The 144,179-nt window shown below is 32.9% G+C and overlaps 9 protein-coding genes, 4 long non-coding RNA genes and 4 other non-coding genes across 19 annotated transcripts; 11 read left to right on the top strand and 6 right to left on the bottom strand.

Annotated features, from left to right (window-relative positions):
• Positions 1-910: 910 nt before the first annotated feature.
• Positions 911-1,213, top strand: LOC107943474 (uncharacterized). The gene has a single exon (XM_041108007.1). It carries the CDS (start codon positions 911-913, stop codon positions 1,211-1,213), a length of 303 nt encoding a protein of 100 aa, XP_040963941.1.
• Positions 1,214-7,061: 5,848 nt separating this feature from the next.
• On the bottom strand, positions 7,062-12,061 carry LOC107943468 (protein ULTRAPETALA 1). The gene is made up of 3 exons (XM_016877217.2): positions 11,158-12,061; positions 9,492-9,816; positions 7,062-7,403 (listed from the first exon to the last, which is right to left on the bottom strand). The coding sequence occupies exons 1-3, from the start codon at positions 11,366-11,368 to the stop codon at positions 7,229-7,231; spliced, it is 711 nt and encodes a 236-aa protein (XP_016732706.2). The 5' UTR covers positions 11,369-12,061; the 3' UTR covers positions 7,062-7,228.
• A 7,794-nt stretch (positions 12,062-19,855) lies between these two features.
• On the bottom strand, positions 19,856-20,897 carry LOC121224147 (uncharacterized). Its single transcript, XR_005921692.1, has 2 exons — positions 20,565-20,897; positions 19,856-20,437 (listed from the first exon to the last, which is right to left on the bottom strand). It is a non-coding gene; the product is annotated as an uncharacterized lncRNA (long non-coding RNA).
• An 8,787-nt stretch (positions 20,898-29,684) lies between these two features.
• Positions 29,685-30,662, bottom strand: LOC121224146 (uncharacterized). The gene is made up of 2 exons (XR_005921691.1): positions 30,526-30,662; positions 29,685-30,120 (listed from the first exon to the last, which is right to left on the bottom strand). It is a non-coding gene; the product is annotated as an uncharacterized lncRNA (long non-coding RNA).
• Positions 30,663-39,454: 8,792 nt separating this feature from the next.
• Positions 39,455-43,902, top strand: LOC107946153 (beta-glucuronosyltransferase GlcAT14A-like). The gene is made up of 4 exons (NM_001327502.2): positions 39,455-40,722; positions 41,444-41,519; positions 41,615-41,730; positions 43,219-43,902. The coding sequence occupies exons 1-4, from the start codon at positions 40,071-40,073 to the stop codon at positions 43,725-43,727; spliced, it is 1,353 nt and encodes a 450-aa protein (NP_001314431.2). The 5' UTR covers positions 39,455-40,070; the 3' UTR covers positions 43,728-43,902.
• Positions 43,903-49,938: 6,036 nt separating this feature from the next.
• LOC107947567 (syntaxin-124-like) lies at positions 49,939-51,297 on the bottom strand. The gene has a single exon (XM_016882181.2). It carries the CDS (start codon positions 51,037-51,039, stop codon positions 50,128-50,130), a length of 912 nt encoding a protein of 303 aa, XP_016737670.1. The 5' UTR covers positions 51,040-51,297; the 3' UTR covers positions 49,939-50,127.
• A 722-nt stretch (positions 51,298-52,019) lies between these two features.
• LOC107947566 (QWRF motif-containing protein 3) lies at positions 52,020-55,147 on the bottom strand. The gene is made up of 6 exons (XM_016882179.2): positions 53,787-55,147; positions 53,384-53,503; positions 53,188-53,304; positions 53,021-53,110; positions 52,829-52,948; positions 52,020-52,319 (listed from the first exon to the last, which is right to left on the bottom strand). The coding sequence occupies exons 1-6, from the start codon at positions 55,008-55,010 to the stop codon at positions 52,242-52,244; spliced, it is 1,749 nt and encodes a 582-aa protein (XP_016737668.1). The 5' UTR covers positions 55,011-55,147; the 3' UTR covers positions 52,020-52,241.
• Positions 55,148-59,524: 4,377 nt separating this feature from the next.
• Positions 59,525-60,994, top strand: LOC107946152 (uncharacterized). Its single transcript, XR_001696851.2, has 2 exons — positions 59,525-59,658; positions 60,792-60,994. It is a non-coding gene; the product is annotated as an uncharacterized lncRNA (long non-coding RNA).
• On the top strand, positions 59,752-59,898 carry LOC121224867 (small nucleolar RNA snoR134). The gene has a single exon (XR_005922610.1). It is a non-coding gene; the product is annotated as a small nucleolar RNA snoR134 (small nucleolar RNA).
• Positions 60,076-60,168, top strand: LOC121224865 (small nucleolar RNA U36a). The gene has a single exon (XR_005922608.1). It is a non-coding gene; the product is annotated as a small nucleolar RNA U36a (small nucleolar RNA).
• Positions 60,220-60,311, top strand: LOC121224853 (small nucleolar RNA Z223). The gene has a single exon (XR_005922596.1). It is a non-coding gene; the product is annotated as a small nucleolar RNA Z223 (small nucleolar RNA).
• On the top strand, positions 60,664-60,771 carry LOC121224861 (small nucleolar RNA snoR97). The gene has a single exon (XR_005922604.1). It is a non-coding gene; the product is annotated as a small nucleolar RNA snoR97 (small nucleolar RNA).
• Positions 60,995-75,676: 14,682 nt separating the features above from the next.
• LOC121224145 (uncharacterized) lies at positions 75,677-77,543 on the top strand. Its single transcript, XR_005921690.1, has 3 exons — positions 75,677-75,764; positions 76,236-76,316; positions 77,323-77,543. It is a non-coding gene; the product is annotated as an uncharacterized lncRNA (long non-coding RNA).
• Positions 77,544-82,701: 5,158 nt separating this feature from the next.
• Positions 82,702-86,421, bottom strand: LOC107947565 (uncharacterized). 2 transcript variants are annotated; one of them, XM_041106878.1, is made up of 5 exons: positions 86,356-86,414; positions 85,484-85,531; positions 83,355-83,470; positions 83,124-83,201; positions 82,702-82,990 (listed from the first exon to the last, which is right to left on the bottom strand). In XM_041106878.1, exons 3-5 carry the CDS (start codon positions 83,394-83,396, stop codon positions 82,769-82,771), a joined length of 342 nt encoding a protein of 113 aa, XP_040962812.1. In that variant the 5' UTR covers positions 83,397-83,470; positions 85,484-85,531; positions 86,356-86,414; the 3' UTR covers positions 82,702-82,768. The 2 variants fall into 2 exon arrangements, with proteins under 2 accessions (XP_040962812.1, XP_040962811.1); XM_041106877.1 differs by having other exon boundaries at positions 85,484-86,421.
• Positions 86,422-88,979: 2,558 nt separating this feature from the next.
• LOC107946151 (coumaroyl-CoA:anthocyanidin 3-O-glucoside-6''-O-coumaroyltransferase 1-like) lies at positions 88,980-90,588 on the top strand. The gene has a single exon (XM_041106876.1). The coding sequence runs from the start codon at positions 89,074-89,076 to the stop codon at positions 89,611-89,613; it is 540 nt and encodes a 179-aa protein (XP_040962810.1). The 5' UTR covers positions 88,980-89,073; the 3' UTR covers positions 89,614-90,588.
• Positions 89,614-90,588, top strand: LOC121224549 (coumaroyl-CoA:anthocyanidin 3-O-glucoside-6''-O-coumaroyltransferase 1-like; the record flags this gene model as incomplete). The annotated part of the gene is made up of 1 exon (XM_041108006.1): positions 89,614-90,588. A coding segment is annotated over one exon (819 nt), but the record flags the coding sequence as incomplete, so codon positions are not given.
• A 19,715-nt stretch (positions 90,589-110,303) lies between these two features.
• On the top strand, positions 110,304-134,623 carry LOC107946150 (diacylglycerol kinase 5). 2 transcript variants are annotated; one of them, XM_016880374.2, is made up of 14 exons: positions 110,309-110,766; positions 110,965-111,021; positions 111,120-111,329; positions 111,539-111,661; positions 112,136-112,264; positions 112,619-112,704; positions 113,300-113,423; positions 116,538-116,586; positions 117,134-117,216; positions 126,029-126,096; positions 131,901-131,975; positions 133,629-133,716; positions 133,840-133,956; positions 134,176-134,623. In XM_016880374.2, the coding sequence occupies exons 2-14, from the start codon at positions 110,983-110,985 to the stop codon at positions 134,527-134,529; spliced, it is 1,545 nt and encodes a 514-aa protein (XP_016735863.1). In that variant the 5' UTR covers positions 110,309-110,766; positions 110,965-110,982; the 3' UTR covers positions 134,530-134,623. The 2 variants fall into 2 exon arrangements, with proteins under 2 accessions (XP_016735864.1, XP_016735863.1); XM_016880375.2 differs by lacking the exons at positions 126,029-126,096; positions 133,629-133,716 and having other exon boundaries at positions 110,304-110,766.
• Positions 134,624-144,179: the final 9,556 nt, after the last annotated feature.

Below are 144,179 nucleotides of genomic sequence, written 5' to 3'. Positions count from 1 at the left end.
TGTTTTTGTTACATAACTATCAAGTGAGTTTTTTTATTTTAAAATATTTTATTAATGAATTTAATTAAATAATTTTAACTGGGTTAATACTTGAACTTAAATTTTTAAATTCAAAAAAATACGTGTAATAAATTAGTAGAAATATAAGTAGAGGAACTAAATTCCAAAGTGTAAAAAGTATAAGTGCTTAGACCATATTCTCACCAATAATAAATTAGGTTTTTTCTAGTCAATTTAACTTTTTTTGTTTTAAATAATTTTATATCTATTTTAATATGGTATCAAAGTGTTTTTTTTTTAACTAAAATGTTTATGTACATTTTTTTCATTGTATGCTATACATGCCTATTATTCATTGAATTTACAACATAACAAAGCTTTTGTTATCACTCCAATGTCAAATATATATTTTTGTATGATTTTTTTGTTTACATGTTTTCAATTAATATTAAGTTGAATTAAACCGACCAAAGAAAAGATAATTACAAGTTGTGGATCTTCCATGACAGATACATATTCATCTGAGTTTCCAATAGAGTTGTGGTGAAAGAATGAATTAGTCAAAATATAGTATAAAAACATAATGTAAATATAATTTAAGCGTTTTTAGTATAGATACACATAGCCTTTGAAGAGAAAAATCTCATAACTTACCCAAAAACCTCACCCAACATGGCAAACCCTAAGCCACCTAACCTACCCATGCAATTCATGCTAATTATTGCATGCTTTGCTTCTGTTTTTATGGGACGTCTCCTTCAATGGTGCTTTTAAAATGGAATGCTCTTTCTAACTCACCGCCAATTGATCAACCAACTCACTTAGACCTTCTCTATAAGAAGCATTATTTAATCCCTTCTCCCCATCATATCAGAACCAATCCTAGCTCTCACTCTTACTTACTCTGATAATGGCTTGCAAAATTAGTTCCTTGCTTACTCACGTTTTCATGCTCAGCATTCTGTTTGTTATTGCTGGGCAAGCCATTGCAGCACGTGACATCTCGAAGAATGATGATCAAATGAAACAACCTGAATTTCTAAAACATGACCGTAGTGTGCTCATTCCAGGCCTTGGACGAGTGTTGCTGCCACCAGTTTTCAAACATCACAATCCACACACCATCGGCACTGGCACCCACACCGGCAGCAGTGGCCGCCATGTTGGCAGCACAATTGGTGGAAATCGCCAGCTTCCAGGTAGTGATGAGTGATGACACATTCGTTCCAAACCCTGGTTTTGAGGTGCCAATTCCAGCAGGTCGTGGTGCTGGCATTGCAGGAACAAACCCACGTCCTTGAACATGCTTGGCTATGAAACTTTCAATAAATCTAAGAATAAAGGGAATCAATTATCTGCATTGAGTCTTTAGGGGTTCCATTGTAGTCTATCGTATTCATTCACATAACTAAAGTGATATGAATTCGAGTTTGTCATTTTAGTGAAGTCTAGAGTCTACTCCTGTATGTATTTTCCAGTTGGAATCTATTTCTTGTCAAGTAATCATGTATCTCAATTTCCACATTAGTTATAAATTATGACCTATCATGCTTATCCATGCTTTCTTATATGATCATTTTAGATCCTACGTACTGAAAGTTCCTAGGTTAAGCAGATTTGGTGATTTGAAACTAATGTTGGGGAATATTAGACTATAAACTGGGCACTAGCACTACCATAGATTAGCATCATTGTACGTGTCTATAAATTTGAAAAAGCACCTTGTCCAAAAAAAAGTATGCTACCCTGTTCATTAATCGCAATGCATGGCAAAATGGTGGTATTAACAAAAATCACAGTCCTAAAACATTCTTTTCTATGTCAATAATTGAAATGTTGGAATGCTTTCACATTTAAGATGAGGGGACCCAATTCCAGTAAGGAGGAAAATTACAACCAAGTCATGTCAAAAGAGAGAGTTGAAGCGAACGCAAAAAGACTAATCATTTACACACATTTTAAGCCTTTTATTTTTAACAAAAAAAAAACTAATATACGATTAAGAAAAATACCATATTAACAGACCGCTCATAATTGGCTCCTTTCACTTCTGTATTTGTATTGTTTTAATAAGTTTTACCATTTTTTTTGTATTTTTTATATTTTTTAAATACCTTTTTTACTTTCTTTTATAATTTTAATTTAGTGATTTTGTCATGTCATCAATGGCGCACGTTATCACTAGTCAATTTTTAAGTACTAAAAAGGATAACGGGGCAAAGTTCAAATGCCAAAACAGAGCAAAAACAAATTTAAATATAGAAGTGAGAATAGGGATGTAGTTTCTAAGCCAAATAATGAATAAAGCTTTTTATAATTAAATTTTTTTTTTTGGAGTGATGGAAGTGTTGTTAAACATACCATTTTATCTATTTCCACATTCAAAATGGTTGTATCCTCGTTTGTTAGTGGTGAAAGTAACAAAGTGCAAACAATGGTAGATCTGGAAATGATGGTAAGGACTGTGTGGTGTCTCCCCCTCATGATCTTATTGCTCATACTGGGTTGTAACTTATCTGCTAAAAAAGGAAGACCGCAAGTGTTGAATCTTCATCACTAAGGATAGTGGCTCATGGACTATATATTGAAAATAAAGTAAGATGAAATGGAGCCAAACTTGGTGTCACGTAATAGAACCATTTTCGTTTTTCTTGAATAAGAAATACTGAAAAATGATTAGTTAAATTTTTTTAAAATAAAAATAAATATACTTTAAATTTAATTATTAAATTGGTACTCATTCAAATAGAAAAAAGAAGTGTTACTTTTCAACACTTTTTAAATATCAAAAAAATGCAAATTAAATAAACATACATCAAAATACAAAATTGAGTTCACCAATATTTGTACACGCATTGAATAAATTGGCTTTATGTATATCCTTGATTCCTCCGTTTTGTTTGGTAGCATTTAACATTTAAATATAATAAAGTTTTCTATTTTTATTTCCAAATATTTAGTTTGGGAAGCGAAAATGCTAATTAATCAAACGCATACCTATTGCAATAGAATGAGGAAATGGTGTAAAGCTAGATTAGTGCGTCCATTCACAATAATCATCAAATTAATCCAAATAACCAACCTCACTTCACTTTAATTTATTGCTTTTCATCTTTATAATCCTAAAAAATAAATGATTTTGTCGAAACCATTTTTTTTTAAAAACAAAAATTTTAGGTTGTCGACTTTAAAAACAAAAATTTGGGAGTCGCCACTAATCTTTTATTGAGGTGTGATTGGATCACCTAAAAAATAGCTTTGGTCTACAAGTTTTAGAAAAATGGATCCGGGAGTAGGTTATGTACAAGGAAGGGTTAGCATCCCCGTAACGCCCAAAAATTGGTACCAAATTGATTAATTAATGTCTTGAAGTCGAGAATTAAAGAACGCGATCCTTAATTAAATTAAATTATTTATTAAGACCTTCTCATTTTGAAAAGAAAAACATCACACCCAATGCGTTAGGGCACAATATTTTATTCTCTTCACAATGAGTTAGTCAAAAATTCGTGTAATAGAATTTAAGAAAATATCTAATTGTTTAAATTTTATGAAGAAATCGTGGCCCAATACGTTAGGGCACAATTCCTTAAAATCCCAAACATTCAATATTTCTTTTATTTTTTAAAAATCTTTATCTCGAGAAATCAACGTGTCACATCCAATACGTTAGGACACAACACATTGAATTCCCAATGATAAGTTTTATTTTATTTGATTTAAAGAGCAATCCTCAATTGTTAGATTTTGCAAAAAAAAATCGGAACCCAATATGTTATGGCTCAATTTTCTTGAGAAATCTTAAATACGAGTATTATCTCTATTTTGAAACATTTTATTATAAAATATTAAGTGAAAGATAGTGTAATGTTATGTTGAATGTGTGAATAGATGCCCCTTAAACAAATATCAATAATAAATACAACAATTTCATAGAAATGATATGAATAAATAAATAAATAAGATAATGACATGCAAAATATCAAATAAATGGGCAAGATAATAATAAAAATATGCAAACATAAATTAATAAACAAATGGTTGAAATAAACAAAAAAAGATGTATACATGTACACATAAAAATATATAAGTTTGAAATAATTAAAATGATATCAAAATTAATTAAATAAATAAAACATGTGTATATATATAAATATACGAAAAATATTAGTTTTTTTGGGTATAAATACATACATAAAAATAAATATACATGTATAGATAAAATAATAATCATTACATATGAAAATTATAAAATAAAAAAACAATTACATTATCAAAATTAATTAATTTTAAGAAAAATATAAAAAAGACTAAATTGGATTGCAGGTAAAAAAATATGGGGTAAATCCACAAATAAATAAAGTCTGGAGGACTAAATTAAACGCGTGAATCACATAGAGGGGCTGGAAGAGCAATTTTCCCTTCTCCTTTAAAACGGCGCCTTTCAAAAGGATTAAATTGAAATTTAAAATAAATTAAAGGCCAAATTTAAAAAAAAACAAAAAACCTAATTGGAAATATATTAAAAGGCAGAGGGGCCAAAAGCGCAATTTGCCCATCTGCATGAAAAACACGCGGATCCTGGGTCCGGGTCGGGTTGACGCGCGGATCCTCCCTTCAAAACGGCGCAGTTTTCAATTAGCTATTTAAGCCAAAAATATAAAAAAAAATTCATTTCTTCATTCCTTCAAAAAAAAAACCGAAAATCAATTAAAAAAAAGCTCTCAACCTCCGTGCACTGGCCCCTGGTTTGGTCATCGGCTGGTCGTCGGCCACCATGCCGGCCGCCGATCTCTAGCGCCGGCACCACCGTCTGCGGTGGTCGGAAAAGGGGAAAATCCCCGGTTTGACCTTCTCGACCCCCTAAGCCTAAATCCGGGCTCAAATCTCTCAAAATATCAACAAAAGTGCCCCTAAAAGCAGAGAAACCCTTCGCCTTCCGGTCATCTGTCATCGGAGACGACACCCTCGGCCATCCACGGCGATCTGGGCACCCCTAAAGGTGACTTCTTTCCTTTTTATTATATGTTTTAGAAAAATATAAATATAAATACAAACACACAAAAAAAAAAGTAAACAAAGTAAGTGAAAAAAATGAAATATAGACCTTTGAACTAATTTTTCGCTTTCTCAATATTGAGCCCTCTGTTTGTGTTGTAAAAAATCATGCTTTTTTATTGATTTCTCCTTCCCCTCCTATTACAGTATTACAATGGCTATTTTATAGCCAAATGAAATAAAACAACAAAAAAACAAGAAATCTGCTTGATTTGATTTGATTCGATTTGATTTTCTTTCCTTTCTTGTGTTTGCAGGATTGTGAAGATCCGGAGGGCTGCGGCGCGAGACGTTGCTGTTGCTAGGGTTTCAGAAATTGTTCTTGCCTATTTGGGCTAAACTGTAATTGGGCTTTAAGTTTGGGTCGTTTATTTTAGGCCTATTTTGTTGTAATTGGGTTTGTTTTGTTTGGGCCTTTTTTACCCGGGCCAAAATCGGGTATTACAGATTTTTTATAATTCTTTTAAAAAATCGCATCTAGGATAAACCTAAGCAAATAATTTTTTGAATAATTGTAAAAAAATAATATATATAATTTATTTAAATATTATTAAGAATTATAAATAATAATTAATTTTCTAAAAAAAGTATATACATATAACATGTTTAAGGAATTAAACCATACACATATGTATCTTCTTAATTGAGTTGATATATTTAGCTAATCAAGTTGATGAGTCCTATTTTATTAATTTATTAACTTTCTTTATATTTTTATTAGTTTCTTATAATTCAAATATATACACATATAATAGTAACATTTCATAATAATTTATTATTATCATTTAAAATATTTAATAATTATTTAAGAAACCACTCCAAAATAAATCTGAAAAATCATTTGTCCAAGTTCCTTATCGGCATTATTTTAAATATTTTTAATAATTTCAGTATTTTTATATTTTTAAATAATTTTTTATAATTTTTTTTGTCTAAGTTCATCTTGTACATGATTTTTAAAATAATTATAAAAAAATATTTGTTTTGAGATTTTTTTTATTTTTAAATATTTACTAACATTGCAAAATGCCAAATCAACATGAGTTACATGTGGCACACCATTGTCACTATCTAATTTCTCCGTCATCCATGTCATCACTTACTCGTAGAAATTGATAATTTTTTTAGCAAAAAAGCCAATTTACTCTTTAATCTAATGTACAAAAGCTAATTTGCTCATTTTTTAGTAGAGAGGACAAAATACAATTTAATTCCTAATACAAGTGCCTCCATGATATTATTACCTAATCTTACTCATCCTTTAATACCACGCCACTTGCATAAAAAATTTTAAAAAACATCAAATGATTACTAATAAAATTTTAAACGGAAGAGCCAATTTGCACTTTTTTTAAATATTCAGAGGTTAATTTGTCAATTTCTTAAGTATAAAGTGAAAAATACAATTTACCTTTTAATACAAATGTCTCCATTATACTTTTGCCTACTATTTTTCTTCATTACAAATGTCTTCAATTTACACGCATATATATATATAACTTTTTACTTTGCAGTCGGAAGTGGTCAACTGAGTTGATTATTGAGTGAAGGTGGAAGAAGGATAGGGTTAAGCTGAGTACTTCTATCGAGGGAAAGATGGGGACGAGAGGCACCTAATCTTGGTTATCATCTTCCTACGATGATGAAGAAAATGAAGGTGGAGAGTTCCCAAAAAAGAAGCTTATACTTTTTGGGTAATCATAGACAGACCACCACTGAGATTAGGAATCTCTTTTATTCCTGAATTCGTCACAAAGACAAAAACCTTAGCAAGAAAGGGCACGGTGTTTCTAGCGTGTCTGTTTCACCAGCAGCAGCACAAGTTTGATCCTAGTTTAACTACTCTCCCTAATCTTGTATTTTTAACTCTGCACCTTGGTTGGGGTTGGAGATTGCGGTTCCAACTGGGCTTTACTCAAAAGATAGATACCACTTTTAAGTAGTAGCAATAAACTTAGTACCGCCACAAAGAAACCAAATAGCAGAGAAGAGAAATGGGAATATGGACCAAACAACAATGCTGAGATCTAAATATAAATTAATTTGAAGTTTTTAAACCAGATAACGACACCATGAGTGCTGAACTCAGGGACTGGCAATTAATAGTAATGAAAGACAATGACTTCAAGGAACCAGAGCAACAAAAAGGAATCCCCACCCTTAAAATAACTCAAGCTTCGGCATTCCTAATGAAGTCAATGCAAGTTTGGCAACTGCAATCAGTGAACCGACAGATTTCACACCCAAAACACACACAGGAAGTGCAACCCTTGCATGTTGGAGAACGGGAGCAACCCCTGTATACCCTGCGACTTGCTCTCTCTTCATCATCGTCACATGTTATTCTGAAACATTGAATATAAGTTAATTCTGAGCCAAAGTGTATTCTACATAACATATAGCAAATTATGAGTGTATACTACCTTCACATGCAAACAAATTCAGCATAGCATCACTTATAAACACTTGAAAGTCCTCTCTCAGCATTTGCATTCATAATATTACTAACAACAAATCAGAGGAAAAACTGCATGTTCTGGTAAATTATATAATTTTCGTGAACTTGCCAACTAAAAGCATTTTCCAAACCCCAAAAGCAACAATCAAACAGACAGGTAAGCAAGAACAGTAGAACTTTACAATATGCAAGGAAAACGAGCTGGTTACTATAGAGCTATTTTCTAATAGCACAAGTAAATCATCTTTTGGTGCCAAAAATTTATGGAAGATAATCAAGAATACCTGGCAGCTTTTCTAAGATAACCAATGAAACATATCTGGCATATCAGGATAAGAATCGATATGTAAAATAGGACATCTAGATTCCTTCCTTGAGAAAGACCTAACTATCTCACAATCCCCCCTTTCATGACTTTGAAAAATAAACCTGTCACCATTTCATATTATGGACCCCAAATAGCGCTTGACTGTAAATTTCCTCCAATTTGAAGGACACTCAACAGCCAAACTCATTTCTTGTAGCCTCCTTATCAGGTAATTCTAATACGAGCATATAGGAAAGCAATTACATTGCGGTCCAATAGATGAAACGGTAAGATCTTATGCTTCTCATTATGGTTTCCAGCTTTACGCAAAGATCAAATGTAGCATGGTTGATAAATTTCTTAAAAGTGAATAATCCAGAACTGCACTAGGGCCAAAACTATGTGCTTTATGTTCAGTACTAGGTTCTTCAACCAAATTTACTTTTTACGTTTCTCAACATCCAATCTAACTGATTTTAGGTGAAGATCATCTGCAATACAGGTGCTTGTTTCATTGGCAAAGAATATTGATAACTTTTAGAAGCTATGAACCCATAGGTATTTATGAGATGTAAAAGCTGCTACCCATTTTGATCAACTAAATACACATTATGCAAAAGAATCAACTCCATATGCAAGGCCAAATTATGCAAATATGTAAGAAAAAAGGTTAGCAAAGCTAAAAGAGGAATAAAAATGACTGATCATTAGTTCCTGTAGCCATCTATGAAGCAAGACACATGCAGAATACAATTTACCGCATGGCATGACATGAACATAAAAACATGACATTTTTTAGAAAAACAAGACATGCCTTTGATGGGAAAAGGACAAAACATGACAGTTGTTTTTTTTTTTTAAATAAGACACAGCATGATAAAGATAAAACAATTAAAAACATATTTTAATTAATTCAATTCCATGTTTAAATGTTTTTATTATTTTTCTCTATAAGAAAACCTTCTATCTCAAGACATAAAGGCCATAAAATTGTCATTAGGCAAAAACCTAAGTCATCTTCTTTAGTTTTTGGGCCTTAATAAGACTAAGTGAAATGTTAATTTGGGCTTGACCATCAGCTCATTGACAAGCCCAATTTATAACTTGACAAAAATCCCAAGTTTCTTTATTCTCTCTGCTTAATACGAGCAGTGCAAGGTAGATGTCTTTTTCTTCACCTTCTTCAGCCACCATTGCTTCACCAAAGCAATGGCTTTTTCTTCTTTTCTAGGCAATGTTTTGATATTTTAATGTCTATATCAGACTCCGTTTAGAAATAATATTATTTTATATTTTTTGTATCCGACTCAGTCTGATACATATTCTGGTATGTCCAAAAACATGTCCGTGTCCATGCCTCCTAGGTAGTCATATATTGAGCTACAGCGCATGAAATGCCTTCATGATAGAGAAGCAAAAGATGAAACGGATCATGAAATAATCTTATGGATTTTGAAAAGTCGTACTCCAATATGCATATTAAATTGGAGATAAATAAGTGTCTTGTTACTACAAGCATTATCTACATATTACATTTTAATTCTTACAACATGGATTTAGAAGCATGTTTAAGAATTACTAATGCCTTAATGCGCATGAGGCAACAGGCTTGAACATGATAAATGCAATTTATCATATAAGAACATAATCAATAATGGGAAGACAAACCTGTCATATAGAATATCAGAACATTTCCAGTTCACATCTGCTAAAGCATCATGGTGAATCCTACATTCCTCTTTTGTCCGCAATCGAAATCTTCTCTCCTTCTTACACCTGCTACAGCGAACAAACTCATCACGATGACAAACTCTTCCACTATGCGCTTTGTGAATACCATTGCCATTTTTCGATGCTTGATTGTAGTATTTTAGAAATGCAGTCTTTGATAGTGGAACCTTCTCCCCTTTAACTATCAGCCAAACATTATTTTTCCATTTCCTAGCTGTCTCTCTTCCAGAATGCTTCTCAAATGCAGCAGGAGTCAACTTGTCTGGTCATTTTAATGAACATTCACACGATTAGAAAAGGAAAAAAGAAGAATAAAATTAAAAAAGTAAAGAAAGCTTCAACATTTTTTAGGGAAGTAAAAATTAACTAGAACTATAAGAATAAGGAGAAAGATAATGTCATATGCACCTAAATTGAAAGGCTCTATAAAGCGGTAAAGGCAGAGATAAAAGTACAGACAGCTTAAGCCAGTTTTAGTTATATTTAGTTGTAAGGACTGGTGCTGAAAAAAAATGGACAAGTTGGCCAGAACCATGACCTGTCTGATCGGTTCTTTGCAAATAGTTAGAATTGAAATTGAACCCGTGCATTTATGTTAAAACTTTCATTAGCTCAATGGTATGTTTTTCTTAACTATATACCACATTCAATACTCTTTTAATAATAATAATAATAATAAAACCAAAATTTTGAAGTTTCCATTAATCGATCCTTGAATCAAACGAATGGGATGAACCGAGGAGTTCACAACTCCAAAATGACCAATGGTACAAAGAAAATATTTACCTAACCTGGGGCTAAAAGTTGTGGTGGATCAGCGAGATGAAGATTTATCTTTTAAGGCTTGAAGTATTTGAACCTCCAAGCCATGTTCACAATGCTTTTCACATGGTAGCATCATGTAAAGAAAGACATGCAAACAGAAAGAACACATAAAAGAAGACGTTCATCCCCTGGAAACATAGCTATGCTTATCACCAAGCATGGACATGCTCAAAAGCATCCCTCACTGGCCATATACTTAACAATGGCATACCATCGGAGCAGGTAGAAGTAAAACATAAATATATAAATGATATATATTATGTATGAAGAATCCATTTTAAATGTTTCTTGCAAAAAAAAAAAAACTCTGTCCAGCCAGAAGCAGAAGAAATGGAACTTCGCAAAACCAGATTCTGAAAAGACTGAATCGAAGACCATAGAATACCAAGAGTAAAAAAAAAACACACAATGGGGATGATGCAAACTCAGAGCTAGCATTTTTTGAAGAAGACACCAAAGGAGAGCCCGAAAATATGCATGAACGTCTTGTTGTTGTACAACCAAGGAAAACCAATTCAGTGAGACAAAACAACATACACAAACTGTGTAAAAACAGAAACCAAAACGAAAGGACTCTAATTTCTCCATCATTCATTTCTCACTATTAAATAAGAGAAAGCGACACCCATCAACGTCAAATGCACCATAACTTGAACAAATTACGCATTATAGAGATCAAAACCCATTTTCCAGTAGCATCAAAGGAAAATAAAAAAAAAGGAGAAAAAGAAAGAAACAAAGGATGAAAAAGAGGCTTAGAGAGAGAAAAAAGAGAGACCTTCATTGCAACCAGGGGTGCATTCACATGTGATTTCAAGGTTGCCATTAGAGAAAACCCTAAGCTTGCCAACGGCGTCACCATACCTATGGCTAGTACACCCGCATGTCACTTCTACAAAATCCCCTCCTTTCTTCAATCCACTTACCTCTATCAACTCCTCTTCACTAAACAACATCGACCCACTTACTTTGTCGATCCCATTTTCCATTTTCTCGCTCTAACAAAGATTCTGACACACAGAGTCTCTTAAAGAACACAGAAACTTAAAAGAAGAGAAAAATCGAATCGACAAGATAAAAGGATCATACGAATAACGTAGAAAAGTGAAGGGTGTCGACTGAGGAGATTTTATAAGAGGTGTAAACAAAAGAGAAGGCAGGAATAACACGCCCCTTTATGGGGATTACTGGTGGAGAATAAGTAGAGAGAGAGAGAGAGAGAGAGAGAGAGAGAGAGAGTTGGCGAAGGAAACAAATACCGTGGGGGTGAAGGGGGATGTAAGGGAAGTTGAAGTGTTACTTGCATGACATGACATGGGAAAGAGAGAGACCTTGGCTTTGGCTTTGGCTTTGGCTTTGGCTTTGGCTTTGGCTTTGGGGTAAGGGCATTTTGGATTATGGAAAAAAAATCCTATCATATCAAGACCATGGGAAGGAGAAAAGGCTTTCTGAAACTAGTATTGGGGACTTGTTGCGATGCCAAATGCAAATACGAAGCATTGTTTGACATTGAGATAACTCCTTCAAATTCAGTTCTGCTGCTTTTTGCCCACCTCTGAATTTCTGCATTGCGTCCTACTCCTCCTAAAAGTTAACCATTTCCTTTATTATCCACTCTACTTTACTAGACCATAATTGTGCTAGGACGGTGTATCTATCCTATGTTAAAAGATGATTAAATTGCTATACTGAGTAACTTTTATATTATTTTAACTTACAATAATAAAATAAAAGGTATTTAATTAATAAAATATAATTAAAGATGATTATTCATCCTGTCGAGTGAAATTTTTTTATTTAGTCAAATTAATAACTTTGATGTTTCAATTTATAAATTTTATAAATTAAGTTAAATACCAACTTTCTCAAAATTAAATTAACTATTTTTAAACAAATCGAATTAAAATTATTTTTTTACAATTATAAGACATAAATTGAGAGAAAAGTTTGAAAACTTCGTACAAGATAAGAGAAAAACAATATTTTTTTAGAATTTTGTTAATATTAGTTTTATAACTTTCTATAAATTTTATCAATTTTGGAGATTATTTTATATTTTTTTGTAATTTTTACGAGACTTTAGAATTTTTTTTTACATAAGCTTTTAAAATATTTTCTTAATTTTTTTTTTGAAATTTAAGAAATAATTTAAAGATTAGATAAAAATTTAATGTTCAATTTTTTGAACAATTCATTCTAGCATTTTAAACAGTTTGTGTTAATAGTAAAATTATAAAAATATTCAGAACGATGGGAAATCGGAGCAAATAATTCAACTACTCGAAAACTTATTATGAACGAAGAAGAAGAAAATTGCTTTAAAGATAAAAAAAAAATTAGTGGAAGAAAACTCTAAATCTCAATTTGTGATTATTGATACATATATAAATGTAAATCATTAATGTTTTGAAGATAAATATATTCCTTTTTTGGAATCTAACTAAATGAAAATCTCTTTTAAAAGGTAAGTATTTTGATTCAGCTATTATTAATTTAATTATTATAATAAAAATGATAATTTAAATTCATATTTGACGCAAGGTTTTAACTAAAACAACAAGATTGATTGATTTTAATTTTCTAGAAGACCTCAATGGTCATGGCATTGCATGTGCTTCGATTGCCATAGGAACTTTAACAGAATTAAAATGGCCCAAAGATGCTTATGAAATTTTCGATTATAAAATATAACGGGGAAACCATTTGCTAGAATAACATTCTACAAAGTTTCTGGTGATAATATGACAATTGATAAAAGTGTTGAAGTTTTAAAAAAAATTCTTTGCTTAATGCTATAGGGAAAATAATTTTGAACAATGTGGATGTAATAATGGTATCTTTGAGAACAGATATTTTGTCAAACATTTCTTTGTACCCCTGTGATCCAATTAATATGAGAGGATATTTGGCCATTAAATAAAATATAGTTGTTTGTATATCTTTTGATAATCGTGCTGATTCTTTTTACACTCTATCGGGATGGCTAATACCTTTAGTTATTGAGGTCAGATCATGTAGTTCTGGTGGAAGATTCATAACACAAGTTTAGAATACAAATCAAGGTACATGATCATTCTCTAAGTAAATTATTAGCTCAATGATAAGTTACTAACTTATTAATATTTTTTTTAATTTAGGGGTTCAATTCATTTATGAATAAAGATGAAGATTATTGTAAACTAATTAATTAGTCCGAGTATGTACTCAATAAATTTCTATTTAGATTATATTGTAATATTAATATTGATATATAAAAATTATACTAACAAAATATTTGTTTATATGTTAAAACGAGTTGTTGAAGTTGTAGGAACAAGAAAAGGAAAATAAGTTGAATCCAAAGTTGAAACATCTCAACTACAAAAGAAAAATGTAAAGATTCAGAAAGATATGAAAGGGAAAATTGTGCTAATTATGTGAAGGTGAAAATTGTGAAAATTTTGAAGGAGAAGATTTTTTTATGATGGAGAAGAAAGATGAATAATAAAAGAGCTTTTAAAAGAAAATGTTGTTGGAATATTGTGCTCATATTTGATAAATGAATTTCGATCATATAAGCTTTTAAATTCATGTTCAAATTTCGAAAATTTATTATGGATGAAGAAGAAAAAAATTGCTTTAAAGACAAAAAAAAAAATTCAGTGGAAGAAAAGTCGAAATCACTAATTGTGATTATCGATACATGAATAAATACGAATCATGAATGTTTTGAAGATAAAAATATTTCTATTTTGGAATCTAACCAATTAAATATAAAGGTATGTGTTTTGATTCAATTATTACTAATTTAATTTTTATAATAAAAAATGATGATTTAAATTTATATTTAATGTAGAAAAATTGTGAAAATTAAAAATTACACCAAAGGAATGGTTTTAACTAAAGCGACAGGATTGATTAATTTTTAATTTTTTTCGAAATACCTCAATAGTCATGGCACTACATGTGCTTTGATTTCCGTCGAGACTTTAACAAATTTCAAATGGCTCAAAGATGCTTCTGAAATTTTTTATTCTAAAATATAAGGGGGAAACCCGTTTGCTAGAATAACATCTTACAAAGTTTCTAGTGATAAATGTGACAATCGATAAAAGTGTTGAAGTTTTAAAAAAATTCTTTGTTTGATAAATGGGAAAAATAATTTTGGACAAGGTAAATGTAATATTAGTATCTTTGAGAACTGATACTTTGTCAAATTTTTCTTTGTATCTCTATGATCCAATTAATATGAGAGGAAAATTGGCAATGAAAAAAAACATAGTTGTTTGTACATCTTAGGGTTATTGTGTTGATTCTTTTTACACTCTATCGAGATGATTAGCTCATTGGGTTATTAAGGTCGGATCATGTAATTCTTGTGGAAGATTCATAACACAAGTTTAGATAGGAGGTAGAAAACAAATCAAGGTATATGATCATTCTCTAATTAAATTATTAGCTCAATGGTAAGGTACTAACTTATTAATATATTTTTTTAATTTAGGGGTTCGATTCATTTATAGATAAAGATGGAGATTATTGTAAACTAATTAATCGGACCAAGTATGTACTCAATAAATTTCTATTTAAATTATATTGTAATCTTAATAATGATATAAAGAAATTGTATTAACAAAATATTTATTTATATGTTAAAACGAGATGTTGAGATTGTAGGAACAAGGAAAGGAAAAGAAGTTGAATCCAAAGTTCAATCATCTCAACAATAAAAGAAAAATAAGATGATATAGAAAGATGTGAACGGGAAAATTGTGCAAATGATCTGAAGGGGAAAACTGTGAAAATTGTGAAGGGAAAGATTTTTTATGATGGTGAAGTAAGATAAATAATAAAAAAGTATTTAAATGCAAATGTTGCTGGAATATTGGGCTTAACTTTGATAAATGAATTTCAATCATATGAGTTTTTAAATGCATGTTCAAATTCCGAAAATTTATTATTGGCGAAGAAGAAAAAAATTCCTTTGAAGGCAAAAAATTTTCAATGGAAGAAAAGTCCAAATCACTAATTGCGATTATTGATACATGTATACATATGAATTATGAATGTTTTGAAGATAAACATATACCTATTTTAGAATCTAACCAATTGAATATCCATTTTAAAAGGTATGTGTTTTGATTCAATTATTATTAATTTAATTATTATAATAAAAATGGCGATTTAAATTCATATTTAATGCAGAAAGATTGTGACCATGGAAAATTATACCAAAGGAAAGGTTTTAACTAAAGTGACAAGATTTATTGGTTTTTTATTTTCTCGGAAGACCTCAATGGTCATGGCACTGGATATGCTTTGATTGCCGTCGGAACTTTAACAAAATTCAAATGGCTCAAAGATGCTTCTGGAATTTTAGATTCTAAAATATAAGGGTGAAACCCATTTGCTAGAATAACATCTTACAAAGTTTCCGGTGATAATGTGACAATTGATAAAAGTGTAGAAGTTTAAAAAAAATTATTTGCTTGATGCTATAGGAAAAATAATTTTGGATAAGGTGAATAAAATAATGGTATCTTTGAGAACAGATAAATTATCAAACCTTTCTTTGTATCTATGTGATCCAGTTAACATAGGAGGATATTTGGCAATGAAAGAAAATATAGTTGTTTGTACATCTTTGGCTAATAGTGTTGATTCTTTTTACACTATATCGGGATGGTTAGCTCATTTGGTTATTGAGGTCGTATCATGTAGTTCTAGTGGAAGATTCATAACACAAGTTGGGATATGAGATACAATACAAATTAAGGGAAATGATCATTCTCTAATTAAATTTTTAGCTCAATAATCAGATACTAACTTATTAATATTTTTTAATTTAGGGGTGCGATTCATTTATGAATAAAGATTGAGATTATTGTAAACTAATTAATTGGTCAGAGTATGTACTTTATAAATTTCTATTTAGATTTTATTGTAATCTTAATATTGATATATAAAAATTATACTAATAAAATATTTGTTTATATATTAAAAGGAGTTGTTGAGGTTGTAGGGACAAGGAAAGGAAAAGAAGTTGAACTGGAATCTAAAACATCTCAACTACAAAAGGAAAATATGAAGATTCAAAAAGATGTGAAGGGAAAAATTGTGCAAGTGTTGTGCAAATGATGTGGAGGGAAGATTTGTGAAAATTTTGAGGGGAAAGATTTTTTATGATGGAAAAGAAAGAAAAATAATAAAAGAGCTTTTAAATGCAAATGTTGCTGGAATATTGTGCTCATCTTTAATAAATGAATTTCTATCATACGAACTTTTAAATGCATGTTCAAATTTCAAAAAATTATTATCGACGAAGAAGAAAATAATTGGTTTGAAGACAAAAAAAATTTCAATGGAAAGAAAGTCGAAATCACTATTTGCGATTATTGATACCTGTATAAATGTGAATCATGAATGTTTTGAAGATAAACATATTCCTATTTTGGAATCTAACCACTTCAATATTTATTTTAAAATGTAAGTATTTTGATTCAGTTATAACTAATTTAATTTTATAATAAAAATGACAATTTAAATTTATATTTATTGTAGAAAGATTGCAGCTATTGAAAATTACACTAAAGGAAATATTTTAACTATAGCGACAAGATTGATTGATTTTAATTTTCCATAAGACCTCAATGGTCATGGCATTGCATGTGCTTTGATTGCATTCAGAACTTTAACAGTATTAAAATGGCTCAAAGATTATTCTAGAATTTTCGATTCTAAAATATAAGGGTGAAACCCGTTTGCTAGATTAGCAACCTACAAAGTTTCCGGTGATAGGGTGTCAATTGATAAAAATGTTGAATTTAAAAAAAAATCTTTACTTGATGCTATGGGGAAAATAATTTTGGAGAAGGTGAATGTAATAATTGTATATTTTAGAAAATATATTTTATATAACCTCTCTTTGTATCTCTGTGATCCAGTTAATATTTTAGAAAATATAGTTGTTTGTACATCTTTAGGTTATCTTGTTGATTCTTTTTACACTCTATCGAGGTGGTTAACTCTTTTGGTTATTGAGGTCGAATAATGTAGTTCTGTTGGAAGATTTATAACACAAGTTGAGATAAGAGGTAGAAAACAAATCAAGGTACATGATCATTCTCTAATTAAAATTTTAGCTCAATGATAAGATACTAACTTATTAATCTTTTTTTAATTTAGGGATACGATTCATTTATAGATAAAGATTGAAATTATTGTAAACTAATTAATTGGTCAGAGTATGTACTTTATAAATTTCTATTTAGATTTTATTGTAATCTTAATATTGATATATAAAAATTATACTAACAAAATATTTGTTTATATGTTAGAAGGAGTTGTTAAGGTTGTGCAAATAAGGATAGGAAAAGAAATTGGATCGAAAGTTGAAACATATCAGGTACAAAAGGAAAATGTGCAAATGTTGTGCAAATGATCTTTAGGGGAAATTTGTAAAAATTTTGAATGGAATGATTTTTTATGATGGAGAAGAAAGATGAATAATAAAAGAGTTTTTAAATGCAAATGTTGCTGGAAGATTATTCTCATTTTCAATAAATAAATTTCGATCATATCTTTTAAATGCATGTTCAAATTCCGAAAACTTATTATCGACGAAGAAGAAAGTAATTGCTTTGAAGACAAAAAAAAAATTCAATGGAAGAAAAGTCAAAATCTCTAATTGAGATTATTGATACCTGTATAAAAGTGAATCATGAATGTTTTAAAGATAAACGTATTCTTAATTTTGGAATCTAACCACTTGACTATTAATCTTAAAATGTAAGTATTTTACTTCAGTTCTAACTAATGTAATTTTATAATAAAAATGACGATTTAAATTTATATTTATTGTAGAAAGATTGCAACCATTGAAAATTACACCAAAAAAAAGGTTTTAACTATAGCGACAAGATTGATTGATTTTAATTTTCCAGAAGACCTCAATGGTCATGGCATTTCATGTGCTTTGATTGCCGTCGGAACTTTAACAATATTAAAATGGCTCAAAGATTATTCTAGAATTTTTTATTCTAAAATACAAGGGGAAGCTCGTTTGCTAGATTAGCGTCCTACAAAGTTTCCGGTGATAAGGTGACAATTGATAAAAGTGTTGAATTTTTTTAAAAAAAATTCTTTACTTGATACTATGGGGAAAATAATTTTGGAGAAAGTGAATGTAATAATGGTATATTTGAGAACATATACTTTGTCAAACCTTTCTTTATATCTCTGTGATCCAGTTAATATGGGAAGATATTTGGCAATGAAAGAAAATATAGTTGTTTGTACATTTTTGGGTTATCTTGCTTATTCTTTTTACACTCTATCAGGATGGTTAGCTCCGTGGGTTATTGAAGTCGGATAATATAGTTTTGGTGGAATATTCATAACACAAGTTGAGATAGGAGGTAGAAAACAAATCAAGGTACATGATCATTCTCTAATTAAATTTTTAGCTCAATGATAAGATACTAACTTATTAATATTTTTTAATTTAGGGGTGCGGTTCTGTAACACCCAAAACTCGACTTAAACGTTATGGCCGAATCTTGAAATGCTACATAGAAAAATTATAAAACTGACTTTTTCTTTCTGAAAACACCGTGTCTTTGTTACTAAAAGAGTCTACTTATTTAAAAGAGCGTGTTGTTATACTTATTAGTTAAAAAAACGGTCAATTGTTTATGTTTTCAAAATAAATCAAATAATTTGCAGCGAAAATTCTTAAAATGTTATATTTTGGTAAATTGGGTTTGTTTCCTTGAAAACAGTTAATTTCATAAAAACAATCATTTTCGTAAAAACCATTTCATCAATCATCATGCTAAAAACCAAAATAAAAATTCGAAACCATAAACTGTCCCAAAAGTCTAGATAGTCCAAATTGTAAAAAAGTCTCAAAACAGAAATTTAAATAAGCCGAATTTAAGTAAATAGAGTTTTACAGCAACGTGGACACAACCAAGCTCCCGTCACACCAACCCATCTAAGTCTAAGGGTTACCTAAAATTATCAGACGTAAAAAGAGTGAGTTTTCTTTTTAAACTCAGTGTGTAACCCAAACATATACAGAAATTCAGATTTGATCACATGGCAAAACAGATACAAACATACATTTAATACAGAATTATATCAGACTAGTACAGATGCATATATATAAATCCTACCCCCATCCTCTACACACCAACTCCAACCATCCCAACACACCACATGAGGTATAAAATAACCACCCAACCCTACACACCACATAGTATCCTTACAAGACTTTCCAAAATAATTGCAGCAGTGCTACCGGTATAATAGCGAGTTAACACTTTACACAAAACACTTCCTCCATATAATACATAACCCGCCCCGTAGTCAGATACAAATAGAATACTAGATTAAACAAAATAACAGATACCAGAATATATAAATCATGCATGCTCATAAAACAGATATTGAACATGCTTATACATAATAGATCAAACATATAACATCACATTACATGCATTTAAACATTATTTACGTTGAATTCATACTAACAGAATAACATATTTCATGCTTTACGGCTTATATAACATATACTGACCCCACGAAAGGGTCACAGTCGATCGAGGCGACATGTACAACCCTAGGGAAAAATTCTAAAATTTGAGCCCATACGCTCGTATGACCCACACAGCCCAAAACGGCCTTGCCTGTGGTCCACATGCCCCACACATACCCGTGTAGCCCAAACGACTGAAAATGGCCTAGACCGTGTATCACACACAGCCTTACACACGGCCTACCACACAGCCGTGTGGCGTCGACAAGCCACAATTTTGGTTTTTGTCGTTCACTATTTTCGGGTTTCTCGTTACATACCTTATTCGACTTCAATGCCCAAGTAAACACAGAACCCTCAGTACCTAAACATAGGGTTCAAAACATTAACTTAGTGACGTTTCACGACACTAATTCAAAGATAAGTATAGCACACAATGCCCTTAAACAACTCCAAGTACAATTAAACCCTTGCCCAAGGAAGGATTGCCACCATGCGATTCAAGTTGCTGGGGAAACGCTAATCATCTCGCAATTCTCCCCTAATAAAAAATCAAAGCGATTAACTAGGAGAAAAACGCACCACACACACCTAACTTAACCAAAGTCAATGAATGGAACAGTCCTCACAACGAACAAAAGAAAGAAGAAAAGGACAAAAACAATTACCGACACAGAATGGAGCAGCAGCAAACCAATACACAACCTTCACAAAAATCGCAAAACACAGAAGACAAAAACTCAAGAGAAAACAAGAAGTTTGAAGTAAATGGATGAAAAGAATAAAGTCAAGTCTTGAAATCTCTCCCACTTAAAAACCAATTGAAAAGGTGAGCGAATGAAATTTTAGAAAAAAATAATGGCAGAAATCTTGGGATATTTTCACTCTTTAAAAAAAAAAGAAATAACAGAGAAATCAAATAAAAAAATTAACTTTTAAGATAATTGAAAAAAATCAAGGATTTACTTAACAACCCAATCAACTCAAACCACTAATCCCATTAACAACCTGATAACTACCCACTTTCTAAGAGTTTAACACCCACACTAACTCCACCCACTTAACAGCAAACTTGAGACAAGCAAAATAAAATCACTCTACACCTATACCACGATTCAAATTAAAAAGTAAAAACCTTTACCTACATTGACACCACTCAACCACTACGACAACTACTCATTTACAACAAAATTTGTAAAAAAATAATTTAATAAGTCAGGGCGTTACATATTCATTTATGAATAAAGATTAAGATTATTGTAAACTAATTAATTGGTTAAAGTATGTACTTTATAAATTTCTATTTAGATTTTATTGTAATCTTAATATTGATATACAAAAATTATACTAACAAAATATTTTTTTATATGTTAAAAGGAGTTGTTAAGGTTGTAGGAAAAAGGAAACGAAAAGAAGTTGAAACGAAATCTGAAACATATCCGCTACAAAAGGAAAATTTGAAGATTTAGAAAGATGGGAAAAGGAAAATTGTGCAAATGATGTGAATGAGAAATTTTTGAAAATTTTGAAGAGGAAGATATTTTATTATGGAGAAGAAAAATAAATAATAAAATAGCTTTTAAATGCAAATGTTGCTGGAATATTGTTCTCATCTTCGATAAATGAATTTCGATCATATAAGCTTGTAAATGCATGTTCAAATTCTGAAAATTTATTACCGACGAAGAAGAAAGTAATTGCTTTAAAGGAAAAAAAAATTCAACGGAAGAAAAATCGAAATCACTAATTGCGATTATTGATACATGTATAAATGTGAATCATGAATGTTTTGAAGATAAACATATTCCTATTTTGGAATCTAACCACTTGAATATTCATTTTAAAATGTAAGTATTTTGATTCAGTTATTACTAATTTAATTTTATAATAAAAGTGACAATTTAAATTTATATTTAATGTAGAAAGATTGCGGCCATTGAAAATTACACCAAAGGAAAGGTTTTAAGTATAGCGACGACAAGATTGATCGATTTTAATTTTCTAGAAGACTTCAATGGTCATGGCATTGCATGTGCTTTGATTGCCGTCGGAACTTTAACAGAATTTAAATGGCTCAAAGATTATTCTGAAATTTTTTATTCTAAAATACAAGGGGGAAACCCGTTTGCTAGAATAACATCCTACAAAGTTTCCGGTAATAAGGTGCAATGATAAAAGTGTTGAAGTTTTAAAAAAGAATTTTTTGCTTGATGCTATGGGGGAAATAATTCTGGACGAGGTGAATGTAATAACGGTATTTTTGAGAACAGATACTTTGTCAAACCTTTCTTTGTATCTCTGTGATCCAGTTAATATGGGAGGATATTTGGCAATGAAAGAAAATATAGTTGTTTGTACATCTTTTGGTTATCTTGCTGATTCTTTTTACATTCTATCGGGATGGTTAGCTCCGTTATTGAGGTCGGATCATGTTGTTCTGGTGAAAGATTCATAACACAAGTTGAGATAGGGGGTAGAAAACAAATCAAGGTACATGATCATTCTCTAATTAAATTTTTAGCTCAATGATAAGATAGTAACTTATTAATATTTGTTAATTTAGGGGTGCAATTCATTTATGGTAAAATATTTAGATTATTGTAAACTAATTAATTGGTCAGAGTATGTACTGTATAAATTTTATTTAGATTTTATTGTAATCTTAATATTGATATTCAAAAATTATACTAACAAAATATTTGTTTATATGTTAAAAGGAGCTGTTGAGGTTGTGGGAACAATGAAAGGAAAAGAAGTTGAATCAAAAGATGAAACATCTCAGCTACAAAAGGAAAAATGGGAAGATTCAGAAAGATGTGAAAGGGAAATTTGTGCAAATATTGTGCAAATGATGTGAATGAGAAATTTGTGAAAATTTCGAAAGGGGAGATTTTTTACTATGGAAAAGAAAGATGAATAATAAAAAAGCTTTGAAATGCAAATGTTGCTGGAATATTGTTCTCATCTTTGATAAATAAACTTCGATCATATGAGCTTGTAAATGCATGTTCAAATTCCGAAAATTTATTATCGACGAAGAAGAAAGTAATTGTTTTGAAGACAAAAAAAATTCAATGGAAGAAAAGTCTAAATCACTAATTGCGATTATTGATACATGTATAAATGTGAATCATGAATGTTTTGAAGATAAATATATTCCTATTTTGGAAGCTAAACACTTGAATATTCATTTTAAATGTAACACCCCTAACCCGTATCCATCATCGAAACAGGGTTTCAGAGCATTACCAGAATTTACAGATTAATTAACAGATATTTCATATCATCTAGCATTCATATTAGAAACCAATCAAAATCAATTATATTGTCCCTTATGCGAGCCTTCGAGGCTCAAAATATACATTGAAAATAAGTCGGGACTAAATCGGTTACTCAAATAATTTTTCAGAAAACATCAAAATTTTTCAAAGGTGCAAGGGACACGCGCCCGTGTGGCCAGGCCATGTGTCTCACACGCCCATGTACTAGGCCGTGTAAGCATTCTGTTTTGTGAAAATTTAAGATACAGGGGACACATAGCCGTGTCACCTAGTCATGTGTCACACACGGCTAAGACACACACCTATGTCTTTGCCCGTGTCTCTTCCAATGTAAACAAAAATAGGTCATTTTTCTAGCCATATTTCTCATCCAATTTTATCATCAACCTAATTCAACATTTTTGGACTTCAACAAGCCATAACAAGACATTCAATTCAAGCCGAAATCAATTCTTAAACATGTAATACTATCACATACCAACAATATGCCCTTAGGCTCTTTAAATGAAAACATAACTCATATAAACCAAATAACCAATTTCACCTACATGACCAAATACATATATGCATGATTTACCAAATATACCAATTCAACCCAACCATTAATATACTCATAAGATCTCCATCATTCAACCATTTCAAACACACATCAAATATAATAAGACCACTTATATATACACATCAAAATATATCTATCACAAGCCATTCAAATGGCTAATTCCAACAAAACATTTATATGCCATCAATGGCCAAATTAACCTATACATGCCATTATAACCAAAATTAATTTTCTAATTATACCGAAAAGGCCGATGGATAGTGTGAAGTTGCTCCGACCAGCTTCCAACCAAAATGAGCTTCCGAATTACTATAAAACATGGAAAATAACACAGAGTAAGCATTTAAGCTTAGTAAGTTCATATAACATGGAAATTAGCTTACCATTTAATCATATTTAAGGTAAGCATGCTAATATAACCAAACCAATTTGGCCAAAAGCCTAAACACATATCCTCAACATGTTAGCCATGTAACACTTTCAATAACCAATAAACATGTATGTACATAATCACTAGGCAAGATTCACATATATGTATCATCCATCTCATATTTCAATATATCATGTAATATTATTTCCATGTAATTCAAGTATATACCTGTAATTGTTAATTTTGGACTCATATTGTTTCATATAAGAACTTTACTTGTTGAACCATTTAAAATATCGTTGGATACACAGGTAGTACATACGAAGTATACAAATCTGTAATTCGTCAATTCATGTACTTGTATGCTTATACAAGTATGTAAGCGAAAAGCTCTTTCGAGCCATATAACGGAAAGCTCATGTGAGCTGTATATCGGGAAGCTCTTGCAAGCCAAATATTGGGAAGCTCAAGAGAGCTGTTAATCGGGAAGCTCATGAGAGCCAAGTATCGGGAAGCTCAAGAGAGCTATGGTGTGTCCGCAACACATGCAGGATCACAACCAAATCGGGAACCCTAATGACATGTCATTTGTATCCTTCGAATTTCTAAGGTACAAACGAGACTCAGTATTTATCGGATATGTGATTAATAATTATACATAGCAATTTGTACAAATCACACACAACAACATTCAATTTAAAACATTTAAATATACAATTTAGTTACACAAACTTACCTCGATAAGTTTTCGTAGATACGATGGCTACTAATTTGATACTTTTTCTTTACCTTGATCTAACTCCGTATTAGGTCTATCCGGATCTATACGAATGAATTTAACTCAGTTTAATATAATTCATTTTCAATTTAATCCAACACACATTTTTGGAAAAATTACTATTTTGCCCCTATTCTTTTAATTAATTACAATTTAGTCCTTTGGCTTGAAAAATGAAATTCATACAATTTAAATCTTATTCAAGCCTAGCCGATTTTCATACATATCAATAGCAGACCATGTATTTCACAAAATTCAGAATTTTTCCATAAACTTTTCATCTTTTCAATTTAGTCCCTAATTAATAATTTCATCCAAATTCTCTTTACAAAAGTTGTTTATCTAACAACAACCTTTCATTTTCTATCATAAAACTTCATAATTCAACTATACTCATTTATGGAAAAACCCTGATACTTTAACAATTTTGCAAATTAATCCCCGAGATAGCTAGATTAAGCTATTACGATCTCGAAAACATAAAAATCATCAAAAACGGGACAAGAATACATATCTAATTGAACAAAGTAAGCTTGCTAACATCTCAAGCTTCCATGGCTAGGGTTTCTTTCTTTTTTTTTTATGTTTGGTGGATGATGATGATAATATCTTTTTTTATTTCATTTAATATAACTTTATTCTTTAATTTCCAAAATTAACCCTAATGTTTCATGAAATTTTCAATGATGACTATTCATGCTTATCCACTAAGCATTTTAATGGTCTAATTACCATATAAGGACCTCCAATTTCAAATTCTATAGCTATTTAATACCAATAACTATTAGAACTCAACTTTTGCACTGAATGCAATTTAGTCCTTTTCATCAAATTAGGTATGTAAATAGTAAAATTTCTTAACGAAATTTTTATATTGTATTTCTATCATACATTGGACCATAAAATAATATTAAAATAAATTTTCTTCTGACTTCGGATTTGTGGCACCGAAACTACTATTTCGATTTCACTGAAAACGAGATGTTACATTAAAATGTAAGTATTTTAGTTCAGTTATTACTAATTTAATTTTATAATAAAAGTGACGATTTAAATTTATATTTAATGCAAAAAGATTACGGCTATTGAAAATTACACCAAAGGGAAGGGTTTAACTAAAGTGATATGATTGATTGATTTTAATTTTCCAGAAGACCTCAATGGTCATGGCATTGCCTGTGCTTCGATTGCCATCAGAACTTTAACAGAATTAAAATGGCTCAAAGATTATTTTGAAATTTTCAATTCTAAAATACAAGGGGGAAATACATTTGCTGAAATAGCATCCTACAAGGTTTCCGGTGATAAGATGACTATTAATAAAAGGGTTGAAGTTTTAAAAATTATTTACTTGATTGTAACAACCTATTTTTTAGCGATAGTGGAAATGGCTGTTTTGGAACTTTGTTTTTCGATGATCGAGTCAGTAAATATTATTTAATATTATTTACGAGTTTATTATAATTTTTTATTGAATTTTGATATGATAATTTTTGTTAATTGGTCAGTTAGTTAAGGTACAAGTGGTGTGTAACAGAAGTTATTGGTTTTGGAAAATGAGGTATCGAGACCTCGTTTTCATAAACTAAGCTTGTAAATATTAATGTTGAATGTCTATGGAGCTATTATATAAGTGGATTAAAATTTAGTTCAGTAATTTTGAAGTTGGATACTAAATTAAGGAAAAAAGAACTAAATCGTAAAACTTGTAAAAATAAATCGATGTTGTTTTTTATTAAATAAAATGCATGGTTAATGTTTGTTAAAGGATTTGAATGGTAAATTGACCATTTAGTTAATATGGGACGGTTGGTGGACATTTTGGTTGTATTTTATATATTATTAAAGTTAATAAAATAATATAAATAAAATAATTAAAAATATTTATATTATATTATTTTAATATTTAATAATTTTATACATTTTTTATTTATTGAAAATTTTTATATAGTAATCTTAATATTATTTTAATGTTTACATTAGTATAGTATTATATATTTAGTATACGTTTATTTTTTCAATGCGTTCTAATAGCATAATATAAAGTATTATATATAAACTTAAAAATAGGTTGGGTTGGGTCGGACCTTAAATATTCAAACTTGAGCCTATCCCATATTTTAAACGTGCCTAATTTTTTTTGCCGAAGTCCATTTTTCGGGCCTAATATTTTTACCCAAACCCTCTCAAATTTCGAGCAGATAACTGGACCCATGAACAAGTGTAGTGTGGACTGGATGATATGGATGAAAACCTTTGAATCTACAATTAAGCTTTAAGGTTTTTTTTATACAATATTAGGGGTGGAGATAAGATAACACGGTTCGAACTTGTGTCAAATGTAAAAGTTTTAATCATCGCTCCATTTAAGTCAAGATAAAGTATTGGTAATATTTTTACTTTGGTCACGCAATCAGGATAATCAAATGATATTATAGTGGATTCATATCTCTTATGATTAAAAGGTGATTCATTTAATTTTTATATATATATATACATATTTTTGTATAAAAGCTGCTTCAGTTTAAAAAATAAATAAAAATTGTAAATGTTTAGATTTATTGAATATAATCTATTAAATATAATTATATGAATTAATTAAAATAAATTAGTATTTATAATATTTTAATATTAAGTGTGTGTAAGATTGGGACCAAATGGACAGCGTAAAACCCACCATATAAGAGAAGTATTCCATATCACAAAGAATAAAAGCAGTCCAACATTCAATCATGGATATCAATTCCATGTCTACAAGGTAGGATAAAAAATCCTGTTTATAAATCTAATATCTGAAACCGTGCATATTTAAATTTAAAGAAAATCATATCATGTCAATGAGAGCAGCACAAGGAGATTCTCTTGATCAATACAGGAGTATATATCAATTGGAAAATCACTTCTTATGTTCCAGTATGATAGAAAGTATGATCCTCGTATATATACATAATATTGGATCCTAAATCTGGAAATTATAGGGTAACTAGTTGCTTCAACTTCGCTACTGATTTTTATTCAATATTTCTGCTTTGAAACCCAATAATAATTTGTGTTGGTATAAGTTGTCTTCTTTTCTAAAAGTCATATCTTTGCATAATTTGCGGTACTTAAAATCGACACATATCTTGTGCCTGTGGAGGGTCAGATTTTGTACTATAAATTAGTCCATTTCATGACAAAAATGTTAGGTTGATTACAAAGAAGTTAACAGAAAATGCTATTATTGTCGAATGAAAACAATGGATTAAGAGGTTAGAGGGGTCTGCATCCACTGAACCAGAGCTGCCTAACTTGGACTGAATCGTTATGCCACGTCCAAACAAAGCGTTCCCAGTAGCATGCATGGCTAATGCAGCGGTACTCCACACAACATTGAAATTCGGAGACATGACTCAACTGTCCCTGTCCCACCTTCAACCGTACGCCATAAACCAGTCAGCGGTTCCATGAATGATTTGCTACATGCACTGAAAAAGGGTTTTGCCCCGTCAACCAATTATTCAAAAAAAAAAAAGTTAAATCATATGGCGTGTCTCAAAATAATGCATATGAAAACATTTGATAGGTTCTTATCACTTTACAAATATACTACATCATGTTGTTGATTACAATGATTGCAAACTTTATTTATTCTTTTAGGACAACCAAGCCATACGAAATCGGCGCCGCTGGAAAAAGAAAACCAAAGTTTTAGCACACTCTGTCGAAGATTTTTGGCACATGGCGAAATGTAGCGGTGGTCGACACAGCTACAGCATTCGCTTGCAGACGTTCAAAGAGCTAGCTAGCTTCGGCTTGATATTGGGATGTGTTAAAATTAAGGTTGATTATGGCAATATAGAATGATTACAAAATAAAAAGAAAATTTTTTTGGAAAAAACCACTCGTAAAGGAGGAGAAATTCATTAATGTTGAAAACCGAACTATACAAGAGTAGTTTTGATTGCATCTATTTAAAGGTTAAAAAACTTTATTCTAATTAATGTCAAATAAAATAAATATAATTTTATATGGATTCTAATTGTGCCACATGGTTAGTACCAGTCCAGGATGTGTTAGGCTACGGCCTCGGGACAACTCCAACAGGATGTGACTATGAAGGACCACTTCAATTTTTATCTTCGATAGTTGGCCTACCATTTTGAAATACCCACACTCTAGCTCTCCACAGCCATATTCTTTTGACATTTCTTTGGCGAATGTTTGGTTGCCTTGTCACCGGCCTAAGGCTTTTGTCTTCAAGTCATGAGCTCACTTTTTTGGTAGAATCCAATTTGAGAAGGTTGAATGTTGAAGAGGCGCATGAAGCAGCTCAAATCACAGGAACAGGACTCGCAATGATGCCAATCTGTGATGATGAGTTGCCAAAGACTACATTGTCATTAATATTTATTCAAAGATAATGACCTCAAGTTGTGTCTGAACCACAGTACACCTTAAAATGCCCCACAACTACGCTCCCAGAGAGGCCTGATAGTCCAAATTCCAAAACCCAAAATTTTGCTGACCTTTTAGATCACCAATATAGTAAGTCAAGTCACTTGGAATACGATTAATATTGTCGTTGTCTTGTCTACAGGAAGACCAAAAGATAGGGGAAAAAAGGGCCTCGAGGATGCTTGGTTTCTCAATTGGGCAAAAGTTGGAAGGGGTGAAGAAAAGTTCAGAAGCAGATGAAATCAATTATCGAAGGGATTGAATACCTTAAACATTATGACTAGTTTAGTTTTGTGTGGGCAAAATGGTGGGCTCTTTTGTACTGTGTTGAGGGACAAGGTGCAAGATAAGCTCTGATCATTCTGCGCAAAACCGGAAGATTTGATGCACACATATATATATGAATGTAAAGCGGTACATTAACTTGGCTTTTTGATAGTGTTTGAAGCATAATCGACAGCATCACTATGTTTTTCTCTTCAGATTTGCTATAATTTTAGCTCTTGGTATTGTACAGCCTAAATTTACCCGGGCCTCACCAAATAATAGGCCCATTACAAAATAAATACCCAAGGCCCAACAAACAGCCCAATACACCCAAACAGACCCAAGACCCAACAAACTAACCCACAGCCTAAATAGCCCAAAATATTAATCAAACACAAAAAAGAATCAGAAAACCCTAACCCTAGGTGCGCCGCACCTAGGGTCCTCTAGCGCCGCGCCTTTGACCTGCTGCCACCGCCCCCGTCACATCTTCAGTGCAAGTGGCCACCTGCTCTCTGCCACCGCCAGTCTCCTGCAAACACAACAAAAATCAACAAGACAGTAGCAATGAGATTTGAGATTTTCTTTTCCTTTTCTTTCGGCTATAAAGCCAAATATTGTAAAAAGGAAAAGGGTGGGGGGAACTTTTGTTTTTTTTGAAATCGGTATACAAACCGATTGAAACCTTTGTAACAGGGGGGTTGTTTTTTTTTTCTCTTCCGATTTTTGTAAGGAAAAAACACATTAGCAAGGGAAATAAAAACAAAAAAAAAACAGATTCAAGAAACCTTTTTGGTACAAGTTCTATTTTCCTTTTCCTTTTTACTTTTCTCTTTATTTTTTTCTTTTTTTCGTAACTGTTTGTATTTCTTTATTTTTATTTTTCTTTTATATTTAAAAACTATATATATAACGTATAAAAAAGGCAAAAAAGTACCTTCTTTTGAATTTTTCGGCCACCGTGTACGGTGGCCGGCGCGGTGGCGACGTGGCGGCCCTGTTCGCCGGTTTCTGGGCTCTGGTCGGAGGAAGGGAGAGAGACTTGAGAGAAATTTTTTGGTTTTTTTTCTGGAGAAGAAGGGAAGAATGAAAATTTTGAAAAAAAATTAGTTTAAATAGGCTTCCAAAACGACGTCGTTTTGGGCAGCCTTCTCAGGCACCAAAACGGCGCCGTTTTGACTTGACCCGTTGGCCGACCCGACCCGCTCTAGGGGGATCCGCGTGTTTTTGACGGAAGGGCTAATTGCACGTTTAGCCCTTCCTCTTTTTAATGCTTTTAAAATTAGGTTCTTTTAATCTTTTGAATTTTACCCGGAAATTTTTTGTGTTTTCAATTTAATCCTTACCCGAACTACGTCATTTTAATGGAAGGGAAATTTCCTTTATTGGTCCCTCCATGTTTTATGAATGTTCAGAGTAGTCCCCCCGCTTTTGTTTATTTGCGTTTTGAGCCCTGAATCTTGTTTTAATGTTTAATTTAGTCTTTTTGCTATTTTGTTTATTTTCCTAACAAATTTCATATTATTATTATTATTATTATTATTATTATTATTATTATACTCTTTTAATTTTAAAATTCTTGTTATATATTTACATATACAAACGCATACTTTTTATAATATATATGTGTACATATTTTATTTATTTATTTTTTGTGTGTGAATATATACATTTTCCTAATACATATACACATGCATTTTAAAGTTATTATAAATATATTTTTATATTTCATTTTTCATACTTACACATACCTATATCTATTTCTACGTATTTTATTACACATAGATATACGTATACATATTTTTAAATATTTTCTATGTTTTCATAATTCTAAAATATATATATACATGTATTTATATTTTTTTTTCTTTTATGGTTTCGTTATTTCGCGTGGTGTTTACTTTCTTTTATTTATTTATGCCTACTTTCATTCGAATAGTTTATTTGCTTATTCTTTTGCATGTTTAATTCATTTTTTATTTATTTATCTTTTAGTTGTTGTTACTCGTACTTACATTATCGAATTCATTATCGTTTTGTTACGAGCATTAACATCGTGTTTTATTTCTACTAGTACGCGTTAAATTATTTTTCATTCAATGTATAAATTATGATTTTTGAATAAACAAATTTTCATGTTTAGACTCGAGAAGGTCGTACCCTAACTTACTGGGTTTCGATTTTCACGATAAATCTAAATACGCGAGTTTTTTTAACCAAAGTTTTAAATGATCTCGAAAATTAAGAAAAGATCGAGTCTTAACTTACTGGACTTGATCCCCTTTTTTAAATTCGAGATAGTTAAACATCTTTTAAATAAGTTTTTTTTTTTTTACATTCATTCGCGTATCGAGAATTCGAGACATTGTGTCCTAACTTACTGGATATGATGCTTTCTTTCTCGATTAACGTGGAACGTACCCTCTTTTCCCAAAATTTTCAACATTTTTATACAAGGATCGTATTTTTAAATTTCTTTAAAGTTTTCAATTTTTTGACACTAAGACATTAAGTCATCAACTAGGTACCAATTTTGGGCGTATCGAGGGTGCTAATCCTTCCTCGTGCGTAACCGACTCCCGAACCCGTTTTTCTGAATTTCGTGGACCAAACTTGTTGTTTTAATAAAATCAAACCGTTTGTTAAAAACAACCACTTTTCGAGGTGATCCAATCACACCTTATCAAAAATGATTGGTAGCGACTCCCGTTTCTTTTTTCAAAACCCAAGTCGACCCCGTTTTCCATCCAAAAAATGGTGTCAACAGGTATTATCAATTTGTCAATTCATCACGGATTTTTATACCAATAACCCTAAAGAAAATACATATACATACACTAAACTAACACAAAAGGAAATTAATTTACTGAAGTAGCACCAAAATGTCGAGAATTTTATTTAAAAACATTCTTTTAATTCTTTTTCCCCGTATTTGTGTTATACCATCCACTATTAGAAGGCTTAAAGCCCGAGGCTCCATCACCTTAACAAGTGTCCCACAGCTAAGGATTGACACTGTTGTAGTCCTGCCGAACACGTTTGGGCCGTGGGGGAATGAACCAACTTACACTTTTGAGCTCCAAGCCAACCCTCAAGTGCGAAATAAAAATATATTTTTCCTAGTCAGTAGTCATCATCTTCCCCATTATTGTTATTTATTCAAAATAAAGTAGTATTTTTCTAGCACAATTATACAATTATTTCTCTTCTTCGATGCTCCTTAGCATTTCAATTTTCCAGCGGTGGTAAACATTACTCTAATTGAATGGTGTAGATAAGCTGTTTTGAGTGTAAAGCCTATAACGATTCTTAAACACATTCAGGATTTTCCGAGTAATTATTTTTTAATTACTACGTGCTATTAAATACACATAAAAATGGTTTACCCACGTCTGTTTAAGACGAAAAGAGATTAAATAATGAGAAAATTATATATATAAAGCTAGCTTAGTGTGATTTAAGTTTAGAAACAGGTAATGTATTTAATAAATAAATAAAAAACAATTAGCATTACAACTAGACGTGCTCATGGGCCGGCTCGGCCTAAAATATGGGCCTGAAATTTTGTCCAGGCCCAGCCCAGGAAAAAATTCCTAAGCCCGAGCCTAGCCCTGCCCGGCCCATTTTTTAATAAACACTAAAAATTTATTTAAAAATAAAAAAATAAAAAAAAATATTTTAAAATTAAAAAATATTTATTTATTATATTCGGGCCGGGCTGGGCCCGGGCCAAAAAAGTGGTGCCTGAGGCCCGGCCCATTTTCTAAACATGCCTCTTTTTTTTGCCCAAACCCATATTTCGGGCCTATATTTTTACCCGAATCTTCCTATATTTCGAGCAGGCCGTCGGGCCGGGCGACAATAGAAAATAAAATAGGAGATAATAAAATTTGTTTATCCAATTCATTATCCCTATGTTAGCTTAGTAGAATAACTCACTATCTTCAAATAAATACAATCCCAGTAATGATTCCTCACTCTTGCACCTTCGAAGATGAGCTCTCTCACCACTAAATTCTCCCTGATAACTTAGTTTGTAAAATCAGAACACAAAAGTTTTACAATCACAAATACACTCTCACAAATAATGTTTCCTCACTTGAACAAATGAGTTCTCTCAATAATAAATACATTAACCTATACAAGTATCTTAAATATATAAGTTTTTGGGACTTACTAACAAAATAAAAATCTATCATAATCCCTACAAAATAACAACTATACAAGCTTAATACGATATAATAATAACAATAAAGGTAAATAAGGATTGTTGGCAGTTAAGTCTTCAACGTCCCAATATGATGCAACTTTTTTGATCTAAGGGATTAGATAGATTCAATTTGAATCTCCAAATATATTTCTTTAAGTGATATGATATTTATTAATGTGCTAGACATAATCCATCATCTCAGCTCAACCCAAAGATACAGTTCAATAAATTGACAATCTCCTAAATATGCAAAATTGTTGTTTATCGCAATGGAGAAAGAAATGGACACTCCTTATACACATCTTAGTCATTCCATATTTTTCAAAAATTTGTTGAACAAAAGGCATACAATTTAAGAAATGTAAACATCAAATAAACATTACTCCATCTTAGCATATTCCCTTAATTTCAAAAACTTAACTTGGGGATTAATTAAGTTATTCAACCATGAATGTGGAGTTTGAATTATGCATTAATACCTGGGAGGAAATATACAATAACAACAATAACCATCATCCATAAAATCATCAATAATATCCTCTAAACAAAAAGTAGCAAATAAGTACATTCCTCCAAAAATAAAATAAAAGAAGTCATAAAAGTTTCAATAAAAAAAAAACTAAGAAATAACGTGATTAGAAAAGCAAAGGCAAAATCTCAGAAACGCCCCTACAGCACATGCACCTCCCCCTCAATAACACCGCCACAAATTGAGAAGAAGAGGAAGTATGTTTTTTTTTTAAATTTATCGATCTATGTTATTTTTTGAGAAAAAAAGAAAAATACGCCTTGTAGAACATATTTTTTTTATAAAAATTATTTTTCTTTTTTCGTTTTGAAATTAAAAATTTGTAAATTTATCTAACGTTTAAAATAAGCATTATTATAGTTTTGAATTTACTAAATTTATTTTTACTGTAAAAGATACAAACCACTTATACAACATTAATTTACTAAATTTTCATTTAAATCCTTCAAAAATTACAATGTTTTTAGTATGACCTATCATATTCAAAATCCTTAATTTAAAAACTTATGTACATGCATCCCTAGAAACAATATATATATATTAAATTAGTGTAAATTGTGAATGTAAAATAAAGTAAACAACTTCGGAAAATTACAAATAGACATGATCATCGATTCCTCAAATGTGTGCCACAACCAGGTGCGTGTCGGGTACGCCTAGGGTTTCGTCGCACTATTTTGGTTGGCGACTCCATTGGAACTTCGGCCTTGTCTTCATGTGCATGTCGGGGTTGATCTTTGGCCTCGTCTTCATGTGCACATCAAGGTTGATTGGTGAACTCATCTCCTCCCTCTATGAATGACTGCGACCGTGTCACAGCAGCTCGTAGTGCATCCCCCTAACTGAGTCGGCGTTTGCAAGGACGACCTTTCTTAACATACATAGTTGAAAGAGAAGAGGCATGAATATTAATTTTTTGCAGGCCAAGATAAATGCACGTTGTTGGTTATGGCCGCTACAGTTTGGTCCAAGGTCTCATTCAACTCCACCATGTTTTGACAGTAGCAATTCAAGACCTTTCTTAACATTGGAGGGTTGAATTCATACCACTTTCCACACACAAACGCCTTCTGATGCAGCTTGTTGTGCATATCACTAACACTTCGAAGCAAATTAACATAAAATTCCATGACAACATTGTGAACATATGGCTTAACATAACTCACTAAACCCTTTAAACCACCATTCTTAATAAGTACATCTATTTCATGATAAACAAAACTGTTTTCCTCCATATTATGTTCTTCAATAAAACTCTTTTTAATCATGGAAACATACCTCTTGGAGCAAGCAACATCCAGAGACCCTTATTTTTCATTTCCATCATCCTTTCCTCCTGTTTCTTGGCTGCTTGGGTGGCTTCAGCAAGAAGTTTTTGAATGTCCTCATCAGAAACAGAATCAATAATGGTTTTCGACTGAGGAACCTTTACCCCCCTCCCCCCCAAACTAATTGAAACGTTACAGAACCAAATAATAATAATGGTTTTCGACTCATCAGACAAGTCATCAGAACTTTCTTATTGGATCTTTCTTTTCTTGCTCAGATTTACAACAACTGGGGCTTTGCCCTTGTCCATCTTCTTTGAGGCTGCTTGGTTTGCAAACTCATCTGCCACAACCGAGTGTGTATGCATTTTGCGAGCCTGCACTTGGCCAGAGGAAGTGGGACTTTCTCTAGTTATTTCGACTTCTGGATCAAAGGCTCCTGTCTTGCTCACTTCTTTATTAGTTTGAACATCTTTCTTAATTAGTATCTTCTTCAACCTATACTCGCTCTACCACATGTTCTTGGATGTTTGTGGTAAAAGCTTCTGTTGCCATAGTACAATCTAGATACGATGGTCCACATTCACTAATGTGTTGTCACTAGTTGGGATTTGTTCACTGATTCCTTTGATAAAAATTAATTGTTAATATTGTTAATTAATTATAAATTTTTATCAAATCAACTTTAAAACCTGACATATAGTATTAAAAGTTTAACATTGTTACCTTTATCTATTAATATATAAAACTTTTGTCAAATGTAAATATCAAATTACATAAAAACACATACCATATTAAAAAAAATTTAACTTGAGCACTAAATGATCTTCTAAGCCATATATTTATTCAATGGTTGAATAGATGCAGTGTAACACCCCAAACCCGGTTTAAACGTTATGACCGAATCTGGCAATGTCACATTGTAACACCCTTACCCGTATTCGACGCCGGAATAGGGTATGAGGCATTACTAGAAGACATACATTTGCATACGTATTAAACCGAGTTACAAAATTTCATCCGAATTAAAACTTTTAAATTATTAACATGCTTTTATAATTCTTTACAACATACCCTCGAAATATTATATTCATAACAAATAGGGCCTACGAGACCTGATATTTACTCATGTAATTCAAAGCTTCATTTCCATTTCATTCAATTTACAATTTCTCATGTTCACAATTCAAATCAATTTCTCAATCCAATATATATATTTCAATCATCTAAGAATATAATTCAAGTTATACAAACTTACCAAGCTAAATTGCAGAAATACCAAAAATTCAGGGACATTTTGGTAATTTTCTATTTTCCTCGAATTTCCACCCAATCTTGATATAAATTAATATTTCATTCAATTTATTAATTTAAATAATAAAACAATTCATTTCATGCAATTTGGTCACTTTTTGACATTTTTACAAATTTACCCTTAAAATATTACTTTTATTCAATTTAGTTCCTAAACTTAAAACATGCAAATTAGTCATTTTTACTGAAAACTCATGCTAGGTGAATAATCATATATTTTCCTCCTCCTCCTCCTCTCCATTCCACATCCTTAATGTATATAAAATGCTTATATGTAACATTATCTATAATTTCACTATTTATTTATTTGTTCATTCAAAGCTGTCCACTTGAGTCATTGTCACAAAATTATTTATATCTTGAGCTATGTAACTTCGAATTGATATCCGTTAATTTTATCTGAAACTATACTCACATATCTTCTTACTATAAAATTTTTAGAATTTTTGGTTGATCCAATAAGTACAGTTTATTCTTTAAAGTCATCTCTGTTCTGCTGTCTGACAGTTCCGACCCTTCTTCACTAAAAATTAATTATCTCCTTGTACAGGATTTGGATGATGTTTCTGTTTGTTTCTATTGAAAATAGACTCATTCAGGATTTTAAAAATATAAATTTAAGCCCATAATTATTTTTCTCCAATTTTTTATAATTTTCCAAAGTTAGAACAGGGGAACCCGAATTCATTCTGACATTGTCTCACATAATTTATTATATCTCATGATTTACAATTCTATTACTTACACCGTTTCTTCTACGAGAAACTAGACTTAATAAGATTTAATTACATATTTTGTTCATCCTATAATTCGATTTCCATAATTTATAGTGATTTTTCGAAGTTAGCCTACTGTTGCTGTCCAAAACTGTTTTAGTGCAAAATGTTGATTACTAAGTTTATAACTTCCTTATTCATTTTCTCTATAATATTTTCCATCACTTTCTCTTATTTCCCTTCACTAATATATCAAGAACAAAAGGCTTTATTTAAGAAAACTCTACTATATCATCATTTCCATGCTTTTTCAATAATAACAAACTTAAAAATATATTGAAATCTTAATGTTCTTACCTTGTCCTATTGATTTCAATCTTTAACTTGATTTTCTCTCTCCTCCAGCTTCTATTTCTTGAATCTAACTTGATATTTTAGCTCCCCATTGTCTCCTTGTTATCTTTCTCTCTTGATGGATATGAAAATTCTTTTAATTTCTAAGTGAAAATGGTGAATTTTTTTATGAAATGACCAAATTGTAAAAAAAAAAGTTTCTTTCTTTCTTTTTTCCTCATACGTTGGATGCATGGGAAGAAGATGAAGATTCTTCATCTTTCCTTCCATATGTATACTAAATAGAATAATAATGAAATAACAAAATATCATTTAAAAATTAAATTAAAATATTAATAAACTAATATTTTTTAATTAATTAATCTAAAATATCACCAACATCATCATTGCTTTCTAGATTTCTCTCTCTTTTAATTGACCATTTTGCCCTTCATAATCTTTAAAAATTCCATCCTTGAGTCATCACTTAATTTGGTAAAATTTATTTAGTCCCTCAAAATTTTTCACCTTTTCAATTTGGTTCTAATTCATTCATTTTCCTTAGTTTCTAGATTATTCCACCTTTAAAATATTTACACTATTGGTCCTTCAAATTTTTCATATTTACACTTTAACCCCTCAAATTTTGAGTATTTATTCTTGGGCAACAAAAATTTTCTCACTTTTGCGATTTAATCCTTTCTTGAATTAATATGTTATAATATAATTCCCAATGTTGCCATAACTCAAAATTTCTATTTTTGTCACTTTATTTCCTTATTTTACTATCAAGGATACCTACTTTCTTACTGTAGTAATTTTTGAAGTATTACAGTAGTAAATTTCGAGATATTACACGCAGGATGAGTCTTGGATTAGAAGGCAGGCAAGTCCATACTACTCCTTATCTCTAAACATATAATTAAGTTTATTATTAGTTAATCTTAAAGATAATAGTAAATGGTCCACAAATCCCAGCACATTATGATTTGTAGCATGATCCCATTTACATCGTCACTCGTGGTTGATCTTGTTTAAACGATTAATCGAATTTTTTAATCATTAATTAAATTAAAATTTTTTCAAAAATAATTAACCGAACCAAAATTTAAATGGTTCTTTTTTTGTTAAAATAAATATAAAAATATAAAAAAAATTATTTATTTAACTGAATTAATAATAGGCTAATACAAATAATATAAAATATTATTTATTAAGTTGGGAATTAGTAGGTGATGGGGCTCACATTGTTGAGAATAAGAAAAAGTTGCATCCAGCCCCGCACTTGAGGGGGAGTTATGTAAGAAACTTGATATCTAATTTTCATATATTACAATCTATACTCGCGAAGGGCCCGTTGTTTGGTGATTAGGTCGAGAGTTGTTGAGAACTGCAATTCACGCGCATTCAATAAGAATTTCTTTTAATTATCTGTTTTTATTTCCATATCCTTTTGTGGGTCATTTTATTTTTCTTGTTTCAAAGTAAGCTTTTTTCTGTCCATTAAAGTAAGCTTTTTCTACCTCTCCCTTTGAACTCTCGTGTATTTCAAGTATCCGGAGTATATATTATTTTTCTGCTTCTTCATTACCGGTTTTCTGGGTTTGATTAGTGAATAGATCTGGGGGACAACTTAGGATAAAAAAGCTGATTGAAGCTTAATTTAACTGCTGTATATATGTTTTTCTTGAATTGCTTTTGTGTCGGTTACTATTTCGTGCTGTATTTGCCCACCTGCATTTGCTGTGTTCTTTTTTTCAGTTGATTAAGCCAACTTGGATCTTCTAGCACCAAACTGATTCCTGTTTCTGCTCTTTTTTCTTTTCACTTTCATATCATTCCTTTTTTGGGGTTGAAGGGGGTTCCTATTGATAGTTCTCTACTTTGTGACAAAATAATGTTCTTTTTGCTTCGAACCCATGTTTTGTTTTGAAGAGAATTTGGCCTCAGATTAAATGTTTCTCATACATTTAAGAAGGCGGTTTTGGTTTTGGTTCTGTTTTCGGACCTCCCTGCTTCTTTTTGGTCCTATTTCCTAGTAATAGCGGTGGTTTTTTGCTTGAATCTTCACGTATCTTGGGTTCTTTAGCTTAATCTTGAGGCGGACTCGAAATGAGAAAGCTTTATAGGAAACTTGAGTTGATAAGAAACCCGTTGACAAGTGTGAGGAAAAATGTCAATTCGCAATCGGGAAGGGTGTTGAGTGATAGAAAATGGATCATCCCATTTTTTGCAAGCTTACTTGTATCGATTACTTTGTTTCTGTCTGCCATTTTTGGGTTGTTCAATACTCCTAATGGAGGAGATCAGTTGCCATTCGACATTATTTCCTTTGCTAGAACGGAGGACTCTAGTGGGTATTTTGTAGAATCAGATTTAAAGAAATCGTTTAACACAAGTGGGTATGCAAGTATGGAAGCACCTAGATTAGCATATCTTATTTCGGGGACAAAGGGAGATAGTCGTAGGATGATGAGGACCTTGCAAGCAGTGTATCACCCCAGGAATCAATATGTTCTGCATTTGGATCTTGAGGCTCCTCCACGTGAAAGGTTGGAATTGACTAATATGGTAAAGATTGATCCAACTTTTCGTGAAGTGGAGAATGTGCGTGTAATGGCACAATCCAACTTGGTGACATACAAAGGTCCTACGATGATTGCCTGTACCCTTCAAGCAATTGCAATACTTTTGAAGGAGAGCTTGGACTGGGATTGGTTTCTAAACTTGAGTGCCTCCGATTATCCCCTTGTGACCCAAGATGGTTAGCGCTAAGACTTTGCATCTTTTATCTTTTTTATCGTCAAGGCTGCTTCTTGTTATCCGTTGGTCTCTGCGATAGGGCTTTTTCTATAGTATGAGGGTTTAAAGAACAATACTGTGCTTATAGTACGAATTTTAACTCTAAATTGATCGTGAACTTTGCTTGCTACCTCCTACTTTTATCTGAATTACTAGAGTTCTTTACAGTATTTTTGGAGAGAATTACATGCCTACTACCATCTTGACCTTATTTCATATTTCTATGGGAATTTTTAGAACTTAAAGCCTAGACTGTGAACAGGATTTGTGAAGGAGTCGATATTTTTAAGTTCTACTCAAAATTATGTTTATGAGAGGGCTCAATCAATTGGCAAACCAATGAACTGTCTTTTACAATGGGGTTTATGCAGTTTTGTTTAATCAACATAATTGCTCCAGATTTTTTTGGCTGTGTTTTTAGAGATTAGGTTATTTCTTTTGTTGATTTCTACTACCTGGCCTTTTCATAGGCCCATTCGTTGCGACTTGTACTATCTATTGGTTAGATTGATGAGTTAAAATGTTTGAAGAAGCTCATCTGTGTGTTTCTTATTGTCACTACTAGATGCATTTGTTGTTTAGTTGTGAAGTGTTTTCAGAAACTTAGAGGTCTGCTAAAAGGTTTGTGCTCTTTCAAGCCTGCTTACTGGAGAACACATCTAATACGTGTTTTACTTGTGCAGATTTGCTGCATGTTTTCTCCAATTTGTCAAGAAATCTCAATTTCATTGAACATACACAGATTGCTGGTTGGAAGCTGTAAGATTAATACCTAGTGTTCACGCTACTCTTAGTGTTCCTTTCTTATACCTTAATGTAACCGACTTTCCATGTGTATTTATGTTATTTTGCAGTAACTCGAGAGCAAAACCAATCATTGTTGATCCAGGTCTTTACTTGTCTAAAAAGTCTGACATTGCTTGGACCACACAACGCCGATCACTGCCCACATCTTTCAAGTTGTATACAGGTTGGTTTTTATTCTTCTTTATTTTATTTTTATTAGCACAACATACCGTAATAGTTTCTCAAACCATAGGTTGATTGTTTGCTCATCACCACTTAGATTAATGTCAACTGTGTTATCTTGAAATCTTATATAGTGTTTTGTTGTTTTGGACTGATATGGTATCAACATGTTATTGAGCCAAATAAGGATAACCTGTAATAACCTCAAATGGTGTTATCTTGAGTATTGTGGTATTAAATCTTATTCCTGTAAGAAACTAATTTTTGCATTTTAGAATCAAGTCTTCCATGTTAGGGTTCATTCCTACCCTAATTTCATTCTAGGAAACTGAAAAGCTTCAATCAGCCGGAAAGTAAACCCGTCGAAGCAATTTTTTTAAACTAGTTTCAGAGGATTCAGTCAGACTTTAGGTGCTGTTAGCTTCAAGCATGAGGCTGTACGCCAATATTCTCCTTCGTGTTTGACCTGCTTTTTGCTGTTGTCACTTGCCCGAGACTAGACTGAAGGCTGAAAGATCATGTTTACCTTGATATTGCTTGAGGTTTGCAAAGCCAAACCCTCTTGAGCCTTAACCTGGCTCTCAACAATCAATAATTGCTTGATGCTCAGAAATCAGCTTGAACAAGCTGCTTGCGAAATTGCCAAGCAGCTAGCTCCCATAATGCAAGCTTTAAATCTAATGACGTAACTATTTCTTTGATTTTCTACATGGATCTGTGAGATTAAGGAGAGAATAGAGCTTAGTCCAGGTGAGACGAGCAATGTAGGATGGTTTCTAACTAAATGCTGCTTCATAATGTAGGAAAGGAGACGAGATTCTGGTTTTAAGCATCGTATCTAAACTCATTGCAACAAACTTGAAGTATGCAATCCTTTCAGTTTCATTTTGGCAGTGCTAGAGAGCAAGATGTCATTATTATGTATCCTAATTTATCTCATACAAGTAATTTAGTTATTATGAACTATAGACTGTTGGTATTATGTGGCTATACCATACCCCATTTCATCTCGAATAAATTGGTAAATGTCTCTCTCTTTCTAGAAATAACAAATTTGAGAATCTCCCGTTTCAGTTGGCTCCCCTGAGTATTTGTTTCTTTCAGTCTATTGAGCTAGGTTAGAATGGCATGAAGAAATCAATCAATTGTTCATTTTATCCTGCCAATAATTAAACCAGTATAATGAGAAAGCAACTACTAAGATCTATAAGAATCACAAGTTCCTGCAGATGTCCCAGAGTTCTTCTCTAGTGCTGAAAGCTTCTGAATAATGTTGTAGGGTTCCCATAAACTTGCTAGTTGGGGATTCTATGTGGACATAGATCAGTTCCTTTTTTCTTCTGCCTTTTCTGGCTTTGTTATCTTAGTCTTTGTTGTTTTCTATTTTGCATTTTACACATGCATTAAATTGAAATCTGGGAATTATGTCGCTATTAATGAATTAAAAGAAAATGTTTAATGGTTGCTTTGCTTTGTGCATTATCTGCAGGTTCTGCATGGGTAGCGCTTACTAGAACTTTTGTTGAGTATTGTATATGGGGCTGGGATAACCTCCCACGAACCATTCTCATGTATTATACAAATTTTGTTTCCTCTCCGGAAGGCTATTTCCATACCGTTATTTGCAACACTGATGAATTTCGTAGCACTGCAATAAGCCATGATCTCCACTACATTGCTTGGGACACTCCTCCAAAGCAACATCCTGTCTCGTTGTCAATGAAAGACTTTGATAAAATGGTGAAAAGCAACGCGCCCTTTGCCCGGAAGTTCCATAAGAACGATCCAGTCTTGGATAAAATTGATAAAGAGCTATTGGGCCGAACTGGCCGTTTTGCAGCTGGAGCTTGGTGTATTGGGGGTTCAGAGGGTGGAGCTGACCCGTGTTCTGTACGCGGCAATGATTCGGTGTTTGCGCCAGGCCCTGGTGCCAAGAGGCTACAAGAACTGCTAAAAACTTTAATGTCTGAAGATTCTCGGAAAAAGCAGTGCTCATGATGGTTGTAAAGTGTTGGATAACTCAAAGAGTGCAAATGGCTGTATTCGTACTTCATTGATTACACGGTTGTCCTAAGGGCGGCAGAATTTTGTTTGTTCACATATAAAAATAAACTTCTTTTTATAACATTGTTTATTTTGCGACATGCAATCCCAATTTTAGGTGCAACTGTTACTAATAGAGTATCCTCAATTATGCATATGCAGCCTTTGACCATATCCTCAGGAATCATTTCGGTGAAATAACCCTTTCTCACATAACAATTGTTTTGTATTTTATTCGATGCCTATTTATATATTTTCTACCACTTCTGTGATGGAATGACACAAATCGGAAAAATAAAATAATATCTCCATTGGAACTGGTTCTTGAGTTTCTGCCAGGTTGTTTGGTAAAACTTCAACAATTATTTCACGATCGCATCATCTTTTTAAAGGAATGTGTGGATTTCCAATTTGTTTTGTTTTGTACTTTTTAAATCGGGGTTTGTGATTGTTCTCCTCTAACAATATCATCAAGGAAATTAATCAGCCAATCAATTGGACAGTTTCCTCTCTAGTACAAACAATTATCCAATCAACAAGTTGATTTTCATTTCTACTGGTAAAAGAACAGGAAACAAAAGGAGTAGAATTAAGAAATTTTCAAATAAATCCAGAATCGCAGATAATCGCCGTGAGATCCCATTGTCATTGACATAAATTTGGTTAAGCACTATCTTGCAATCAGACTTAAAATAACATGAGACCAATTGTTCCGATTGATAAGCAAGCATGCTTCTTTAATAGCTAAAGCTTCGACAACCTCAACCGATGAAGAAAACTAGGTAACTTTGAGAAATTTATTGAACAAACTATTTTCAAAAATGAACTTAGACTGTTTACTTATCTCAATACAAAGCCAGACGATAGTATTTATAACTTGCTATCTTTAACAAACTAGCTAACTTTTCAGCCTTCACTAACTACCTCTCTAACCGTTTTATTATCTTTAACATGCATCCATCTTCCCTATTGATAAGACTCGAAGAAAATTTCTAAACCGAGCAAAACACGAAAATGGCAGTGGTTTAGTTAATACATCAGCAACTTGATCGGACGCAGGAACTTCTCGGACCAGAACCGAACCATCGGCAACCTTCTCACGAACAAAAAATAGATCTAACTCCACATGTTTAAACTTGGAGTGTAACACAGGATTAGCAGCAACTGCGACTGCACTAGAGCTATCACACTAGATATTTGGTGGAGAAGCAGACCCAATTTGCAATTCTCGTAATAACGAAAGTAACCACATAACATCACTCGTAACAGCAGCAAGACTTCGATATTCAGCCTCAGTCGTAGACCGTGACACCACCTGTTGTTTCTTCGATGACCAGGAAATAGGGTTAGACCCAAAAAACACACAGTACCCCGAAGTAGACCTCCGATCATCAAAATCCAATCCCCAGTTTGCATCAGAAAACCCAACTAAAGAAAGAGAATCAGACCGTCGAAAGACAATTCCAAAATCAAGTGTAGCAGATAAATATCGTAATATCCTTTTAAGAGCAGTCATATGAACTGTGGTTGGACTATGCATAAACTGACATACCCTATTAACCGCATAAGCAATATCGGGCCTAGTAATGACCACATATTGTAACGCACCTGCCAGACTCCTGTACTCAGTTGGATCGGATAACGACTCACCATCATTTTTAGAAATATGCAATGAGCTAATCATGGGCGTATGTACGCCTTTAGCATTCGTCAAACCACTACGCTTCAACATATCCCGGATGTACTTCTTTTGACAAAGATGAAGGCTCTCACAAGACGACCTGGTAACCTCAACTCCCAAAAAATAATGTAAATCACCCATGTCTTTTAATGAAAATTCATCATTCAACATCTGTACAAACCAGTCAATAGCCGACGGAGTGGAGTCTGAGCGAACTCGAACAAATAGAGAAGCATCCGACTTAGAGCCAACAAACCCAACTGTCAAAAGAAATGTCCTCAACTTCTCAAACCAATCTCGTGGAGCCTGTCGCAAACCATATAACGCCTTCTTTAATCGACAAACCAAAGGTTTCCCATCAGGACCAAGCTTAAAATATCCCGGAGGTTGCTGCATAAACACTTCATTATCAACATCACCATTTAAGAAGGCATTGTTAACATCAACTTGTCTAAGTGACCATCCTTTAGTAACCGCGATCGACAAGATTACCCTTATAGTGGCAGGTTTGACAACTAGACTAAATGTTTCTTGAAAGTCGCACCCCGGAACTTGAGAACAGCCTTTCGCAACCAGACGTGCCTTGTACCGTTCAACCGTTCCATCTGGGTTTTTCTTCACTTTAAACAACCATTTGCAACCAATAACTTTGCGACCTAATGGCATAGGAACAAGTTCCCAGGTACCATTACGAATTAAGGCATCATACTCCGTTTGAGCAGCGATTTGCCACTCAGGGCTAGCGACAGCTTCTTCAATCGTTGACTGTTCTACAACCTCAACAGCAAGAACCTTGGGTTTAAAAATGCCAGCTTTTGAACGAGTAGTCATAGGATGAATGTTCACATTAGGCACAGAAACCTCTGGTCCTGTAGGGTCAGACGGAATTGGAACAGTGGGCGTGGGAGATTGATTTTCAGAGTGCAAGACACCATGATGAGAATTATCTTCTTCAGTCAAAAACTCATTCAATGAGGAAGTATTACGATAGTTAGTATTTGTTGGACTAACATCCACTCCATTCTGAGGACTTAGAGACCCAGGCACACTAGGCGGACAAACAGGACCAGTAACAGAGTTTCGTTGTAACAACGGATTAGTCTCAAGAACAGGAAAATAAGTAGGTATAGTACTCACCTCCCGTGACCGAGATATATTTGGCGGAGAGAGGAACCTAGATTCATCAAACTCCACATGTCGAGAAACAATAACGCGACCATCCGGCAACAGACATTGGTACCCTTTGTGACAAGGGCTATAGCCCAAGAATGTACACGGTTGAGACCGAAATTCTAATTTATGATGCTGAAACGGGCATAAAAACGGATAGCAACAACATTCAAAGATACGCAGGTGATCATAAGTAGGGTCTCGTCCATAAAGCACACTATACGGAGTCTTACCATCTAACACTGGTGCGGGAAGACGATTTATTAAATGAACTGCGCATGTAAACGCATATGCCTAGAATTCCATCAAAAGACCCGCTTGAGCTAAAAGAGTAAGCCCTATTTCGACAACGTGTCTATGTTTACGCTCGGTAACGCCATTTTGCTCAGAAGTATGCGGACATGAAACACGATGAATGATGCCTTGAGACGCCAAAACCAAAGCCAACGCTCGATACTCACCACCCCAGTCGCTCTGAAACTGCTTGATGGTCTTGCCAAACTGAGTGTGAACAAGTTTCTGAAACTGAATGAAGCAAGTCATAACCTGAGACTTCTACCGAATTAGGTATACCCAAGTAAACCGAGAACTCATGTCAATGAACGACATATAATACCAATTGTTACTGGAAGCAACCGAGGCAGGTCCCCATACATCAGATACAACCAACGAAAAGGGATCAGTATATTCAGTATTGGAAGCCGTAAATGGAAACTTATGAAACTTACCCTTTTTACAAGCAGTACAAACATCACTAATAGCAATTTTATTCAAAGGAACATGACACTTATGTAAAACATTTTTAACAACAGTTGATGACGGATGTCTAAGTCACTTGTGCCATAACGAAAACAGCTCACTGTCGGCAGTCGAAGTCAAACATTCTACCTGAGTAGCAGACATACAAGAACCACCATCTGGCATAGAAACCGGTATAGCCCATTATGAATATGCCCCGTCAGTAAAACCTACTGTGTCACACTGTCCTTTATCACACAATAAGTAGAGCGAAACTTAAAAAACACCCCATTATCAGTAGCAAATTGTGATATTGACAACAAATTTTTCCGAATGGTTGGGACACATAAAACATTAGATAACCGAAGCAACCTAGACCGTGTCGGCAAAACACTTTGACCAACAGACGATATTCATGCGGGCATACCATCACCCATTAAAATAGAAGACGTACCTGAATAAGGAGTAGCATTATGCATAGCTGACGTATCCCGACAAACATGATTGCTGGCTCCTGAATCAGGATACCAGGATGACATCCCAACTGGTCCAGAAACCAGCGAGTCAGACTCGTCCCCACTCACTCTATGTCGATCAGAGTTAATATGAGAGCTAGAGATCGACGGATTAGAATAATCGGACGCGTGTATATCTCCCAGTCTAGGAAGTCCAAAACACGGATTTGACGCTGAAAACACTCGCGCACGCGGCTTGGTCTGCCACGGAACTGCCATAGTACCGGTTGGGTTAGCCGGATCGAGCTGAACATTATTCACAAACAAATTTGTGGGCATCGGAGGAGGAATATTTGGCCCAACATTCTGCCCACTATTCGGCCCAATATAAGACGGCATTCCAAACCCTCCATGAACACCATCATTTGGCCCACCAGCATGCGGCCCAGGATTTGGAGGCCTGAAATCACGCCGTTCACCACTCGGCATAAACCAACCATTTGGCCCAACCTGCTGACCTCCACGCTGCTCATTGAACCCCCTTCAGCACACCAATTTTGACCACCATCATATGAATTTTGACCAGGCCCAAAGCAATTTTAACCTGTAGCACAATTAATTTGATTAGTCCCATAATACTGTTGACCAGGGTTAGAAATCCTAGGTCTAGTGTTTGGTTGAGAAGGCCAGCCACTATCGCCGGAGTGGAGGTTCGGCATCTGATTTTACAGTGGAGGTTGCACCGGAGATGACTCGTCACGATGGTATCGATAATAGCATTTCTGAGCCACGTGTCCAAACCGAGAACAGATCTGGCACTAGAGTCGAGGCCGAAAGGTCCTTCCACGACCACGCACCCCCGATCGTCCTCCTCGCGACGTACAGTCCGTAGACACATCCTCCACCAGATTTGCAGCATACACCACCTCTTGACTTGAATGAGCATGCCAAGTTTCACACTCTATTAAAGCTTCAACCAGACGCGGAAACGGCAACGGATTCGGAGACAGTGAAGCCGACGAGACTACACCTTCAAACTCAGACGGAAGCCCCGCAAGAAGCCCCGCCGTCCTTTCTGCCATTGAGATGGAGGTTCCAGAGGACTCCAATAGAGCACACACACGTTTTAACTTCGCGACATAATCACGAATCGACATGCTTCCTTTCTTGAGAGAGTGAAGCTCATGACGCAATTGTGACTGCCTCTGATCGGAATCGGCTGCAAACATCTCTAACGTTGTGGTCCATACATCGTTCGCCGATTGGACATCCATAAAGCATGAGAGAATTGATGAACTTATGGTGGAGAGAAGCCAGGACGTGAGCAGGTTATCCTGTTGCTGATACACGGATGCCACTGGATTGACCACAAGCGCACCATCCGGTGCTTGTACAAAACTCGACGGCACTGCAATAGATCCATCAAGAAAACCGAAGAGATCATAGCCATTAACAATGAATCTTACATGTTGCTTCCATAGAAGAAACGTTCCTTCATCAAGTTTCACAACGTCATGTCTAGGAAGCGAATTCACCACACGCTCAGCAGCAAACACCGAGCCATGCACTTCAGCAGAGTCCGACGCAGCAGAGTTTGTAGTTGCCATGATAAAGAACCCCTAGCGACTGATACCATGAAGAAAACTAGGTAGCTTTGAGAAATTTATTGAACAAACTATTTTTAAAAATGAACTTAGACTGTTTACTTATCTCAATACAAAGCCAGACGATAGTATTTATAACTTTTCAACCTATCTTTAACAAACTAGCTAACTTTTCAACCTTCACTAACTACTTCTCTAACCGTTTTATTATCTTTAACAACCGAGCCCGCAAGAGTTGACAGTTTCTACCATCAACTATGATGCCACTAAAGTCATGGAAAACCACCGCAATACCTGTCATGAGACGTGTTGCAGTTAATTGGAAAAAAAACATTCCCAAGAGCAAATTTTCAAAAATTATCTACCTGAACGAAAACATTTTATTATGAATGGAAACGAAAGTTTTATTTAATAAATAATTTTATATTTTATGGAACAGTTGAGAATAGAAATTTTGTTTTTACAGAAAAGGTCATAATTCACAAAGATATGGCTTCCAGATGCCATGCCCATATAAATAGAACATAACTATAAAGAATCATCTTTTATCCTTTATAAAAACAACAAACTTAAAATCCAAGTAAATGTTAATGGATCAAAGGTATCAACTGTGGCCTAGTAAGTCAAAAATTGGTGTCCTGCTTTTTAGGTTCTTCAAATCCATATAAAAAGCATTGATTTTATTTTCACGAGGACCGTCCAGAATTTTATGCGTTCTTCAATAAGGTTGATGATAAAACGGGAAACAAGATGATAACAAGGAGAAAGACGGCAATAGCAAGGGCAATGCAACCCCATTTCTTTGAGCTCTTCTGATATTCCTTGGCTAACTCCAGTTGGTCAGCCCCTCTCATGACAAAAGAACTAGCACGAGCCACGTGGCTCTCGATGTCATTCAGTTGGTATCCCTGTGCCTCCACCAAGACTGCCATGTCTAGGAATAGTTGGTGAAGCTCAATCAACCCCTTCTCAATTTCCTGAATAGCATCGTGCCTCTCTTGTATCTCTGAAATTGTATCCACAATCTGCCCTCGCCCTTGTTCTTGAATTGCCTTTTCAAACAATGTTTCACCTTCTCCCCTTTCTATCAGGTTTTCGATCATTTCTTCATCTGCTTTCTGTCCTGTTACTGTGAAGTATCTTCTCTCCACTGTTTCTTTGTATTCTGCTGTCATTTTGGCTCTTAACCCTTGAAAATCATCCATCATATCCTTTAGTTTACTGCCTAAGCCGCTCACTAGGGATGTCCTGGTTCTATAAGCAGATGATCCAGGACCAGATCCTGGAAGTTTCTGATGAGCCGCATTTGATTTTTCAAGTGCTTCGAGTTTCCCCTTTATGACTTTGACCCGTTTCAGGAGCTGCTTAACATCCGAGTCCATTCGAGCTCGAAGATCCTTCATGGCTTTAGCACTGTGAGCCGTTTTGGTCTCTTCATTTGATTCTTGCAGCCTGTTGTAAATCTGCTCAACCACTCTCATATCGTCCTTCACATTGTCTACATCTTCAAAGAAGTTATCAAGGTTCACTGTCTCTTCCCCAGCCTCTACGTCATCCAAGTGAACTTGTTGCTTGAGATCTGAATATTTCTTGAATGAACTAGAAAACAGATCATTCATTGCTTCAGCCTTGATGGGGTCAATGTCCAATGCAGGGCTTGAGTTTGGATGGCCTTTCCTCCTTGGATAGCATGCTCCTGCTATAAGGTAGGTTCGAACGTGAATTTGTGGGCTTCTTGTGGAGGAAATGGCGACTATAAGGCAAGCCCTTCATCAATGGAGGCGCACTAAGGTCAATCTTTTGTAATTGTAGGGCAGCACTAATTGATATAGTTGGACTTAGAACATGTTTATAGATTATTTAATTGTCAGCTTTTTCTTACCAACCAATTCAACTTGGATAGACAGTTTGAATTATATATATATAATACTTAGCTAGTAGTAATAGTAAAAATTTTAACCAAGTTTTACTATATGATGTAAAGATTAAAACTTATGATAATTGTTTCTTTAATAATGTATATTATCCATATAAAAAAAATTAATATACATATCTAAATATCAGAAAATATTTGGTACACTGCTAGTTAAATATTTAGACTCTATAAATAGGGTAGGGATTGACAAATGTTTTATAGAGTATAGTAAAGTAGTTAAAAAATAATTGTTAACAAAAAAATCCATGTCGATTTTTTAAAATAACTTGTGAAATAAAGATATATATATATATAAATTGTTAGCATATCCTTTAAATATAAAAGTAACAATTTAAAAAATTAAAAAATAAATTATTGTAGATAGTTTATTTTATTTTTAATTTGAATTGAGGGAGGAATAAATAGGTGAACAATATGTAAAAATACCCATTTAACAATAAAAGTAAATTAAAAAATCTAAAATTCAAACGCAAAAATGAATTTATATATTTGAGTAAACTGAATTTATATCTTAAAAATCAACCGAGTGTAAATACATGGACGAATCTCTTTAAGTATGTGATTTAAAAATAAAAAAGAAAAAAAAACCAAGAAAGGAGGGTTGTTTTTCTATTTTTCATGCCAAATGACAACTTCTCCTTTCTGGAATATTTTTCATATTGTGTTCCGACTTGGTCTTGCCTTCTTCTTCATTCATAATTAAGGTCAAAGTATCTGCAATTAACGGTCTAACAACAATTAAGAAAAAAAAACCAACATTTACATAAAAAGCCAAATTTAAGTTAATTTTACATAAAAGAGAAGTTGACTTATTGTGGCTATTATTTCAGGCGATATAAATGTTTTCTGTTTTTCCCCCTATTTGCGGATGCATGGAAGTACTTCTTATGCTGTTTGTTGCTGTATCTGCCTTTGCTGTGAATTGAGTTCAATAATACAGCACGTTAAGCTCCTCTCCTGAATCTGCTGGATTTAACACCAGATCACAATCATGCATATTCGATTTTTGAACAAAATATAATCTAAGAGAAAAAAAAGACCATATATTAAGTTCTACTTATCACAGTCCATATAAACTTTGTAAGGTCTTGTCCACTTCAACCCATTAAATTTAAAGTTTTATACATAAAAAACATGTCATATGTTGAATATGATGTGTGAATACTTATATTCCCAAATTGCTCCTAAAACACAGTCGGATTTATGGTTCCTCTTGAAAATCATGACACTATGTTCATGCAAATCTCACCTATATGTGACTTAACTTTAAGTTACACTTCTACCTGCAAGGGTAGTAGGAAACTGAAAGGTTTAACGTACAGAGAAATACAGGAATCTTTAGCTGGCTTTTAATGGTTAAAAGAGAAGGCGGCAGCTCGAGCTTAACGTATTTAGTTTGATTATTCAATATCAAACTATTGTTTTCTGTTCAATTTATGTAATGACATGTAGGTACAAGTAATCAAAATTACCTCTAGAATAGATATCATCCTGAAAAGTTCAAGGCACTCCTCCAGCAGTAGCTTTTCTTGTGCAACCACCTCTGCTAGTTCCGAAACCACTGACACGGTCTTCTCAATCTGAGGTACCATCTGCAAGGTAAGGACCATGTCAAAACTACACTGTACATATTGGTTTAGCATAACATGTGAAAATCTCCATACCCCTGGTGAGGAAACTGTTAGCATTGTCTTGATGGAAGCTGTGAGATCAAATGCATGTCGAAGTGCCATTGAAGCTGATGGTGCGTCAACCTGCACACCCGAGCAATCATAAATGGATTTGTATTATAGCTAAACATAAAAGGAACAGCTGAAAATTCTTGGTGGACCTTTGCTCCTTCTACGAGAGGCACTTTACAAACAACAGAATGCAGCCATTGTTTAGTCATGGAAATAGCTGACAAGTGCTGTCTTTCCATATCTGCCCAACACTCCAATGCCATCATCTGCAGATATGATTAGCAAATCAATTCACATGAAAACATTTTAGTAAGCATGATTAAAGAGGTTCCAGCAGGCACTGACTTGAGATTGAAGTATAGAGTCCATCTTGATCTCAAGCTTTTCCTTCTGAAGCTTTAATTTCTTTTGTACCACGGAATGTTGCAGCTTCATAAGACTATTCCACCCGGATGACAGATCGTTCTGTAAAATCATTTAGTGCAAATTCTCATATGACATTACGGTAACACATTTAATCACATCTATGTGTAGTTAAAGAATGGATCCATGTCCCAAAATTCTCTATTTTGTGGTACTAACTTGGTTCAGGTTACAAAGAGTTTTGTGAAATTGAAGTATCTGATTTTCAATCTCCTTTGAAAACATAGCTCGTTTATACTAAAATCTAATATAAACCTGCCCATTAAACCTTATAGTATACTTTCATTTTGTTGGTATGAGAAACAACACAATATAAGATACATACCTGAACTTGATTATGTATGTTCCTATTCACCGCATCGGCTTTAGCATTTGCATACCGCCATTGTATCACACTGTTATGGATCAATCTCAAATGATGGACACTTTCCACATCACCCGAACACACTTGCAGAGGAGATGACTTCCTGCTCTTGAACAAATCCATTAATCCCAAATTCAAGAATTTCTCCACTCCTCTGGTCCTAGAAGGACTAGTAGGTGGTTTCAAGCTCGAAAATGACATCGGTTTGACCTTGCTTTCAACTGACATTGGTGGTGACCCAGACCGCCCCGGTGACAATGCCCACTGAGACGGGTAAGCGCCATGTGAATTAGTCCTTCGTATGACATTTTTAATGGCGGACTTTTTAATCTTAGGAGAACTATCAGCTGACACTGGATTGAGATTATTTGAATCCCAAGTAGTTCCTCTGGATCTATTCCTTGATGGTACATCTTTCAAATACTTGGAACATACTTCTATCCCTGATTTTCTATCGCTCAAAGAAGAATCAGTTTTAGCCATAGCTGGAGAATCATTATTCGAGGCTGAACATGGATCACTAATCTCAGGATGAGAATCAAGAACATGAGAATTATCAGTCATGGGATCTGGTTTTCTCTGAGAAGATGATGTTTTTTTATAAAGAGCACTCTCGTCAACAGAAAACCTTCCAGGTAGAATATTGGGAGACGAAGATGATGAAGTAGAAGACGAAGAGGAGGAGGATTTTCTGGAGAAACCCAGCTTGGATGTGTACCTCATGGATCCTCCCACAGAGGGCCTATGATTTTCTTTGGCACTAATTTGCTTGTCATTCTCAACAAACCTACTGAATTCTGAATGGCTTGTTTGCTTGGTAAGTGAAAAGGGGACGCTATTTGTTCTTTTCTCATAGCTCTTTCGCTCGATAAAATCTTTTAGCCTCTCGTTCCCAAGAAAATCGGCGAGAGTATCAAGCTTTTTCGGGTTAGATGAAGAAGAGGTGGTGGTGGTGGTGGTAGATGAAGGCCGAAGGCCTCCAAGTAAGCCGGAGGGAGGGTCTTCAAGGCTGCGATGCTTTCTGGGGTCAGTGGAGGTGGATTTGCGGCGGAGAGGGGATAAAGGTTTGTTGGGGGAGTGGAGGGGGGAATCATGGGTGGGTGTGGAGGTAGGGGAAAGGAAGCGAGAGGCAACCTCACGGGACTTGGATCCTCTGAGTTTGGGTGGATCAGTGGCGCAGTTCATGGTTTGTGGAACAAAGGCGCTGATTTGGAATGGGGGAATCAATGTGTTTGAGGTGGAAAAGGATGAGAAGAAAAACAAACTTTTGAAAATGGCGGCAAACTATAGATAATGATGAGATTAGTTTAGATTACATTGGAAGAGTTTGGCCGGCGAATGAGATGCCATGTAAGTTCAAACTACCATGTTTACCCTCAATGTATTACCAACTCTAAGTACGAAGAAGGTAAAATAAAAGCCGGCATTCTGGACACCATGCCATTTGGCTTGCTTTTAAAATATTATCATTTTTTCCAACTTACGTTATAAACACAGAAAACTCAACAAAAAATAATACTAATTTTTTTTATTTATCAATTTATGTTATTTTTATTTGAATTATTGAATATAATTAACTTATCAATTCAAATATTATAATAGAAAATTTTCAAATAATAATTAAAACATTTTTAACACAATATAATCTTATTTTTGTGTAATTAATTTGATATTAATTGAGTCTTACGTAATCAAATTAGCACTACTTTTGTTTAAGTCAAAATGTTTTATAATTATAATTATCACCTATATTTTATGTTTAGAGTTCTATTCATTTAATAACTCTCTTTTTAAAGTTAACACAACTTTTTTAACTAATACTTGTATTTTGAAATATATAATTATTTCAACTTCTTAAACTTATAAGACTAAATCAAATATTATAATTAATTTTGAATGTGAATTTAGTAATATGATGGAAAATAAAGGGTATTCTCGTTAGTTCAAAAGTTTTTCCAAACTTGTCCTTTTATATATACTAATTTCTAATGTCACATGTGATGCATGTGAATATATGCGTGTAACACCCCACACACGGTCTAGACGTTATGGTCAGATCTTGAGGAATTACATAAACTCGTTTTAAAACTCTAGATTTTAAAGTTGTTAGGTATATATTTCAATGATATTAATTTTGGCAAAAAATCTTACAAGTTTTTAGTAAACAAGCATAGAATTTATTTGTTTTATAGAAAAACACTTAATTAGTTACTTAGCTTTAGCAACGGATATTTCGAAATTGTTAGTTTTGAAAATCGTGTTTCTAGTTAGAGAAAACATGCAATTTTGCAGTTTAATGCCACCATATGTCAAAAATTAGTGGAAATAACCAAAACAGAGAAAATAAAGTCTAAAACATTTTTACAATCCAATAAAGTTTGAAAAAATTTAAAGTTATGTGGTATGCAATCTACTAGTACGACCTAATTTTGTTTTTTTTATACTATACTCAAGTGATATTATTACTATGAGAAATCTTTTTGTTAAAATAATAAATGTCATCTCTATCACATTTCAGAGTTTTAAATATATCAAATTCATCTTCGGTGCTTGTGTCTAGCCTTATTCTCTAAAATGAAATCATACTTCACGATATGATGCAATAAAACCTTTTATATTTGCATAATTAGCATTTACCACATAATTTTTTGGTTCATGTTGCAAATAGCTTCTAACTTCGATTATAAAAACTTATATAAACTTAATTTCTCTACTTATACTATGTTATAACATTTTTTACAATACGTAAATTAATTTTAAAATAATATAAAAATTATAATATATATCCTTTATAAAAAAAAGGTTTTATAATGTGTTAGAATAACTTTTATAGCACTTCTTATAAATAATATAATTTTAGAAATTTTTTTTATAAATAAGTTACGGAAAAAAATATTTTTATAAATAAATATATTATAATATATAGCATGGCCACGTAAATAAGCTATGCCTATACTTTTTTGTCATAATTTTTTTATAAATAAGTATATTATAACACATAAATTATTTTTTATAATATTTTTTTTGGCCATAACTTTAATTTTTTTTAGGATTTAAATAATATAAGTTTTTGTTATCACTTTATAAAATACACATATTATTTTTATAATATATTTTTTAAGATTTATAATATAATTTTAATATATGCTCGTGCTTATAATATAATTCTTACCATTTAAACTTGTATAAAAATATATATTTTTTAAATGTTAAATCTTGTATGACTGTTTGGAAAGCCATGAGGTAGTTGAATTTAGGTGTAATTACTCCAATTCTCACCCTCCCATTAAAAATTGAAAAATGTAATTAGGGTGTAATTACAAGTAATTATACTAAAATTCAATTACTAGGTGGCTTTTTGAACACTATTTGAATCGAAATTTCATGTATATAATTGTACAAAATTAAAATTCAGGTATCGCATTGCACATTAAATCAAACCTCACTTGTAATTTTGACATGTATCCTTATTTCTTTTTATATACAATTTACAATTTTAGTTATAAAAAGACAAATATAACCACCTAAGCACAACCCAAGTGAAGCTGAGCCAAATATTAGTTCATTATAAAACTAAATCTATATTTATAAACATGCTTAAAATAACATTTGATATCACGATCTCTTCTCTTTCTTTTTATTAACATGTCACATACAAGATTTAATATCAAAATAATAATCACATATCATTTCCATGCACTTTTAATGGAATAAACATCAAATCCTTTAAGAAATTTCATCATCCTTATCTTGAACTTTACCCAAATGCGTAACTTCACTATTCTCTCTCCTTCAATGTGAGCACTAGTCAAATTTACAAGAAACTTAGCTTCTTATGAGGTTGCTTTATTAATTTCACTAAAAATTTATGAAAATTTTTAAAGTTTTTAAGCTTGAGGTGATTAGAAATGCTGTAAAGGACTAAAATGAAACAAAATGAAAATAGTCTAAAAAAGAGATATGAATGGTGATTTGAAAGAGATGAAAATTCAAGAGGTTTCTCCACTTTTCTACAACAAAAAAACCTAGTTGATTTAATATGTTAAATTATTAATAATATTTAACTTTAAAAAAATCTGAACATCATCAAATACTTCTAGTTGCATACATTTAATTTCAATCTCATTCACAATGCACAACATTTTCTCATTCACAATGCACAACATTTTCTAGGTTAAATTCATCAATCTAATTCAATCATTCTTATTTTTAATTTTCATACTTTTACCCAACACTTTTCACACTATTGCTATTTAATCAATATCTTAAATTAATTTCTCTCAATTCAAAAGTCATTTTTAATTTATTACGGTATCCAACTACTTTCTCTAATGATACTCATGAATCCTATTTTATTTACTTCGAAAATTCTAACACGTGCAAATCCCGAAATGATACTATTCTCTTCTCGAGAGGTGTTAGTAGACCTGTCCATGGGCCGGGCGGCCCGGCCCGGCCCGACGGCCCGCCCGAAATATGGGAGAGTTTGGGTAAAAATATAGGCCCGAAATATGGGCTTGGCTTCGGGCAAGTTTTTTTGGCCCGGGCCCGGCCCGGCCCGAAAAATATTAAATATATATATTTTATTTTTAAAATATAATAGTTTTTTATTTTAAGTTTATTTACTTTCAATTCCTTGACTAGTGTTACAAAATAATAATAAGAAAACATCAAGTTTGTTTTACTAATCAAATGTTAGATTTGGTTACAACAATTAATACAATTAATAATTTGATAAATTTACTAATCAAATGTTAGATTTTATTACAACAATTAATACAATTAATAATTTGATAAATTTACTAATCAAATGTTAGATTTTATTACAAGAATTAATACAATTAACAATTAATAATTTGATAATTTTACTAACAATTAATTTTAATAACAATTAGTTTTAATTTTATTAAAAAAATAATTTTAATTTTAATTTTAATTAAAAACGGGCCTGGGCAAAATCTCAGGCCCATATTTCGGGCCGGGCCGGGCCCGGGCATAGTAAACGGGCTGAAAATTTTTTACGGGCCCAGCCCAAACCCGGCCCGGCCCAACCCATGGACAGGTCTAGGTGTTAGGAATGTTACAATTAATGTATGATTGACGTATGACAAATGACATGCCATTTTTTTAACGTTCATTTGCTTTTAATTTAATTTATTTATTTCATTTTATTAATTTAAAATAATGAATTTATTTTATTTTGGATTTTTAAAACTCTTGTTTTGTTATTCAATATTAATTCGTTAAGTATAGTTTAATGCATAAATTTTTAACATGAATTTCCTCTAATAACAACATTATTTTTGTAGTAGAACAAAAAATTTTTTTAACGCCATTAGTATTTTGGGGTAATTTGTATATTATTTAACAAGTTTGAATACCACATTGAACCTATAAAACATTTAAGTACCAAATTAGAAAAAATGTCAAATTTAAGTATCAAATTGGACGAAGAAAACTTAAATACTAAATTGGTTAAAAAAATTTAGATACCAAATTAAAAAATGGGTGAAATTTGAATATAAAATAAGAAAAAAAAGGGGTGAAATTTAGATATGAAAGCCTTAAATATACATTCATTTTAATGGGCATGGATAAGAGCTTAAGAGAAAGACTTTGTTGCTGGGTTGAAGGGCCCAAATAAAATAAAAGTTTAGACCATCAAACACCAAGAACGTATCCTAACTTACCGGTAAGATCGGAGCCCAACTCTAGTTTAGGGTTTTAACTTTTACAATATCTAGGGTTTTCAAAAGAAAATACCTCTATATAAACCCTTCAAGGTCGCCTCTTTTCTTCATCCTCTCATCTTAGAACAGCCAGCCCCCCAAAGGTATGTCTCTAGTTTTCTTCTTTTCTATCGTAGCATAACTGATAGACTAGATGTTGTAAGCAGTCCAGTCATTGTCTGCGAGACTTTTTTCCTTTGCACGAACTCTCCCGGGCTTATCTGAATTTTTTCGTATGAAGATGAAAGCCCCAATGTTGGTGCTAAATCCATGCCGTTTTACGTGTTGCGGAACAGCCTTTGCTTATCGACTGGCTCTTCTGTGTCAAATCGGCGGCTACATCTCCTTAATGTTTTGCCTCACTACACCTTTAGCTTGCTTTCAACCAACTGTTTGGAAATTAGGCTAGTCATAGAGGCATATATTCAATCTGGCGGTGTTACACGTGGGGGCATTTCCTTTCATGATTTCGCCTCTAAAAACATCCGCTATACCCTTGTTTTCCTTATTTTTTTGTGTCTTGGCGATGATTACATTTATTTTATCCGCGCTTCTGAGAGCAATCCATGAAGCATATTAACGATAAAAATGGTTGAATTTCTTGATATGAGCCGATCTGTTTTTTTTAGAAAATGTTGTAATTTATTTTGGGAAATTAATTATGAAGTTGGCTATGAAGATTTATATACAGCTTTTTATGCCAGTTCTGCTTCAGAGAATTCTTGATTGAGAAGCTGATTTGTTGTCTGAGCCTCTCTAATTAACCAGCTAAGCCCTGTTTTCTGGTAAAACCTATTGGGGGCGCTGCATCATTCACGAAACTACTGGGTTTTCCTGAGACTTTGTTTTAGATGGTTTTCTGAAAATAACAACTTTTATTAATTGTGTATATATTTACAGTATATATAGTTCCAGTGAGCCAATGATGATATAATCCACTTTGGATGAGGTGCAGTGGAGCCAAGAACGAACCTACTTGGTAGAAGCTGCAATTCAGTGGTTTTAATGGATTCAACTGAGGCTGTCTTTTTAATTAAATGCTTTTAACTTGGTGTTTTTTGGGTTTGGGTTTGGGTTTGGTTGAGTTTAACTATACCCTAAACCCTTTGCTATTAATTTCGGTTTAGGGTCTGAAAAACTCATATAGTCATGTGTTGTCATCAGCTTCTTCTCTTGCACTTTTCACGAGATTGGAGTTAAATAACAGCACTACATTGTTCTTTTGTTTATTTTGCAGGTGTGGCATGAATTCTAGGTTCCTGAGAAGTTGGTTGACTGTTTCCACTTTTAAATTGTGTATTTTGTAGGCCATTGTATTATTGTGTGTTTCTTATTGTAATGAACTGCAAAGATGATCTATTACTTCTCAGACGGAGCTCTTTCTACTGTGCTCTCTATCATGTTTTCCACAGTGCAATAAAAATATGTTTATAGTCTAAACTGTTATATTTTTTTTGATTGAACTGAAACAATACCATACGTATTCCCTGCGGCTTCCCGGCAAAGCTAATGTTGCAGAATAGAACCACCACTATTAGTTGCTGAATGTCATTAGTTTTGACAAGATGTATTGTAATTACACGGTGAAAGAAGATTTCTTCTTTTCAGTTTCCTTCCTATCCACGCTGGCTCTCGCATCCAAGAGTGAAATGTCCATCTCCATCGTTCTTCTCTATTGATTCTTAGCATCAACAATTGATTCATTGACTGTGGACACTCATGGCTTGTCTAGACCTAGATATCTCTACCATTGGAAGAAAATCATCGCCACGAATAGCAACAACCTATAAGGAATCCCACCCAAGACCAACCCCAAACGAACAAAACAAACCAAGATCCCCGCTATACAGATTAACGCACACCCTCAATGGTATTAATTCCCACCATCCTAGTATTATAACTAACATCCTCAAAGCCATGCTAATGCCCCACTTGGCGAGAAAAACTCACAGAATCCTCAATTGGGCTTTCAACAGTTTACAAAAACAATTAAGTTATTAATGATTAGACAAAATCAAGAAATAACCTCTCATGTGCAAAATTATAGAAGATCTTCTCTAAAATCAACCAATTCCATCGAATTTAGTATGATTGTATGTGAGATAGCATCTATTATACTAAGAATATTAATGAACCCGATTATTACAATTGCTCATGATACCTTTTTTTTTAGTTTAGCTTTTAGTTTGCTTATAAAATCTATTTCTTAGTTAAAGATCCTGCTTTACTAACTGGAATGAAAGAATTAATAGATCTATTTCACCCAAAATGGGAATGGGTTAGGGTTATAAACTTATAATCTATAACTTGATGAGCGAGTCAATTCCATTATTTTAAGTTTATTCCATACCAAAACAGCGCTATATAAATTCTCATTATGAGAAGGGTTAATTCGAGCGAATGAAAGAATTAGTAGATCTATTTTTTAGTTCCTGCTTTAACTGGAATGAAAGAATTAGTAGATCTATTTCACCCAAAATGGGAATGGGCTGGGGTTATCAACTTATAATCTATAACTTGATGAGCGAGTCAATTCCATTATTTTAAGTTTATTCCATACCGAAATAGGGCTATATAAATTCTCATTATGAGAAGGGTTAATTCGAGCGAATCTAAATAGATACTATGTTTACATATGGATCCCTACGTCGTTATATTCCGTTTAGGATTAGGAATCGAACCTTATTTTTACATATCTCTCGTTATTTGGGACACTATTCACCTTTTTTCTTCTTTTTTTTTCTTCTATTTAGTTGAGAAATAAATAGGTTTGATTATCTATCTCTTTAATATAACCAATATATATTTGATATAATCTTAATATATATATAAAAGACATCCTCTGAATACTTCAAATTGAAACAATTAGATGTCTGACTCGGGCCTATATGACATGATTGATCAATAGAAATACTCCAACACTCCACATATTCCATATATCACACTAGATAGATATCATATTCATGGAATACGATTCACTTTTAAGATGCCTTGGTGGTGAAATGGTAGACACGTAAGACTTAAAATCTCTTGCTAAAGAACATGGAGGTTCGAGTCCTCTTCAAGGCATAATATTGAAAATGTTCATTGAATTGGAATAAGTTCGGTAACGGATCACGAGATCCTAGTGATCTTCTCTATTTAATGAACTAAGGAATAAGCGAAACGAAAAGATCATTGAAAAGTTAAAATAGCTAGGGATGTTCCTTGACAGAATCCCTAAGAATAGGAAAAGATGAAAGGCACAATCCTTTCACAGTCAATAACGCAACCCCCATCATGAAGATGATGTCGCAAACTAGAGATGAAGGTAGAACCAATAGGGGAATGAGGACATGTTTGAAGAAAGAATTCAAGCATTGAGGAATGCCATGCAAGATTTTCAAAGAATAGATTAAACTAACTTGCCCCAAAATTATTCCAAAAAACCTTTGGCACTAGAAGTGCTATTACTTCACATGGCCCAAGTGTTTGAGTTTCTTAAAATGATGTATGATGGTTGTGGTGACCCATAAGACCAACTAACGTACTAAAATGATTATATGAACACTTTGAAAGTTTTATATGAGGTTAAGTGTCATGCATTTCCCATGACACTTAAAGAAAATTATAGGGCTTGGTATTTATCACTCTCAAATTATTCTTTTTCCACATCCAAATAGTTAGTCGATTTGTTTATGTGTAGGTACTTGGCCAGCAAGACATTGCAACAATCCTAGATGTACTTTATGTCAATCAAACAACAAGAAGATGAGTCCCTTCGAGAGTTCATCAAGAGGTTTAATGCCTTAATAATGTTAACAGAAAACGTGTCAAAAGACTTTTCTATCCAAACATTTGTGTCAAGTACAAGCCATGAGTTCTTAAATTATAACTTGATTAGTAAGCTACCTTTCAAATTATATTTCCTCTATGAGATGGCTTATAAATTCGTAGAAAGTAATAAAATTTAGAAAGTTAACACCTAAGCTCGTTGCAAACTTTCATGCATACCCAAAATCTTTAGTAGTTCGTATATGAAAGACCGCCAGTTGGTGACAGCCTTAAAAGAGAGTAAGAGACTATAGGCGGAACACACTCCAACGGTGGGGGAAACAATATTATAGCCCTGACGAATTCCCGCGTTACCATAAGTGATCTAGATATGTCAAATTAGGCTCTCTAATACACTCTATGAGCTTATTCTCAAGCAATTTAAGTGTCTTTTTTATGCTTTTGTTGAGTTTTAGATTTTACCGTCAATAAAGGTTTTAAAGTTATATATATTAATAGATCCCTAATCCAAAGACTAATCAACAACATGAAAGTCAACCAACCGCTTGTGTGTCTTGAATTGTTAATTGTTTAATTTTATCTGTTTTACAACTTGGTGCTTCTTAGTGTTAGATAATCAATTAATGTAATTACCTTTGATTATAAATTACCATAATATGATGCTTAGTAAGTAGTTAGCTAGACTTCCTCTTTGCAAACTTTGTTCTCATTAATCTCTTTAACCTCAAACTCTCTTGGGTTCAATCCTTGAAATACTCGGGTATTCCATTGTAACACTATAAATTTTACAACTCGACTTATCACACTTACAACATATTAGATATTTAAGTTTAATTTTGTTGATTCATAGTCTTGGTACACGCGGGATGACAAACAAAATTAGCAACACCAAAGATGATAAGTGTAACACCCCTTACTTGGTCCGGTTGTTGAACCCTAGTAATATGATGCTATAAGCAATTACAATTAATTATTGCAATTTATATAAATTCCATTCGCATGCCATACAGTGTAATAATTTAAAGTTTACAATGGCTTAATTGTGAAATTCAGGCATGAAATAGGATTGAGTTGTAAAATTTTAAAATTTTATAGTTAGTATCGACAGTTTATAGTTAGGTATCAATACCGTATCGATACCTTATTAAATAGCGATACCAAATTACATTTCTGTTTGTATACAAAACAAGGGTATCAATATTTATTTTTTGGTATTGATATTTTATGAAAAAGTATCGATACTCATATACATATCCATACCATTTTGGCATTCTATTTATTTTAAAACTGTACATATGGTCAAGTATCAATACTAAATGTCAAAATATCGATACTTAAGTTTAGAAATGATAAAGTCTTATCTTTAAATATCTATTTCATGCCAAAATCACCCAAAATTCAAATGGTACCCTTTAGATACAATTATAGACATGAAAATTATCAACTAAGGACATTCCTATTCCTATCCAAATTAATCACATACTCATCATTTCACAAATAGTTCAACAACATCAAAATCAAACCAAAACCATCATTTATAACAACCAAACCAATATGCCACACTCATACCATCCTAATAAACTTTCTATGGCACTTTCATTATCACTTAATCAAGCATAATCTAATCATTCAAGCAATCTCATGTTTTAAGCATTCAAATTACCAAATCATTTCCATATCCATGCATCAATTAAGAACACATCACATAGTATATAACCCCATTAACCATCAAGCTTTAAGCATTTAGCTAAAACCACTTAGCAAAATAATCAACATAACCATATACATTATATACATGATCTTCAATATGTTAACAAGAGTCCAAATCAAAACATTAACCACAAGTTATCCTATGTACATGCAAGACCAAAATGAACACATTTGTAAAATACCTAACCTGGGTATAGAAAACAAAACCATATGCTGAGTATAACTCAGTGATATTTCTATAATCCAAACACTATAACAAAACATAGGATATTTGAGTAGCATAAGTTAAAAATGCATGATGTTATGCAATTCAATATGTCATCTAACCATTTCTGATTCCAACTTCATGTAGTTAATGAACATGTCTAACATTGTGTTAACACATACCCCAAATATACATCCCTTTTTACATATCACTTTTATTCACTATCCATTTGTCATTTCGATATTAATTTCACATCTTTTATAGATTATTCAATCACTTAAATTCTCTATGGGTGTGTTAATGCACCACACATGGGCTTTGGCGAGAACCCACTGAGGAATAAGGGTTGCAATGTTCGGTGCAGAATACAACATCCACAAGAACAACACAATATAACATAATGAGTAAAGTCACATCACATATTGCAAGTGAATAAGTTAAATCAACACTACTTAAACCATATTAATATAAATTATTTCTCTCCAGCGGACGCCTCTACCATTTGGCGGTAAATGATTAATTCCTAGCTCGTACAAATTCCCAGAGACGTGGCCCATCTGAAATCGAAACAAACACGTAAGCACTTAAACTTGGGAAAATATTATCCACACTTATGAGTCGTTAAATGTTAAGTATAATTTTGTTTTTACCTATTTACAAGTGGCCACGAATATGGTTGGTGCCTAATAGCCACTAGAAACGACATCCTATATAGAGCCTAGGACTACAGTAGACCCAGACAACCAACCATGTTACTAACCCCATGTTTTGTTGCTCGGTAAAGCTCACGGTACAATATGACCAACACTGCTAATCCCCAGCTATAAGTATCGTCACGAAAGAAATCCTCCAATAAAGGCAAGTACTTTAAGTGGACCCTATTAAACATGTTGTCCGGCATAAGTACCCTCCCGATCGGCTGCATAATATAGGCTCGAGCAGCACACATCACCTCGTGCTCAGTGGCGATGCTCGATAACTCCTTAAATTTGCTTTCAACCATGCCAATTTTAAGCATGTGAAATTCAGTTCCCCATCAATAGCGATAGTCCAAGTAATCGGCAGTATAGTACTGAAGGTTCCAACACTTTACTTCGGCCTGTGACCACAGCACCTCCAACTCGTAACCCAAGTTGCATAGTCACATCTTCCAATGTGATAGTGCACTCCCCGCATGGCATAATAAAAGTGTGGGTCTATGTACACCATCGCTCAACCAAGGCGGATATTAAGTTTGGCCTCGGGTCAAACCTTCGGATCAATACGACATCCCCAAATCCCACCAACTGTAAGTGTGGCAACACCCGCTCGTCCGGATCGTACTTGGGAAAATGAAACCGCAACCTAAAAACTCAATACTCATCTTGTATGGTAAAATTTTTATAAAAATATGATAAATCAATTATCTATATAATTTAAAAACATCAACGTAGCGATTCTAAGTATTTTTTTTATAAAAATATGATAAGTCAATTATTATAAAAACATCTCACTTATATTATACCAACGTAGCCATTATAAGTATTTTTTATTTAAGTTAAATTAAATGAGTAATAAAATATTAATAATAGAATGAAGATTTATCATAAATATTAATAATAACACGTAGAGATCAACTGTGATTTCTAAATTAATAATAATAACACTTATAATGTGATATATACATTAGTTGAAGCCAAATTAATATACATTCTTAGTTTCCTCATGTGAATGAGATTTTTAGTTTTTATTTAGGTGGTGTCAAATTAGTGGGATACAAATGTAACTTTTTTGTACCCCACAAATGGAACCAAACACAACAACAATGCAAATTAAGTAGAAAGGTCATCATATTAAAAAAAATGAATATATAAATTTATGAATGTGTCATAAACTAAAAAAAATTATTATTAACACGTAGAGATCAATTTCATGCAAAAAGAAGTTAAAAAAGGTTAATAACAACCAAATAGAGATCAATTTTATGCAATCAAAACACGTTGAGCAAAGTAGCGTTGAGCAAGAAAAAACGAGAAACTAAAACGATTTTTTTTAAATTTATAATTAATTTTACTGTTTCGTTGATCCTGAACGAAGTGTGATCCATATTTACTTGAGAAGACATTTTGATATCTGCATAATTTAAAAAAAATTGCATAAAATAAGTATAATTAATTATTATATTACAATAACTATAAAATACAAAATACAAACTATAAATACCTTACAAGTTTTTTTTTCTTTTTTCTTCCTTCTCTTCTTCTACAAAATACAAGATATTTGAAGGGAGACCAAAACCTCACCTTCTTAAATAGAGACATTTTTTTTCTCCCATTCTATTTCTTTTCTTTTTAAACTAATAATTATAGGCTTTTTTAACTATTGACCAGTCATATCGCTAAGGTCACTAACATGATGTGACCAGTCATGATATATATTTTTAATTTTTTAATTACATATTTTTTAAAAAGCCATAGTTTTTTTAAATAGTAAATCCTTTTTTTTTATTTTTTTCAATCAATTCAACTCACTCTTTTTTTTTCTCATATTTTTATTTTTTGGTCTTCCGTTTTTTATTTCTATTAAAAATTTCCCTTTAATTTTCTTGATTACACATTTTATACCTTCAAATTAAAAAAAAAACACAAATACATAAAAAAAGCTTCTCATATTCATGTGTCATTGAGAGGCTTATATATAAGTAATTGTAATAACCCGTTTTTGAGTCTGATCGGAACAGTGGTTTCGGGACCACTTAACCGAGTAAAAATATTTATTATATTATTTTAATAAGTTTTACAGCATGATGGAATTATAGTATTAAAATTTCATTAAGAAATTTTACCGTTTAAATACTTAATTTGATAAAAAGGACTTAATTGCCTAAATTGTAAAAGTAGCATGCTATAAGTTAAGAGTAATTATTTGCTGATAAGTTGAATGAGAGGTCCTTATTATTTTATTGGACCAATGATAGTGGTGCTGGTCATAAATGACCTTAAAACATGTGAATTATGCTTTTATTTCATTAAGGTTAATTTGGTAAAATGGTTATTAACATTGATTTAAAGTAAAAACAAAACAGAAAGTGGCAGTCATGTTTTCCTTCTGCATGATTTTAAAGTTTAGAAAGCCAAAGTCATGGCTTTTACATTCGGCCAAGCTTAGATTCTCAATTAGGGTATGGTTTTTATTCCGTTTTTAATAATTTTTACGTTTTTCAGATCGTTGTTTTGTATTCTAGCTAGCCCGTAACTCAATTTCTGAAAATTTTGATGAGTTTGAAATATGCCATTGTTGAATACTAGTATATTTTGAAGTATTATGCTAGATTATTGATGGGTATTGATATATATACAAGTTTTATAAAGTAAAATTTGACAACAATGAGCTTTAGGGATTTAATAAAAAAATAGAAATATTATGTTAGAAATGTGAAATAAATAAAAATATGGGCTGATTAGAAGATATATATTATTCGGCTAAGAATACTTATAAAGAAATTTCTTATATTTTGTGTATTTGTGAATTAGGAACTAAAGTGTTAAAATGTGAAAATATGAAGGCTATTTTGTAAAAATGCCAAAATATACTTATATGGATTGAATTGATTGATTTGGTGAATAAATGAGTTAAATTTGAATTTATATAGATCAAGATAAACAAATGCCGGAACTTGATCGGGGGAAACAAAAGTTAGACGGGTAGACGAAAGTATTCGAGCAAATACGAGGTAAGTTCGTATAGCTAGAATTGAATTATTAAATAACTGTAATTGTCAAAAAAAAATGTATGTAAGTTGAATGAATAATCTATTTGAATTTTACATTACCAGTATACTATTTTATTTGTGGTTATATAAATGCAAATGAAATGTTACAAATACTATATATGTTATATTATTTTGGTATGATAATAGACACTGAATATGAAATTTGAGTATTTAAATGTATGTACTTAGATATATATATACATATGAATTGAGAAATTGAGTTATTGATTTTTTTTCATTGCTTAATTGATGAAATTAGATAATACCGAGCCTGTTTGAACTTTAGAAAATTGTCGGATACGAGTGACTTGTCACTAGGGTTATCGTTTGGTCGAGCTCCTGCATTTGTTGCGGACTCACCACAGCTCGTATGAGCTTATCGTTTAGCTCTATGGAGCTTACCGTTTCAGCTCGATAGAGCTTACCATTTATCAGCTCAGAATGAGCTTACCGATCATGGCTCGAAAGAGCGAAAATGACAATGAATTGACAAATTTCTGATAAATACACTTATAGTGTATCACCCGTGTATCCCTCGATGTTCTAATAGGTTCAACGGGCATAATTACTGTTACTGATTATATGAATAAGCTATGTAATTATATGGATGAATTACCGTTGATATGTATAAGTTACGGATAAATTTATGTTATTACCGATGAATTGCAGGTTATACGAATAGGAAAGAATTGATATAAATGTTATATGGTTTACATGATTTAAAAGTTACATGAAATACATGATTTACATGGATTGTTGTTTTATGAATATATGAATTATAGGGACGACATGACATATTTGGCTATATGACTAACTAGGGGATGGTGATGTGAATAGACCTTGTGGACAAATGAGTTGATTTTAATTGTTTTAATGCTTAGATGTTAAATTGGAACATTTTAATTCTATATTATAGTGGTTACTAAGCTTAGTGCTTACTTCATTCATTTTCTTATGTTCTATAGATTCGGAAGCTAGCTCGATTTCGGACGAGGTCAGAGATTTGCTATCACACTATCAAAACGATTTTTGGTACTTTTGGACCTCATGAATTAATGTAAATATGGCATGTATAGTTAGTTTTTGGTATGAATTTTTGGGTTTGATCAAGCTATGTGATATGGCTTGAGTTGGAAATGTTTAGTTTAGGATGGAAACATTATGTATTATGTTCATTTTGGGTGCACTTTGATAAAGGGTATTTTGGTATAATTAAGTATATAAATGCATTGGTTGCAATTTGAAATTTGCAGGAAAGGTTCAATAGTTATAAAGGGGTTATATTCAAATTTTTTTTAAAAAAAATGAATGAAGTCAATTAGTAAGAATTTATATGAATTTATGATTATATATGTTTGTTATTTATTTAAGAATTTTTTTTTTGTAGATTATCCAAGATATACGATAATGCCTTGTAACCCGATTTCGGCGACGGTTTAAGGTTATAGGGTGTTACATTTAAATCTGTATCAGAGCTACGGTTTAGTCGATTCTAGGACTACCGTAGTGTTTTCGAGTCTAGCTATACATGCCATATTTAAACTGCGATAGTGTGATATCTCCTGACAGCTTCTGAATTATGTTTTATATAGTAAATGGATCCAAATCGAGCAATGGCAGACGATGTAGAAAGTAACGCGCCATCTTCCATTCAAGGAACTGCGCCTTCTGAATCGAGCCCTATTACGGGCGGTCAGGGAGAAGCTAAACAAGCTTTCTTCCAAATGATGTCTGAATGGTTTTCTGAATTTGTTCGAGCAAACCTGGCTGCTCAACAACCTTCACCCCCTCCAGTTCGCAAACCAAACCCTAAAAATATACAAGGTACGGATTCTTTACGATTGAATAGACCTCCTGTTGATAAGATACGAAAATACGGGGCCGAAGAATTCAGAGCCTCAGCTAGTAATGATACTGAGAGGGTCGAATTTTGGCTTGAAAATACGATCAGGGTTTTCGATGAATTAACCTATACATTAGAAGAATGCTTAAAATGTGCTATTTCATTGTTGAGAGATGCAGCATACCAGTGGTGCAATACTCTAATATCTGTTGTTCCACGAGAAAGAGTTACATGAGATTTCTTTCAAACTAAATTTCGAAAGAAATATATTAGTCAGCGATTCGTAGACCAGAAAAGAAAAGAATCCCTTGATTTGAAACAAGGTCGTATGACAGTAAACGAATATGAAAGAGAATTCGTACGACTCAGTAAGTATGCTCGTGAATGTATTTCTACTGAAGCTATCATGTGTAGAAGGTTCGAGGATGGGCTGAATGAAGATATTCGATTGTTAGTCAGAATTATTGAACTGAAATAGTTCGTTATTCTGGTTGATAGGGCTTGTAAAGTCGAAGAACTTGCCAAAGAGAAACGAAAAACTGATTTTGAAGCAAGAGATTCTAGAAAAAGATTCGCGAGTAAACTGCATCAGTCTAGACCAAAGAAATCTAAAGACTTCCATTCCCGTTCCACTGCTTCAGCGGGTATATCAATCAGAGAAAGAGATACTAGATCATTCAATCTAAAGCCTCAAACGACATCCATTACTAGTGTGGGTAGTGTGAGAAATACATGACCTGATTACAAATATTGTAACCGAAAGCACTATGGTGAATGCCGATTGAAAAATGGGGCATGTTTCAGATGCGAATCTTTAGATCATTTCTTACGAGACTGTCCGAAGAGATCTACTGCTAATAGAGAGCAAACAGTTAAAGTGAGTAATACTACTACCAAGGGTGGACCACCCCGAAATGCAGGGAATCAAAGTGGAAACCGCAGTACTACACGAGATTCAAATGTAAGATCAAAGACCCGAGCACCTGCCAGAGCTTATGCTATACGCGCACGCGAGGAAGCCTCGTCGCCTGATGTTATTGCCGGTACTTTTTCTTTTTTTAACACTAATATAATTACGTTGATAGATCCAGGATCAACTCAATCTTATATTTGTATAGAATTAGTGTTTAAAAAGAATTTACATGTTGAGTCTACAGAATTTGTAGTTAAAGTATCGAATCCGTTGGGTAAGTTAGTGTTAGTTGATAAAATTTGTAAGAAATGTCCATTGATGACTCAGGGATACTATTTTCTAGCTGACTTGATGCTCCTACCATTTAACGAGTTTGATGTGATACTGAACATGGATTGGCTGAATATGCATGATGCAGTTGTAAATTGCAGACGAAAGAGTATAGAACTGAAATGTCAGAATGGTGAAATTCTTCGGATTGAATCTAATGATTCGAGTGAATTACCGGTTGTGATATCTTCTATGCGAGCTCAGAAATGTGTAAAAAGGGCTTGTGATGCGTATTTAACATATATACTGGATACTAAAATGTCAGAATTAAAGATTGAATCTGTACCGGTTGTCAGTGAGTTTCTAGATGTATTTCCAAAAGAACTACCGGGTTTACCGCCGATCAGAGAAGTTGAGTTTGGCATCGAATTATTACCAGGTACAACACCGATATCGATAGCCCCGTACAGAATGGCATTTACGGAATTGAAAGAGTTAAAGGTACAGTTACAAGAGTTAACAGACAAATGATTTGTAAGACCGAGCTTTTCACCTTGGGGTGCTCTAGTGTTATTCGTTAAAAAGAAAGATGGATCAATGAGAATGTGTATTGATTACAGGCAATTGAATAAAGTAACTATAAAGAATAAGTATCCTTTTACCGCGGATCTATGACTTATTTGATTAGTTGAAAGGGGCTACCTTATTTTCAAAGATTGATTTGAGATCAGGCTACTATCAGTTGCGAGTTAAAGATTCAGATATACTGAAGACTGCCTTTAGAACACGGTACGGTCACTATGAATTTTTAGTTATGCCTTTTGGTTTGACTAACGCTCCTGCGGTATTTATGGATTTAATGAATCGAATATTCAGGTCGTATTTAGACAGATTCATTGTTGTGATCATTGACGACATTCTGATCTATTCTCGTGATGAGACAGAGCATACTGAACATTTGAGAATTATGTTACAGACTTTGAGAGATAAACAATTATATGCTAAATTCAGCAAATGTGAATTCTGGCTTCGGAAAGTCGGATTTCTAGGTCATATTGTTTCTGCGGAAGGAATCAGAGTTGATCCAAGCAAAATATTCGCAATTATAGGCTGGAAACCACCGAAAAATATATCTGAGATCAGAAGTTTTCTGGGATTAGCAGGATACTACTGGAGATTTGTAAAAGGATTCTCGATGATTGCAGTACCGTTAACTCGATTACTTCAAAAAGATGTGAAATTTGAGTGGACTGATAAGTGTCAATAGAGTTTTGAATAGTTGAAAGCACTGTTAACAGAGACACCGATTTTAGTTCAACCTGAATCGGGTAAAGAGTTTGTGATTTTCAGTGATGCATCGCTAAACGGACCGGGTTGTGTATTGATGCAAGATGGAAAAGTTATAGCTTATGCTTCCCGACAGTTGAAACCACATGAGAATAATTACCCAACACATGATCTTGAATTAGCTGCAATAGTATTCGCATTAAAGATTTGGCGACACTATCTGTAAGGTGAGAAATGTCGAATATTTACAGATCATAAAAGCCTGAAGTATTTGATGTCACAAAGAGATTTGAATCTGCGACAACGGAGGTGGTTCGAATTACTGAAAGATTACGAGTTTGTAATTGATTATCATCCGGGAAAAGCTAATGTTGTAGCTGACGCTTTGAGTCGTAAGTCTCTATTTACTTTACGAGCAATGAACGCTCAGATGATGTTATGTGTTGACGGAGCTATTCTAGCTGAATTAGAAGCTAGATCGATATTTCTGCAACAAATCTGCGAGGCTCATAAAAATGATAGAGAGTTGCAAGCTAGACGAATCCAATGTGAGTCTAATTCTGATTCTGAATTTAGTATTGGAACTGATGATTGTTTAATGTTCCGGAATAGAATTTGCTTACCTAAAGATACTGAATTAATTCAGAAAGTTTTGAGCGAAGCACATAGTAATCGCTTTTCTATCCATTCGGGTAGCACTAAAATGTATAATGACCTGAAACAGTTGTACTAGTGGTTAGGAGTGAAACAAGATATATCAGAGTTTGTATCGAAATGCTTAATCTGTCAACAAGAAAAAGCCGAACATCAAGTATCATCAGGTTTATTACAGCCGGTGATGATTTCGAAATGGAAATAGGACAGAGTTACTATGGATTTTGTATCGGCATTGCCTCTGACTCCGAAAAAGAAAGATGCAATTTGGGTTATCGTTGATCGATTGACAAAATCGGCTCATTTTATACCGGTGCGTACAGATTACTCCCTGGATAGATTAGCTGAATTGTACTTATTTGAGATTGTACGATTACACGGTGTACTATTGTCTATTATCTCTGATAGAGATCCGAGATTCACATTGAGATTTTGGAAGAAATTACAAGAAGCTTTGGGAACGAAATTGAATTTTAGTACATCCTTTCATCCTCAGACTGACAGTCAGTCCGAAAGAGTTATACAGATACTTGAGGATATGTTGCGTTGTTGCATACTTGAATTTAAAGGTAGCTGGGAGAAACACTTGCCTCTGATTGAATTTGCATATAACAATAGCTTCCGGACAAGTTTGAAAATGGCTCCGTATGAAGCTTTATATGGTCTTAAATGTCGGATACCGTTATACTGGACAGAATTGAGTGAGAAAAAGATTCACGGGGTTGAATTGATTAGAGAAAAGGAAGAAAAAGTGAAAGTGATTCGAGACAGTTTAAAAGCAGCCTCAGATAGACAGAAATCATATGCAGATTTGAAACGTAAAGAAATAGAGTTTCAGGTTAGAGATCGAGTATTCTTGAAGGTGTCACCGTGGAAGAAAATTTTTCGTTTTGGCCGTAAAGGAAAGTTAAGTCCGCGATTCATTGGGCCATATGAAATTATTGAAAGAATAGGGCCTATAGCATATCGACTATCATTACCGTCTGAACTTGGAAAGATACATAATGTTTTTCATGTTTCGATGTTATGTCGATACCGATCCGACCCCTCACATGTGATCTCTCCCGTTGATGTGCAAATACAGTCAGATTTATCGTATAACGAAAAATCGATCAGAATTCTGGCCCGAGATAATAAAGAATTAAGAAATAAATGTATAGCACTTGTGAAGGTTCTTTGGCATAAACACGGGATAAAGGAAGCTACGTGGGAACACGAGGAAGCTATGCGAAAACAGTACCCTAATTTGTTTACTAGTAAGATTTTCAGGGACGAAAATCCCTAAAGGAGGGGAGAGTTGTAATAACCCGTTTTTGAGTCTGATCGGAACAGTGGTTTCGGGACCACCTAACCGAGTAAAAATATTTATTATATTATTTTAATAAGTTTTACAGCATGATGAAATTATAGTATAAAAATTTCATTAAGAAATTTTACCGTTTAAATACTTAATTTGATAAAAAGGACTTAATCGTGTAAATTGTAAAAGTAGCATGCTATAAGTTAAGAGTAATTATTTGCTAATAAGTTGAATGAGAGGTCCTTATTATGTTATTGGACCAATGATAGTGGTGCTGGTCATAAATGACCTCAAAACATGTGAATTATGCTTTTATTTCATTAAGGTTAATTTGGTAAAATGGTTATTAACATTGATTTAAAGTAAAAACAAAACAGAAAGTGGTAGTCATTTTCTCCTTATGCAAGATTTTAAAGTTTAGAAAGCCAAAGTCATGGATTTTAAAGTTTAGAAAGCCAAAGTCATGGCTTTTACATTCGGCCAAGCTTAGATTCTCAATTAGGGTATGGTTTTTGTTCCGTTTTTAATAATTTTTACGTTTTTAAAATCGTTGTTTTGTATTCTAGCTAGCCCGTACCTCAATTTCTGAAAATTTTGATGATTTTGAAATATGCCATTGTTGAATACTAGTATATTTTGAAGTATTATGCTAGATTATTTATGGGTATTGATATATATACAAGTTTTATAAAGTAAATTTTGACAACAATGAGCTTTAGGGTTTTAATAAAAAAATAGAAATATTATGTTAGAAATGTGAAATAAATGAAAATATGGGCTGACTAGAAGATATATATTATTCGGCTAAGAATACTTATAAAGAAATTTCGTATATTTTGTGTATTTGTGAATTAGGAACTAAAGTGTCAAAATGTGAAAATATGAAGGCTATTTTGTAAAAATGCCAAAATATATTTATATGGATTGAATTGATTGATTTGGTGAATAAATGAGTTAAATTTGAATTTATATAGATCAAGATAAACAAATACCGGAACTTGATCGGGGGAAACAAAAGTTAGATGGGTAGACGAAAGTATTCGAGCAAATACGAGGTAAGTTCGTATAGCTAGAATTGAATTATTTAATAACTGTAGTTGTCAAAAAAAAATGTATGTAAGTTGAATGAATAATCTATTTGAATTTTACATTATCGGTATACTATTTTATTTGTGGTTATATAAATGCAAATGAAATGTTACAAATACTATATATGTTATATTGTTTTGGTATGATAATAGACACTGAATATGAAATTTGAGTATTTAAATGTATGTACTTAGATATATATATACATATGAATTGAGAAATTGAGTTATTGATTTTTTTTCATTGCTTAATTGATGAAATTAGATAATACCGAGCCTGTTTGAACTTTAGAAAATCGTCGGATACGAGTGACTTGTCACTAGGATTATCGTTTGGTCGAGCTCCTGCATTTGTTGCGGACTCACCACAGCTCGTATGAGCTTACCGTTTCAGCTCTATGGAGCTTACCGTTTCAGCTCGATAGAGCTTACCGTTTATCAGCTCAGAATGAGCTTACCGGTCATGGCTCGAAAGAGCGAAAATGACAATGAATTGACAAAATTCTGATAAATACACTTATAGTGTATCACCCGTGTATCCCTCGATGTTCTAATAGGTTCAACGGGCATAATTACTGTTACTGATTATATGAATAAGCTATGTAATTATATGGATGAATTACCGTTGATAATGTATAAGTTACGGATAAATTTATGTTATTACCGATGAATTGCAGGTTATACGAATAGGAAAGAATTGATATAAATGTTATATGGTTTACATGATTTAAAAGTTACATGAAATACATGATTTACATGGATTGTTGTTTTATGAATATATGAATTATAAGGACGACATGACATATTTGGCTATATGACTAACTCGGGGATGGTGATGTGAATAGACCTTGTGGACAAATGAGTTGATTTTAATTGTTTTAATGCTTAGATGTTAAATTGGAACATTTTAATTCTATATTATACGGCTTACTAAGCTTATTGCTTACTTCATTCATTTTCTTATGTTCTATAGATTCGGAAGCTAGCTCGATTTTGGACGAGGTCGGAGATTTGCTATCACACTATCAAAACGATTTTTGGTACTTTTGGAACTATGCAATTAATGTAAATATGGCATGTATAGTTAGTTTTTGGTATGAATTTTTGGATTTGATCAAGCTATGTGATATGGCTTGAGTTGGAAATGTTTAGTTTATAATGGAAACATTATGTGTTATGTTCATTTTGGGTGCACTTTGATAAAGGGTATTTTAGTATAATTGAGTATATAAATGCATTGGTTGCAATTTGAAATTTGCAGGCAAGGTTCAATAGTTATAAATAGGTTATATTCAAATTAAAAAAAAATGAATGAAGTCAATTAGTAAGAATTTATATGAATTTATGATTATATATGTTTGTTATTTATTTAAGAATTTTTTTTGTAAATTATCCAAGATATACGATAATGCCTTGTAACCCGATTTCGGCACGGTTTAAGGTTATAGGGTGTTACAGTAATTTTTTTTCTTTCAACTCAGATTCATGTGTCATTGAGAGAGGCTTATATGTACAAATTTGGTCATGCCAAATAAAATGACTCCACCTAATAAAATATTATTTTTTAAAATTTTAAAATAAAAATAATTAAAAAAAAGTACTGTAGCGTCATTTAGAATGACTTCACCAAAAAAATATACATAAAATATTATAAACAAATAAACAAATAAAAAAACAGAAAAAGGACAAAAAAATAAAAAACAGAAAAAGGAAATAAAGAAAAAACAAATAAAAAACATAAAAAGGACAATAGGCAGCATAATAGGGTGTTGGAATCTGGTGGCGCCAAATTTTTGGCTCCACCAAAAAAGGTAAATTTATTTAAAGCCTCCATTTTTTTAAAAAAATCACATTATTTCTTTAATATTTATACATGTGGCGTCATTCTACATGACTCCATCAAAAAATTGATTTTTTTATCCTGGTTGCTGACATGGCATGTTGGCAGCGCCAAACACTTTGGCTCCACCAAGTTTTACTATAGATTTTAGGTTATTTAATATTTTATAAAAAAAATGTCATTTATGTAATTAACTAATTTTTTTTGGTTAGTTTTATAAAAATGCCGAGTTTTATAGATTGCAAGGTCTTGTCCCAAATTACCATAAATGGAATTGATTTAGGTAGGAATTCGACTATTTTACTCAAATAACCCCCCAAAAATAATTAATTACATAAATGACTCTGATTTAAAAATAATTACCTAAATAACCTGAAATAAACAATAAAATTGCGTTATGGGGCCTAGATGGCCGACACCACTATTTTCCATTAAAAAATAATTTTTGAGGTTTTAGACACTAGATGGTTGTCACTCATGTATTTTTTTCAAACTATATCATACTGGTATATATTTATACCAATATTTAAAAAAAAACTAGGGTGCTGGCACACTGATGGCCGACACCCATTTATTTGATTAAAAATTTATTTTTTTTAGTGTCAGGTGCCGACCAATAAAGGCCCAAACTCACCCAACAAAAGGGGATGCGAATATTGCAACATTAACCCCTCTTTGTTTTCCCATCTTTTTTATTTCCCAAATTTGATTACATATTTTATATTTTAAAATAACATTGGACTACTTATCATATTGTTAATTATTATTGCATTACTCACATTATTATTAAATTTAAAAGTTAATAACTTTTAAATTTAATACGCACAATTAAACTAGAATTTTTTTTATAAAATTAGAACCTGCTTTAATGATTTTCAATCTTTTATAATAATTCAAATAAACATTACTAAATTATTGTTTCTTTTATTTTAAAAAAATAACTTGTAATATATTTATAAATTTAGAAACAATTAAATAATATTTAAAAATTTTAATTTTAAATAGACTTATAAAGTTTAAATTTAGAAACAATGTGTAATGTATTTATAAAAGAAACTTGCCTTATAGATTAAATGAATTTATATTTTTATATTTTAAAATTTAATTTTATAAATTCATTTAATCTATAACGTAAGTTTCTTTTATAAATATATTACACATTGTGCATATTAAATTTAATTTAATAATAATGTGAATATTAAAATAATTGTGTATATTAATTTAATTATGCATATTAAATTTAAATTAATTTTTAAATTTAATAATAATGTGAGAGATGCAATAATAATTAACAAAATGATAATTAGTTCAATATTATTTTAAAATATAAAATATGTAATTAAACTTGAGAAATAAAAAAGATGGAAAAATAAGGAGGGGTTAATGTTCCAATATTTTCATCTCCTTTTGTTGGGTGAGTTTAGGCCTTTCGTTGGTCGGCACCTACACCCCCCAAAAATAATTCTTTTATCTGATAAAGGGGTGCCGGCCATCAGTGTATTAGTACCCAATCTTTTTTTTAAATATTGGTATAAATATATGCCTGTATAATACGGTTTGAAAAAAAAATACATGAGTGCCGATCATCTAGTGTTTCAAACCTAAAAAGTATTTTTTAATAGAAAAAAAAGTGGTGCCGACTATTTAATCCCATAACCTAATTTTATTGTTTATTTTAGATTATTTAAGTGATTATTTTTTAATTAGAGTCATTTATGTAATTAATTATTTTTTGAGTTATTTGAATAAAATAACCAAGGAATTTCTTGTCAAAGCACAAGGCTCTTTGTCTAAACCCTCACCGCAACAATGAAAGTCAGGTCACGGTCCTAAATTGGGCATTGTTTGTGAGGATTTGAGCTTTAGAGTTCGATCTTCTGCCCAAATCCTCAAATTAAGTTTTTAGGAAGCGTGACTTGAATGTTTTTAAATATTGGTATAAACGTATACTGTAACACTCCGATTTGTGTCCGTCGCCGGATTTGAGTTACGAGACATTACCGGTCAAAAACTCAACTCAAAAATTTTTTTATTCATAAATTATACCAACTCAACCACAAAATTTCATTCCATATATATATACAATCACATAACCAATTAAAATCAACATGCATCATTAATCAAATTTCATATACTAACCATGTTTCAAAAATTCAACCATATCATTATCATTTACCTAATCAAAATTTAATATCATTCCAATTCTTAAAACATTTCCAAACATATATGATTATATATCATAAATCAAGCATATACCCAAACATTTATTTGTACACATATTTCATTTCAATTTACTAACTATACTATATTTTACAACATAGATAATCTACCCTGTTTGGACAGCCTTTTTACATCAATTTGGACAGCGTTCATATACCAAACTAGACATCATTTTCACACCAAAAATTGGACAGCATATATACAACAATTTGGGCAGCATATATACATCAAATTGAGCAGCATTTTAGCATAAAAATTAGACAGCATATATACAACAATTTGGGCAGCCTATATATATATATCAAATTGAGCAGCATTTTTACATCAAAATTGGACAACATATATACAACAATTTGGGCAGCATAAATAAAACAAATTGGGCAGCATTTAAGCATAAAAATTGGACAACATATATGCAACAATTTGGGCAGCATAAATACAACAAATTGGACAGCATTTTAGCATAAAAATTTGACAACATATATGCACCAATTTGGGCAGCATAAATACAACAAATTGGACAACATTTTAGCATAAAAATTTGACAGCATATGTGCAACAATTTGGGCAGCATATATATATACCAAATTGAGCAGCATTTTACATCAAAATTGGACAGCATATATACAACAATTTGGGCAGCATAAATACAACAAATTGGACAGCATTTTAGCATAAAAATTTGACAGCATATGTGCAACAATTTGGGCAGCATACATATACCAAATTGAGCAGCATTTTACATCAAAATTGGACAGCATATATACAACAATTTTGGCAGCATAAATACAACAAATTGGACAGCATTTAAGCATAAAAATTACATGAACATATACCGCATTTTGGACCATTAAAGCAATATGCATTAATACCGAATTCAAACCAAAAGAGATAAGCCATTTTCGCATGGCTTTTAAATACATATACACATTGGTTCCAAAATCAATATTTTAACTATGCTATACATGCCATATATTTGAGAACGATTTAGCAAAATACCAAAAGAAATTATCGATAGTGTGACGAACTTAGCTGACGATCCCCCGAACACGTAGCGATCACCAAAATCTATACATCAAAACAATTATCCAACACATTGTAAGCTAATTTAGCTTAGAAGTTATAAGCAAATAAACTCTACTATTTAAATCGATATCTCAAATAATATTCAACCAATTCATACTACTAAATCATCTTACCTTTAGCTTACCATATCATAAGATAATTATTCACTTATTACTATGATTTAACTAAAATCAATATAATTACACAACCATAAACATTTCTTCAAATTTAAACACAAGACCATATACATTATGCATTTCCTCATCATGTAATATAAAGAATCATACTATATATATATATATATATATATATTTTTTTTTCCAAATATAATCACCACATAGGTTTAATATCTACAAAGCTTAACCTTAAATACAACCATAATGGTTATTACTCAAGAATTCTAAGTATTTACTCATTTTAATAATCATGATTTCTCAATAAGACAAATACTCAATACTAACAGTTATTCGAAAATATTTAATAAGTTCGCACACTTAGTGCTCAATAATAAAACTCGCACACTTAGTGCTTTGCCATTAAACTCGCACACTTAGTGCTTTACAATTAAACTCGCACACTTAGTGCTTTACAATTAAATTCGCACACTTAGGGTCTGTTTGATTGGCAGTAAAATGTTTTCCGTAAAATGATTTCTGGAAAATGTTTTACTTTTCTGTAAAATGATTTACTGGAAAATATTTTTTGGTGTTTGATTGAATCTGTGTAAAATATTTTCTGCTGTTTGACATATTTCCTGAAGGAAAAATTGTTTTTACATATATTAATAAATTTATATACATATTAATAAATTTTTATATTTTAAATTATTTTTACACATATTGCAATGATTTATTTATAAATAATTTTTTTATTAATAAAAGTTTTATCTAATTAAATTCCAAATGTTCATCTATTTGTAGATTATACCGATTTGATTTTACTTCTTCATTATTAAAACATTTATTTGTATTTAAATTTTATATTAATTTGATTCTACTTTTATCCAATCTGATTCTTGTGATACATATATTTAACATGGGATTTAAATTAAAATAAAAAATACTGTAATTATTAGAAAATTTCATTTTTTTAAAAACTAAGATATTGTATTAACTCGTACTAAATGATATGTCAAACTTAAATTGCTACATTAATATATATTGGGTAACTAATGCAAGTGTAATATGCAATTAAAAGCTAGAATTTAAATGTTACCAACACAAAAAATAAAGACGAGATAATAAAAATTATTGAAAAAGAAAAGCAAAACAGTAATCCATAGCACAACAAGAAACTAGTTATATTGTTGTTCTCTTTTTTCTATCAAAACCCAAAACAAAACATCAAAACCGCATTTAGTACTACCAAAGTCTTTTATGATTCCATCTAAGATTTGCAATAAATGAATTTGAAACCACTTAGGACCAATGTCTTTGAGAGCACAGATCTGCTCTTCCCCCATTGCAGACATAACAGACACAACCAGGTCTTTCCCCTCAGCAAAACCATCCTTGATCTGCAATCACACCAAAACACATGAATGTAAAATTATATAACTACCATCTTCATGATATGTAAATTGGAACCAACATTTTTTTTTGTTCTAGTATTAGATACACTTGAATTAGTATGCCAAGAGATTAACTTACCTCCTTACATTCTTGTTCCATTTCCTCATGCGTCAATGCTAGCTTCTTTACCACATTTTCTTTTGTTTGTTCAATTGTCTGTAAAAGATCACAGAAATAGGAGTTAAAACCATCCACTATAGTTACCATATCTGGACTACAAACAGCAGCGACATACTTTTGCAAAGGCTTTCGCTCATGTTTCACATTTTTATCAAAGACAGTTAAGGGCAAAGTAAGCAACCAACTAACCTTACTCAGTAAATCAGAGAGTTTTTTCATCTTGGCCTCCATCAATGCAATATGTTTCAGACTGTTAATGTCTTGTGAAATTGCAGTAGACCCATTTTGTCGAGGTCCGTGTGAGCCTTTTGCAAAATGTTAGCAAATAATTCATTTTTAACTTTTAGGCTATTAGCAAAATATTTCAAGTACATATCAAATAATTCCCTCAAAAATCTCAAACAATAATACCTTTGGGGTTCTGGAAAAGTGAAAAGCTTGACATGTAATTGCAATGGATCTTAAAACCCACATTACAGCAATTAAAACAGAAGAGTACTCTGAGGTTACAAATGAATTCCAAATCTAAATTTTCAAATTTATGTTTCCAAACATAGCATAAATGAACACAATCACAGCATAAGAATTTATAGCCAGAACCACATAATATTTTTCATTCTCAAAATAACTAATTACTTTGAAAGTAACCAGCAAGATAAGATGTTTACAGTGACAACATCAGATGATACAATAGCAACATGTTTCTTCATTTTTCACTCTTTAATCCAACTTGGTCATGCATTTGCCTAAAAGAAATGGAAAACACACATTTCTAAGCACTGAACTGAAGAGGTTGGAGTCACTACAACAAAAAAATGTCTAGCAATGATGAACATAATCAAAGAGGTACAAGTCGTGTGAGTTAAGATAATGTCTAACAACCCCGTAAAATTATAGCAGCACATATATAAAAGAACAATACAGTTCAACTAGTACAATATGAGAAAAATGACTATATTTTCCTAAAAGAATATGGGGTTCAATAAGGTTCCCCGCATCATAAGGCCAGGAAATTATAGAAGAAAAAGACAGAAATCGATCAAATATAAACCTCTCATTTGCTTTATTATTATATGAAAAAAGACAGAAATCGTTCACAAAAGGAGTGTGAGGAAGATTTTCATATTTGTATGCTGCAAGACGATTTTGAGTGATTTGCTCAGTTGAAACTTTGTTTTCAGCACAATGTGACAAGTCAACATGTATTGTTTTGTTTAGTGATAAATAATATGTTTTTTTTAAGTAACATCAAGGAATGAGCATGATTTCTTGAAAACCAAGTCTTGCAAACAAGTGAAGTCAGAGAAAAGACCTTATATAACACCATTAGACCACAATCCATGCACAAGAAAACTAAACAGTCTAAAAAGAAAGGAAATATTAATAAAGGAACTCAAAACGGACATTGACTTCTCTGAAAAAGGATCTCAGCTCGTCCAATGACTTCTCAAAACTTCCATACATTCTAATGGATAACCTTAGCCACTTCGAAATATGTACTCTATTCTTTTCATCTTGATCACAAAAAACCATTTCCATTTAAATATGCATTAAAAAGAAAGGGGATAATTACTATCATTTTCTTAATGTTACTAAGAACATTACCTCAAATGAAGCAAAATATCACAAGCCATATTTTAGTTAAATAAATATATGGCGTCAGACTGTTATCCTGCTGAACTTTGGTACGAAAACATCTAATAGAAGACTCTAAGGAAGTGCAGCTACTAGCTAATAGTAACATCTGCACATCTAATAGAAGACTCTAAGGAAGTGATGCTTTGGTACAATCAAGTAGAGCTGACAAAATTCTTCAGAAAAAGAAATAGGGAATTCTTAGAAGCTAAAGAATTGTTTTACTTGCCCTGTACAACTCATCCTAGCCAAAAAATGCACAAAGCAAAAGTAGAAAACAGTTCTAGACTTAACCCAAACCCAACTGGTTATCATATGATATACATTTAGTGAAGATGACTATGAATCTCACTAGAGGCAATGCAATAAACCATCAATGAATACTCTGTTTCATATAAAAGATTACCCTAGTCCACATCTTATCCTATCCATCTACATTTTGGGGAAGAGCTTTTCTCTCTTCCATATCTGCTCACCTAGCAGACAAATAGTGAACTATCACAAGTCCATGGCATCACTGGTAATTTGAGCAAGGGATGAGACATTGGCCACAAAGATGTTCCCTTGTATATTCATTTGATAGTAAGTTGTGTGATTTATCAAAAAAAAAGTAAGTTGTGTGATGTTAGCATTTTATATTCAGAAGCTTGTGTAATAACTAAAACCAAATCCAAAATGATTACCTAGTAGGATGATGGCTCCATAATCATATCTATGGCGTATACAGCACCCTGCATAGTAAAAAAGGTAGTCATTGAATAACACCATTGAACTGAAGAAAGTTCTTTTTTCTTTTTTTTTTCAAGGGGAGATTTATGAAGAATATATGCTTAAATGACATAATCAACCATCTGTATATAACCAAAATATAACCAAAATATCATCCAGCAAGAAAAGTCGCCCAATAGGAGGCGAATAGACCAATAGATAATCTGTAATCTTCATCGGCTACTATACTTTCTCTCAATTTGATGACAATCAGCATAATTCATTAAAATAAAAATGTTAGAAATCAAAGAACGAGAGAGGAAGAGAGGAAACAAAACAGAATATGCTGAGAAGAGAAGATGAAGAACAGAAGAAGAAAAAGGAATGAAGAACGGAAGAAGAAGAAGGAGCCTTACCTGGATTAAGGAGGAACCGGAAGAGGTCCTTGACCAAACTGATTTGCAATCCAAGGGGAAGGGAAAAGGGAAGGGGAAGGGAAAGGGGAAAGGGGAGAAGAAGGCATCATTTTCCGGAAAATGTCTTACCGAGTTCAAAAGCGTAAGACATTTTCCCCAAATTTGTAATAGGTTTTCCCGTGTTGCGGAATTGATTTTACAAAAGGAAAATATTTTTCTGCTATCAAACATTGGAAAACGTGTAAAACCAATTCCGGAATTGGTTTTCCTCTATCGAACACAGCCTTAGTGTCGAAAGTCAACAACTCAATACATCTTATTTCAATAATTTTATCACTACATGTATATATATACCATTCAATTCAGCATAATTACTTAGATACTAAACTGATTTTAAAACGATACAATTATATATATGCTTAATAACTTACCTCGGATGTCGTCGACTAATAGATCGGCTACTCAACTACTTTCGATTTCCCCCGATCTGAATCTGGTTTCTTGGTTTCTTGATCTAAACATATTCAAATAAATCTCATTTAAACATATTTTCATTCAATTTAGTCTAAGAACATATAAATGGGAAAATTACAATTTTACCCTTAACATATTACACTTTTTACAATTTAATCCTTTTTTGCTCAAAACACAAAATACACAAATTTTTTACTACACTCCTTAAGGGCCAAATATTCCTAGTGTCTATACAAGCTCATGCATTTTATTTATTTCACATTATAGTCATTGAAAAATTTATTTTCTCAATTTAGCCCTAATTACTTAAATTCACCAAAAATTCAAAGACAAAACATGTTAATCTAACACTTATATTTCATATTTCATCAACTAACATCATGAAACTCAAACATTCATCAATGGCACATTTCAAAATCATCAACAATTCACAAAATTAAGACATGGGGTTTGAAGTATTCAAAGCAACGATCTCAAAAACGTAAAAATTATCAAAAACCGAACAAAACACATACCTAAATCAAAGGACAAAATGGCCGAACCTAGCTTTCTTCTTTTCTTACTTTTTCTTTTGATGTTTCGGCTATGGATGAAAATAATGCATGATTCATTTATTTTATGTTTTATTTTATTAGCATTATATTATAATATTATTATTTTACTTTTACATTTAATATATATAAAAACTATATATATATAAACCATCATGCCGTCCACTACATTTACTATTGGCTAAATTACAACATAAAACCTCCAAATTATAAAGACAACAATAATTAGGCACTTTCATATTTAACCATCAAATTTTTATTTTACGCGATTAAGCCATTTTCTCAAATTAAGCACACAAACAATAAAATTATTTCATGAAACTTTCACACATGTAAATACACACATCATAAACACACAAAATAATATTAAAATATTTTTTATTTTATATTTTTTATAGACTCGGATTTGTGGTCCCAAAACCACTATTCTGATTAAGGTCAAAATTGGGCTGTTACATATACCAGTATAATACGAGGTGAAAATAAATACTAGGATACCGGTCATCTAGTCTCCAACACCTAAAAAATTATTATTTTAACACTTAACATAATCATTAGGTAATAATTCTGTCAGAAAAATAGGTGATGCCAGCCATTTAAGTCCCCTATCCTGTTTTGTTGTTCATTCCAAATTATTTGGGTAATTGTCTTTGAATTAGGATCATTTATATAAATAATTATATTTCTAGATAATTTGGATGCCATTGTTTACTGTTTTAAACATATTATTTTGATAAAAAAGATTATTTATATTATTTGAAAAATATTTATTTATTTTATTTTGGTAAAAATGCTATTGTTGAAATAAATATTTTATGGCCAATTATAGGTGAGATGTTAGAAAAATCAAATGTAATGTGAAACTCATTTGATCATTTAAAACAATGGAAGAAGACATAAGCTGTACGTGTAACATCGGTTTGATGTCTGGTTCAATTTTAAAATTTTTTCCACGTTGAAATTAAAATTTTAAGATTTTAGCTTGAAGTCTCATTTTACATAAATAAAGTATGAGTTTTTTTTGTCTCATAATTTATTTGGTCATTTACTTTATAAAATAAGTTATCTTGGTTAATTATTTTTTTAATCTTTTAGCCCTTCAACTTTAATTATTTATTAAATCATTTCAAAATAAATAAAAAAAGTTAACGTTTGTTAATTTTGCTAACGTGACATCTATGTAGAAGTTCATGTATATGTCACGTTAGCAATTAATTATTTTTTAAATTAAAAATATTAAAATTTTTTTATATTTATATTTTTTAATTTTTAAATAATTTTTTTTTGATTTTTTATATTAAAAATAATTAATTTTTAACGTGACATCACATGTATACCACATCAAGAAAGTAACGGATGTTAGCTTTTCCATTTGAAGTGATTTGATAAATAATGTAAGTTTAAGAGTTAAAAAAGATAAAAAAATTAAATAGAGGATTAAAATAATTTTTTTATAAATTAGAAGGTCATATAAATCATTATACCAGAATTTAATTAGCATCTTTTGTATACAAATATTTAATTTATAAATATCTTTTTTTCTGCCAACTCAGTCATCAAGATGTAGTTTAACTAAACTTAAAATATCTTATATTATACAATTGTTTGGTAAATTAGTAAATATAAGTACGGAATATAATTGTGTTATTTAATAAAATTAAATATTGATTTTAAAAGATTATTTATTTTTAATTTTAATCTTATAATATAATATTTTATATTATTTTAAATAATTTTAGATCAAAGATAAATATAATGATTTGAATATTTTATTTTTAAATAATTTATTTTAATTTTTAATAAAATAAAAATATGATAAATAGTTATCTACTTATTTATCTTACTCAAGACTTTTTTATTAAAATTTTATATTAAATAAAAAATTAAAATAATTATTAAATACATTTAAAATATTAAATATTTTTATACGACATATTAAATATATTAAATGTCAGCTACTTTATAATGGAAGACTAGATTAGCTGGGGTTTGATTTTTTATCAATTAATTAACAAAATAGTGTGTTGGTAGTATTGATAGATAATAACAATTCTCCCCATTTGCTGTATATAATAGGGTGAATCGTGGGCAGTAAGCGTGCAAAATTTCTGGATCTTATCCTAAATGGCTAAGCTTGTTGATAGCTTTCGTGTTTCACCTCCTCCAGGCTCTGTTCCAACAATCTCTGTGCCTCTCACTTATTTTGACATTCCTTGGGTACCTAATCCACCTGTACAACGCCTTTTCTTCTATGAATTCCCTCACCCTACTTCCCACTTCATTGAGACCACTCGTCCTATGCTAAAACGTTCTCTCTCCCTAACTCTCCAACATTTTTTCCCATACGCAGCTAATATCATGTGCCCTCAACCGCCCGGTAAGCCTTATATCCATTACATGGAGGGTGACTTTGTCGCCTTCACGGTTGCTAAATCTGCTGCAGATTTCAACCATGTCATAGCCAATTATCCGCGACCTGTTAAATTGTTACACCCCTTTGTACCTCAACTACCATCGGAGCATGTAACCGAAGACGGTAGTCGTGTGCTCCCCATCTTAGCCTTTCAAGTCACCGTGTTTCCAAACTTTGGCATCTGCATCGGGTCAACTTATTGCCATGCTGTTGGTGATGGCAAGTCGTTCATGCATTTGATGAGGTCTTGAACGTCTGTTTATAGGTCGGGTGGAGACTTGACTTGTCTCGAAAATTCATTTCCTTTTATTAAAAGGGATATTATCAAGGATCCTGGTGGCATAGAGTTGGTTCTATTGAAGAATTATTGGGATTGGGTATCATCCAGCGGTGAGAATTCAGCATCGACCCAAGATATAGCAGCAGATAAGGTTCGCGCCACATTTGTGTTAGGTCGAGTCCATGCCGAAAGACTAAAGCGTTTGGTCACAGCACAGTGCAGGAGCAGCGTTGATACAGAGCACTATCACATCTCAACTTTCGTAGTGACATGTGCCTACATATGGGTTTGTTTGATTAAATCAAAAGAGAGTGTTGCCAATAATTTATCACATGACAACGGTGACCATGAGTTGTATTACTTCCTTTTTCCGTATGATAGCCGGAACCGCCTGGAATTCTGGGTACCAACAACATACCTTGGGAATTGTTTAAAACCATGCGCTATTGAGATAAAGAAAAGGGAAGTATTAGGAGAAAGTGGAATTATTTTGGCTGCTAAGGCTATAGGAAAAGGAATTAAAGAAATGGAGAGAAGTGATAAAAGAATTGGAACTATGACAGGGCGTTTTACAGTGGTTGCAGGGTCGCCAAAATTACAAGTGTATGAAACGAACTTTGGGTGGGGAAGGCCTTGCAAGGTTGAGCTGACCCACATTGATTACGATGGAGCAATATCTCTGGCGGAGTGCAGGGATGGAGAAAGCGGAGTAGAGGTGGGTGTAGCTTTAAACAAGAATGAAATGGATGAATTCCTTACTAATTTCGAACAAAGTCTGAAGCTCCTTTGAGTTTAGCATTTGTAGGCACTTTTTCATCCAAGTGTTGTATTTCTTATCCAGGGCAACCATATATCATGTGTACTGGGAAGTGTGCCTTTGCCCTACATATTTCTCGTAACAGCCTTAGTGAATCAAATAAATGAATCCTTTCTTTTTCGACTTAAATGAGATGTGGGCTCCCATCCAATATTAGTTTTTTTTTTTTTTAATGATGAAGATTAAATCTATTTATAAGATTTACTTAACGTCAATTTGTTGTCGTTAAAGTAGATTATCCAAATCACAGGTCTTGCTAAAGTATTAATTTTATAAAACCGAATTTGAAAATCTAATTTTATTTTAAAAACAAAAATAAAGTCGCCACCAATTTTTTTTTATTTAGGTGTGATTGGATCACCTCAAAATTTGGTCATTTTAATAAAATGTTAGATTTATTAAAACGATAATTTTCGGTCTATAAAATTCAAGAAATAAGTTTCGGGAGTCGGTTACGTATGAGAAAGAGTTAGCACCCTCATAACGCCCAAATTGGTACCTAATTGATTACTTGATATCTTAGTGCCGATAATTGAAAATTCGAAGAAAATTTAAGATACAATCCCCTTCTTGCATGATTGCAAACTAAATTGAATTTTATAGAAATAACCTTCTTATTTCAAGTCAATCGAGAAAAGGATCATGTCTTGTAAGTTAGGGCACGATATCTCGAATCCTCGAAAATAAGGATTCTCGTTATTTGATTATTACCTAATCTTATATATTTTGAATTTTAAAAGGATGCTTATTTATCTTGGTTCAAGGAGAAAATCGTACCCCGTAAGTTAGGGAACTATTTCTCGAATCCCTAAACAAAGAACCTTGTCTTGGTTTTAAAAAAAAAAACATTTTTTATGCATCGGGTAAAAATGAATATAACGTTTAATGCAATATGCTATTAAATTATTCAAGTGTTGGTACAAAAAAAACGAATATTTAAACATGTTGCACAATATGAAAATAGAAAAAATAGTATAGAATAGCTTACGTAGTCAAAAAATGATAACAAAATAATAACAAGTGGTAGTTGGAAAAATTTTTAGCTGATTAATAATACTATTTAATAATAACAATAAAAGTAAAATAATAAGTGGAACATTAGTAATGACAAAAAATGGTAAAGTAATAAAAAATTACGATAATGCTATGATCATGGTTATGTAATATTAGTGATGATGTAGTGACCTTTCTAATTCCGGTACTCGGGCTCTCAATCCAACCTTTTCATCTCAATTTTCTAATAAATATTTTCTTAGAGCATCTTCTCGGACTCGAGCATCTTGGATTTTGTTTTCCCACTAATCAACTCTAATATTTTCTTCTTGGATTTCCTGCCGCCATTGTTCCGATGTTTTACCCAACCCAGCGGTCCTTATCGACAAACGGAGTTTCTTATAATCTGTTTTTAAGCTGTCCAAGTTTTCCTCAGCCTTTTTTTTCATTTCTCATTTTTTCAGCTTTTAACTTTTGGACGTCAACGTCTAATCCTAGTTGAATCTTTTTCTCTTCCAACTTTTCTATCATTTTCCCTAGCTCCAAACTGTTCTTTTCGAAGCCTTGCTTTACGATCTCTAATTCAGACGGGATTACTTGCAAATGTTCCTCTATCAGCCGAGTATTTTCTTAACTTGACGAAGGGACATTGTCATTGATTCGTTTACCCCACCACCAATCATACTCGAGGGTTGTCATGGGATTGGCGACAAATCTTTTCGTTTTGTGAGTTTGGTTCCAAGCGTTCGACATTTTACGAACCTTCTTTTTGTAATTATCACATTTGTATGCAAACTCGCATTAAGCCAACCCTTGCGTTACTGGTATAAAATGCGTCGACTTATACTGTCTCAATAAAAGTAGAGGGGCATGTCCAACAACTCCACATATCTCGAGTAGAGGGACCCAATCAAAGTATCCACATCGGTACAAAATTTCATCAGGGAGCATTCAAGGAGCCCTCCATTCAACGTCTTCGTCTTGGAAACTTTGGAGAATTGCTATCCAATTTTCTTTAGAAATATTGTCTTATCTTGGGATAGCCACGAATTCTTTCAACGGGGAATAGTCCTTAGAGAACACTCAATATGTGACTTTTTTTTATCTTCCAAAAGTGGCTATGGAACTAAACTAGAAAAAGCTGTGCACATTCGATAAATCTTCTTTCACCCGTTTTCTGACATGCACTTAGAGATCTAAAAGTTTCAGCTAAAATTTTTGGGACGAGGGTGACCCTTTTGTCAAGTTGGTCAAATAGACCTGAAATTGCATCATCTACATGTCCTAGTGCTTTGGGATAAGATGACCAACCCATAAATACTCAATGCGTAGACGTCGACCCTTTTCCTCTCATCTGGATGTGCTAAGATCAAATCCCGCAGACTTTTCCAAGGGATGCATTTACTATCTTCTTTTTGTTTAATCTAGGTCGCGACCCATTGCTCGCTCATCCCAGTTATGTTCATCAGTCTTTTTAAGAAAGTCGGGACGTTAGCGGCTCTAGAATAGGCTTTGTCGACCTAGACCCTCGGGCAACAGAGCAAAGTGGTGAACTCTTCTACGATGGGCACCAAGTCTATTTTCCTAAAAGTGAAGTAGCTATAGGCGAGATTCCAATATTGGGCAAGAGCTCGGAATAGGTACGTATCTACTTTGACATCGAGTAGATAAGATAAATCACCATATTCACGATAGAATAACTACTTGATTCCGTCATTCTATTGATCCCATATTTCTTTCCACTCTTGAAGATTATTTTGAGTCACACTAAAGCGGGTGAAATCCCATAATTTCGACATGTACCCCTCTGTTAGGCTGTCACCTTTCTCTTGTTGTGTTTTCTCGGACTATATTCGCATGGCCGCATTGTCTTCCACTTTATTAAGAAATCCCTTTTCCATGACAAGCTTTCTATTTAGCAACTGAACATGAATCAACACCCTTTTCTATGATGATAATGCAATGCAAACACGGCCAAAACAAAACAAGTCAGTATATTTCATACAAAGCTAGAATACACAACAAGAAATAATAAATAGAACATCTATTCGAGTGACCACTAAAGATTTGATATGATTCTACCTAGGGTAGGTTCTTTAGGGCTCATTATATGCGACTTAGCTCTAAAGTAAAGGGTACCTGAACTAGCAAATTCCTCAATCCTTGCCCATTATAGGCTCATACAGACTAAGGTCAGTTTAGGGGAATACATTTCCCTATGGCTATATGAAGATGAAAATCTCACGAAGACATAGGTACGAATGTATCCCGAAAGTGACCCACTATCCTATACAGAGGTGAAGACCTCACGAAAGAATAACTTCCCACTCCCACTTAAGAAAGGTAAAATGGAACGATTATGCCATGCAATATACGTGAAAATATACCAAGAGAAACTCGAACCAATAAAGCAAACATATTGAATCATTATGTAACCCAAGATAATAAAGACATTATTTACCGCTAAAATAAAATATGAAGGATGAAATACAAGGAGGGGATCCTCAATTTAAACTGAATTATCAATTTTCGACAAAAAGACCAAAAAGTAATCAACTCGTGGCTTGACTCTCTTATTTATCTCCAATGGAGTCGGCAAAATGTCGAAACCTTTTTAGAAATCGAATTTTATTTTAAAAACGAAAATGGAGTTTCCACCAATCCTTTTTATTTAGGTGTGATTGGATCACCTCAAAACTTGGTCATTTTAATAAAATGTTAGATTTATTAAAACGATAATTTTCGGTCTAGAAAATTCAGGAAATGAGTTTGGGAGTCAGTTACATATGAGGAAGGGTTAGCACCCTTATAACGCTCAAAATTGGTACCTAATTGATTACTTGATGTCTTAGTGTCAATAATTGAAAATTCAAAGAAAATTTAAGATACAACCCCCTTCTTACATGATTGCAAACTAAATTAAATTTTATGGAAAGAGCCTTCTTATTTCGAGTCAATCGAGAAAAAGATCATGTCCCATTAGTTAAGGCACGATATCTCGAATCCTTGAAAGTAATGATTCTCGTTATTTAATTATTACCTAAATCTTATATATTTTGAATTTTAAAAGGATGCTCGTTTATCTTGGTTTAAGGAGAAAGTTGTACCTTGTAAATTAAGACACTATTTCTCGAATACCTAAAAAAAGATCGTTGCCTCGATTTTTAAAAAAATCCTTTTTTATGCATCTAGTAAAAATGAATATAACGTTTAATGCAGTATGCGATTAATTTATTCAAGTGTTGGTATAAAAATAAACGAATATTTAATCATGTTGCATAATATGGAAATGACAAAAATAGTATAGAATAGCTTAGTCAAAAAATGATAACAAAATAATAACAAGTGGTAATTGGAATAATTTTTAGCCGATTAACAATACTATTTAATAATGACAATAATAGTAAAATAATAAGTGGAACATTAGTAATGACAAAAAAAGGTAAAGTAATAAAAAAATTATGAATGCTATGATCATGGTTGTGTAATATTAGTTGTTGACACCTCTTTTTTGATGAAAACGGGGTCGACTTGGATTTTGAAAAAAAAGAATGAAAACGGGAGTCGCCACCAATCCTTTTTTGACGAGGTGTGATCGGGTCACCTCAAAAAGTGGTTGTTTTTAATAAATGATTTAATTTTATTAAAACAACGATTTTGGTCTACGAAATTCAGAAAAATGAGTTCGGGAGTCGGTTACGCACGAGGAAGGATTAGCACCCTCGATACGCCCAAAATTGGTACCTAGTTGATTAATTAGTGTCTTAGTGTCGAAAATTGAAAATTTGAAGAGTTTTAAAAATACGATCCTTAAAAGAAACTCTGATAACGTGAATTGAAATATAAGATTCTCTTGTTCCGAAGGAATATCATATCCAGCACGTTAGGACACGATACTCTAAACCATCGAAACCAAGATCGCCTTATAGTTTAATGATACCATACTTTGAAGCTTTAAGAGGATATTTGGCTATTTAGTCGAACGAGAAGTCGAAACCCAGCACGTTAGGGCACGATTCCTCGAATTTCCGAATATCAAACATTGCCTCACTTTAGAAAATACGTGTAAAATTTCGAAGAGATATTCGATTATTTTGGACAAATGAAAAAGCGCAACCCAGCACGATAGGGCTCGATTCTCGAATTGTCAAACACCGAGTATTGCCTCCGTTTTAAAGGATTTTTAGATGACACGGGTGAAATTCTAAAAGGACCTTCGATTACTTTGAGCAAACGAGAAATTGCAACCCAACACGTTAGAGCACGAATCCACGAATTACCAAGTATCGAATATCGCCTTCGTTTTGAAGAATTCTTAATAGTTGTGAAACTAGCTTAAAACGCATTAATTCAATTTGAAATAAGACGAAATTAATCATAAAATTTGGGTTTTATAAAACCACATTTCAAAAGTCAAGTAAAAAAAAAAGATGAATGGGGTAATATGTGTACGCATAAAAATACGACAATGGAAAAATGAAGATAATACAATTTATTTAATCAACTAACAAGAACTTAAAACTAAGAGCATGGGATATAATTAACATGGCAATATAAAAAAATGAACAAATAAATAATGCAACGATAACATGCATGGCATAATGTATCATGACTACTACTAGATACCCAAAACAAAATGCAAATCGAAGAAATAATATGGTATAAAACTATTTTTAGATAACGACAAATAAATGAACACATGAAGTGTAGGTTGACAAATTTGTACATGAAAAAAAACTAGGGCTAGATATATAGTTTTTTGAAATAGATATTATAGAATGAAGGTTTGAATTGAATTGCATGTAAAATATTTTAAACACAAATACATTTAAAAGTTGACAAACTACATGATGATTTAAATAATATATATAATATAAAAGAATAATAATGAAGATATATGACAAGACATAATACACAAAATAGATTTATGAAACATATGTATATGCAAGTTTATTTAAAAAACATGAGATTAATAATAAGATATATAAATTTTTTAAAATAGTCTAAAAATTATACATATCCTTACATCAAGACGTTTAAAATAATAGACTACACAAACACCTAAGCAATATATAGATCTATTGAAAAATAATAACTTTATAATTACAAAAAAGTTCCCAAAATTATTTCATATATATATTGAAAATACTTGATAAATCACAAAGCAAAAAGTGTTTTAAAATAGAAAAATCCATTGAAGTAATAAATGTATATATATAAAAATAGTATTTAAATGTGAGATTTAAAATCAAAACAATATGTAGTAAAATATGTTCTAAAAAATGACTTATGTACATAAAAATATATTAAGATAAATTTAAAAGAATTCATAAAATAAATTAGCATGGGACTAAATATATATATAAATACATAATAGTAAAATCGAAGAGCATATAAAAAAACATAAATAAATGAACTTTTCAGTATAAAAAGTTAAGGAATAAAGAAATAAGTAGATGAACAAGATAATAAATAAAACAATTTAGTTCGAAATTAGAAACAATAAAATAAATAAAACAAATAAGACAAAAAAAATAACAAAAAAGAAAACGTGACAAGGATATTAATAGTAATAATACAATGAGCATTTGTAATAAGCCATGAATGTAAAATAAAGGCAAAAGAATAGTACAAAATAATAGTGAAATAAAAATAAAAAAAACAAAAATGAAAACTAAAAGGATTCGATTTAACATAAAAAAAATGAAGTCTAAGGCGTAAAATACAGATAAATCAGTAAACATGAAAATAAAACAAAATATAAGGGGTTGAATTTAAAAAGAGCAAGTAAATAAAATACTAAAGAAAATAAAAATAAATGCATAATATTGAAAATAATAAAAAATGAAAAATAAACAAGATTCAACGGTCAAGGAACCAAAAATAAAAAGAAATGAACTTTAAGGGATAAATTAAAAAGCTAGAATTTGAGCTAAAATGAGACACATGTAAGAGAAGAGGGACTCATATTACAAATAACCCTCTTTTTTAAGTAGTCCCATTTTGGGGCTATTAGTATTAGCCTGAAACGGTGCCATTTAATCTTCCCCAAAGCAGCAAAAGCAAATCCTAAGTATCCTAAGTAAATCCTCTAGCCGCTTCAAAAAAAAGAGAAAGAAAACCAAGCTTTTCTCTTCAATATTCGGCCGATCTTCAAGCCCTCCATCGACGATCCTCTTGCCTTTCCTTTCGACCCAACAATGGTCAATCAAGGCTTCATTGGACCACCAGTTCGTGACTTTCACTCGCAAACTCTAAATCGCTACCAAGTTTCGATTATGACGAAACAAGCAGAGATTCAAAGGTTTCCAAACACGGGTTAGTTCCTTCCTTTTTTATTTTACACTAAATAAAAAAAACACGAAGAAAGAAAATGAAAATCAAGTCGGAATAAAGAAAATGAAAATCAAGTCGGAATAAAGACTAAAAGTCACCTCTTCTGATTTTTTTTGGTTTTTTTGTATTGAATTTTTGTAGTGTGGTTTTTTTTCAAAAAAACGAAATATCACCTTCTCTAATTCAAAATCTATCTTTCTATTACTATGGTGTCCCCCCCCTTTACAATGACCATAGGGCTTTTATATAGCCCAAAATCCAAAGAAAAGAAAAAAAAAATACAAAGAATTTCATTTTTTGGTGTTTTTCTTTTCTGTCCTTTTTTGTCTTCTTTTGCAGGCATAGAGTGGTGGAGGCAAGTGGGTGTGCTGGTGGCAGACAACTGGTAGTGGCGGGCCAAGGTGGGGCGGCGGTTAGGGTTCTTCTCCTCTCTTTTTTGCTGAAATTTGTTTAGGTTTGGGCTGGGCTTAGGGTTTTAGTCTGTTGGGCTAAATTGGGTTTGGTTAGGGTTGGTTTAAGTTGGGCCAAAATTGGGCCTTTACAGCTGCCCCTCTTTGCTCATTTTCGTGTAACGAGAATAGAGCAAAGACATTAAAAGGGCCAATTTTGCCCGGTCTTGCCGAGTCTTGACTTTTTGGTGCTCATCTTCTTCCAGTAGCCTTATTCCAGTCTGCTACGTCTTGTTGCTTCGATTCACTCTACTCCAACTTCAGATACGCCTTGTAGCTTCAATCTACTCTGCTACGACTCCATGGGGATGAGATTTGTGTTTTTAGTCTGCTCCACTACTACTTAGGGAGATAAGACTTGATGCGATCTGCTCCACTATTGCTTAGGGAAATAAGATCTGTGGTTGTCTGCTCCACTACTGCTTAGGGAGATAAGACTTAATACGATCTACTCCATTACTGCTTAGGGAGATAAGATTGTAATCTTCGATCTATTCCACTGTTTTCCAGGGAAGTAGAACTACCAGCTTCAATGTACTCCACTGTAATCAGGGAGGTAAAATCCGCCGTCTTCAACCTACTCCATTATTGCTTAGGGAGATAAGATCTGTAATCTTCAATCTATTCCACTGCCAAATACAGGGAGATAGAGTTATCGGCTTCAATGTACTCCACTGTAGTCAGGGAGGTAAAATCTGCCATCTTTGATCTGCTTCGCTGCCAAATATAGGAAGGCAAGATCTGCAATCTTCAATCTATTCCACTGCCAAATACAGGGAGATAGAATTATCGGCTTCAATGTACTCCACTGTAGTCAGGGAGGTAAAATCTGCCATCTTTGATCTTTAATCTATTCCACTGCCAAATGCAGGGAGATAGAATTATCGGCTTCAATGTACTCCACTGTAGTCAGGGAGGTAAAATCTGCCATCTTTGATCTGCTTCGCTGCCAAATACAGGAAGGCAAGATCTGCAATCTTCAATCTATTTCACTGCCAAATACAGGGAGATAGAATTATCGGCTTCAATGTACTCCACTGTAGTCAGGGAGGTAAAATCTGCCATCTTTGATCTGCTTCGCTGCCAAATACAGGAAGGCAAGATCTGCAATCTTCAATCTATTCCACTGCCAAATACAGGGAGATAGAATTATCGGCTTCAATGTACTCCACTGTAGTCAGGGAGGTAAAATCTGCCATCTTTGATCTGCTTCGCTGCCAAATACAGGAAGGCAAGATCTGCAATCTTCAATCTATTCCACTGCCAAATACAGGGAGATAGAATTATCGACTTCAATGTACTTCACTGTAGTCAGGGAGGTAAAATCTGCCATCTTTGATCTGCTTCGCTGCCAAATACAAGAAGGTAAGATCTGCAATCTTCAATCTATTCCACTGCCAAATACAGGGAGATAGAATTATCGGCTTCAATGTACTCCACTGTAGTCAGGGAGGTAAAATCTGCCATCTTTGATCTGCTTCGCTGCCAAATACAGGAAGGCAAGATCTGCAATCTTCAATCTATTCCACTGCCAAATACAGGGAGATAGAGTTATCGGCTTCAATGTACTCCACTGTAGTCAGGGAGGTAAAATCTGCCATCTTTGATCTGCTTCGCTGCCAAATACAGGAAGGCAAGATCTGCAATCTTCAATCTATTTCACTGCCAAATACAGGGAGATAGAATTATCGGCTTCAATGTACTCCACTGTAGTCAGGGAGGTAAAATCTGCCATCTTTGATCTGCTTCGCTGCCAAATACAGGAAGGCAAGATCTGCAATCTTCAATCTATTCCACTGCCAAATACAGGGAGATAGAATTATCGGCTTCAATGTACTCCACTGTAGTCAGGGAGGTAAAATCTGCCATCTTTGATCTGCTTCGCTGCCAAATACAGGAAGGCAAGATCTGCAATCTTCAATCTATTCCACTGCCAAATACAGGGAGATAGAATTATCGGCTTCAATGTACTCCACTGTAGTCAGGGAGGTAAAATCTGCCATCTTTGATCTGCTTCGCTGCCAAATACAGGAAGGCAAGATCTGCAATCTTCAATCTATTCCACTGCCAAATACAGGGAGATAGAATTATCGACTTCAATGTACTTCACTGTAGTCAGGGAGGTAAAATCTGCCATCTTTGATCTGCTTCGCTGCCAAATACAAGAAGGTAAGATCTGCAATCTTCAATCTATTCCACTGCCAAATACAGGGAGATAGAATTATCGGCTTCAATGTACTCCACTGTAGTCAGGGAGGTAAAATTTGCCATCTTCGATCTGCTTCGCTGCCAAATACAGGAAGGCAAGATCTGCAATCTTCAATCTATTCCACTGCCAAATACAGGGAGATAGAGTTATCGGCTTCAATGTACTCCACTGTAGTCAGGGAGGTAAAATATGCCATCTTCGATCTGCTTCGCTGCCAAATACAGGAAGGCAAGATCTATTATCTTCAACCAGCTCTGCTACAAACAAGAGAGGCAAGGTTTGTCTTCGATCTGCTTCGCTGTCAATGCAGGAAGGCAAGATTTGCTATCTTCAACCAGCTCTGCTACAAACGAGAGAGGCAAGGTTTGTCTTCGATTTTTACTGATCTGTTCTCTAGGGAACATGACCTGTATAATGAACCTAATTATGCCTAATGATTAGGATGGCATGATCAGAATGGATCAAATGTTCCTAACTAGATGTACGTGAATGACATTTGAATGAATGCAGAATGTCATAAAAATGATTCCTTAATGCTTAGGTTATCATCGCTCAAAAGCTTATTAAGGCTTTATCACTAACGTGTCGCAACGCCTTCTTGACCAGCCGGCATTTCCAAAGAAACACGTAATCTGATTGCCCCCCACTATGAACATCGTAGTTCAATCCATTGTGACATAAGATTTGTACTATCAATCTCCTACTGTAACCCAAGGGTAGAAAGATATGGCTTTTTTCAATCTTCTTCTATCGCCATTCAAGGGTATAAGATTTAAATCCTCCTGGTCCCTTACATCATTCCCAAGGTGTCGTACCAAAGACTCATGCGCAAACGAGGGTTCTCCTTCCCGAGGTAACCTCTTCTTATTGCCTGAAGATCATCACTTTCTTGTTTATTCAAGCTTTGTCACCAACATGGCGTCTTGTCAATCAACGCATTTGACAACAAAAATCCAAAGAGAAAGTCTAAATTTAGACTATTCCTTCCCAAATTTCCAACCTTTAAATTTGGAGTGTTCTAAACAATTGTCCTGCTTCAGGCTCCTATATTATTTAGAAACTTTTCAGAGTAATATGCAAAACTTCCTTCGTGAAAGTTTTATTAGTCCATTAATCATTATTCCAATGCAACATGCTTGCAAAAGATCATAACGATAGATAAAATAGAATTGATTTGAGAGCATAGCTCAAAATGAATAAACTATCAAGGATAGCAAGAATAAAAGGGGAATTAATTGGGAACACATATCTTAAAAAAGAATGAAGTATTCCAAGAAAAAAAATAGTATGAGGACAAGATGCCCCAGATATCGTAGCTTGAACTTCTCTGTACCAACTCTTTGAAAGACCATTCTGTGTTTGACATGTGTTTAGGAGATCTACAAGACTTTGTCGATACCCCAAGATGCTACCTACCCTTTCCTGTTGAATCAGGTATAGCAAGATCATTACATGCCCCGATTTGATCAAAATTTGAGCTGCTCTGATCGCCTCATGCCCCAATTTGATCCAAAATTTGAGTCGCCCTTTTTTTGGGTTTTCAACTCAAGCCCCTTTGGTCTCAAGGCGCCCTTTGTGGGTTTTCACCTTGGCCTCTCCTTTTTTCACTCATTTTTCTTTTCTTCTTTTCATTAATTTTCTTTTTTTTTAAGTGAAGTATTTGTTCCTTGAATCAAAATTCTTAAGATTAGGCAAGTTCTTGCCATCTATCTTGGTCATACCGACACTCTCCCAGATAAAGCCTTCCACATAAGGTCCTTCTGGCTTGGCATCCACTTTCTTCTGAAGTCCCTTTTGTATGGGAAGGATCTTCTTTGATATCGGGTCCCCCTTGTGGAATTCTCTGGAGCAAACATTGTTTTGGTGAACTCATACCATTTGCTTTTGGTACATTTGACCATGATAGATATTTTGAACATTCCTCTCCAACCAGGATTGGATCCAAAAACTTAAAGAGAAGGAAATCTCGACCTCAATAGGTGAAACCGCGATAAGCCCAAAAAGAGGGCGTTGCCCTGAGAGAGTTTTTTTGGCGATATGGTGTTAATCTTGAACAGACTGCAAACTTCTTATATTTTGCTCTTGTTCAAATTTAGTGCATTGTCAAATATGATTCTTTTCGACTTTTCGTGATTTTTCAAAAAATTTGCTGTCGACTTCGTGACATTGGCATATGAAGCAGCTTCTTCCCGTGAAGATAAACTGATGACCGCCAGACCTTTTTTTGGCGAGATCGACCTAATAACCTTCATGCCTCACATGGACTCCATTGATTTTTTGTAAGGTGGAATCTGTTTTCACCTTGTTCTACCCTCCTCAATAAGTACGGAGATAGGCCACAATCTATGTCATCTTTGAAGTCATGAGATTCCTCTAAACACATGTCTCGCTCAAAAGGAGATTCTGAGTCTGTAGCAGTGTCATTCATGTCGTTGATATTCAGGAACCTGTTGTTGGTGCAAAAGAATATACAAAGAATGTATGAATTTAAGAATAATTATCTGTACAGTATAATTATGAATGAATGAATGATTTTGGAGAAAGAATGAAAGATTAAAAATAATTATTCATAAAGAATGAAAGAATATTAGCTCAAAAATGATCGCAAAGATGCATTTCATTAAAATAACGACGTTCAGACATGAGCCTATTTCACAAAAAAAATTCATATTGCTTCAGGCTAAAAGCAACAAGTTTGTTCTGAATATTACTCTAAGTAGGCTCTAAATACTACAGAGACTTCTTTTACAGTCTGATTTATTTAGAACACTTCCAAGTTTATGAGGGCAGACATCTAACAAAGTTCCCTCTTCAGTTGTGTCTTCATGCATGTCATTGATGTGAACACTTCCCAATATCTCTTCATACATCGTATTCACCTTATTGTCAATCATGATTGGGTAGCAGATTTTCTGCAGTAGATGAGTCACCCAACTTGACAATACCCATGTTGATGAGTTTTTCAACTAGTTTTTTGAAGGTGATGCAATTCTCTATTGAGTGCCCTGTAATTCCTGCATGGTAGTCACATTGTGTGTTCGCATCATACCACTTTGGATATGGAGGTTGTGGGGGTTTTGAATAGGAAGGGGAAACAACATGCGCATTGAATAAATTTTGATATAGCTCTTCATATGACATCAGAATTGGCGTGAACTGGAGCTTCTCAGTACCTGGTTTCACTCTAGGTTCTTGTCTCAATGAGCCTTGTTGGTTAGCGACCATTTTTCTTGGCTGATTCGCCGTAATTGGTTTTGAATAACCCTTGCTATATGTACTCGTGTTGTTCACCTCATTGTCTTTGTTCTTTGGGGTTGATCTCTTGATGCCTTCTTCCGCATCTATCTTCTCACTTCTTACTGCATTTTCAATCATTTCACCAGACATCACTACATCTGAGAAGCTCATGGTAGCACTTCCTAACATGTGGTTAATGAACGGTGCTTTCAGAGTGTTGATGAAAAGCATCGTGGTTTCTTTCTCTAAAAGAGGTGGCTGGACCTGTGTCGCGACCTCTCTCCATCTTTGGGCATATTGCCTAAAGCTCTCACTTTGCTTCTTTTCCATGTTCTGCAATGTGATTCTATCGGGTGTCATATCTGTCATATGGTTGTACTGCTTTATGAAAGCCTGTGCTAAGTCATTCCATGAATGGATGTTGACGCGACTTAACTAGTTGTACCACTTAGCTGCAGACCCGATCAGACTGTCCTGGAAGCAGTGGATCAACAGTTGATCATTGTTGATGTATCCTGTCATTCTTCGACAGAACATAGTTATATGAGCTTCAGGACAACTAGTCCCGTTGTACTTTTCAAACTCCGGCATTTTGAATTTGGGAGGGAGTACTAGATCAGGTACCAAACTCAAGTCCTTGGCGTCGACTCCACAATGGTAGTCGGTGTTCTCCATGGCTCTAAATTTCTCCTCTAGCCATCTACATCGGTCCTCAAGTTGTTTTGACAAGTCCGTTTTCGCTTTCTCCATCTCTGCCATGTTATCGACATCAGGAAACACGGGGTTGGTAGGATTATCACTGGGATTAGAACCCGAGCCTATTGGAAAGTTCATCGATGCCGGGGCACCGACCTGGTATTGGGATCTAATGGTAACAGGTGCCCTCTGCGGGTACACCTCTGGTTGCGCTTGGATGTTAGTTGGGGTGAAACCTGGAGGATAGGCAGGGTCATCGTGATCATCCCCAGCATCAACTAAAGGGCCTTTTCCTTTGTCATTCCTTCCAGTCAATAACTGCTTTAATTGGTTCATCACAGTGTTCTGGGATTCTAACATGTCTTGCTGGATTTTTTCCAGTCGTTCGTGCATCTGATCTTGCATCTCTCGTTGCAACTGTTCCAATCTTTCCAACCTTTGATCCATTGCTTTCGTTTGGCGACGAGTACCGTAGTGATATTTGATTAGATTTTTGTTGGTTTCTAGGGTAACTGAAATAATTTTACCTATTTAGGGTCACTTCGTGAAAGTCTAATGCATATGATGCAATGTAATGCAAATGCATGAAATGAATGCCAAAAGAAACGTTGATTCTTGGTTCAATTCTATTAGAACAACTGGAATAGAAAACAAATCTATTTACATAAAGCAGATATATATACGGCTTTGCCGTCATAGGCGGGGACATTCGATCCTCTTCTTCATTCGAGCGTTAAGATAAATCTCCCGAACTCTTCAAAAGGGACATCCCTTCTATCTCTTTTTTTCTTCATCTGGGTCGCGACTCGTTACTCACTCATCCTTGTGATGCTCGTTGGCTTCTCTTTAAAAAGTTTAGCGGTTCTCGAATAATCTTTGTCATCTTGAGTCTTCAGGCAACGAGGCAAAGTCGTATAGTCCTCTACTGAACTATCATCCTTCTTTGGTTATATCTTCTCGGACCGTATTAGGACAACCGTATCATCATCCACTTTATCAAGAAACCCATTTTCTTATGACAAGCTCTCTATTTAGCAATTGAACGTGAATCAACACTTCTTTTTATGATGAAAATGCAATGCAATCATAACAAAAAGAAAACATGTTAGTACAAAGCAAAAGCAAGCAAGAATAAATAGAACACCTATTTGGGTGAATACTAGGGGTTCGAAGTGGTTCTACCTAGGGTGGGCTCCTAAGGTTCACTACATGAGGTTTGGTTCTAAAGTAAGGGTACCTGAACCAGCAGATTCCTCGATCCTCACCCATTATAGGCTCATATGGACCGAGTTCAGTTCAGGGGAATACATTTCCCTATGGCCATGCGGAGATGAAAATCTCACGAAGACATAGGTACGGATGTATCCCGGAAGCGATTCACTATCCCATGCGGAGGTGAAAACCTCACGAAGGCGTAGTTTCTCACTCCCACTTAAAAGGGTATGACTAGCGGTCATGCAATGCAATGTGCAGAGGTATAAAATAGAATACAGAACACGATAAAAAAAATATAACTCAAAACAAAAGAGATGCAATGAGAGGATCGTAAATTTAAATCGAATTTTCCACTTTCAACAAAAAGACAAGAAATAATCAACACGTGGCTTGACTCTCTTATTGTCCCCAGTGGAGTCGCCAAGCTGTTGACACCTCTTTTTTGATGAAAATGGGGTCGACTTGGATTTTGAAAAAAAAGAATGAAAACGGGAGTCGCCACCAATCCTTTTTTGACGAGGTGTGATCGGGTCACCTCAAAAAGTGGTTGTTTTTAATAAATGATTTAATTTTATTAAAACAACGATTTTGGTCTACGAAATTCAGAAAAATGAGTTCGGGAGTCGGTTACGCACGAGGAAGGATTAGCACCCTCGATACGCCCAAAATTGGTACCTAGTTGATTAATTAGTGTCTTAGTGTCGAAAATTGAAAATTTGAAGAGTTTTAAAAATACGATCCTTAAAAGAAACTCTGATAACGTGAATTGAAATATAAGATTCTCTTGTTCCGAAGGAATATCATATCCAGCACGTTAGGACACGATACTCTAAACCATCGAAACCAAGATCGCCTTATAGTTTAATGATACCATACTTTGAAGCTTTAAGAGGATATTTGGCTATTTAGTCGAACGAGAAGTCGAAACCCAGCACGTTAGGGCACGATTCCTCGAATTTCCGAATATCAAACATTGCCTCACTTTAGAAAATACGTGTAAAATTTCGAAGAGATATTCGATTATTTTGGACAAATGAAAAAGCGCAACCCAGCACGATAGGGCTCGATTCTCGAATTGTCAAACACCGAGTATTGCCTCCGTTTTAAAGGATTTTTAGATGACACGGGTGAAATTCTAAAAGGACCTTCGATTACTTTGAGCAAACGAGAAATTGCAACCCAACACGTTAGAGCACGAATCCACGAATTACCAAGTATCGAATATCGCCTTCGTTTTGAAGAATTCTTAATAGTTGTGAAACTAGCTTAAAACGCATTAATTCAATTTGAAATAAGACGAAATTAATCATAAAATTTGGGTTTTATAAAACCACATTTCAAAAGTCAAGTAAAAAAAAAAGATGAATGGGGTAATATGTGTACGCATAAAAATACGACAATGGAAAAATGAAGATAATACAATTTATTTAATCAACTAACAAGAACTTAAAACTAAGAGCATGGGATATAATTAACATGGCAATATAAAAAAATGAACAAATAAATAATGCAACGATAACATGCATGGCATAATGTATCATGACTACTACTAGATACCCAAAACAAAATGCAAATCGAAGAAATAATATGGTATAAAACTATTTTTAGATAACGACAAATAAATGAACACATGAAGTGTAGGTTGACAAATTTGTACATGAAAAAAAACTAGGGCTAGATATATAGTTTTTTGAAATAGATATTATAGAATGAAGGTTTGAATTGAATTGCATGTAAAATATTTTAAACACAAATACATTTAAAAGTTGACAAACTACATGATGATTTAAATAATATATATAATATAAAAGAATAATAATGAAGATATATGACAAGACATAATACACAAAATAGATTTATGAAACATATGTATATGCAAGTTTATTTAAAAAACATGAGATTAATAATAAGATATATAAATTTTTTAAAATAGTCTAAAAATTATACATATCCTTACATCAAGACGTTTAAAATAATAGACTACACAAACACCTAAGCAATATATAGATCTATTGAAAAATAATAACTTTATAATTACAAAAAAGTTCCCAAAATTATTTCATATATATATTGAAAATACTTGATAAATCACAAAGCAAAAAGTGTTTTAAAATAGAAAAATCCATTGAAGTAATAAATGTATATATATAAAAATAGTATTTAAATGTGAGATTTAAAATCAAAACAATATGTAGTAAAATATGTTCTAAAAAATGACTTATGTACATAAAAATATATTAAGATAAATTTAAAAGAATTCATAAAATAAATTAGCATGGGACTAAATATATATATAAATACATAATAGTAAAATCGAAGAGCATATAAAAAAACATAAATAAATGAACTTTTCAGTATAAAAAGTTAAGGAATAAAGAAATAAGTAGATGAACAAGATAATAAATAAAACAATTTAGTTCGAAATTAGAAACAATAAAATAAATAAAACAAATAAGACAAAAAAAATAACAAAAAAGAAAACGTGACAAGGATATTAATAGTAATAATACAATGAGCATTTGTAATAAGCCATGAATGTAAAATAAAGGCAAAAGAATAGTACAAAATAATAGTGAAATAAAAATAAAAAAAACAAAAATGAAAACTAAAAGGATTCGATTTAACATAAAAAAAATGAAGTCTAAGGCGTAAAATACAGATAAATCAGTAAACATGAAAATAAAACAAAATATAAGGGGTTGAATTTAAAAAGAGCAAGTAAATAAAATACTAAAGAAAATAAAAATAAATGCATAATATTGAAAATAATAAAAAATGAAAAATAAACAAGATTCAACGGTCAAGGAACCAAAAATAAAAAGAAATGAACTTTAAGGGATAAATTAAAAGCTAGAATTTGAGCTAAAATGAGACACATGTAAGAGAAGAGGGACTCATATTACAAATAACCCTCTTTTTTAAGTAGTCCCATTTTGGGGCTATTAGTATTAGCCTGAAACGGTGCCATTTAATCTTCCCCAAAGCAGCAAAAGCAAATCCTAAGTATCCTAAGTAAATCCTCTAGCCGCTTCAAAAAAAAGAGAAAGAAAACCAAGCTTTTCTCTTCAATATTCGGCCGATCTTCAAGCCCTCCATCGACGATCCTCTTGCCTTTCCTTTCGACCCAACAATGGTCAATCAAGGCTTCATTGGACCACCAGTTCGTGACTTTCACTCGCAAACTCTAAATCGCTACCAAGTTTCGATTATGACGAAACAAGCAGAGATTCAAAGGTTTCCAAACACGGGTTAGTTCCTTCCTTTTTTATTTTACACTAAATAAAAAAAACACGAAGAAAGAAAATGAAAATCAAGTCGGAATAAAGAAAATGAAAATCAAGTCGGAATAAAGACTAAAAGTCACCTCTTCTGATTTTTTTTGGTTTTTTTGTATTGAATTTTTGTAGTGTGGTTTTTTTTCAAAAAAACGAAATATCACCTTCTCTAATTCAAAATCTATCTTTCTATTACTATGGTGTCCCCCCCCCCTTTACAATGACCATAGGGCTTTTATATAGCCCAAAATCCAAAGAAAAGAAAAGAAAATACAAAGAATTTCATTTTTTGGTGTTTTTCTTTTCTGTCCTTTTTTGTCTTCTTTTGCAGGCATAGAGTGGTGGAGGCAAGTGGGTGTGCTGGTGGCAGACAACTGGTAGTGGCGGGCCAAGGTGGGGCGGCGGCTAGGGTTCTTCTCCTCTCTTTTTTGCTGAAAATTGTTTAGGTTTGGGCTGGGCTTAGGGTTTTAGTCTGTTGGGCTAAATTGGGTTTGGTTAGGGTTGGTTTAAGTTGGGCCAAAATTGGGCCTTTACATTAGTGATGACCAAATAAAATATTAATTAGCAAAAATAATTATTTAACAATAACATCAACATTAAAAAATAAAAAAAAAAAGCAAAAATGATTTAAAATGAGATGATTAAGAAACTTAAGGATAAAAGTGCAAGTTAAGTAAATGGGTTAGGAGACTCCTCGAATCGGCAAAGAGCTGCAGCCGACGGAGATGGGAGTAGAAATGGCGCGGTAAGTTTTTTTTAAATCTTTTTTCTTTTATGTTTTTTATAAAAACAAAATAAAAATAGAAAAAAAGAATAGCCTATTGAACATGAAAAGAACACCTTTTTTGATTTTTTGATTCTTTGCTAAATTTCTTCGTGAAAAAATTACAGTGTGTTTGCTATGCTTTTATAGCCAAATCGATTACATTTTTTATTTTTCTTTTCTCTGTTGCTGTTGTTGTTTCTTTCTTTTTTGTTTTTGCAGGCACTTTCGCGTGATGGTGGCGAGGAGCTCTTCGGTCAACCATGGTGGGGAGTAGACCTGTCCATGGGTCGGGCTGGGCCCAGAAAAAATTTTCGGCCCAACTCTTAGGCCCGGCCCGACCCGAAATATGGGCTTGAAATTTTGCCTAGGCCCGGCCCGGGAAAAAAGAGTAAGCCCGAGCCCGACCCGGCCCGATTTTTAATAAACACAAAAAATATTTTAAAAATAAAAAAATAAAAAAATATTTTTAAAGTATTTTAAAATTAAAAAATAAAACTAAAAAATATATATTTATTATATTCGGGCCGGGCCCGGGCCAAAAAAGTTGAGCCCGAGCCCGGCCCATTTTTTAAACGGGCATCGTTTTTTTGCCCAAGCCCATATTTTGGGCCTATATTTTTACCCGAACCCTTCCATATTTCGGGCGGACCATCGGGCCGGGCCGGGCCGCCCAACCCATGGACAGGTCTAGTGGGGAGTCGCGTTTTTTCCTATTTCGGTGAAAGTTGGGCAGATCTCAGGCGGCGCACTTGCTGATATGGCAGGGAGTTTAGGGTTCTAGGATTTTTTTTTGTTTATGTTTTGGGCTATTGGGCGTTGGATATTTGGGTTTTAGAGCTTTGTTTTTTTTTTAATGTATATGAGCTTGTATTTTGTAAATGAATTTTTTTTACTTTTATTAATTTTCTGGTTTATTTATTTATTTATTTTTGGTTTGGTTTAGTTTGCAAAATTGGGCTACTACACCTATAGGGAACAGACCAAGTCAACTCTGTCCTTTTACATCTCCTATTTGAACGTTTCATTCATACAACTTTGAGATGGCAAAGTTAAAACGCTTTCATTGAATCACAAATCACACCTCAAGAAAGCCAAAGAAAAAAAAAAGTCTTATTCTTATTCATCTGTCAGGTATCTCTTAAATCTCTCTTCTCTTTGTTCTGTAAAATTAAAATTCAGCCTCCAATCACAAGGAACAACAGTCATTTGTTTCTTTCAATTTTTAGAAAGCAAAGAGGCTTCAGCTCGAAATCCTTGTTGCTTCTTTTTTTAATTTAAGCCTTTTTTCCTTCTTACTTACTATCAATTAAGTTGTGATCAATATTTCAGATGGTATAATCGATCTCAATGTCCTTGATAAGAGGCTGGAATTCATTTAAACGCAAGGTATAATTCAATGATTGGTGCAGCTACTTCTACTTCTTTTGTTTTAACTCCTGGTAATTTCCCGTGGTACGACAATCGTTTATCGTTTGATAATGCAGTTGGAGCCGTTAATGGCTGGCTCCAAATACGACGCTGATTTCTTGAAGGAATTCTACATTCCTACCTATATATTTAGTGGCGAAACAAACATCTCCGATGTTCCCGATGCACCTAAGTATCCAGTGTTAGTTTTTATCAACTCCAAGAGTGGCGGTCAGTTGGGTGGCGATCTTCTTGTAACATATAGAGCTCTCCTCAATGAACGTCAGGTACGTTTAATGCTTGTTTGACATTGCTTTTGAGCTGTTCAAAAGCTCTTTTTTGACAATCAAACACACTGGTTTTGTCAGCCAAAAGATTTTATAAAGTACGTTTCGAATCAAACCAATAATTTTACCTTATATTTTTGTTCAAATAACCTTATCTGATATATTTGGATATTTTGCTTTGGGATTGATATCAGTGTGACTGATTTCAGGTTACCGATTTGGGGGAAGAAGCCCCTGATAAGGTGCTTCGTAGACTTTACATCAGTCTGGAAAAGCTGAAACAAGAAAATGATAAATTTGCTGCAAAGATTTATGAGAGATTAAAAATAATTGTAAGTCTATCTTTCTAGAACGAGGCTACAAATAGCCAGGACCGGTAGTGCATTATTATTACTTAAACTAGAATTTTTTTCCCGGAATAATAGAGAAAAAAAATTATTTATTGGAATAGTATGATTTTTTTTATTTATTGGAATAATGTAGTCGATTAATGTGATTACAAGGCAATAATTGTGTCAAAGAAAGACATAAAATCCTCATAATCTCAAATTTATAGTCGATATGTCGGTTTGGGTTCTCAATAACATGTTGAAATTTTAAAATTTCTTTTTATAATTTTTAATTTTAAAAAAATGATTTTTTATGTTTTTAAAATATATAATTTTAAACTATACCTTTTTTATCTTTCATATTGATATCCACAAATAATACCTAAAATAATTCTTTCCTCTATCCCCATTAATTCAATCATTATTTATACCGTTACTACTATTTTAATTATTGTTCACTTCTAGCTTGATCTTTAGGTTGCTGGTGGGGATGGAACAGCTGGCTGGCTTCTTGGGGTTGTTTGTGATCTTAAATTGTCACATCCGCCTCCAATTGCTACAGTTCCTTTGGGAACGGGAAACAACCTGCCTTTTGCTTTTGGTTGGGTAAGAATTTCTTTCAAGTGATAAAATGAGGATTCAAGTATCTTGATATGTTTTATTACATGAAACAATCAATAAGTGGTCATGGTGTCATGTTTTGGGCACAGGAAGCTTTAATTGGCTCGGAAGCCTTCGAATATTTCATATCTCCGTTTTGTTTATTTTTGACTTTCCAATATGGATTTGAGGCTAGTTCCCTTCCAGGGAAATTTGTAATGTTTGCTCTAAGTTTTTCAAATTCTTGATCGGCACTGCAATTGGAAATAGGAATATTATGAAAGTCTCTATACATGATATATCTCCAATAATTTACGAGCAATTGAGTGCTTGTCTAACTTGCAGTTTTCTAAATTTCAGGGAAAGAAGAATCCCGAGACTGATAGTAATTCTGTGTTGTCATTCTTGGAACAAGTAATGAAATCAAAGGAAATGAAAATAGACAAGTAATGTAGTTGACATCTCTCTCTCTCTCTCTCTCTGTCTCTCTTTACCAGGTTATGGTGTAAATTTTCTCCTGTAGAAATCATCGGTTAATCCTTTGATGGTGTACTAATATGGTAGGAAGTTTACAGTGGGAACAAAATCGTTAATTACTAATATTGTAGGAAGTTTACAGTAGGGAAGAATCGTTAATTACTAATGTGCGACTGTTTTTTGATAAATGATATCTACTAGGAAAGATGTAGGATATAAAAAGAGTCCTTCCCTAAAATAACTACAGCATTGAGAGAACAATTTTTTCTTCTCTTTCGATTCTTTCCATCATTTTCACTAAGATTCTACTCTTAAGGAGGCCAGAATTAAGAAGCATTTTTGCTTACCATGCTTTCTATAACTCTCAAAGCCTGATATATAACTACATTACTGCATTATTATTCTTTCACTTGTATTTTCCCCCTCTGTGGGGATATAATGTCTTATTTTGGAAAATATTCTCCTTACAAGGTATGGTTTAGCTTATTATTTTTCAATCAATATAGTGTTGACTAATAAAAAAAACTTCAATTAGTTACTGGTAAATGCATTTTTGTCATTCAGTTGGCATCTTCTTATGAGGATGAAAATTCCAAAGGGAGGTTCCTGTGATCCTGTTGCACCTCTTGAGCTACCACACTCTTTACATGCTTTCAGTCGCGTCTCTTCAACAGATGAACTGAACATGGTAAGACATTCTACCATTACCTTTGTGTCTCCTTAGAGTCGTTTCTCTGTGTCACTTTGTTTTTTGCAATTAAGAAATTGTATATTTTTTTATACCTTAAGGCCATCTCTTGTTACTGACAACTGAATATCTTTTTTCTGATTTCATAAGATTTTTTAATATCTTTTGTTCTTTGAATATTTCTGCTGGTTTAGTAGAGAATTAATGGAAACATAGAAAATAAGAATGTAAAGGATGATTAAATTCATTAACCAAGCAGCCATTATATACATGTCTCAAGTAACAAAATTAACCAAATTTGAGTTTCTTATTCCTACTAACAAGCTAACAACACCTAGCTTCCTACTTCTACTAGCAAGCTAACAAATCTCCCTAGGACTTAGTAATGTCAATGATAAAAAGACTTTGTAGCCCTTGAGACACTAACATTCTCCCTCCTGACTCAAGTGTTGCAGACACCAAGTTTATACCTAAGAAACTCAAATAGACTAACATGGAAAGATTTAGTAAAAATATTTATCATCTGATCCTCTAATCTGCAATAAACCAGTTCCTTTAACTTTTTCAGTATTCATCTTCCATGAATTCCTTCTCGGCTAGTGCAACTTCAAGAGCTACCTCTAGTTGTTTCTTAGCCTGCAATTCCATAATTAGATCATCTAGATCAAAATTTCACATTTCAAAATTATCACCAACTGCTCTAGAAAAGTCACGATAGTGGTCAAAGTGCCGCCCTATCCTGTAAAGTCTTGTGTTATCACTATGCTTGCGATTAACACTATTTATGGTTTGATTAACAGATCTTCTCGCAACCAATAATTCCTTCTTCAATTTTGCATTTTGCACTGAAAGCCTGATCACCTCACCATCTAAATTCTTAAACTTAACAACAGTTACAAATGTCAATTTTTTCACATAAGAAGCTTGTACAGTCAACTTTTTATTTTGGAAACATAACCCATTATTCTCTTCTGAAAGTTGCACCTGTTCTAGTTTTAGTTTTTCATTCTCAATCTCTTGAGATTGAATTTTTTTCGTAGCTCATCAGCATCTTCTTCAGATATTTCATGTGCATAGGATGATAGTTTATCATCAGAAAGAGATGCCAACTATTGCTCCAAGAGAGTTACCTTTGCATGCAATTCCTTATTCTTAGAACACTTATTTTGCAGTTGTTCTTGAAGGATACGATTATGTGTTGATTTTATCTCAAGCTCAAAACTCTTTTCATTACATTGTGTCATCAATTTCATAACCGTTTGTTACATTTTGACAAATAATGCATTAGAAATTGAAGCTTCCCCACTCTCAATTGTGTGTTTCTCTAAAACCCTCACTTGATTCCTTTTTTCTTGAATCTTTCTTTCTAAATTTTGAAGTTGAGATTTTGAGTTTTTAGGGTCATTTGCAAACTGGCCCAACAGGAGTTTCAGGGTATTGGAGCTAAATGTAATCTCTCCAGCAAACACTTAACTTGCTTAGTAAAAAGGTCCATTTGATGTGATTTCATTCCTCCCTAACACTTGGATGCCACTTGCTCCTTCTCGAGTGGATTCAATGAGAAACATTTCTTCTACATCTTGATCCTAAGCAATTCATTGCCACTACAGTCGAGGATCAGACACATCCCTCTTCAAACATCACCTTTAATCCCTTCTCTACTAATTGCTCTACACTCAGCAAGGTTTTGTCAATCTTAGGTACAAACAGAACATCTGAAATCAACTTAGTCATGTGGTTGGTGCAACCACTATCAACTAACCAACTGTCACATAGAGTGCTTGATGAGAAGCAAGAGACAACAAGCAACTGGTCCTCTTCTTCTTTAATTGCAGCTTGTGCTCCACCTTACCCCTCAAATGAGGATGATTTTGTTTTCTACAATACTTACATGAAGAATATTTGTTAGAATTTCCAGTACCATTACCTTTTGCAACAATTTCTGAATCACTATTGCCATCACTTTTCTTCCCATTCCACTTTTGGTCATCTCCTACTTCACCCTACTGCATCTTAGCCTTCAATTCTCCTTCAATGCTTCCTTCCTACCTCATTAGCTTTCTCTACTCTTGTGCTTATAAAGCACTGATCAACTTCACTACTCTCAGTTGAGTTAAGTCCTTGGTGTTCTCCAAAGAGGCAATAATTGATTCATACTTCCCAGATATAGAGACTAATATTTTTTGCACGAGTCTAGAATCAGAGAGATCAGTCCTAAGAACCTTTACCTTGTTAGCAATATCTACCAGCTTGTCAGAGTATTCTTTGATTGACTTAGACTCCATTTATAGCCTTTCGAATTCTCTGATCAAGTTCAACACCTTCATGCTCTTGAATATGGTTGGTGAAACTGAAGCATAAAGGCAATCGTTTGCCTTAACCTTCTTGGTGGTTCTCTCCTATGCATTTTGATCTGGTTCATAGTTTGAATGTTGAGAAGTGGAGTAACCTCATAGTTTTCATTAACTTCTTAATAATCAAAACCCTCCATGTATGCTTGCATTCTCACAGCCCATACTTGATAGTTCTCTCCATCAAACATAGGTGGGGCTAAGATAGACATGTGACTTGATCCCGATTCCATTTTCCTCAACACCTCACAAGTGTATCTCTCAATTTTTCTCTCAAAACTCTCACAGAACTTTTCTCACAGGTCCCTTAAGAAAACGAGCTCTCAATACCACTATTGGTTTAGTAGAGATCTAACAGAAGCATAGAAAATAAGAATGGAAAGGATGATTGAATTCATGAACCATACATTATAAACATGTCTTAAGTAACAAACTCAACCAAATTTTAGTTTCCTACTCCTACTAACAAGCTAACAACACCTAGCTTCCTACTTTTACTAACAAGCTAATAACTCTTACTAATAAGCTAACAAATCCCCATAGGACTTAGTCATGTTAATGATAAAAAGACTTTGCAACCCTTGAGACACTAACAATTTCTAGTAACACAATCCTTCCTAGAGTCTTTGGTCAAACTTGCAGTCAATGTTTTCTACTTGATTCTTAATATTTATAAAGAAAATGCAATATGTGCAAAGCATTATTGTAACTTATAATTTTTTATTGGTTTGCATTCTTATATGAAAAAGTTTTTTCTCCATAGGAAGGTTACCATACATTTCGTGGGGGATTCTGGAATTACTTCAGCATGGGTAAGAGTAGTTTCCCTGTACAAAGTATTAAAGTTGTTTTGTTGCTAACATGAAGTTGTCCTAATTTTCTTCAGATGTATCTTATAACTGTGGATGCCTTCAAAATGCTACTGTTTTTGTAATGATACTTTAAGGTGCAATTGATTATACTTTTTGATAGCACAAAGTGACCCTTTCGTATTTCCTTTACTTTTCATTGCGTAATGGAATTGATCAATCTTGTAAAGAATACATGATACTATAGAAGATATGATTGAATAGAGACCTTGTGAAATTTAAGGTTTCCTAATGTGTTTAGTTCCATTTTACATCTGGATTAGGCTCCTCTCACTCTAAGTGAAAGGTAAGATCCTCATGTAATCGCCAAAAGACTTTAACTGCTATGCAAGTTGGCACTTCCATTGCTATCTTTATCTTACAATCCAATTATAAAACGAACAGATTTGGTTATCGTCGTCCTCATTTATCTTGATTATAGGTTTTATTTCTAACATGAGAAGTTGTTGACTGCTTAACCCCATTAGTACTGTTGGAATGTTGTGTGCAGGAATGGATGCTCAAGTATCTTATGCTTTTCACTCTGAGCGAAAGGTGAATCCAGAAAAATTTAAAAACCAGTTGGTTAATCAGGTATATTTCTGACATAGTTTCATCTACTTCGTTTGATTCATGTATGGACACTTGCAGTTAAATCATTAGGGTTTTCCTTTCTGAAGGATGTTACATGGGCTGCTATCTTATTTTTTCTTTGATAAACATATTCTCTTTCAGCTTTGAGGACAATCTTTTTCAAGAATTATGTTACTATTCACAACCTAGAAACTAGTTAGTAAGTTTTTCATGGTTAAACATCTATCGAGGAAATGAAGGACTTAGGAAGCATACATGACGCCAGATAGAGATGACAGTCTTCTGAAGTGCCTATGCCCAATTTTGTGGGATGATAGCATGTAGATATTCCAATGTTAGAAGATGCTGTTGAATTACTACTGTGATAGATGCAATTTTAGGAAATAAAATAGATTTAGATAATCTATATTTTAGGGATTAGGATATATTTAGATAAGCTAAAAATCTATATAGGTTCTAATTTAGGCTATAATCTGTGTACATTTTATTATAGTAAAAATTTGATCTAGAACCCCGGGTGTTGACCTAATAGTTAGGATGTTCATCGCCCCAAATTTGGCTTGAGTTCAAGTCGCACTAGTCGTATTATTGTTAGAGCTTTGTTTTCCTATTATAATTTACTAAAAAAAGTCCAAACTTGGGATAATCAAAGTAAAATTTTTAGAAAAATCTCTTCAATCTCCTTTTTTCTTCCTCACGTTAGAACCTCTGTTTCTTCTTTTCCCTTCTACTTCTTTCTTTTCACAACAATCTCCAAATTCTCTTCTTGGTATCAAAGTTTATATGTTCTCACCGCCCCTCCCATTAAACACCTAGCTATTGTCAAGTTGTCCGGCCAAGTATCGCCATTGGAAGCCATGCGTGTAAGTCACACGCTCCACTACATATATTTTTCCCTCTTCCCATAGGTAGACGCGTGAGCCCAATTCCAACCACCACTTTTCATTAATCTCTTTTACAATGTCTTTCCCAGTATTTTTGACACCAATGAGACTCTCAATTTGGTGTTTTAACTCTTTTTGATTTTTGGGTATTTCTTTATTCTCTCAACATCGTCGAAATATCAAGTTCTCTGAAACCTCTTTGTTCTATTTTTGGTTTACTTATTATCACTACCGTCAAATTACAAGGTAGCAATATCTATATTTCTTAAGCCATTTTTGTTGAATAATGGTTTATGAGGGCAAAGGTATAAAGATCATTTAGAACTGGATCCTAGAAAAATTGATAAGAAAAAATAGGGATGTTTGGGCCAAATTTGATGCAGAACCATGGAGTCTATTGTGGCATTCTTTTGAGTTAAAATTACTTTGTTTAAGTTTGGAAAGACTTGTTACAAAACTTGGGCCAAGGCCAATATGCGAAATTATAAAGTTGTATCAAATCTTGTTCTTTACAGCAAAATCAACAAGATATAACTAGCTATTTGAGGTAGGTTGAAACTTTGAAGGATGAATTTTATGTGCTCATGCATCCTTCTAAAAATGTTAATGGCCAGGAAATAACAAAGAGAAGAATTTAATTGTACTTGCCTTAACTGGATTATGAGCAGATCTAGCCCATCTCCAATATCAAATTCTTATCGTCACAATTATTATTACGCTTGAAGATATGTCTACTTGTTTACTTTGCATCTCCTCAAATCAAGACTAATTCGAGATTGAATCCTTTGTCTTAGCTATATAGAAAATTGAGCAAGGAGATCATCAAAGAAGAAAAAGGTAGAGGATTTATATCCCAATGTACTTATTGTGACAAATGTGGACACACACATGACACTTGTTAGGCTTTACATGCATGACTTCCTTGTAATAATCAACCTATACTACTCGTATTGCTCAAGCTCAAAGAGATGGAATTTTTTCACTACCAACTACTCATACACAAATGGTCAAATCAATCACATTAATTGAGTCAAATTATGATGAGTATTTACAATATCAAGCAGTGAAACAACAATCTTCCAACATAGTTCTTGTTGCTCAACCAAATAATTTTTTACTCACCTAACTCAAGCTTCCTCATATGGGACTTGGATATTTGAGTCTGATGCTTTCGACTATATTTTTTTTATAATAAAAACTTGTTTTCCACCCTTGCTTTGTAACACCCTTAATCTTTATCCGTTGCCGGAATAGGGTTACAGAGTATTACTAAACTTTATTGATTAAATACTAACGTTTTACAATAGTTAATATACACATCAAGAGCCAATCATAAAACACTCATATTGACCTTTATATAGGCCCTCGAGGCCCAATATACACTTTATAATTGAATCGGGACTAAACTGGATACCCAGGGAATTTTTCTCAAAATCTCAAAAATTTTTCTTAGGAGTAGGGGACACACGCCCGTGTAGCCTAGTGACATGCCCGTGTCTTAAGCCGTGTGGGCATTTGATGTGAGACACACGGCTATATTCCAGCCCGTGTCCATACTCGTGTAACTCTCTGACTTGGGTCACACGGCCATCCACACGCCTGTGTGATAGGCCGTGTGAAGGGTGCAGGGGTCACACGGCCAAGCCACACGCCTGTGTGATAGGCTGTGTAAAAACCTGGGTATTCTATTATGAAAATTCAAGGTGCAGGGGACACACGACCAGACCACACGGCCGTGTGATAGGCCCGTGTCTCTGCCCATGTGGACGAAAATAAGCCATTTTATGACCTCTTTTCTCACCCATTCTTGACTCCAACCTACACATCTCAAATTTCATACATATAGGTCATAACAAAATCTTCAAAACAACCAATCCTATCATTATTATGGTCATATTACCACATATACTCTAACAATCTAAACTAGAACATAAATTAATTCACTCATGCAACTGCTATATTAACATGTTATACTAATTCATTCATTACCCATACCAACATTTATACCGAACATAGCCAAAATGTAATTTTAATGTTTACACAGCCATTTAAATTCCTATACATGCCATATAAAACATAGTATGTTTAGCAAAATCTACCGGAAAGTTGGATAGTGTGATTCAATGCATCGATCCGACCTCCCGACTACTCGAAAATCTACAAAGAATATTAAACAACACAAGTAAACTAAATGTAGCTTAGTAAGTTCGTTGGCTTTAAACTTAAATCTGACCGAACATATTATAATGATGCATTTAACTAAATCATTCATTACACATTTCCTGCCAATCACAACTTCAATTGATGATTTCACTTATTTCATCTCAAAATTAATAATATCATTAAGTTATCCAATAATACTCCATATGTCACTTACCAGCCTTTGTCAAATTGGATAGCGTCTTACGGATATGAGTACATCATATATAGAAGCCCAAAGGCTGCATAGAAGTACATAAGTGTTAAACGAAAACCCTTAAGGGTTAAACAGAAGCTCATAAAAGCTGAACGGAAACCCACAAGGGTTAAACTGAAGCTCAAAAGAGCTAAACTGAAACCTAGTAGGGTTAAACTGAAACTCATATGAGTTAGCTAAAGCTCATAAGAGCTAAACTAAAAGCAAACACAAAAGTTAGCAACAAATGCCGAACCCCGGTTTACTTGGGTAATTTGCCGTCAAGTCCTCCTTTACACAAAACGAATGTACTCAATCCTATGTTCCTTTCGCCTCGAACATTCAATTCAATTTTTATAACTTTAATAATAATTTTATTTTCAACAAATGATATGAATAATTACATAATACCAATCATCAATTTAACATTTAACATTAAAGTTTAACCATGCAAACTTACCTGGGTTAGATTGTAAGTTTGTAGTAGTTCAAGGATTATTTTGTTAATTTCCTTTTTTCTCGTTGATCTACCGGCTCTTGATCTAAAATATAAAATTACTCATGCATTAACATATATTTCAGTTTCAATTCACTTTACAATCAGTACCCTACATATTTTAAAATTACACAATTACCCTAACTTTTATAATTTTTGCAATTTAGTCCCTTACTAATTAGTCTACCAAATGAACTTACTTTTCTCAATTGACAATTTATTTAAGTATTCTAGGCTATCTTACAACCTTTGATACATAAAAATTTAATAGCAAGCCTTAATTCTTAAATTCTTCACAATTTAGTCTTAAAATCAATATCTATCAAATTCACTTTATAAAATCATCATATAACAAAATTAAAACCCTAAATCCATATTAATTCATCACAAACATCCAACACTCATCAATGGTAACTTTCAAAATTACTCATAAAATAAAAACCTAATGAAATAGATAGTTGGACCTAGTTGTAAAAGTCTTAAAAACACAAAAATTTCAAGAAAAGAGTAAGAATTGAACTCACATGGTGTAAAAATATGAAAAAAAAGCTTTTTAGAGACTCTTCTATAGTGTTTTTGGCTGAATATTGATGAAGAAATGTCTAGATTTTCAATTTAGTCATTGTTTTAATTTTTACCTTAATTCCAAAATAACCATTTTGCCCCTAATTCATCTAATTTCAAGATTTTTTCTCTTCACATGTCGTTTCAGCCCTCTAATAAGTGTATAATTTCCTTTTTGGTCCTTCCTTATTCACCACTTAAGCTATTTAATCACTATTTCTTTAATTAGCAAGTTTTGCAATTTTTTCAATTTAGTCCTTCTTATTTAATTAACTATCAAAAAGTTAAAATTTTCTAACGAAACTTTAATACTAACTTAATGACACTCTGTAAATATTTATAAAAATATTTACAACTTGATTTATAAAATCGAAGTCTCGATACCTCGTTTTCAAAATCAATTAACCTAATAATTCCTTCTAATGTCAAATCACTATTTCACAAATCTTTCTAAAATCACATTTAAATCATAATTACTAAATAATAAAATTTTTCGAACTCAATCGTCGGATTTAGTGGTCTCGAACCACTGTTTCCTACACTATTGAAAATTGAGCTGTTACATACTTCTTCTTTTAACTTCTTCTACAGTTAAATATCTAAGAATGCCCTTATAACTTGATTTCCATTAGTAAACGTTATAAACAACTTAATTTTTTGAGTCATTTTCTTTTCACATTTTGTTTTTGTGTACGATAAGAATTTGGGATAGATTATTGGCAAAGGGGATTTGTCCCATGAATTATACTATCTATCTTGCCTTACTACACCAATAGCCTGTACTTTCGATACTTCGGTTAATCTCATACATAGTTGTCTAGGTTATCTTAGTCTATCCAAACTTTAGAAGATTGATCTTAATTTGTCAAAATTATCTTTCATAGAACGTGAGTCATTTCAAATTGGGAAACACACCCATACTTCTTTCCCAAAACAAATAAAATAGTAGAACTTGATCTTTATTTAGTATTGTTCATTTAGATATTTGGGGTCCAAGTTGTGTCAATTTAACTTTTGGTGCTTTGTTTTTTTTTTTTATGTTTTTTCTCATTTCACTTGATTGTTTCTTATTAAAAAATAAATTTGAATTGCTTGATAATTTTAAAAACTTCTATATTGAGATTCACAATCAATTTGGCCAATTCGTTGTTTCAATTAAAATTTTATGTAGTGATAATGCACGAGAATATGTTTCTTTTCATTTATAGAAATTCATGATTTCCCAAGGAATCATCTACCAAACTTCTTATTCTTAAATCCCACAACAAAATAATGATTGTACATAAAAATTATTATCTCATTGAAATTTCTCGTACTAAGATTATTCATTTTAATGTACCAATTTGTTTTGGGGGATCTTGTTTTAACAATATGTTATCTTATTAATCATATGACTTCTTTTTTTTTTTTTTGCAACACCAACCATGCAGTTGTTTTTCCAAATCGGTCATCTTATCCATTTTCTACGCATGTTTGGTTATACTTGCTCTATTCACAATCATACACCAAGAAAAGATAAACTCTTTTTTAAATCCATTGAATGTGTCTTCTAGGGATATTCTTGTCATTAAAAAGGGTTAAAAATGTTATGATTCAATCACTCAAATATTTTATTTCTACATGTTTGACTTTATTTGAAACATCTCTTTATTTTTCATCTCAACCCATCGATAAAAAATATGTTAAAAAAAATTCTTTCAATTCCTATATTTCTTATTCTTGATATTACACCTCCTTCAAAACCTCTTCAGGTTTACTCAAGATGACATTCTATAGACCATTCTAATCTTCCTACATTTATAGAATAAGTTTATGTTCCCAATGACACATCTCCTACATCTCCATATTTGGTTATACCTTAAGCAAAAAAAAATTATTACAATTAGAAAAAAGTATTTGTTCTTCTTCTATTCCTCATCCTATTTACAATTTTGAGTTATCAGTAGTTGTCAACTTTATATTGTGCATTTTTATCAAATTCATCCAATGTATCCATTTGTAAGATTGTTAGTGAAGCAAAGGTAGATCCTTGATTACAACAGGCTATAATGGTGGAAATGAATTCTCTTCATGCTAATCATACTTGGGTTCCCTTATCTTCAAATAAATTTGCAATTGGTGGTTAATGGGTTTACATAGTTAAAGTCGATTATATTGGTAAGATAAAATGACTGTAAGCATGATTCGTTTCATAAGGGTTTACATAAATTCTTAGCCTTAATTATGGAGAGATCTTTTCTCCAGCTGTCAAAATTTTCTCAGTTCAATTTTTTATTTCTTTTATTGCCATGAATCATTAGACTATTCATCAAATTGGATATTCAAATCCATTCCTTCATGGCGAATAAACTGATGAAGTTTATACTGTGCAACCATTAGATTTTGTTATTAAGGGAGAGTTTAAGTTAGAATGTTGGTTGTAGAAATCTTTTTATGGACTGAAAAACACTAGAGGCTTGGTTTGGAAGATTCATTGTTTTTATTCAAAAATTTGTGATGAAAAGAAGAGAACAAATCATTTAGTCTTTTACCTCTATAATAATCACGACAAATGCATCAATTTAGTGATATATGTGGATGATATTGTTATTACAAGAGGTGATTATGAAGGCATTTTCTATCTCAAACAACATTTTTTCAATCACTTTCAAACAAAAGACTTGAGAAGTTAAAATATTTCTTTGGCATTAAGGTAGCATAATCAAATACAAGCACTACTATCTCCTAGAAAGAGTATGTTTTAAGTATTCTAGAAGAAACATAAATGCTAGATTGTAAACCTATGGAAACTCTTAGGAATCCCAATGTCAAGCTTGTTCCAAAATAAGGGAGTCACTAAAAGATCCTATCAAATATCGAAGATTGATTGGAAAACTTAATTATCTTACTATCATACGACTAAACATTTTCTTTGCAATAAGTGTGGTTAGTCAATTTTTTAAAATTTCATGTGATAGCAACAATAAGTATTCTTAGGCATATTAAAAGTGCTTTTGGACGAGGCTTATTGTATGAAGATAAAGGAAACACTCAAATTGTTGGATACTCAAATGTTGGTTGTGTAGGATCTTCCTAAAATAAATGATTCACTTCAGGATATTGTATTTCTTTTTTGAGGATGGGGGGATATAATATCATGAAATAGTAAGAAGTAACAGCAAGATCAAATTAGAAGCAAAATATAGAAAGCCATAACCTTAACTACTTGTGAACTTATTTGATTGAGATAATTGGTTCAAGAATTGAAATATGAAATTATCAATGTAATGAAGTTAATATGTAAAAATCAAGGAACATTGCATATTGCCTCAAATCTAATAGTACATGAGAGATTGAAATGCATATAGATAAATTGTTACTTTGTGCGAAAAAATATTAAGTCAAGATGCATTGCATCCAGATTTGTCAGTTCTAAATATCAGTTAGAAGATGTTTTCACTAAAGATTTTAGGAAACCTTAAATTGAATATATAAGTGACAAGCTAGAAGTCTATGATTTATATGCTATAACTTGAGGGAGACATAATTTTAAGGATTAGAATATATTTAGGTAAGTTATATTTTAAGAAATTCAAAATAGGTTATAATCTTCCTAGTTCTTTTTTATGTACATTTTATTATTGTATAAAACCCATCAAAGCTTGAGCGATAATTAAGCAAAATGTTCAAATCAAATCTCTTCAATTTTTTTTCTTCCCCTCTTTATAACCTCCATTTCTTCTGCTCCCCTCTATTTCTCTTTCTCTTCACAGTAGTCTCCAAATTCTCATTTCCATTTTATCTTTCTCATTATTTTACAATTACATATTTAGGTTCCATAAAAAAAATTACATCTTTAGCTTTGTTGTTTTGTTAAGAAACTAAGGTATATTTAGCTAGGCATTGATCTACTGTCCAAATAAAAATGCTAAACTTATAATAATGCCCTACTCATGGAGTCCATATGTTAGTTAATTTACTCACTTTTTAGAGTTGCAACTAAATTCTAAAAAATGGCGAGATGCTTTGTTAAACACAAACATGTGAATCATTTAAGAAATAAATTTGAAGTGGATTAATGCATAAAATTTGAAATTAATCTGGCACAATGCGTAAATGGAGCTAAGAAATTTTCCTTCGCAGGGTTTATTCTTTTGTATCTTAACTACTTGAATGTTTATCATGACACAAGAACACCACTTTTTCTAATTCTTGTTTCTTTTTGTGTTTATTCTCAGTTAATTCAATCTTTTTAGTAAGTTTAACGTTTTGAACTCATACAAAATGTTTTTGAATAGCCTTTGTTGATGACTGAATATAGATTTATGTGTTGTATAGTGATATACGTTGTTTATAGAATATATAAACGTTTGTATATTTGTTTCTATGTGTGTGTGTTTTCTCTATCTTACTTGTCTTTGACAATAAAAATAATCTTTTAAGAGGATATGTCAGTTAATAAATTTTTAATTTCATTTGCTTTGTTTCCAACAGACTACTTATGCAAAGCTTGGTTGTAAGCAAGGGTGGTTTGCCGCATCTACTTTTCATCCTTCTACAACGTAATCTTTGTCTTTTTTTTTAATCTTTTATGCTTCTAATTTTCATTGTTTTGCAAATTAAGCTTGGTTGCTTCTATGTTTTATGTAATGGTAAAGGCCAACCTTTACTTTTGTTGGGAGGGAGAGAAGAAACAATGAGGAAATTTGAGAGGAAAGCTTAAAAGGAAGAGAAAATAATAAGAACAACCTTTTGTGTTTCTAACTTGAATACCTTAAACTAAAGATCTTAGAAATATTTATAGGTGCAAATCTTATTTAAGCTTTGTCCAAACCATTTCCTAAGCATATTTCTTAACCAGTCATTGTTATCCACATTATGATCTTTGTCAAAAATATAAATTTTATCTAAATTCTAGTCATTTTTATCCTAAACTTTTTTCCTAAAAACTACTGAAAGCTTTAAGATCGGTCTTCAAAAAATAAACAAAAATATAGTAAAAATAAGAGAAAACTTTACCCTAGGTATTTAAATCCTTACTTCAAACTTCTCCCTAGGTAAGGCTTTAGTCAAAATATCAACAAGTTGATCTTCTTAGCTGCAATAGATTGACTTTACTTCATGTTTTGATTCAACATCTCAAACAAATTGATATTTAATTTTTTTTGTGCTTGGATCTTCTATGGAAACTTGGTTTTTTTCCATTGCCTCAATTGATTTATTATCACACTTGATTTTTATTGCTTTTTTTTAGGTGGCCCTAAATCTTTCAACAATTTCTTTAGCCACATTATTTAATTCATAGTGGTTGCAATTGCAACATGCTCTACTTATTCAATTGATTGTGTCACAATTTTTTAATTCTTTGAGTTCTATGCAAATGTGCTCGAACTAAGCGTAAATAGATAGTCAAAAATGCTTTTCATGTCCTCACAAGATCTAGGAAAAACATTATCTATATAATCCACCAATTTCCCTTTATTTAACTTTTGAAATAAAATTTCGAAATCAATTGTATTGTTAATATATCTCAACACTCTCTTGTTCTAAGATGAGATTTTCTTGGCCAATATGTAAATCTAAAAAAAAAATTGGTAGCAAGCATTATGTCTGGTCTAGTTGCTTTCAAATAAAAGAAACCAATGAGCCTTTGGTAATTGGTTTCATCAACCTTGGTAGAGTTGTCATATTTGCAAAGCTTCTCATTTTGACCAATATAGTGCTAACATTTTTGCTATTTTTTATATTGAATTTTTTCAGTGCTTGCTTGGCATAATTTTGTTGATAAATGAAAATTCTTTATTCAAATTGAGAAATTTCGATTCCAAAAAAGTAAAACATCTCTCCCAAGTTTATCATTTCAAATACCATCATTTGATCTTTGAATTTTTGCATCAATTTAGAGTTGCTCACAATCACCATTAAGTCATCAACATTTAGAGAGATAATAAAAAAAAAACCATTGTCATCAATAGTTTTGACATACAATGTAGTCTCATAGAAGCTTTTCTTGAATTGTAAACTCAACAAGTGATCATCAATATTGAAATACCAAACTCTTGGAGCTTGTTCCAATCCATACAAGGACCTGTTTTAGTAGATAAAATTTATCTTTGTTCCCTTTAGCAGCAAAACATTCAGGTTGTTTAATGTAGATCTCCACTTGAAAATAGTCATTCAAAAATGCTAATTTAACTCAATTTAAATTATTTTCATCTTTTCTGTGTTACTCAGGCTAATAATAGTCTTATTGTGTCTAGCCTTTTAATTGGAGGAAAAGTTTCTCAATAATCAAAATTATACCTTTGGTAGTAGCTCTTAGCAACTAATCATCTACATTTGATTTGGTTTGGTAATCCATTTGACTTTAACTATGTTCTTATTGTTAGGTTTGTTTGCTAGCATCCAAGTCAGATTCTTCCAATCATTAAAATCTTCGCCTTCATGATATCTCTCTATTCTTACAATTTGAAGGCTTCTTCAAAGTTGTTTGGTTCAAGTATAGTAACATTTGACGTCTAATAGATGTCAGTAAGTGGTTTAGTTCCTCTTACTAGATCATGGTCAAAAATTTCATCATCAAGAGTGAAATCTTTTTGCTATTAAGAGTTCAAGTTGATGTGTCCCTTTTGGCTTGATTTTCATTTGTTTCTCAACTCAATGTTGCATGTTCATTAAACTTTACAATTCTACTTACAATTACCTTGCATATAAGTGGATTGTAAGTTTTATAGTCTCTTCTAATGTTGCTATAGCCTAAGAAAATGAATATTTTTGTCTTCTAATCAAGTTTGTCCCTTTGAACCTTAGGAACATGAATATAAAAAAAGCTTTTAAAAATTTCTGATAATAAATGGAAGGTTTACTGCCATAGCAACTTTTATACGAGTCTGTACTTTGAAGACTTCGGTTGGCGTTTTGTTGAGTAGGTAGATAGTAGTGTCTGTTCCTTCTACCCAAAATTTATTAGAAAGATATTTTTCAAATAACATGCATCTAGCCATTTTTATAATGCATCTAGTCAATTGGTTTTCAATACATATAACTTTGCAAAACTCATTATGTGCACTTAATATCATTATCTAGCCTAATGATTTTGATTCTCTAATCATTTTAGTTGTTAATCAAGGCCTTGAATCCTCAAAGTACATTTCCTACCTCAAATTTTTGTTTCATCCAATACATATGGGTAAAATGACCTTGTAGAAATATTTACTACCTCAGATTTTTTATTTAGGACCTTTAGTTAAAATGCCTCATCTTTTTATAACACAATTTAGATTTATTAACTGGATCAATATATGTTGAATTGGATTGATCCTAATCTAAGGAGAAATATTTCCCTTTCATGCTAATAGTAAAGAGCTCATGGTCTTATATATCATAAATAACATATGATTTGTCTTTAAACACCAAATAATAATTCTTTTGTAATATCTACCCTAGGCTGAGGAGATTCTGATCTCTTTGTGGTATAAATGAAACATCTATAATTAGTTTTGTACCTAATGATGTCTTAACTATCACAATTTCTCTTCCTTTAACTCCTATGAATTCACCATTACCAATTATGACTTTGGAACAAGAAGTTTTGTTTAATTCCTTAAATAAGTTGATGTTTGATTCCATATAATGAGTACATCCACTGTTGATAAACCATGCAGTTGAGGAAGTTTTGGTTGCATAAGATGAAGCATCATTAACCTATTAATCTTTCTACTGCAAGATGTCTGTCATTATAGCCTGTTAATCTTGTCATTGTTCGCTTTGGTTCTTGAAAACTTTCCCCAAATTACCAAGTTGTTTGCTAGACTTGCATAGTATATCTTGTCTATACTAATAATATTTATTTAGATTTGTGGACTTCTTGTAGATGAACATAGTGGAACTTTGCCTTTCTTTCCACTGTTTCTAGAGTTACTGTTTCTTCAATCGCATTGTTTCTTTTTTCTTTTTCTTGCCCTTTGCTTGCATTTTGCCTTTCCTTTGGCTCCAAATGCATCTTATATTGAATCCTCTTACCTAACAGCCCTCTTTTTCTCTTGGATCATTTAGGAGTTACCTAAGGTGACTAACCACTTGACCACTTAAATTGCTTTGTTAAATGCTAACGACATTTATTTTAAAACAAGGCATAGCACAAACTAGGATTTTGAAGCGAAATTGCTCAAAATAGAAATTGATGTGAGGGAAAGAACTTGAACTCAGATCTTTAAGGACAACTCCACCGCTACTTAACCTTTAGACTAAATACTTGTTATCAACTAATGCGCAAAGATAACTTTTAAAAATTGGGCCGTGACCACTCTTGTTCATTAACCCCAATTTCTACTAACCCGATTTTTGGGATATGACAACTCTCCCCTCCTTAAAAAAATTTCGTCCTCGAAATTCTTGTTGTCATGCCCTACACTGAACACAAAATTCATAACTCCTCTTTCCAAATTAACCACCAGCTTTCGCTGCGCAACTCTAATTCCAATGCAGTTCCAGACATTACTTCGCCTTAAACTACCAACGGACTTCTTATTCACTATCACGGATTGTCTCAAGGAACAATCTACAGAAATATCATTAACAATTTCCTCTACTCCAAATTCTCAGTTTAATAGAAACACTTTTAACAACAAACATTTGGGTAAAACCAATTCCCAATCAATGCAAGGTACAACCACTAATTATTACCTGAAAGTTTTCAGTTCTAAAATCTACAGTTTCAAAAATATTTTTAATTATTCATATATATTAATTTTCAATCTAAATTTCAATAAGTACATCATCTAAAGAGGAATCAACATCAGAGTCTCGGATTCTCGATAATTCGAATTTGAAATTTAACAGTAATATATATATTTTAAAAATACTCTTTAAAACATGCATGCAGACTAGATTAAAAATCTATAGTCTAAGTTTTGAACTCGACTCTGATACCATAAAATGTAACCCCTCAAACTCGATCTAGACATTATGATTAAATTTCGGAAGCCACATTAATTTCGTTGAAAAACTTTTTCTTATTAAAAACAATTATGTTTAAATCGTTTTTATGAAAACCTGGAATTAATTTCTAAATAATTTAATATTGTTGTAAAACATTTAGTAAAACATGCTTATTTTGAAAAAATTCACTAATTAAATCGAATTATAATCTTAAAGCATTTAAATAGAATTGGAACATCAATGTTGAACGCTACTTATAAATGGTCTAGATGTAAATCATTTGCAGCAGACTTTTAAAAATACTTAGAAAAATTTTAAGTTTAAAATTTATTTAAGATTAGATAAAACCATTTAAGTTCTAAAAATAATAATTAAAATATTTATAAGTTCATCGATTATGCATGCAAAGCAATTATTATATCAAAAGTATAAATAACCCAAAAATAGTCCAAAGTCCAAAAAAAAACCTCAATCAATTTATGATGTATTTTATTAAAAATTGTATTCGAGAGACTCCTCCATATGATGCATTCAAGTCCGACACTCGTGTATTATTTGAAAATTTTACGAAAACTAAGGGGTGAGCTAATAAGCTCGGTGTGAGTTTTATAACATTAATTCATGCTTTGAGTAAACACTTTTTTTAGTCAAACCTATGCCTATTACACAAACACCATATTGTATATTATAGCATGATATAGCTTAAAAGTTTTGAAACCAAAGGGGTGTCGGCCATCACAAAGCAAAAATCCAAAAACTCTTTTAAATATCGAAAAAAATACATGAATGTCAGCCATGCAATGGCCTGCACCAAAAAAATCATTTTTTAAAAACTTTTTCAATTATTAGGTGATTTTTGGGAATTGGTCACATGAATGTTGGTCATGGGGTGTCCAGAATCTCTCAACACTGTTCATTTCAAGTAATTTAGGTGGTTATTTTTGGTAAAATAGTCAAATTTTAGTAAAAACAATTATGCATATTTTTCAAAACATCCTATCCATCTCTACTATACACTAAAAGGAGTTCCCCATAACTCATCTAATCAAAAGATAATTACAAACGAAGAAAAAAACAAGTTATTGTCATCTTTTTAACCAGTAAAGTAGTATTATTTTTCAACAAAGTTTCATGCATTTTCCTTTCATTGATAATTGACTCTCTTTTTTTCTCTAATGATTTTTTTTGTTAATGGAAATAAAACATAAATTCAAAAGAAAAAAAATGAAGAAGGCTGACGGACTTAAGAGTTTATAACATGAAAATTACTCGTGTAATATGTTCTATATAATTGCAGCATATCTGCAAATAACTGTCTTTAATTCTCCCAAGTTTTTCCTATTGGTTTGAAACATTATAATCTCTCAATATATAACTTCATGTCTTTTCTAGTAAACTGAAATTTTATTATGATCTTAAACTACAGGAATGTTGCCCAGCTTGTAAAAGTTCGAATCAAGAAGAAACTTGGTCAATGGGAAGACCTCCAGATACACCACAGGTAATTCCATTTGGCCCAAATGCAGGTCACTGGCTTTCGATATTATTTATTTGATAATGTGGAAAGAAGAGGATCTATTCATTCGTACCAAAAACTTTCATTACGTCACATTCATAGGTTGTGTTGACAAGATATATAGCCCGTCTCTTCATTTCATGGCAGAGCCTGTCACTAATTTTTACCAAAATTTATTGTAAAATGACATATTTTCATTCAATCACCGTAGAAAGTGATTGTTAGAGCATGTTGTTAGAGACGCTGTTGTTGCTTGTTTCATGTAATGTTACTTGTTTTCTTGTTTGGGACATCATTTTGGACCCTATATAGGTTTTGATTGGGTTGAATTTGGTTCATTTGATTATGACATGTTTGACAAAATAATAACAAAAAACTTGTTTTCTTGTTTGGGCCATCATTTTGGGCCCTATACAAGTTTCAGTAATTAAGTTAAGTTTAGTCCATTTGATTGTGGTATGTTTGACAAAACAAGACTAAGTGACCATTAAAGGTGTTTGCCTCCCAACTGATTTCTTAAACATCAAAGTTCTATTATATCTTGATAATTAAAGTGTTATTTTTTAGAAATAATAATCTATTTTATTCAAGGGAGTTTCTCAACAACTTATCAACTGTTGTAAAGGAGAATATTTTGTTGCTTTCTAAGCTTATAAAGAGGTGACACGTCCCTTAGGAATTATTAGTTTTAAGAGTTGATTTTTACGTACAGGGTCATGCTTGTTTGTTTCAATTCGCTTGTTGTTTGCTTCTTTATTTGATTGTTTGCTTTGTTGACTAAGGTGTTTGTTATACTTAGTCGAATTGACCATTGTGAGTAAAGTGATCATTACTTTTTTATTGGGATTACATATATTTGCTTGGAGAAGAAGTTGTGAGCTTTAGCTGATAGGGAATAAGTGTACTTTTGAATAAATTGGTGATTGGGGATAAAAGATCTAAGCGATGCTCCGTAGATATAGGACCATTGTGTCTGAACTGCATAAACAAAAATCGGTTGTATTGCTTCTTTTATTTTCTTGTTTTTCATTATGCCACCTTTTTTATTCTAATTGTTGTTACAGCCAACTCTAAGCAAAATTGATACTCCTATCTGCAAACTAATTTACACATGCCAACCACTTGATAATTTGACTACTTATTTTAATATCTTTTATATTACCATTTAATTATTAATATTTTTGGGAAATATAATTTGATAAATAGAAACTAAGGAAGTATAATATAAGAGTTTAATGAACCTAAATAAGAAAAAAGGAGAAGCCCAATAGTTCTCTGGTGAAAAGTGAAAAGGGCTTAACTCACTATCATGACAGTTTTTTTTTTACTACGAGAATGTTGTTTGCAAAATTTGGCCATGCAATTCTATAGAACTTCTTCCTAACCCCACAATTTCTCGAAAAGCTTCAACAAGAGTATAATCTCATCAATGAGGTTCTCTTGATTTCTGGGAGACAAAGATGTCGTCTTGTTTCTTTCCATCTTTTCAAGCTTTACTATTCCTATTCTTAACAAGTAGATGATTCATGCTTATTTTAGAATTTTCAGCTTAATTTCCTTTCATTGCTTCACTGTATGATGCTTCTAATATATATATATTTCCTAATGTCCCTGGTTCCCCTCTCCAAATTCGAACAGCATAAGGTCGATCGTATGTCTTAACTTGCCCAGTTTTTCTGGTGGTCTAAATCCTTGGGGAGTGCCAAGTGGGAGAAGACAACGTGATGTTAGTTCTAAATACATGATTTGTTTTATATTTGACATTTAGTGTTTCTCTTTTGTTAAGAAATATTGACCAACTTTGCTCATAAAAATCTGATGAATTATTTTTTCTCAATTGACTTTACAGAAAGACTTCACTCCACCTTATGTTGATGATGGCCTTCTCGAAGTTGTTGGTTTTAGAAATGCTTGGCATGGGCTCGTCTTGCTAGCTCCAAAGGGACATGGAACTCGGTTGGCACAGGTAATAATTAAAAGAAGGCATAATTCAATAGTTAAAACCCTAAACAGTTCATGGATAACCCTAGCTCAAACCCTTTTCCCGCACCAAAGAACGAAAAAAAAAAAAAAACTCGAATCAATGATTTTATTTGTCCCTTATAATTATCCTTCACTATTAAGGACCAGAAATTAGTTAAAATTTAAGTAAATATTAATGTCAAGTATTTGATATGGAAAATAGGCACACCGGATCCGCTTTGAGTTTCACAAAGGTGCCGCAGACCATACATTTATGAGGATTGATGGGGAACCATGGAAGCAACCATTGCCAGTTGATAGCGATACTGTGGTGGTCGAAATTTCTCACCTTGGACAAGTCAATATGCTTGCAACCCAAGATTGCCGGTCTAAAAGTATCAATGATGATACCTCATCCAGTAGCCATCGCAGCCAAGTCAATGATAATGATGATGATGATGACGACGACGATGATGGTGGTGGTGGTGATGATGATGACCCAGAAGAGTTTCGGAAATTTGGTGCTGCCAATACGTTCAAAATCCCTGATGACCTCGAGATCTCTCATCTTAGTTAAACTTTTAATACTCCATTTCTTTTACCCTTTCCCTCATTTTCCGTGGTAAATACTCATTTTTCAATATAGCTGTAAAATGCTATCGTTCATGCTCCACTTGCTGTCATCTTAAACCCAGGTGGTTCCAACCATTATTTAGGGAACTCAATACCTTTACCGTAAACATAGCATTAAAACAGTAAGAAAGCACATAACACATTGGTATTGGTTTGAATTGCTATTCTAGGGCCATCATCCTCATTAAAGATGGGAAGAACGTAACAAGCGACAACATTGGAACCAACTTCGACTAGTTTCTCATCTTTTTAGGGGCAGTTTTAGTCATCTTGTAATCCTTTAAAATTCCATAAAGCATTGCTGGTATACACAGATTCTTTGAAAAAATTTTAAATTTCATTAAGGTGATTTGAAATTTTTAAAATTTTAAATTAGTAAAAGTAAAATTGCACTTTGACCCCTTAAAATGATAAAAATTTGATTTAATTCTTTAAAAATTATAAAGATAGGGACTATTAAAATGGTAAAATTATATTTTTACTCGTAAAAATTACAATTTAATTTCGGCCCCTAAAAAGATTTTCTGTCCCTATTCTTTTGTACAATTTTTCTCTCTTTTTGATTAATTAATCATTTCTTATTTTTCAATAAAAAAAAATTAAGAAAGCTAAAAGAGGGTGGGTCTCATTGTTTTGATGTTCTTAGATTTGGGAGGAAAACTATCAATACAAAGTCTCAAGCCTTACGACATTTTGCCATTACATTCAGGGGTGAATTGCAACATTTTACTATTACATTCAGGGGTGAAGCCAGAAAGCTTTTTTAGGGGGGTCGAAATTAAATTGTAATTTTTACGATAGTAAAAGTACAATTTCACCATTTTAATAGCCTCCATCTTTATAATTTTTAAATGATTAAATCAAATTTTTATCATTTCTAGCAGGGGTCAAAGTGCAACTTTACTTTTACTAATTTAAATTTTTAAAAATTTCAAAAGGCCTAAATAGAAATTTTTCCATTTTAGGGGAGCTGGGGCCCTTGCCAGCCCCCTGGTTTCTTCCCTGATTACATCCTTTAACAAAAGAGCAGCAATACCAGATGGAGGCGTATGGAATACTTGGGTTCCTATTGAAAGAGTGTCTCCCAGTGTCTGGCCATTAGCATACAGTTTCTACGAGTGATCGTGTAACACCCCTATACCCGGTTCGACCCAAGGAACTTAATATAGGAATATTACATTTGGTGCAAAGTGATTTTGGCTAATCACTAATATATTTGAACATTAAAAAAATAAAAAAAATTATAACTTATATTTTAGTCCTTACTACTTGGAACACACTTGATCTTCCTAAGTACATGTCATTCTATTCAAAATTTTGAAACATACCCTCTTGGCACTTGGAGATGTGATGAGATGGATGCTTACAACCTCAATTACAACTCGTCAAAATCACTATACCCAATATGCGCATGGAAAATAAAATCGTATGCTGAGTAAAACTTAGTAGTATTTCTATAATCCGAATATTTAAAGATAAGAAATTACAAATATACAATTAAAATATAAACATATATTAATATTTAAATATTATAACAACCATATCATATTTCATTTGTTTCACAAATATCTCAATTCTCATACTAGCTATATAAATAGCTTTTCACAATTTATTTCACATTTCATTATACAATTGCATTATCCATTCCATATTCATTTCATGAGTATATAACTTATATATTCCATATATTTGCAACATATTTCACATTCTATTTTCAATTCACTATTTCACTTCCATTTCTCATACCATGCCATTTCGATATCAATTATAAAATTTTATTATTCATTTACCCCTATTAACACGACTCGGACTCGGACGGATACACGAATCCAACCAAAACACACCAGTTTGGCACCCGATGCCTCATCGGATAATTCGAAGTAATAATTTGACGCCGGTGTCTCATCGGCTAAACCGAAGTAAATTGGCACCTAGTGCCTTATCGAATTAATCCGAAGTAGTAAATTGACACCCAATGTCTCATCGATTCGAAGTCGAAAAAATCCCTAAACTCTTCCAATCCTATGACATGCCATCTATATCCGACTTAGCCCGATACAGTTAATAGGGTTCCAATTCACTTTTCAAATACAACCAAATATTCATTTCAATTCAAATAATCAATATATTCAATATATATATACCAATTCAATCAATATAAATTCAATAAATTCATCCCATAATAAATCAATCCATTTCAATTGCAAAACACAATAATTCTCACCTCAAGACTTACCATATACATTAAATTAAATTATAACAATTAACAACTAAATTCAGATTATAGAAATACAAACCAGAAATTCCAAGCTATTCCACTAGACTTTATCTTTTCCCTTTTTAGTCAAGAGCTCCGGTATGACTTTATCTTTTCCCTTTTTATCTTTATCATGCCGACACTTATCAAATGAGATCATTATGCATACAAGCATCCTACAAGACCAAACATGTATCATTTAGTTCACATAGCAAGTCAATTACATAAGTTCCAACCATTATCAACTTATTAGGTAACATTAACACATGTTAGTACAGAACTCCGGGGAGGAAAAATCTCAAACACACGAACGAAACTCGAACAAAAAAAGAAGAAATAGGAAAATGCTCCAAGGTGTGTATCAAGCCACTATCTTTAAGGTTATATTGGCCCCCACCTATTTTTAGTGTGCAAAAGAGTTTCAAGCAAAATAACCTCGAGGATACAATGAAGACGATGACTGTTTGTGTTTTGCAATGACGAGAATAATTCACTAAACACTGAGCAATATATAACAAGAAAATAAATTTCTACAAAGGATTTCAGCAGTAATACTTTATAGAATAATCTAATAATATTAGAAAATGGAGAAAGTAAAGAAAGAATTTTAGAATTTGTTGGTATGATTTTCAAATGAAATCTCATTCCTATCTATAGGAATTCTCATGTCTCTTCATAGAGACATCTTTCAATAGGTGTCTTTTTTGAATAATAATGTCTTTAAAAATACGCATAATTATTCATTTAATATTATAACTATTCAAATAATATTGTTTGAATAGTTATAATTGTTTTTTAAAAATCAAATGATATAAAATTTGACCAATGACCAAAAGATTTATCTTTTGATTAATTACACCAATTCATTTATAGTTATTGGAATACTATAAATATTTGAAAATGTTCCAACAATACCAAATGTAATCACTGAATTTTGTCTGGTTAAGGTTTCGTGTTGTAATCACGAGATTGGTTTTGTCTCATTTAGGCCCATTATGTTTGGATAATTGGGCTTTGGGTTTATTTGGGCTTTAGCCCCTTATTTTTTTTTGTTTTGTTTTGTTTTTATGCTTTTCTAATTTTAATAATAATAATAGAATAATGATAATAATAAATCAAAAAATAAAACTTTTAAAAAAATTATATTTTAGCCCCTAAACGATTCATAATTATATTTAAGCCCCTAAACTTATCATAAATTGTATTTTGGCCCTATATTTTTCTAAAATTATGTTTTTGCCCCAAAAGTTTTTCATCCTCTACATTTTAATCCTTCTGGACATGTCAAATCACCCAATCGGCATCCGGCCGTACAGTGCCACCTCCAGCTACTCCGGCAGCCTCCCTAGGTTCATGATACCCTCCACTGTCACCTGAAGACAAAGAAAAAAAAGACAAAAATAAGCAAGATAAAAGAAGAAAAATGAAAGAGAGAAGGGGGTTTTCTTTGCAGCAAAAAAAAAAAGAAAAAATTGAAAAAAAAGCAGCAAAACACTAAAGAAACAGCAGCCCAAAAGATCCTCACTACCGTCGCGCCACCACCATCGCTGCTCCACCACTGAAACCAAGCCAAGAGCCAAACAAGCATAAACAAAAAAATAGAAAGCAAAAATAACAAAAAAGAACAGCAAAGAAGAAAGAAAGAAGGAGAGGAGGAGAGGACCACTACGCCACAGTCGGTCGTCGCACCAGGCGGAGGAAGCGTCGTCGACGGTGCAAGGAGTTGGGGGTTGTTGAACGGAAAAGAAAGGAGAAAAAGAAAAAGGAAAGAAAGAAGAAAGAAGAAAGGAAAAAAATAAAAAGGAGTAATTAGGTCGACCCGACCCGGATCTGACCCAAACAGCAGCCCCAGCACCCAGCCACAGCAGGCCACGCCAGCAGCAGGCTTGTAGCAAGCCCACTCTCAGCAGCCCAATAGTAGGTCTGCCAAAACCCCAAAAAAAAGCAGCACCTAGGCCCAATCCAGCTCAGGCCCAGCAGGCAGGCCAGCAATAGGCTCCAGGCCCAACGTCAGCAGCAGGCCCAACATGCCCTAGCCCAGCAGTCCAGTCCAACAAGTAGGCCAGCCCATCAGTAGCCCAGCCCAGCCCAGCCAGAAAAAAAGGAAGAAAGGAAGAAAAAAAAGAAAAAGGAGAAAAATGCCCATTCTTCAAGCCCATAATTTCGGGCCGTTGGTAATTTTTTATCCTTATTTTAATTTAATCCATGTATTTAATTATTGTTTCATTTCAATTGAATTAATATTTTTAAATAGCATTTTTTGAAATATTATTACATTTATTTACTTGCATTTTTAAAATAAAAAATCATTTTAATGTATAAGGCGACGAATCAATTTAACATTAAGTCATAGATTTCATCGCTATGTTGGTTGAATATCGTTAGCTCGTGTTAAATACGGGATGCCCTTCTAAAAAATTGAGAAAATTAAAAAATTCTCAGGTTTTAAAATAAAATGTTTATTTCTGTGTTTATTTGTAAATTATCAAAATTTCATTTTTTAAAATGTATATAATACGTTAATATGTAATTTATCAAAATTTTCGTATTTAAAAAATTTTCGTGTTTTCTAAAATTCTAGTGTTTCCATTGGATCCCGATTAAGTATTAAATTGAACTCGTATTTTTTGAAAATTAAGACAACACCTGCTTAACGAGATACCAATTTTAGGAGTCACGAGGGTGCCAATACCTTCCTTGTGCGTAACCGACTCCTGAATCCTAATTTTCTCTAGAATTTTGACGTAGACCTAAACTCGACCTTTGTTTTAAAGAAAATTAAAAAAATAATTTTTCTTTTAAAAAGAGAATATATTAGGTGCCCAATCATACCTAGAAAAAAAATTGGTGGCGACTCCCTTTTAAAATAAAATCGAAACTTTGTTTTCAAATTTTCAATTACTACTTCGACTAGCGCCCGTGCAAATTTTTTTGGTCGCTACAGCTGGCGACTCCGTTGGGGACTTTTTTTGAGAGTCGAGTTTGATGTTAAATGCGTGTTGTCAAAATTTTTAAAATTCCTTGTTCAAATTAATTTTTAATCGTGATCCTTGATTTTTATTTTTGAAAAGTCATGCATCTGCATCCGGTTTTCAAATTAATATTTTTCTAACTTGTTTTTTTTTCTGTTTTTTTTCAGCTCTAAGTTTTACTGTTTTAGTTTTTAGTAAAAAATAATAATAATAAGGTTTGTGAGTTTCTCCCTACACACCGTGCACTTGCATTCTTGCATAACATGAGCTCTCTACCCGGGCTCCGTCCGTTTAAGAGGAAGTAAACGCTACGCCTTCGTGAGTTAACTTGTCCCTCCGCATAGGCATAAGTAAATGTAATCCCTTAAATTGTGCTCGCGAGCTTGTGATGGGTGATGACCGAGGCTCTGTACTAGCCTTAGTAGGCGACAGTATGGACAATTTGAGTACCTTTCTAGAACTGAAACCACATATAGTGAACCGTACAAGCCACCCAATTAGAGTCATGCCGAACCTCCGTCTGTTGGATAGCTACCGAATAAGTACACGGGAGATTTATCTTCTACATTGTATTTCTTTTACATTTACATTTTTTTGCAAAAGGATCGGGTCCGTTTAATAGATTTGGATCGGGTAGAATATTTGATGAGTATGTGGGGTAAGTTTATTTTGTAAAGCATGATGGGGTAAAAAAAGAAAAAAAAACGTATGTCGGTTTCTCCAAAATGCATGTTTAGATAGCTTAATTTCTTATATTTTCCATAGTTTTTCCTCTGTTTATATTTGTTGCGAGTACTAACCAAGGTTATTTGTCTTCATTTTATTTTTCATCATGCATCATAGGCATCTTATTAGGAAGGTGTTAATTAGAGAGCAGTTGCCAAAAATGGGTTTCTGATGGAAGAGTCAATTACGAAAGTAACCGAGAAAAATGTCATAGTCCGAGACTGGTCTTTGAAGACTCAGAAAGTGAAAGGGGGCAGTTTAAAGGAAGGATACATCTCTAATCTTCATGAGCGTGTGACTTTGAATGCTCGTCAGAATGATCTAGAAGACTTGACTAGGATCTAGAAACAGTGAGACTCAGATACCAGAGGCATCTTCACTGAAAAGTATGGGGATACAGCTCACTTGGTAACAATCAATGTGAACGAATAGTTGATTCAAGCCATGGTTCGATTCTAGGACCCGGCCTATCAGTATTTCACTTTCAATCAAGAAGACATGACTCCGACCATAAAAGAGTATGCCACCCTGCTTCGCATTGACGATGGACAACTCAACAAGATATATGTGAAGAGCCTAAACCAATGACCTTCAAGAAAAAGCTAATGAAGTTGATAGGGATGAGTGATACATGGGCTGAAAAACAGATAAAAAAGAAGAATGAAGTTAGTTGTGTTCCGTGGTTTTCTCTTCGGGGGTTAGTTCAGAATTATCCAGATATTTTGAAGAGAGTAGATCTGTTTGCCTTGGCCATTTACGAACTGATCGTCTTCCCAAAGGTTCTTGGGCACATTGAAGTTGCGGTAGTGGATTTCTTTGAAAAGTTAAGGCAAGGAATCAACCTCGTCCCAACCATATTGGCCGAGACTTTTAGATCTCTAAATAATTATAAGAAGAAAGGGGAAGGGCATTTTATCGGATGCGCTCAGTTACTTAATGTTTGGATTTTTAGCCACTTTTGGAAAGTGGAGCGCACACCTTTCCATATGTTCTTAAAAACATTCACTCTATTAGAAGCACACCTTGAAAAAGATTGGCCAAAGGATGTCACTGAACAGCACTGGGTCTCAATTTTTTAGAACCTTCGTGTTGAAGATATAACTTAGAGAGCACCTTGGATTCGTCCTTCTGTTTTATTATACAAGTGTGGAAACCAAGACTGGGTGCCTTTGCTAGGATTATGGGGAGGAGTTGGATATGCTCTGTTGATGGTTCAAAGACAGTTCGCTTCGCGACAGTTTGTACCAGTTACTGATGGATGGGCACAATCGGAGTTTGCCTTTACATGTGAGGGTTACATGAAAAGGGTTCAAGATACTACGAATTCTTGGAGAAAAATCTACCTAATGGAATTGGCTCTCTATGCTGATACTATCACTATAGATTATGACATATTGAGGCAACGACGAGTGAAGAGTCAACTAACCCCGCTGATTGGTGTTGCTTTCTAGAATCCGTTCTCCGAGCTGAAAATGGCAAGACGAGAATTTGAACGCGAAAAAGCCAAACTGTTACGAGATATTAGTTCTCTTCAGGAGGAAAACTACTAGCTGAAGATTGATGTTCAAATTGAAAAATCCAAAAATGAGAAAGTCCAAAAAAAAGTTGAGGTCACGAGAAAGGACTTAAGGGACCTTCATTTGGAAAACAAGAAATTAAGAGGCACTATAAGGAATAGTGGATTGGGCAAATCATAGGCAGAATGGAAGGAAGAACTAAGCAACATCAAAGGTGGGATGGAATTCTGGAAAGCCAAAGCGAAGAAGGAGGAGGAAAGAGCTGTACGTACTATGATAGAGTTAAGGAAGAAGAATGTTGAATACGAAACTATGTCTGTAGAATTAACGGCTAGTCAGTCTAAGCTTCAAGAGCTAAAATGAAAGAACCAAAGTTTAGAAAATACACTGCAAGCTCATCAGCAACATTTGGATGACCTCCTAAGAGCTCTAGAAGAGAAGAATGGTCAGCATGACAGAGACATTCGCGCCTACGAAAGAGCCCTCCAAGAAAAGGATATACACCTCGACGGTTTGATCAATGAAATTTGCAAGGCGGTTGCGCAAATAGTGCAATTATCAGATGAAGCAGAAGCTCTCAGTTGCCAATACCCTCCAAGCCAAAGGTCAAGCATATCAGAGTTCCTAGAACGTATAAAGAAACAAGGCGATATGGCTAAGAAATTTGTGTAATTGTTAAACCAAGATGACAAAACTTTTTGTAATAGACTCTTTTGATTAATGAAACGCCCAAGTATGGGGCAATCTTGAAATAAACACCTATTTTTACATATTTTTACTTAACTAACATTCATTAGTCATTAGTCATCCGTTCATTCATTGCATGTACATATCACCCTAATTATTCGTTAAGGTTAAAACCGTCTAATTCACAGTTGGTACACTACGAGTCTGGAATCATGTCACTCTTATAGGACGAACCTAAGAGCTAGAGCTATAGATGCCGAACTCAATGAAAGAATGGAAATGATAGAAAGAACCCAAAGAGAGTTGCAAGAGCAACTGGCCAAGTCTCAGCAGGAGGTGAGAGACTTGATGATAAGATCCCGAGAAGAATCACTAGAGCAAAGGGATCAAATGGCCAAGAGGATGGAGATGATGACGGTCTTGGTAAAATAAAAAGGACCTATGCAGAACCCTGATACTATAGAGCCCCAATCAAGAGCTAATAATAATTAGGATCCACTCTATCCCCCGGGATTCACTCCACCTCATGCCCATATAACACAAAGGGGATATCCCCAAGGGGAATCTACAGTCTTGGGGCAACATCCTGTGCAACCTGCTCACTTAGGGCAAGGAATGTTTGTATCGAACCCTGGGGCTAATCCTTCAGATCCAATTGTTCCAGACCTAGATGACCCTGTAGAAATAGCAAAGTTGAAGATTGATGGTAATAATACTCAGGATAAGTATAAGATCCTGGAAGAGAGGATCAAGACAGTAGAAGGTACTGAAGTTTTCTCTGCTTTGAGTGCCAAAGTGCTTAGTTTGGTACCCTATCTGGTTTTACCCCCAAAACTCAAGGTGCCATATTTTGAGAAGTATGATGGAACAAGATGTCCAAAGGCATAACTTATCATGTTTTGCCGGAAGATGACTGGCTATGTGAATGATGATAAATTGTTGGCACACTGCTTTCAAGATAATTTAGTTGGCTCGGCTCTTTGATGGTATAATCAGCTTAGTAGAGAGAGGATCCGATCATGGAAGGACTTAGCATCAGCATTTTGTGAGCAATACAAGCATGTATCAGATATGGTGCCTAATCAACTAACTTTGCAAATAATGGAAAAGAAGCCGACAAAGACTTTTAGGCAATATGCACAAAGATAGAGGAATATATTGGCTCAAGTGGAACCCCCGTTAACCAAGACGGAGATAAAAGTCCTCTTCATCAACACTCTTAAAGTGTCGTTTTACGGTAAGTTGATAGGAAGTGCTACAAAGGACTTTGCAGACATTGTAATATCCGGGGAGCTTATAGAAAACACCATCAAGAGTGGGAGAATGGAAGGCCCCGAGTGTTCAAAGAAGGAAGTACCCATAAAGAAAAAGGAGGTAAAAACCCATATGGTTAGAACCGAGAGTCACAGTACCTCCAATCCGTACCCAGCCCAGT

The sequence above is a fragment of the Gossypium hirsutum genome, chromosome D12 (genome assembly GCF_007990345.1).
Source record: "Gossypium hirsutum isolate 1008001.06 chromosome D12, Gossypium_hirsutum_v2.1, whole genome shotgun sequence".
NCBI lineage: Eukaryota > Viridiplantae > Streptophyta > Magnoliopsida > Malvales > Malvaceae > Gossypium > Gossypium hirsutum.
The sequence above is the reverse complement of the archived record's forward strand: the minus strand, read 5'-3'. Positions and strand labels throughout refer to the sequence as shown.

Excerpts from the sequence above, each read along its gene's own strand:
- LOC107943474 (XM_041108007.1), top strand. The coding sequence starts at position 911 with ATGGCTTGCAAAATTAGTTCCTTGCTTACTCACGTTTTCATGCTCAGC.
- LOC107943468 (XM_016877217.2), bottom strand. The coding sequence starts at position 11,368 with ATGGAAAATGGGATCGACAAAGTAAGTGGGTCGATGTTGTTTAGTGAA. Across the intron at positions 9,817-11,157 it reads CACCCCTGGTTGCAATGAAG|ACAAGTTGACTCCTGCTGCA; the intron begins GTCTCTCTTTTT and ends TAAAATGACCAG. Across the intron at positions 7,404-9,491 it reads TCTGATATTCTATATGACAG|AATAACATGTGACGATGATG; the intron begins GTTTGTCTTCCC and ends TCAATGTTTCAG.
- LOC107946153 (NM_001327502.2), top strand. The coding sequence starts at position 40,071 with ATGAGAAAGCTTTATAGGAAACTTGAGTTGATAAGAAACCCGTTGACA. Across the intron at positions 41,520-41,614 it reads CAGATTGCTGGTTGGAAGCT|TAACTCGAGAGCAAAACCAA; the intron begins GTAAGATTAATA and ends GTTATTTTGCAG. Across the intron at positions 41,731-43,218 it reads ATCTTTCAAGTTGTATACAG|GTTCTGCATGGGTAGCGCTT; the intron begins GTTGGTTTTTAT and ends CATTATCTGCAG.
- LOC107947567 (XM_016882181.2), bottom strand. The coding sequence starts at position 51,039 with ATGAATGATCTGTTTTCTAGTTCATTCAAGAAATATTCAGATCTCAAG.
- LOC107947566 (XM_016882179.2), bottom strand. The coding sequence starts at position 55,010 with ATGAACTGCGCCACTGATCCACCCAAACTCAGAGGATCCAAGTCCCGT. Across the intron at positions 53,305-53,383 it reads ACTCTATACTTCAATCTCAA|ATGATGGCATTGGAGTGTTG; the intron begins GTCAGTGCCTGC and ends TCATATCTGCAG. Across the intron at positions 53,111-53,187 it reads CTCTCGTAGAAGGAGCAAAG|GTTGACGCACCATCAGCTTC; the intron begins GTCCACCAAGAA and ends TCGGGTGTGCAG.
- LOC107947565 (XM_041106877.1), bottom strand. The coding sequence starts at position 85,568 with ATGGTGTTATTCAATGACTACCTTTTTTACTATGCAGGGTGCTGTATA. Across the intron at positions 83,202-83,354 it reads TCTCTGATTTACTGAGTAAG|ACAATTGAACAAACAAAAGA; the intron begins GTTAGTTGGTTG and ends GATCTTTTACAG. Across the intron at positions 82,991-83,123 it reads TGGAACAAGAATGTAAGGAG|ATCAAGGATGGTTTTGCTGA; the intron begins GTAAGTTAATCT and ends GTGTGATTGCAG.
- LOC107946151 (XM_041106876.1), top strand. The coding sequence starts at position 89,074 with ATGGCTAAGCTTGTTGATAGCTTTCGTGTTTCACCTCCTCCAGGCTCT.
- LOC107946150 (XM_016880374.2), top strand. The coding sequence starts at position 110,983 with ATGTCCTTGATAAGAGGCTGGAATTCATTTAAACGCAAG. Across the intron at positions 111,022-111,119 it reads GGAATTCATTTAAACGCAAG|TTGGAGCCGTTAATGGCTGG; the intron begins GTATAATTCAAT and ends TTGATAATGCAG. Across the intron at positions 111,662-112,135 it reads ATGAGAGATTAAAAATAATT|GTTGCTGGTGGGGATGGAAC; the intron begins GTAAGTCTATCT and ends CTTGATCTTTAG.